Here is a 144,179-nt window from a genome sequence, read left to right as displayed (position 1 = left end):
ACATGTAAGGGAAGTCTATTCCAGAATATGGGGAGTCTCTGGGTCAGGAACCTATCCCTCCAGCATGTTTTGTTCATTGTGATGATAAGGTTTAGATCCCTGAAGCGTGTGGCTCTGAGGGATTGGGATTTCTTTAAGTGGAGCATGTCCAACAGCTCAGGGTTTGACATGGCCTTTTATGTTAAGCAGAGATTGCCTCTCAGTACACGATATGCCACAGAGTATAGCTGGAGTTTTTTTAGACGGTCAGCATATGGCACCTGCTTTAGGCCTGTGATTCTTTTAGTGAGGTATTTCTGTGGCCTTTCCAGCTGTTGCAGATGACTTGTGAGGTACATACCAAATGGGGCATTATACTCTATAATGGGTCTAATGAGGGATGAGTACAGTGGGACAATGACCTCCTTTTTTCTGGATGAAAAGCCCTTAGTGATGAGGTGTGCCACGTAGAAGGATTTCCTGACTGTTGTGGCGATGTGGTTATCAAAAGTGAGACCGCTGTAAATTTGTGTCCCTAAGTCTCCCATCACACTTTCGATGTTTAGTGTCCTGCCACCTATGTGGTAGTTCATGGGTACATGTTTTTTTCCATAGGGGATGACTATACATTTCTTGGCATTAAGCTTGAGCCCATGGCTCTGGCACCAGGCATCTGTTTCTGTAAGGCCCTTTTGTAGAATATCCACATCATTTGGGGATTCAATAATGGCTCCCAGTTTGCAGTCATCTGCAAACTTTGTTAGCCAGAGTCCCTTAGTGTTGGCCTGTACTTCAGAGAAGTAGATGCCAAACAAGAGTGGTCCCAGGACTGAAACCTGAGGTACTCCACTTGTCACTTGTCTGGAGCTGGATTTGGAGTTGGCTACTTTTACAGTCTGGGTTCTGTCAGTAAGCCAGTTGGCAACCCATCGAGTGACATAGGGATTTATGCCCAGCTTAGTAAGTTTATCTATGATTCCAGAGTGGGGGATGGTGTCGAAGGCCTTGGCGAGGTCCAGATAGGCTGTGTGGACCTCCTTACCCTTGTCCACAGCTCTGGAGACTGATTCAAAGAAGTCAATCAGATTCAGGAGACAAGATCGGCCCTTCACAAACCCAAACTGGGTGGGGTCCAGTGTCTGGAGGTTGCCAATGTCTTTGTTTATAAGTTCCATGATAATGGGTTCCATGCCCTTGCAGATCAGGCTTGTCAGACTGATAGGACGGTAGTTCCCGGGATCCAAGGTGGATCCTCCCTTGTGGAGCAGGATAACTGTAGCTGTGTGCCACTCAGTGGGCACGAAGCCTGAGGTTAGGCTATGGTTAAACATGACACTTAGGTGGGGTGCCACTTCATTTTGTAGTTCATGTAGTACACAGCCTGGGATGTCATCTGGTCCCATGGATGCTATATTCTTAGCTTTGGAGAGTGCTGTTTCTACCTGTGTGGCTGCGATTATTGGAATTTGGCAATCTTTTGGTATTGAGATGGGCCCTTTAGGGGGTGAGAGGGGAGTGAAGTTGGCACTAAATCGATCTGCCAGGATATTGGCAATATCCTTGGGATCAGTATATTTAATGCCATTTTGTTGTAGCTCAGAGCAGATCTGAGCATTGCCATTTAGATTCTTGACATAACTATAGAATGCCTTGTGGTTGTCTTTGGAATCTTTGGCAATTATATTTTCGTAACTAGCTTTTGAGGATTTTATGAGGGATCTCAGCTTCTTACTGAGGCTGGTGAGGGAGTTTTTTGCATCCTGGGATTTTCCTCTTTTCTGCAACAGTTTCTTCCTTCTGTTGTATAGTTTGTTTATAGCAGGGGACCACCAGATTGGCTTCCTTTTCTTGGAGAAGAGCATCTTGGTTCTATTTGGATGGCACGATTCATGCACAAGTGGATGTGCTCGTACAGTGCCTTATTGTAGGATTCTGCAGTCGAACTTCCAGATCCTGTCTGCGTGGGTGTTGTGAAGTTTGTCACTTCTGACTTCAGTAGGTTCATAGGTTCATAGGTTCATACTAGGCTATCTGCCCGAGGGCATTTACAAGCCTAGCCCATAGTTTTGTGGCTTAAGCCACCCCTTTAGTATGGGGAACTATACCCATTATTTTGCTGTGCCTCTGTTGAGCAGTGACACTGAGGTAATCCCTGGGGTATATCTGCGATCTCCCATCCATTGGTCAAGATTTCTCTTGAACAAGGCCAGCGAGGTGCTCTGCCTCACATATACCGGGATTTTATTCCACAGCATAGGGAGTCTTTGGGTGATGAATCTATCCCTCCAGCACGTCCTATTAATAGCCGTGTTGAGGTTTAAGTCTCCCGTGGCTCTGACGGATCTAGATTTTTGAGGTGAAGCATATTCATCAAATCTGGGTTTGACATGGCCTTGTATGTTAGGCAAAGGTCACCTCTGGCGACTGAATAGAGCTGGAGTTCTTTCAGTCGGGCAGCATAGGACAGATGTTTGAGACCCTTTATCCTTTTGGTGAGGAACTTTTGTGGCCTCTCCAGCTGCTGCAAGTGTCGGGTCAGATACATTCGAATGGGGCATTGTATTCAATCATTGGTCTGATGAGTGATGAGTATAGGGAGACTATGACCTCCCTTGATCTAGATGAGAATCCCTTCATGATAAGGTGGGCAATGTAGAAGGTCTTCCTAACTACTTTAGCTACATGGGTGTCGAATGACAGACTACTATCAACCTGGGTCCCCAGGTCCCTGATAACTTCTTCTGTACTCAGTGGATTGCCACCTATTTGGTAGCTAGGGGTAACCTTGTTTTGTATGACTATGCATTTTTGGCATTTAACTTTAGGCCATGGCTCTGGCACCAGTTATCCGTTTCTGTGAGACCCTTCTGAAGGATATCTGTGTCAGATGTGTTTTCTACTATGGCCAGTTTGCAGTCATCTGCAAACTTTGTCAGCCATAACCCTCCTGTGTTTGCTTGTACTAAAGTAGATGCCAAACAAGAGTGGGCCCAGGACTGAGCCCTGTGGTACACCACTTGTGACAGGCTTTGAGTCTGACATGGCGCCAGCAACTCTGACCCTGTGGGTTCTGTCACTCAGCCAGTTTGCAACCCATCTTGTGATGTATGGGTTAACATTTAAGCTGATGAGTTTTTCAATGATACCCGAGTGGGGTATTGTATCAAAGGCCTTAGCCAGATCGAGGTAGGCTGTATGGACTGCCTTTCCCTCATCAATGGCTTTGGTGACTGTTTCAAAAAGTCAACCAAGTTTAGAAGGCATGATCTGCCTTTGACAAAGCCAAACTGGGATGGATCCAAAGTCTGCAAATTCCCTATGTCTTTATTTATGAGGTCCATTATGATCCTCTCCATGGCTTTGCAGATAAGGCTTGTCAAGCTAATGGGATTTCGGTGGAGGCACCGCCTTTGTGAAGTGGGACCACAGTTGCAGTGCCACTCCTGGGTACATATCCAGAGGTAAGACTATGATTAAACAGCTGTCCTAGCTGTGGGTTTAATTGGAGCACACAGCCGGGGACACCATCAGGTCCCATGGATGCTGTGTTTTGCTTTGGAGAGAGCAGTTCTCACTGGAGATGTTTGGGGGCTGCAATCGCTTGGTATAGATATCTCTCCTTTTGGGGAGGGGAGAAGTTTGCACTGAACCTGTCAGCCAGTATGTTGGCAATGTCTGTAGGATCAGTAATCTTCACATCATTTTGAACTAGTTCTGAGCATATCTGGGAGTTTCCTCCCAGGTTTCTAACATAGCTAAAGAAGGCCTTATGATTGTCTTTTAAGTCTTTAGCTATTTTTCTCTCAAAATTTGCTTTGGATGATTTTATGGGAGCTCTTAGTTTTTACTTATAGTGATCAAGGGTGTCTTACCTTTTAAGGATTTTGCTCTATCTTGTAGTAGCTTCCTCCTTTTGTTGTAGAGTTTGTTTATGGCTGGGGTCCACCAGAGTGGATGCTTGCCTTTGGTACAAAGAGTCTTTGTTTTGCTTGGGATTGCCTTATCCATGCAGTCCTGCAGGTGCTGGTAGAAGGCATTTGTAAGTGATTCAGCGGCTTGAGTACTGTTTTCCGTCGGCTCAGGGGCCTTAAAGGAGACCACACTAGTCTTTAGAAGTGTGAAGTAGTTCTTTACTGTGGTCTTTTTTATTTCAGGTGGGGGTGGGATGAGGACCTCCAGCGAGATTAGTTTGTGATCTGATCTCACCAGTGAGGGGTTGGCTTTGGAGAAGTTTTTTAAGGAGGTTACCTTACTGGGGGGTGGGGGTGGGATGTGGATGTCAAGGGTGATTTGCTTATCATCAGACCTTCTTACTTTATTTCTCTATGTATGTCATATTTTATACATATCTGTAATTTGTTAATTATGTTATTTTAATTCTAGATGCTGTTTTTCTTGCAAATATAAATATAATTTCTTTAGAAGCTTTTCCTTCTAGAAACTTAGCTGGAAAGGGGCTATTTTGGATCAGTCAGATTATTCAATTCTATAAAACAGAAAAAAATAAAATAAAATGAAATAAAATGTCCATTTATGTTGAAGCTGTAACTAATTAAAAATGTGTTTTTGATGTTTTAGGTTCACTTGTATGCTATTTTTTTCTGTATAGATGCATTCCTACAAAATTATGTTATTAAGGACATCAGGCAATAATTTATATATATAGCAGCAAAGGATTCTGAGCCATCCAAACCATCTTACTTCGTCAGAAGAGCAGTCACTTACTTGGATTGTCATTTCAATGCTACAGCATTACAAGTGTTAGTTCTTAAAGTAAGGTATTCCACCTGCAAAACATCATTATTAGCATGTCTTTACTATAAGGAAACATCTTCTGTTGCTGAGTTTGCATAGAATTGTGGTAGTCTATACCCTAATTAAGTAGAAAGACATTTTGAGTTCACCAGCAGTTTCAACACAACAGGCAGCAAACGTATCGGAATTACAAGTAAATGGTTTAGAGCCTATTCATGAAGGTACATTTACTACAGATTTACAAACGACCGAGTTTATAGTACCGAATATAGTACGAGTATTGGATTTTAACAATTATCCAGAAATTGTTTGTGTGCTTGTGGAAAGTGAGGACAATGCGTTTATTTGTCACAACAATGAACACGTCACAGAAATATTAAATGAAAAAGGTGACTTTATAGTTTTTAATTTTACTACACAGTCTTTTGATAAAAATATTGCTAATTTACTATGTAAAGGTTTGAATTTTGTGCCTATGAAATGTTCTGATTTAGTGGAAGTTATTTTAGATTTAAAAATGTTCGTGAGAAACTTGAATTTTTGTTTAATGTTTGACAATAGGGCTGACAACACAAACAATGTTCTATTGCATAAAAAAGTTTATTTAATCTTCCCTTGGTGTATTATTTGACAGTCTTTGAAAAGATTTGTGATTTTGACTTTCGAACAATGTCTGTTAGGAAAGAGAATATTGCTTACAATTTATCTAGTAAAGAGAGAGAGAATTACTTCACAATTTGGTCAATAACAATACAATTTGGGTTATAAAACCCGATAAAGGAGGGGGGGGTATTAATGTCAACAAGATTATGTTAATAGAATGAATGCTTTACTTTTGGATGACATAGTATATGAAGAAGTTTCTAGAAGATTTGTGAATGTTTCATACCAAAAAATTAACATCATTTTACATGATATGCAAGATCAAGATTTGATAGATGGTAGGCTTCTGGAATTTCTACATGTGAAATTTCCAAAAATTCCCTGTATCTTTGGTATTCCGAAGAATCATAAGGACAAGTTGGATCCCCCTATGAGGCCAATTGTTAGTGCCAATGGATCAAAGACAGAATTTATGGGGAAATATATAGATCTTAGATTAAAAGAAGTTCTCAAAAATGAAGAGCATATTTGCATTGATTTGTGGCATTTTTAACAAAGTTTAATGGCCTAGCATGTGACAGAAAAGTTATTTTTTTAACAATTGATGTGGTCAGTTTGTATAACTCTATCCCACATGACATAGGGCTAGAGTGGTTTTGAAAAATATTTATATGAAAGTTTGCTTTTTACCAACAATCAAGTGATGATTCTAGTCACTTTGATGGAGGTCATGCTTAAGAACAATTTTATATTGTTTGAAGGTCAGTACTTCCTACAAAAAACAGGGGTGGCTATGGGGGCTATATGCTCCCCTGTTTTCACGAATAAAGTGATGCTAATATGGGACAGGAAATACTTATTCAATTCTAGATTCACTGACAAATGGACTTTATATTTACGATATATAGATGATTTATTTTTCTTGTGGACATGGGATGAGACAAATATACAGAATTTTATTACATACATTAATAGTACCACTGCGTTTTTAAAGTTCACCTATACATTTGGTAGTGACAGTATTAATTATTTAGATGTGACCATCAAAAAAGAAAATACACATTTTATAAGTGATTTGTATAGAAAACCAACATATAGTAATGGTCTGTTACACTTTAATAGCAATCACCCTATGCATGTCAAGAAAGGTGTAGTGAAAGGTCAACTTATAAGGTTAGTTTGTATGGTCACTAAGGATGAACAATTTTTAACTCAGTGCTACAAACTTTGTGATATGTTTTGTTCTCGAGAATATCCATCAAAATTAATAGAAAGTATGTTTAATGAAGTAAACACCAAAAGAAAAAAGGTATTATAACACCACTTTTAAATTATGGCAAGAACACACCAATGTTAGAGGGTCTACAACTAAATGTTAATAGTACGGATAAGAAGAATTACAAGTGTTCTTTTGTCACAAGGTTCAGTACTGATCATCCGTTTATATCTCATATATTGAATAAAAATTGACATATTTTTCAGGGGTTTGATGGAATTATTGAGAAATTGGGTCTGAGACCAAATATTGTATTTAGAAGAGGCTTTACCTTTAGGCAATTGTTAGAGAACAAATGTGAGCATAGCCCACATGAACGGTTTATAGGTATGAAGAAGTGTGGGTTCTGCTCACAGCGTCTTTAGTTAAACAGATCGATAAAGTTGTAATTAATAACATTCACATTAAGTTAATGGGCAAATCTACATGTGATACATTAGGGGTTGTATATGCAGCACTATGTGAGGCATGTACAGGGTTTTACATAGGTAAAACCTAGAGGAAACTTAAGGAGCAGATGTATGAGCATGCTAGAGACATTAAAAATAAAAACACAAATACTGCCCTATACAGACATATAGTGAATTATCCATCACAGTTTTAAATTTTTGGTTACTGAAAAATTTTTCCGGACCCTAGAGGTGGTCTGTGGGATGATGTTTTGGACTTCAGAGAGTTATGTTGGCACGTCAGGTTAAATGCCTTATGCAAATCTGGCTTGAATGATGTTATTAGCTTAACTAGTTATTTAAGGCTGTGCTTGTATAAGGTATAATATATGCATACATATTTAATTATTATATATTTTTATGTAAGGTTGATTGATTTTTTTATATATTAGCACATGTTTTTATATGTATGTGTTTTTTATGCTGAATGTTTTTATGTACAATTATTTAAATATTTCAGATGAAGAGTTAGTTGGGTTTCATTGGATGATTTCATCACATGATGTAATGAAATAGAGTATTTAAATATGTGTATTTGTTAAGGGAAGTATTCTGATGAAGTCTAAGTTATATACTGATGAAAGCGCTAAATAAAATTGTGTTCCACAAACCAAGTTGTGTTTTGACGTTGGGTTGATGTTTCACATTTGAAACTGGTTTTGCTTCACATTTTGAGTTCAGTCCAAATGCAGGAAGCTGCAACTCAGGATAAATCTCATGATGCCAGCCTATCAACAACTAATTAATAATAAGAAATAAGCATTATTTTGTAACAGAAACTGTTTTTCAATACTGTACCTAGAAATATGTAATATGCAGCTCTACAGGTTCTTATTTACAACTGTGGAGAAAACATGATAACATACATCATGTCAGCAGAATTCACACTGTAAGTAACAAAATAAACAAGGAATAAACAAGCAAAAGAAAATACAGTAGCTAATGTAGTCAAAGGTATGCTAGCAAAAGGAAAAACACAGATTAGAGAAACATTGTGGTTTTGTCTTTACCTTTATAAGTACAGCTTACACATGACAAACATACATACAGGTAATGCCAGAGTATCAGGTAACTTGAATGCAAAGTGGACTAAGGGAGCCAACTTTGAAAAAAGGAAGGCTTAACAGAGGAGGGACACTCTGGAATAAAATAGACACACACACACACACACACACACACACACACACACACACACACACACACACACACACATAAACATAAACACACATATACGTACATAAATATGCAAAACTTAGCATGGTTTCTTATTTATCAGAAAAGTGAGGAGCAAAGACAGTCCTGAGAAAAGCACTTAGTAGTGCCCTGGGAGCCATTTGAATGTCAGACAGCAGAATAAGTACCTAAAATGACAAATAAAGATTTAAGTACACATATACATATGTACATTTGCACATACACATTCCCCTTTTCAAGCATCCCTTATAAGCCTTGGCTGGCCTACTGCTGTCAGGTTTTCATTATACCATGGAATCTCTTTTATCAGTACTTCACCACAGTTGTCATCTCTGTCAGCAGAAAAAAAATGTGTACTTCAGAGTAGACCTGTAACACACTCAACTGAGAGATGCTGTTAAATATAACTCTCATTAAATATATCATGGCAGGGAGACTGATGATGAAAGAGTAAGATGCCAAACATGCCCGTCATGGTTCCTTTCAGCATAGCTTGACCCAACCAAGAATCTCAAATTATCTTCCCTTCCTCTGGGCCCACATCCAGTCTCAGAGAAGAGGACAGCTGTTGCATCAGCAGTCTGACCTCAGTTGGTGAGTCAACTATTTTAGTCCATCCACCCTTCCCCCATTCCCTAGCTGTATTGCCCAGGCAGTTCAGATATGTTGGAGAACAGCACAGGGTCTGGAAAAATGGTTCTGTGCCAGATGAAACAGTGTCATGCCAAAGGAAGTAAGTGTCATGTTGCTCTCCAGCTAGGGAGTGCTGGGTGTTCTATTTACGGAAAAGACCTTAGCAGTGCACTTCTGTTCTAGGATTCTAGACTCAAAGTCCTGAGCTTACCAATTAAAAAACTGCTGCAATCCAAACCTCTGTGAATGTTTTCACTGGTTTTGATTTACTGCCTTCTAGCTGATATTTAATCAGATAAGCCTTCTTCTCAGCAATACAGATTTATATTAAAGCTCATTTCCAGTCAGAGCCTAGTGGTGAAGTTTATTTATGGAGGGGGGATGGGGTTGCTGTTGATTATGTATATATTTACAAAGGACATCCTTTCACTTACGTAAAATAGTATTTGTTTTTCCTGAAAACTAGAGCTTTGTATTTTCATCTCTGATGAAGGAAGGAAGCGTGCAAGATTTATTGCACTGACTTGTTGAGAGAGGCATTAATTTGTGCAAATCACAAGAATAACCAAAGAGAGCATTTGACATTTACTCAACCCCAGGTTTAGACCACGGCAAACATCAAATGAAGACGGAAAATTAATCTTAAATTATTTGGTAGAAAACTCTTTCTGGACAGAGCTTTTGTACTTTAAACACCAGCTACAACCCTAATACAATATCCCCCCTTCCTAGAGTTCAAGTCCATTTTCTTCAGTAAAAAACAATTCCTGCATTGCCATAAAGCAGAATTATTTTTGTTTGTGTAGAGAGGGGGTTATTTCTATACTAGTTAGCTTCTTCAATGCACTTTATATTAGGTCTGTATGAACTTTCATGATATATCATGACACTTTATGCATTTGACATCAAGGCATTTCATCATATGATCATGACAGTTAAGAATTTTGGCCCAGTATGTGTCCAAATAGCAAGGGGGTATAACTTTGACTTCTTGCTCTCCCAGTGTACCATACAGTTTTGAAGACCATGGAATTCATACATCTCCGACTGTGTAGCATCATTCACACTTGAGAGAGCAGCTGATGATGGAATGTTATGAAACCCGCCACTACTGGCTAACAAAGCGTGAGTCCTCTTAACTAGTTGATTATTTACATTTCTGCATTAATAAAAGCAATTCATCTTAAGGCATGTTTTCATAGCTGAAGAAGAATAGGCTTGTTAAGGAGTGATTGAAAGATAGAAAAAAATACAAAGCAGAAAGATAGACACTAAAGAAAAAAGTTACTAACATTCTATCCAGAGATTCTGAAAGAAAATAGTAATACCAATTGTTCTAACTCAAAAGGATGAAAAATCTTTAGAAGGATATTCCAAAAGTATCTTAGCTGAAAAATAAAATCACATTTCTATGACTTCACCCTTCATACCATAACATCATACCATAACATCATTAGTTATATTGTCTGCTTCCCGTGTGTATATATGTATGTATATATACATGCATACATGTGTGTGTGTGTTTGTGTATGTGTGTGTTTGTGTGTGTGTGTGTGTGTGTGTGTGTGTGTGTGTGTGTGTGTGTGTGTGTGTGTGTGTGTGTGTGTGTGTGTGTGTGTGTGTGTGTGTGTGTGTGTGTCTGTCTGTCTGTATATGTATGGATGTACGTGTGTGTGTGTGTGTGTGTGTGTGTGTGTGTGTGTGTGTGTGTGTGTGTGTGTGTGTGTGTGTGTGTGTGTGTGTGTATGTGTGTCTGTCTGTCTGTATATGTATGGATGTACGTGTGTGTGTGTGTGTGTGTGTGTGTGTGTGTGTGTGTGTGTATGTACATATGTGTGTGTGTATGTATGTATGTACATATGTGCGTGTGTGTATGTGTGTGTGTGTTTTAAGTTAATGACTGACTTCTGATTGTAAGGAAAAACATGTTCCACTGCAATGGATCTGTCACTTCATCCATTGCCGATATTTATTTTAGTATTAGACTCCCATTTCCAGGCAATGGAAATCACCTTAATAACATTGAGGATTTAAATATTAAATCAAATACCTTCTTGTCAGGGGACTTCTATTACCCAAGCACTGACTGGCACACCTACACCTCTAAAAATGGATATTGTTAATGTTTTCTGAACAAGCAAATAAAACTACAGCAAGTTCAGATCTTTTAGCCATTCTCATCTACCTCACCTCTTCACAGTTAGGCAAACTGGAACAATCTAAAACAAAATTTGGTTGACTATCATAATCTTGAAACTCACAATCTTGAAATATAGAATACCAGGACTATAATGTCAAAAAGCAAAATGCTGAAGACCACATTCAATAAAAATATTGAATAGGGCACCCCCCTTCAAGAGTAAATCTTAGAATGAATGCTAATATGCGTCCTACAGGGGTTGTGGACCCAGGAACAAGTGGTAATGTGTCCTGCAGGAGGGTAAGTTCAGGAGTTCAGTACTGTGATCTGCAGCATTTTGGTCTTCCATATTATGGCCCTGGTATTATGTACATCAAGACTGAGAGCTTTTAAGATTGTGATAGTAAATCATAAAATTGCCAGATCTGTGGCATGTCTCCCCAACCAATCCCATCACTGCATTCCACTTAAGAAAGTGGGGTAGATAGAACTTCCCAAACTGATTAAATTCTCCCAGCTATAAGTTGCCATAAAATGCTCTATCAACCTCAAAAATGACCCTCCACACAATCTCTGCTTCTGTGGTATACCCCACCAAAGTTGTTAAGACCAGAAACTACACCCTTGCTCTCTATCTTGAAATTTACATGCTCAAATCAAGATGCATTTTATTCCAACCGCATAGTCAAACTGTTGAATATTCTTTCCTGCAACATCAGGCAGATAGAAAGTTAACAAGGTTTTAAACATTAATGAAAAACACTCTTTCTCAATACCTTCATCTGCAGCTTTTCCACTGGCCCCTTACAACCACCATCTCACAACACAAATCTCACCTTACCCTCCAAGCCACCATAGAAGTAAGCTGGTAGCCTTCAGGATTACTACTGCCTTAATGTATTTAGTGTTTCTGCCTAAGGTTTCACCAAGAGATAAACAGAATTTCTCTATGTTAAATTTTTCTCTCTCCCATTTACGCTCCTAGTGGCAATTTCAAATGCTGTCATACACCATCTCTATTTTGATCTACATATATTTCTAGTCATAGTTTTATTTACTCTACATAAAACTGTTCCAGGTCTTTGATGTTAAATCCTATTTGTATGTATTATTTTTTATGTTTTATTATCTGTATACATCAAAAACTGTGTAGAATTGAACATTTCAAAATTTTTACTAGGGATTATGATGTTAGTGTCTATTTCAAGATTTTTATTTATTTTATTTATTTATTTATTTATTTATTTATTTATTTTCATGGAGCTTTTCCCCTTGGCCTCTTTGAAAGGAATCTTGTGCAACCCAGGCAAATTTTCCAGGTAAACAAATCCAAAATAAAATAAACCCTTCTAAACTTTCTTAACACTAACTCACTGGGGCAGATTGTAAAACTACCAACTACAGGATCTAATATCTTTGACCAGGTCCTTACCAACCTAACCCCACCTGTTCCCCACCCCACATCTCCTCATCCTGGTTAAATATGAGCACAAATTAGTAATCTTCAGACCTAGTGGTTCCACTGCACCAGCAAGTGTGACCAATTAGATCCAACTGACTCAACTGACAAATTACCTCTGATTTTTACCAGGACCTATACAGTTACATTGAGAAGTCCACAACCTACTCAACATAAATATAATGGTAAATTCAGGGATAAACTTCTCTGGTAGAACTCCCATATTAGTAAACTGTATAACAAATGAAAGACTATAATGAAAACTTGTATAAAAAAGGACCCTAAACCTCAAGACCACATTGAAACATTTTTAGAAAAAGAAAGCAGCTTATAACCTTAAGGTTGCTTACATTTAAAAAAAACTGCTGCAATTCAAACCTCTGTGAATGTTTTCACTGGTTTTCATTCTAGCCTTCTATCAAAAGGAAACCACTAGTCGTTCTTCAGTTATATCAAGAAATTAAAGAATCATGTCCTAAAATGCACAGAGCACATCCATAATGATATCACACATTCTGATCCCACAGTATAAAAGCAGATGCCCTTAGAGCAAACTTTACCATACCTGCCATACCTACCCAGATTGTTGCTCCCATAAAATTTTTTTTCCCATAAAATCACATTGGCACAAGTCTTAGAATTCTTGTCAAAGTCTAAAGATGATATCGCTATAGGACCATATAACATACCAGGTTTCATTCAATATGTACTATCCAAGACGTTTCTTCAGCCGATCCACAGAGTTCATGATTAATGCCTGGACAGAAGCCATTGTGACCCTCTCTGAAGACTCACAAAATAATAGGCCATCAATCTTACCAGTAGTATGTGCAAAAACATGGAACATATCATAGCAGAACACATTTATGTAGACACAGGCAGCTAACTGATCTAGACCCCAGTCACTATGGTTTTGTGAATGGCAGGTCCTGTCTTCTGAATCTACTAAACTTCTTTGAAAAGGTTACAAAAACTGTGACAGTGATCAGTTTATGCATGATGCTTATCTTGTCCTGTCTATGGCTTCTTAACAGTATCTCCCACGCTAATATTATTAAAAAATAGTCAAAGTTAATATGTTGGTGTCTTTTGGCTTTTCCTGTTTAGGGGTCGCCACAGCGGAACTCCGGTCCGCTAATGATTGGCAGTAAATTTTCATGAACACCGAGGTGCCAGCTCAATGTTCAACCTTCAGCAAAGGCACGCCCATTTACGCATGTCTTTTGAACGTCCACCCAACCGTGGGGAGGACATGTAGACTCCACACAGAAGGCACTCCCTGCACTCCAGCCGAGAATCGAACGGGAGAACCTCAGTCAAAGTTAATATAAACCCCTAAATTGTCTGCTGAGTTACAAATTGGATATCTGACAGATCCTAAGTTGTAAACGTTATTAGTACCCTCTTTGAATGTAAAATTGTAACTGGTGGGGTACCAAAGAGATCAGTGCTGGGTCTTCTTCTATTTGGTATTTATTTTGCAGACATCCAAGCTAATATCCCAGAAGTGTGATTGACCAAGTCTGCAGATGACTACAAGCTAGGCACCATTATCCTCTCATCCAGTGTTATTAAACTGCTCAAACAAGGGCTGTAATGTGTATATGCATCTTGTACTGAAAATGGCAAGCAGTTTAACATGTTTTGCATCTAACACGTAGAACACAAGTCCAAAAAACTGATAAAAAGTAAAGAAGCCAAAAACGAATCCAACAGTTTATTTTAGCACTTTCGTTTCGTCTATGAGAAACTTCATCAGAAAATGACAAACAGTGCATATTACCCAGCTTAAATACTCCCCCTAATTAACAATTTAAAGTGCTACATGCATTTTAAATAATTTTTTAAAAAACACACACTATGAATTTTCCACCTCCATCCAATAGTACAATAATAAATGACACATTCATATCCATCCTATTATTTCTAAATACAAAACAATATATATATAGTTTCATAGTTTCATAGTATAATACTAGGCTATCTGCCCTGGGGCATTTGTAAGCCTAGCCATAGTGATGTGGCTTTTGCCACCCCATGAAATGGTACAAAAAATGTACAGAATAAATTTAGAATACTGTGCCTCTGTCTAGTAGTGACACAATGAAGGTCCCCTTATATAATAGAATTAGTTTACTGTGCCCCTGTCTAGCAGTGACACAGATGTGACCCCTGGGGTAAACTTACGATCTCCCATCCACTCATCAAGATTTCTCTTGAAGAGAGTCAGTGAGGGGCACTGCCTAATACGAACTGGGATCTTGTTCCAAAGCATGGGAATCCTCTGGGTTATGAATCTATCCCTCCAGCATGTCCTATTCATACTTGTGCTGAGGTTTAAGTCTTTAGCTCTCATGGTCCTGATGGATTTGGATTTTTTGAGGTGGAGCATGTCCATCAGATCCTGATTGGACATGGCCTTGTACGTCAGGCAGAGATCACCTCTGAGCAGGCGGTATGCTACTGAATACAGCTGAAGTTTCTTTAGTCTGGCAGAATAAGACATATGTTGGAGACCCTTGATCCTCTTGGTGAGGTACTTTTGTGGTCTCTCCAGCTGTTGCAAATGCCGGGTGAGGTACATACCAAATGGGGCATTGTACTTAATCATGGGTCTGATGAGGGAGGAGTATAGGGGTACAATGACATCCTTGGATCTAGATGTGAATCCCTTCATGATGAGGTGTGCAAGGTAGAATGTTTTTCTAACCACTTTGGCAACATGGGTGTCAAATGAGAGGTCGCTGTCGACTTGGGTCCCTAGGTCTCTGATTACTTTTTCCATACTCAATGGGTTGCTGTCTATGTGATAATTTGTGGGTACTTTGTTTTTCCCAAAGGGGATGACTATACATTTTTTGGCATTTAGTTTAAGGCCGTGACTCCGGCACCAGTTGTCCGTTTCTGTGAGGCCTTTTTGTAGGATGTATGTGTCCGCTGGTGTATCAACTATGGCACCTAGTTTGCAGTCATCTGCGAACTTTGTCAGTCACAGCCCTCCCATGTTTGCTTTAACATCTGAGAAATAAATGCCGAACAAGAGGGGTCCCAGGACAGACCCCTGTGGGACACCACTTGTGACTGGCTTTGAGTCTGACATTGCTCCAGCAATTTTAACTTTATGGGTTCTGTCCTTTAGCCAGTTTGCAACCCATCTAGTGACATAAGGGTTTACGTTTAAGCTGTTGAGCTTATCTATGATGCCTGAGTGGGGTATTGTGTCGAAGGCCTTAGCCAAGTCCAGGTAGGCTGTATGGACTGCTTTGCCCTCATCAATGGCTCTAGTGACTGTTTTGAAAAAGTCTACCAGGTTCAAAAGGCAGGATCTGCCCTTTACAAAGCCGAACTGGGTGGGGTCAAGTGTCTGTAGGTCCCCTATGTCTCTGTTTATGAGTTCCATAATGATTCTTTCCATAGCTTTGCAGACCAGGCTGGTTAAGCTTATGGGGCGGTAGTTTCCAGGGTCTGTAGAGGCACCCCCTTTGTGGAGTGGGACCACTGTTGCTGTATGCCAGTTTTCAGGTACATATCCTGAAGTAAGGCTAAGGTTAAATAGCATTTTTATGTGTGGGTTTAGCTCCTCTTGGAGTTCACATAACACGCAACCCAGGATACTGTCAGGACCCATTGATGCTGTGTTTTTAGCTTTGTTTACGGCGGTTCTCACTTGGACATCTGAGATGACAGGGAGATTACATTCAGCTGGGATAAGTATTTCTTCTTTTGGGGGTGAGGGAGGGGAGAAATTTGCACTGAACCTGTCAGCCAGAATGTTGGCAATATCTGTGGGTTCAGTGTATTTTTTGTTGTTGTGAACCAACTCTGAGCATATCTGAGGGTTTCTGCCCAGGTTTCTAACATAGCTGAATAAGGCTTTGTGGTTATCTTTAGTGTCCTTAGCGATTTTTCTCTCAAAGTTGGCCTTGGATGTTTTTATGAGAGAACGTAGTTTTCTGCTAATGGTGATCAGAGATGTCTTCCCTTCATGGGATTTTGCTCTGGCGTGCAGTAGCTTCCTTCTTTTGTTATACAATTTGTTAATGGCTGAGGTCCACCAGACAGGACGCTTGCCTTTGATGGAGAGGGACTTTATTTGGGATTGCATGATCCATGCATTCTTGGAGATGTCCATAGAACGCATGTGTGAAGGATTCGGCATTGTGGGATGTGGTATCCACTGGCACAGTGGGCTTAAAGGATACCATCTCAGTCTTAAGAAGAGTGAAGTCTGCTTTTGAGAAGTTTTTCACTGTGGTCTTTTGTGCTGGGGGTGGAGGTGGGATATGTATATCCAGGGTGATTAGTTTGTGGTCAGATCTCACTAGTGAGGGGTATACTTCTGGTGTGGAGCATTTTGTCCCCATGTTTGTGATGATCAGGTCTAGTATATTATCTACCCTAGTGGGAGAGGTGACTAGTTGTTCCAGTGCATTTGCATTTATGAATTCCAGGATCCTTTAAGCTAGGGTATTAGGGCTAGAATAATGTACCCAGTCTATGTTTGGGTAGTTGAAGTCGCCCAGTATGATGGTATTTTGTGATACATTCATATCCTCCAATGTCTTCAGGAAGGCTGAGTGGGGTTCTTGAGATTGGGAGGGTGGTCTGTAACATGCTACCAGTTGTATAGCAGTTTTGCCTATGGTTAGTTGCACCTGTATGGTCTCTGATGCTTCATGTGTTGCTACTAACCTGGAGGTGTGGGTGTCCTTGATGAATATGGACACTCCCCCTCCATTTGTGGTTCAGCCTGGGTTTTGGGGCTGAAAAGCATGATACGAGGTATAGCCTGGTAGCACTGGGGTGCTCTCAGGAGCCTTGAACCAGGTTTCAGTTACTGCACAGACGTCAATGTTCTCCATGCTGAGGAGTGCATCAAGTGCCTGCATCTTGAGATTTAGACTTCTGGCGTTGAGCAGCATTACCCTTAGTTTTTTTCCATTTTTGTTTTCTAAGGAGGTGGGTTTGTCTTTTGAGCCTTGCCTAAAAGAGCCTTAGCCAATATCCAGAAGCCCAGTGGTGACAGGTGTAAGCCATCCCTTGCAAAGCAGCGTGGCTTGTCCAACATGTCATCCTAGGCAGACAGACATTGGATCCCCTTAGAATGACACCAGTACTTGAGCCAATTATTAAAGTTGATCATCTTGTCTTTGTATTGTGGTATCATTCTTGGTGAGGGCAAGATGCTGCTCAGGGTCAGGGTCATACCAGCCTGGGCTACATAATCGGAGAGCTCCTCTATGTCTCTTTTCATGTAGTCCAGGGAGGTACGTCTCAGGTCATTCACACCAGCATGGACAATGACGGAGTCATATTTGTACTTGCTTTGGAGTGACTTGTGTGCGTGTGTTATGTGGCGGATCCTAGCTCCCGATAGACAGCTCACAGTCACCCTCTCCTTGTTCAGCCTGGTCAGCGGGACATCAGTGTGTCTGACTATAGAGTCACCTATTACTAGTGTATCAGGCATGTATGTATATGAACAATATAATTAATAAATTGGTATAAAATAGAGTAAATTTGTCTTTCTAAAAACATATATATATATAAAACTATATATATGTATAAATGTATTCAACAACCACAGAAAACAATACCAAAAAATGTCCCAGACCCAACTATATAACAGTACAACAAAACACAAAAAGAACCAAAAAGAACAGTGAGAATACATTGTTATAAAAAGAACTCAGACCTCAGCCTAAGTACCGAACTAATAGATGGGATGTTATTAAGTCCAGGGTTAACACTGGCATTGGTTCTTAACTGCCACTTTAGTTCTTTTAATTCTAGAAAATCATTTACTGGACCACCTCTCTCACCTGTACAAACCTGTTCTAATATGGTAAACTTAAATGTGTGTCCTTGATTTTCCATAACATGAACTGCTAGAGCACTTTTTATTTCATTATGTAAGATGTCACGATTATGTTGGTACACCCTTGTCCTAACAGCATTGATGGTCTTGCCAATATAGAATCTTGGGCATTTGATGCACAGAGCCAGGTACACCACTGCCTTTGTACTACAATTAAATTTCCCATACAAATTAATTTATATATATATTTATATATTTATTTATTTATTTATTTACATTTGTTTACCAGGAAATTCCGACTGGACGCAGGTCCTTTTTCAGTGGATGTCTGGGGAGAAAAGCTCCACATCATGTACATGATAAATAGAGATACAAAGTTGCAGCAATAGCAGACAAAATTACAGGTTGTTGGCTTTAATACAATAACAAGATAGATTATCAACAGTATATAAAGTAAATGCTGCAAGTTAAATTTCTTGTTGCTTATAATATTAGTAACGAAGTTGTCAGACAAAATTTTAAAGTATGTAAAGACAACTAGCTATTTCTGACTCTGGTTAGTAGTGGCAGTAGTATAGTTGGGTTAAGAGCCTAGGTTGAGGGGGAGGTAAGGATCGGGGTAAATGTATATGTGTGTGTGTGTGTGTGTGTGTGTGTGTGTGTGTGTATCTTGTAAATTACTGTGTTTTTCTCTCTGATATTGTAACTTCCCACAATTTATTTGTTTCTCATTTTGTTATATTATACTGTATTGTACTATAATTTCTGTAAATTCTGTAAATTCTTGTAAAATACTGTGGAATCATAATGTGTTAATGGAGTTTTTCTCCCTGGGGCCTCTACTGAAAATGGGCTCATGACCCAATCGGACATTCCCTGTCAACAAATGTCAATAAATAAATACATAGGGAAGAGAATACGCTCATAATAAAAATATCTTTAGTCAGGAGTCAAAAAATGGAGAACTTGAATTTAAAATTCATTACATTTCATGAGCTGATTTATCTGTAAGATAAAGACTGCATTTCATGTGAATTCCCAAGTAGGTGGCATGTGTAAGTGGGATTAAGTCAGGCAACCTGAATGGAAATTAACTTTAAGGATGCAGAACATCATCTCACTGGTGGACAATGAGCCTGAGCATCTGCAGGAGGCTGTAAACTGGCACCTAGATTTAATCAAGAGTCACCTCAGTGCTGACTGTAGTACCTAAGACCAGAAGGCTGGAACAAGTGTGGCCACTATTCTGAAGCTGCATCTTTACGAGATATACTAGGTTTACTTGAGACTGATAAATCCAGAGGTAAAGATGCAGACATACAAGCCAATATCCCGGAAATATAATTGACCATGTTTGCTGATGATTGCAAGTAAGCTAGAAAGATTTCTGGTGGACTGTTGAATTACCTTAATGTATGTGTGGGTTTCATTAAGGAACAATCTAGCAAATTGGTTGTACTTACACATCAAACAGTTGTACAAAATATTCAGTCTTCTTAACATATGTTAGTGATGTATTGCAAACATTGACATTTACTGACTCTATAATCAGACTGGAAAGTTCCATTGCTCATGCTGGGAATACCAGGGTTACCTAGAGAGAGAGATATGACTGAAAAGAACAGTCTCCCAGATCTGAACCCAAGTAGGTAGTTGTTTTTGCATTTGTGTACTAGCGGTGGCTTGTCCATATAAATTCTATGTTCAAACACTCTGACATTTATAAGTTCCTTGGTACCAGTGCAATTTGAATACAAAGCTGATGACCAACTTTCTGGTCACATCTTCAGAACTGAGGCCATATGTTTCTAATTAGGTGAAGATAGGGGCAGAGCTGGCATTGGATTCATTGGAAAAGGCATTAACAAGACAAGTCTGACAGACCCAAATAAGCAGTGAGGGTCTTTTGTAAATGTCTGGTAGTGCATTCCATGTAATACTAGATCAAAAACTAATTCCAAGAAGAATTCAGCTGTGTCCTGATTGAGGCTCAATTTACTGACTCTGAAAAGACCAAAATCAAAACCTCCATTTTTGAGGTGGCAATAAAGAGTTGTGGCTCTGCTGACAAGCTGTACAAGGTGACCTTTTGGTCAGTGCTCATGGATATTTCATTTTATTTATCTCAGAAGCACTGACAGGCCAAGAATGTTGCAGTATCAGTGGATGCTGAAGCAAATCAGAGTTTGGAGAGGCTGTAAATAAAAACTTCTGGATGGCCTCAAAGAGATTCTAGAAAACAATCCATAACTCAGGATGGAAAGTGACAATCATATTTAGGAAATTTTCAAAAGTTGGGTGCAAACAATGGATGTGTTCTTTACCCCATTGAGCATGTCCACCAGCCAGGAAGCTATGCTTGAATTTGCTAGTGAATTGGAGTTAATCATTATGATGGAAACTGGTTTTTGAGACAGAGAAAGTCAGATTCTCTTCATGGTCCCAAAAAACTCCTTAATTTTTTCAGCTTTTTTGGGGACAATTTTTTACCAGCAGCCTAATCAAAACTTAATGTTTTTCCATGAATTGCACATGGCAAATATATCTCAGGGTCAATACTGAGATCTGTGTCACTAACAGGAACCCACCACCCTTTGAGTTGTAACATTGTTCTATCTCCTATACTCTGTGTGTAGAGTTGAACTGGTACAGTATGTTTAACAATGTCAGATCTTTGCCACTCCATGACGTAAAGGGATAAAGGCCTGACTACATTACAGGTGACCTGAGCTCAAAGAGCAGCACAGATACCCTTAAGTGATGGCAGGGGTAGATGGAAGTGAGTGGTCACTGCCTGCTTGCCCATCCTGGGGGTGGAGATAGCTTTTGCTTGCCACATGGATGATACCTAATGGGAGTACTAGGTGTCTAGTCCATGGAACTTGAGCCTATCAAACTCACCTAGAAGTCAAGAGAACCCCCTCAGAACACAGATCCAGTGGAGGTGAGAAGAGCTGCTGCAGGAGAGGTGGGTGCTCTGTTCGGGAAAGAGGGTAGGACACCCTAAAGGACCAGCAAGGCTAGCCTGATTTCTGTTATCCAACTATCAAATTCAACAAATGAGCTCAAAGGTGATTCACGGTCAGGAGCAAATAGTCGAGAGGGCTCTAACCTACTGGGGAATCACTAGTTCATTTGACCACAGAAGGAAAGGGCCAACTGGTCGAAGGTAGAGGAGTAATTGCACTCAGTTCTGTGGGGATGAAAAAATTACTTCACCCCACCACCTATAGTGATTCAGATGAGTGATCATCTGACTATGTAACAAAAGTAAAATAGGGCTTATGGGGTTACATGACAACATAAAGATGACATGACATAGTGTGAGTACAACTGTTTGTCAAGATGGCTTTCATAGGAATTAGCCATATGCTTGTCTAACCAGCTTGCCAGCATCAGTAATAATTGATAGGGAATATTGCTTTAAAATGCTGTAAGGAGAAGTGGCTGCTTTGGTTTTACATAACTTTAAATTTTGGCTTGGACATGACCTAACATGTACTACTGCACATTAAGTGTCACAATCACCCCTCTGAAAAAAATGTTTTCATAGGAAAGAAGCACATGCTTATTTTTGTAGCAGATAGCTGGTTGGCAGTTTACAAGCATGACTCAAAACTGATAAGGAAGACTGCTACAAAAAAAAATTGCATGCTGTAGGAAAGAAAAGTGATCAGGGAGCTGCATAGGCAATTGCAAATGTCTAACATACAAGTACTGCCAGCCCAGCAACATCTCTTTGGCAATGTTTATTTTGACCAAACAAAGATACTAGGGGGTGCAGTCTTCCACAAGCCTCACAATAACATCAAAGAAGAAAACTAAGATGCATTTGCACCAACATACATAAGATAAATTAAAACGAGGCACCAAAAATGTAATTTAAAAACTGCAACAAGAAGTACCATAGGAAGACTATATATGCTACACTGCTGGAATAAACATTTTATGGTTCAAGATCCAGGATAGTTCCCTTTGCCTAGTTGACATTCTATAGCCAGAACCACAAGAGCATACCTCTCAACTGTCCAGATTTTCACACTGTCCAGATTTTTTACTCATATTTTTGACCTGTTCCTCATAGAATTTGTGGTTTTCTGGCAAATCACTGGGATGATCTAATAAGGATTAAAGTCACTAAATAATGACATACATTTGAGTTTCAGAATTTATATCCTTCAGAAACTGTATGTTAAAACAAACCCTGTTACTCTAGCAATTTTCTCAGTTTATAACAGCAATATTTAAAAAGTGTCCCTATTTTTGAGTCTTTGTCCCCTCATTTTGTCATGCTTTGTCCAGATTTCTTGCACTAAGAGGTTGAGAGGTTTGCACAAGAGTAATTTACAATCTGATAGTTGCCATTGTTACTAAAAATAGCAGTGTCAGCAAATAGTGTTATAGTCATTTTACTATACATATTGTTAACCACATAATAACTTTTCAGCAGCAAAGCTCATATTCCTTTACATGTTGCTAACTACTCTGTTGATGCTGTTTGACTTAGATCGTAGAATGAAAAGAATTGCAACCACAATAATATATTTTAAACTTCTTTCACACAAATGTACAGTAGCCCTGAAAAGCCACAAAAAGCCAAACCCACTTGATGGTCAAAAATAAGAATGTTCAAACCCCTATCTCATCTCTTTTACGTGCGCACACACACACACACACACACACACACACACACACACACAGACACAAACACATACAAATATACATACATATGTATGCAGATGCATGCAAATAAACACAATCAATACAATCAACAACAAATCAAAATTCAGTGCACAGAGTATTTCATCAATAAATACAATCCCCAAAAGTTGAACAACAATAAAAAGCTATATAGCACACTTCGCATCTCCATTATCTCCAATTATATACACAATTTCAGAAAGAAAAATACATTTGTGTCATTTATCACATTAATCACCATTCCAGTTTGGACTTTATAGCAGCTGCAACCTGCTCTTTCTAGTTTTACTCCACTTGATGTTGAATCTTCAGCCTTTCTATGCAACAGTACTCTGTCTATCCTCAAATTGAAATTGTACATTTTTAGAAGTTCTCCACAAATGAACAATTAATGACTTAGATCTTTTGTAAACCTTCCTTAAAAGGACAGTTAATCACATAGAACTTTTGTAAACATTTGTAGGTTGTCCTTGAAAGGACAGCTAAACAGAAAAACTAAAACTAACTTTATTACTCAAAGCCACCACTGGTATTAAGAATCTGTTAGGAGAAACTGCTGCAATTACTCAGAACCTTTCTTTGCCTGAAGCAGACAAGATCAATTGCAATGTAGAGCACTGACAATCTTCGAGTTTAACTAAAAAGAATTATCTATACTATCTACATTCAGTGCTACTCCACCTGTGTGTCAGCAGCTACATTGATGAAAATAAAGGTGAAAACAAATTCTGTGATGGAAAATCATGATCGGTGCTCATTGCATTAGAAGACATGACTGTAGTTGGAGGTCTCCAGCATGGTAAGGTTTCATCTGACAATTATATGTGGCTGAGGATGTTGAACACGGTGAGTACAACTGCTTTAACATAAATGATGACTTTTCTTGTGTTACAGTGAAGATGGGAACAACACCTCATATTGACAAACTGGAGTAGTGGTTCCCATCTTTTAAGAAAGTGATCAAGGGATGAATTCCATCCCATTCCTCCACCTTACTAGAAAAACATATACTAGAGTGCTGAAAAGGAGACTGAAAAGTAGCTGGAACTGGGATTCAGTAGAAGCAATGAAGATTACATACAGGTTATGGAGCATGAATCAATTGTTTTGCTTTGCTCAGTTTTATGAGGCTTTGTAGATGTTTGTTAGTTGAGTCCATGCTGTTCATTGATTTGGAAAAGGCTTATGCCTTCATGTTTTGGAAGGTGCCTCAGGAGGTCCCATGCAAGAGTGTGCGGTATCAGGTCCTGAGCTGTGGTTATCTGGACTCTGTATGAACTGGACTCTCTGTAAGAGCAAGAATCAACCCTGTGACCCACAAAACTTCAAAAATAAACTGTCATTCAAAAAAAGTGAGAATTCTGAAAATCAGATATTGCACAATGAACAGATTTTTTCCAGGAATCTTCACCTCCCTGCACCCTTAACATGAAGGAACTGTTCCCTTTACATCTCTACTGCTGTGTGTGTGTGTGTGTGTGTGTGTGTGTGTGTGTGTGTGTGTGTGTGTGTGTGTGTGTGTGTGTGTGTGTAATATCTATCTATCCATTTTTAGTGGAGACGCAGGCAGAAATGCTCCAGACGCATGTCTTTGGAATGGGGGAGAAAACTGAAGCACCTGGAGGAAAGCCACACAAATGCAGGGAGAACATGCAGACTCCACACAGATGGCACCCCAGCAGAGAATCAAACCAGAGACGTTCTTGCTGTAAGATGACAACACTAACCACATTGAGACCACAACCTCAAAATGTTAAAAGCATGAACAAGTAAAAACATCAAAGCAGAAAATAATGAATCCACATTGTCAGAAATATGCTGTGCATCCTAATGTCAATGTATTCCACATATCACAGTCGTGCTGCATTACCTTCATTATTTTTTGCTCTGATGTTTTACTTATTCCTGTTTTTAACATTTTGAGGTTGTGGTCTCGATGTTTTCAGGTTCATGCTTTTCATGTTTGTTATTTTGATTTAGGGCCGGATTCACGAAGGCTTGCACGGAGTCTAAGATTAGAGTAAGACTCCATGCAGCCAACATGTCTGCCGAGCGATCCAGGTACAGCCGGCAGGGGCATGCAAGAGAGCTCCTAAAATGACTCTTACACGGACAAGGTTAGGTTATGCAAATTACCTCATTTGCTGCTGAAAGCTATGCAAATGAGGTAAATTTGCGATCCAGGAAACACTAACCTGTCCGAGTAAGAGTAGTGTTATTTGTAGAAATGCACTCAGTTGTCAACTCAGTACTGTTCTGCAAATAGCAAAACGGAGCCATGACAGCTCCAAATAAAAAATGCATTCAGTTGAGGAAGCATGCCAATGGCCAAATATACGGCCATTGGCAATTTTTTCTGTTGCAAAATAGAAAAAATAATATTTTTTTTTTTTACCTCGATCTCCAATGTTTAAGCATAGTGCAGCACCGTGCAAACATGCTGCACTCTAAAAACCAGAAAACCAAAAAATAAAAGCCACAAATAGGGATTTTATTCAAAATATTCATCTGCCATGCAAGTAAATGACAGGCTGAAGACAACATGGCTACTGAGTAGAGGTTGCTAAGGGGAGAAGCTCAGTCTGAGAGATGTAACCAAGCATTAGTAGGCAATCCTATGCAAATGAGGATAAGGATAGTGAATCCCAATATTTCCTGCTATGTGAACCATGTCCCTAGAGTGTAAGAGTAGGAAAAGGGGAGTAACAGAGTAGGAGATGGGTGACATCATGAGGGGGTATGTATAAAAAGGACTGTAAGCTTATTGGAGCAGAGTGGCATGTGTTTGCTGTGAGTTACTCAAGACTAAAAGAGGTGTGTCTACAGTTGTCTAAACTGAAATCAAGAAACTGAAGGTGTACATCATGGCTATCACTAAAGTTTCTTGCAAAGCTGCTGACACTATGTGCATGTGTGTGCACGTGTGTAAACCCATCTAAGGCTGTGTGCATGTGTGTGCACGTGTGTAAGCCTGTGTTAGGCCGTCTAAGCCAGTATACATGAATGTGCACCCGCCTAAGCCCGTGTAAGCTTGTGTAAGCCTGTGTGCACGTGTGTGCACTTGTGTGTGCGTGTTTGCACTTGTTTGCACAGCGCTGCCCCCTGTGGAAACAGAAATGGGAAAAGGAAGGAAAGGAAGTAGTAGGAAGTTAACCAAGGAGAACTAGCAGAGCTGCCAGATGAAATCAATCAGAATCAGCCAATTACACAGGCAGTACAGTAGCCCAGCCCAGCACCTAAAACTCTGCAAACAACTTTCCCCCATGTTTTCTCAGAAACACTGCAACACTGCAGTCAACAAAGAGAAGTGAAAACTTAAAAAGCTTAAACTGAAACATAAAAATGTTAGGGGCTGCCATTGCTGTTATAAGGCAACATGTGCAAGATGCTGAGGGTGGTACCATTGTGAATGCTGCTGAGCAACTCACAGTGAGGAGACGGAGAAGAGTGTACAGACCCAGGGTAACCTACCAGGGGCTACATGAGCTGGAGATAGTGGAGCGCTATAGAGTGGACAGAGACCTCCTGCAGCAAATTGTTGAGCTGTGCAGGCCACGCCTCACACACAGAACCAACAGAGGGGAACCCATCCCAGTGGAAACCAAGGTATGTGTTGGCCTAAGAATACTAGCAACAGGTACCTTCCAGAGACCAACTGGTGATATGATGGGGATTTTACAGGCATCAGCATCAAGGGTACTGCACCAGTTCCTGAATGCCATGTCAACACATGTCGGTGATCATGTATATTTCCCCAATTCCCATGACGTATTGGCCAGCAATATGCATCTCTTCCAGCAAATAGCAGAATACCCTGAGGTAGTGGGTGCAATTGACTGCACGCACATACACATCAAAGCACCATCTGGTGAGCAGGGTAGGGCCTACATCAACCACAAGGGCTTCCACTCCATCAACTGCCAGGTCGTGTGCGATGCCCAGGGCATAATACTGAATGTGTGTGCTGGCTGCCCTGGAAGCTACCACAATTCCCATATCTGGCATCTGTCGCAGCTGTACCAGACATTTGCAAATGGGGACATCCCTGACGGTCACCTAGTGGGGGATGCTGGATATGCACTGGAGCCGTGGCTGATGACACCCATCAGAAATGCACACACACCTGAACAAGAACTCCATAATGAGGCACACGCGCAAACACAAAATGTAATCAAGCTTGTGTTTGGGATGCTCAAGTCACGGTTCCGGTGCCTGGACACATCTGATGGAGCCTTGCAGTACTCACCAACTACATGTACCCAAATTGTTATGGTATGTGCCATGCTACACAATATGATCCTGTGAAAACAGCTGCAGCAGGAACAGCATGGGGCAGGGCCAAACAGCCCCCCACCATTGCCAAGGCCTGCACAGGCACAGTGTGACTCGGAGGAGGAACAACCTGAGCCTGCCCAGTAGGCAGAAGGAGGCGTGCCCAGTATGCCTTGTCCTTGGCAAAGAGGCAATGCATATCACATACACTGGCTCAGTAGGAACCCTGGAAATTATACCTCTCACTGACTCGCACATAAAATAAAAGGGATGCCTAACTTGACACTACCTGTTTCCAAACATGTATAGGGAGTGTAGTATGTGCATATGTGCATGTAGTATCTAACATAGGCAGCCCTGCAGCACCACCTGAAGCACGATTGCCATGTTTTAAGCAATATAAAGCAGTGCTAAGCAGCTTTTACCAATATCTAGTATATGTAAACAAAATTGCTCGTGCAATGTTGGCCAAGGTCGGCCAAAGTTGAGCAAAGTCAGTTAAACATGCTCATATCTGCTTTACTGTTCCTTAAGCAGTCTGGTCTGGCCAGCATGAAAATAAAAAGCAATGACAGGGCTTGAACCCAGGATGCTGTGCACTATAGTCACAGTACTGAACCACTAAGCCATGATAGAATTACAGTGGTGCAGACACAGCAGGACAATTGTGCACTAATGCAAACACAAAGCAATGCTGTATCATGCCCCTAATGAGGCAAATGGGTAACCTCACCCACACACCTATGCAGACAGAGAACATCAGGCCAGGCATTGTGATGTGGGTTGTGTAGGCTATGAAGTCACAAGCTAATATATGTGGCAATGGACGCTAAGATCTGTAGTACACTAGTATGCCTCAAGCCAGTAAGATAGGCAACAGTACAGACTGTAATGGTGTCCTGTACATAGCAGTGCAGGCACAGCAAATGTGTATAAGTGTCAGGTGAAACCCACATCCTATGTACACCCACAGTAACAATCCGGTGTGCCCACAGGTAGAAATGTACAAAGAATAGCTGTCCCCCCTGTATGTAGAAATGTTGACAGGTCTATGCAAAGTGTCTCATGGAAGCCCTGCAGGCACAACATGATCCCTATTGATCTATGACACACATGTGAGCCCTGCTGTAAAAATACACCTTGATTTACCATACACATATAGTATAAATGTGTATACTGTGCGTGCTCACACACTCCAACAAATGTAGTGGATTTCATTCAGCATCACACTGAAAGGTCATACTGGGCATGCTCACACACTTAAACAAATGAAGCAAATGTCATACAGAAAGATACTGAAAGGTCATGCTGGGCATGCTCACACACTTAGGCTAAATACGGATGTGATAATAAGGGATCTATGGACAAATGTGTATAGTCATCTCTACTTCCAGAAACACATTCACAAAGTGGTCTGAAAATCCTGCTATGTGTACACACAAACTGCCAAGGTCTGTGCATGCAGGTCAAAGGAGGTTGCCACTACTCAGCAGTCATCAGACCTGACAGAGAGTACCACAACAAACTTGCGAGTAATCTGACTAGGCATGTTCAGCAACTAGAAAGACCAATGAAGAACCTTAACAAGAGGATTACTGGCCTCAAATAGTTGCCCCATGCAACAAGAATGAATGTAACCCAAGCTGTACTCTGTTGCATACTGTCTATGGAGGAGATCTCTGCCCAACAGACAGGTCCATGTCATGGTTACACTCAGATCTGTTCTGAGTTACAGCTCAATGGCACTAAATGTACAAAGATAACTGATATTGGCAACATCCTGGCAGATAGGATCAGTGTTAACTTTACTCCCCTCTCACCCATGAAAGAGCACATGTCTATAATGGAAGACTGCAAAGTTGCTGTCATCATGGCTGCACAGGTAAAAAACACTCTCTGAAGCCAGTATCACAGCAGCCATGGGACTAGATAACTTCCCAGGCTGTGTAGTATCTACTTCCCTGAAGTAAACATTAACATGGAAGTTCTGTGGCTACTGAAGTTTCCAGAGGACTGCAAACTAGGAGCCATCATTGTAAACACTAAAGATGTGGACATCCTACAAAAGGGCCTCACTGAGACAGATGGCTGTTGTCCAAGCCATGGGCTGTAGCTCAATGCCAAAAGGTGCATTATCATCACCTTTGTTAAAATCTCTGTAGCCAAGAACTACAACATAGGTGGTAGTATACCTCACACTGTAAGTGTGATAAGAGACCCTGGGTCATGGGTGGACAGTGGATACAACTGTGATAAGCACATTCCCACAGTAGTCAGAAAACCCTCTTATGTGACACACCTCATCACAAAATGTGTCTCATGCAGAATAAAAGAGGACATTGTTCCCCTCTACTCACCATTCACTAGAACTATAAAAGAGTACAACGCCACTGTTGCTATGTACCTCACAAGACAACCACAACAACTGGAAAGCCAGCAGAAATACCTCACAAAGAGCATTAGTGGCCTGAAATACATGCCATACACAGACCTTCACAAAATGCTCCATCTGTACTCCCTTGCATATCGCCTACTCAAAGGTGTTCACTGCCTAACATACAAAGCTATGTCAAACATACAGCTGTTGGATATGATCCACGTAAAACACTCACAATCACCCTGACCTTTGGACCCAAGACCATGAGTGAAATACAAAAGGAAGTGGTGTAGCCATTTACCTTATGGATATCCACACCTCCAGGTTACTGGCACAGCATGAAGCCTTGGAGACCATGCAAGGGCAACTAACATTGGGCAAAGCTGTCCATCAGATTGTAGCCTGCTACAGATCATGTACCTTGTCTCAGGAACCTCACTCAGTATTCTGGAGAACAATGGCAAATATAAAGGTCCTATCAAACACCATTATATGAGGAGATTACAACTACCCAAACATTGAGTGGGTGAATTACTCATATACAAAGTCCTTTGCCCAATGTGTCCTAGAGTTAAGAAACTCTAATACCCTGGAACAGCTGGTCAGCATGGCCACTAGAGGTGACAACATACTGGACATGATCATCACCAACATGGGGTACCAGTGTTCCACAACAGAGATAAACTCCTCGCTGGTAATATCAGATCATTAAGTAATCACACTGGACATCCACATCCCGCCCCTACACCCAGTGAATGAAACCACTGTGAAGACATTTTCAAAAGCAAACTGCACACTTCCCAAGACCAAAGTGGAAAGTTCCAAAGCCCTCTTGCTATAGGATAATGGTATACAATCTGCCAAATCATTTAAAAGTGCATCCTATGAGCATCTACAGGGATGCATGGATCAAGACATCACAAATAAAACCAAGATGCACTCCTCCAAAAATAAGAAAACAATCTGGTGGTCATTGCCCATAAATAAGCTAGACAACAGAAGGAGGAAACTAACACATGATAGAGCCAACTTCACTAAAGGAAAGGCATCACTGATCATTATTAGGATGAAACAATGATCGCTCATAAAATAATCCAAGGACAGTTTCTAAAGACAAATTGCCAAGGAATGTAAGAATAACAACCACAAAGCCTTTGGTAGCTATACTAGACATGTAGGTGTCAACTTCCAAATATGCTGTCAGCTACTGAAAAAAGTAATGACATACACCAAACCAACTTTCATTGCCCACATCCAGGGGGACAGGTGCAGTGTAAGCTCCCCCCCATCATCCCCAAAAGGGCCTGCGTCCATCACAGAAGGATGCAGAGACACAGACACCATAGACATGCAGGTAAAGACAGCCCTCACCAAAGCTAAGAACATAGCATCAATGTGACTGTAAGTTGTCCCAGGCTGCGTCTTACACTAGTCCCATAAGGAACTACACCCTCACCTGCATTCTCTGTCCAGACTTAAGCGTACCACAGGCTATGTACCCAAAGAATGGCATACACTAACGTCATCCAGCTCCACAAAGGGTGTGCCAAAACAGAACCTGGAAACCATTGCCCAACATGTGTACTCAGCCTGATCTACAGAGCTATTGAGCAAATCATCATGCAACCCATACACTGAGACATTGGAGATCTCCAGACACTGGACTCTACACAACTTTGCCTTGTTAAAGGCAGAGCCTGGCTCCCAAACCTAGTTGACTTATTTAAAACAGTTACCATGAACATAGATGGAGGTGAAAGTAGTCCACACAGGCCACTTGGACTTCACTAAGGGCTTACTACACCATTCCCCACTCCATCATCATGGACAAGTGTATCAGCTTGAACATGAACAGCTATGTCACAGGATGGGTGGCCAAGTGGCTCACAGATCAAACACACATTTTCATAGTTGCGGGTGCCATGTCCAACTCTAAGCCAGTCACAAATGGCATCACACAGATCTTGGTCCTGGGACCCCACCTGTTCAGTCGATACTGCTCAGAGGTACAGGCAAGCACGGCAGGTGTAAGGCTGAACAGGTTTGCAGATGACTGGAAACTGTGATCCATAATTGACTGTACAGCTGACACAGACATCCTCTAGAAGTGTCTTACAGAGACAGATACCTGGTGTCAAAACAATGCCCTCAAGCTGAATGGCAAAGAATGCATAGTCATCCCCTTTGGGTAATACAAAGTGCACACAAATTACCACATAGGTGGTAATCCAGCATGTACGGAGAAAGTCATTATGGCCCTGGGGACACAGGTAGATAGTAAACTCACCTTTGATGATCACATGACCAAAGTGTTTAGACATTCCTTCAATGTAGGCCATCTAATGTCACCTAATGTAACACACTTCGTATAGTCTGATGATGTCACCATCTTACAAATATACCTGTGGAAAAGAAAACTCCCAGTAATATATATAGTGCGTCGTGTTAATGCGTACTCCTCTAGTATCATGAAGTAGTTAGGTAGGGGCTTAAATCCTGCACCGGGCAACTGTGTGTGTGTGTGTGTGTGTGTGTTCCCCTTGGGAAGGAACAACCTTTTAGGAGAGTAGTGAAACACCTCAAAAGTGGTAATCTAACCTTTGTCAAGTTTGATGATGTCACCATCCTACAAATATAACTGTGGAAAAGAAAACTCCCAGTAATCTGTATCATGCATTGTGTTAATGCATACTCCTCTAGTATCATGAAGTAGTTAGGTAGGGGGTTTGAATCCTGCATCGAAAAACTGTGTATGTGTGTTCTCCTTGGGAAGGAACAACCTTTTAGGAGAGTAGTGAAACACCACAAAAGTGGTCATCTAACCTTTGTCAAGTCTGATGATGTCATCATCCTACAAATATACCTGTGGAAAAGAGAGCTCCCAGTAATGTGCATAGCGCGTTGTGTTAATGCATACTTCTCTAGTATTATAAAGTAGTTAGGTAGGGGTTTGAATCCTGCACTTGGTGACTGTGTGTGACAGTGTTGGTCAATGTGTTGTGGGATTTGCTTTTACCACTGTATGACATATCAGTATGCATTGCACATGTGAGCTAAATGTGTGTCAAATACATATCTGTACATGTTACCTCAATGATTGCATGTGTGGGAGCCCTGCTTTCTTCAAGAACACAGCTGTCATCCTTGCCAGACTGTGCTGCTGCTTCCCAGACCTTAGGTCACATCTGTATGCTTGTGACAAGGCCAGCCACTGCAGTGATCCCTGGCCTAGGTCATCTGTGATACACAAAGTCATTACGGTTCCCATTGGAATGTGTGAGTGAGGGTCTATGGCCAAGGTATATGTCAGACCTGTTCAAACGCAGCAAAGTCTGTCAATGATGACTATTCATAACAGGTGTAGAACAAACTATGTGGATATGCATGCAGACCCCTTATTGCTTATGTGATCCACCAAGGGATTCCAAAATACCTTTGGAAATGTGATTAACAAAGGAGAGATGACATAACACTTGGTTGCATGTACACATCGGTACCTGTTCATCATGTTGGTGGCTACTACCTATGTGGTACTGTGGGGATAATATGTTCCTTAAAGGTGGATGACTATGCTTAGTTTGGCTTATAGTTTTACAGCATGGGTTTGACAACAGGCATCTGTCTGTATGATACCCTTGGAGAGGATTTGTGTGTCATCTGGAGAATGCATTTTAGGCCACAGTATGCATTACCAGATGTGGACGGACATATCCCTACTGTGATTCTTGCATCTAAGAGAGCTATATGCCAAACAGGAGTGGTGTCAGTAATGGGTGCAGGTGAATACCAGTGGTTACTGGCATTGTATAGTACCTGAAGGATCCAAATGTTGCTGTGTGTCCTACATCTATGTGTCGGTTGTCAATACATCATCTAATGATTGGTTATGGTCAGGCTGTTGAAGTGATGTATACCACCAGAATGCAAAACAATGACAGATAGTAACAGTATCACCCACAGCACAGTGTCAAAGCATGTCATACACACATGTGTAGTCAGGTTCCGGAATGTGTGTAGTACAATGCATACTGGCCACCAACAGAAACTATGGAGTGTTACTGTGTAATACAGAGCATGTCACCCTGGTCATGTGTCCACTATGCACATACATGCAGACAGCGCACCTCCACCATGTTCACAACTGTACACCTGCAAATCTGTGCTAGGGGTTGGGAGGATGGCCTAATGGTTAAGGTGTTTGCCTTACAAACACAAGGTGCAGGGTTTGAGTCTCACAAGGGATAATTGGCTAGGCTTAAAATGGCTCGCAAGGGCAGTTAGCTTAGTACTAACCTATGAACCTATGAACCTATGAACACATCCCACACATACTGTCCAATCTCTAACACATGCTGCCAATACTGCATACATCAGCCAAGTGGCACGTGGCCGGACAATACACAATTGGAACCAATACTGGTGTAAACAACACTACAATGACAATCATAGCTTTAATGCATCATGCCTGCTCAGCTACACCTTCAAGCATATCATTACACTGTACAGCTGACAATATGCTAACATTGCTATACTGCTATATAGACACCCTGTAATTCAGCACCATGGTAGCCTGTTCCTGCATCGATGTTACAGATGACAGGAGGCAGCAAAGGTTTCATCATATGCACTGGGTGTGTTGTTGGTTTGCCAGAGGTCTACAGTGAGCCATCCAACTGACATGTATGTGTGTGTGTGTGTGTGTGTGTGTGTGTGTGTGTGTGTGTGTGTGTGTGTGTGTGTGTGTGGGTGTGTGTGTGTGTGAGGGGCAAGAATACTGGAATGGGCCAATGTTGTTGTAATGTGTGTGGGTATGTGTTAGCCCTAGGTGTCTGGAGTATGTGTGTGTGTCTGCATGCACACAGTTCCACCATGTGGCTGCCATATATAGGTATTTGTGGGACAGCCACAGACTGTACCTGCCAGGCTTTACAGATCACCATCTCTGGCCACGGATATGGTACCTGTGCCTGGCAGGGGTGCTACTGACACTATCAGGTACTAAGCCAGACTGGGTACTATCCCCAGAGGTGGATGGATGTACACTGGACACAGGTCCCTGCTGGGACTGTCCAGAGCCATGAGCACGTGGTCTTCTAGGACATTCTATGGACAGCCCACCCCCAACATTGCTGGGGCTGGTACTGGCACTACGGGAGCAGCTGTGGCTTGAGGGACATCCGTGGTGACTGCCAGCTGCTGATGTTGCTGGCATACGTCCATGTCGACATCTCCACCATCCACACTGTCCTGACACATGGACATGACATGCGGAGGATATCTAATGTTTCTCCCCAACGTCTATCAGTGACCTCGGTGTAATGATGGATGGCGCCTGCTAGGTCACAGATACTGTCAATGACGGTGGTGTTATGTGCCCTGTGTGTCCTTAGTCCCTGTCTGGTGTACCTTTCCATCCATGCCTGTGCCTCCATGACAGCCTGGAACATGCGTGACGTTGTCAGACCTGTGGCACATCTGCCAGTGGCATGATGAGCAGCAGTGCTCCTACGAGAACCCCTGGACATCTGCCTATGTGGTACCCTTCCAGACATCTGGGTATGGCTGCTGTGTTGGGATGCATGTGCCATGGATACTGCACTGTCCTGGCCAATGCCAACTGTACTCTGTCCCTCAGCTATGGGCATTGGTGATGGATGTATTGGCAGTATGACTGTATGCATGTATGGGGTGGACAGCTGTGTACTGTCGACTGGTGGCCCAACGACAGACCCTGGCAAACACGCCTGTGCCTCAACACACCTATCTTCATTATCACTATGTGGATCAGTGACATCAGTTTCCCTGCTGCAGTGAACCAGCCCTAAGACAGCACATGTGGGAGGGAATCAGGAAACACACTTTATGACCTGTACACGACATCGGCACACATGCACACATGCACACATGAACACATGAACACATGCAGACATGAACACATGCACACATGCACACATGCACACATGAACACATGCACACATGAACACATGAACACATGCACACATGAACACATGCATACATGCACACAAATACACTCCTCACTATAGCAGATACCCACACACACCACCAACAATCCAAAACATACTTAATAGTGATTGAAGGTGGGTTACAGTATCACAAGGCAAACAGTCATATCACACATGTCAGCATGCAGAAAGTTTGTTGCTCAAGACCATGCAGTGCAAGTGTAGACAGCCCAAGTTAATAACAGTATACATGGCTTTGATGCATGCGTGGTGTTTTTCAGTGATTGGCCTCACCCTGGAACGCAATGTGTACATGGACACAACATTGCTGTGCAAGTATTAAAAGGTCTGCAATGTCCTGTGCACCATCACTCACAGGTATACATACCATGGCTGGATGTGTATCTGTGTGTCACATAGATATCCATTTCTGATTACAGTGTCTATGTCTGTAGCAGATACATGTGGACACAGGTTTAGCACATGCATGCTATGTATACACACAGGATGAGTGGTGCATGTATACGTGATGGAATACCATTGCTCAACATGGCCATTGTACAGTGGGTATGGAGAGTGTAGGACATATTGTAGACATGCCAGTGCCAGCCATGACATGGCATGCTACAACATGACTGCAACTTTAAACATCACACATACCCAATGTGTGTCATGTGACCTATACACTCAATAGCATTACAAGACATATATGTGTCACTTTGTACAAATGGTGATTGCTATGCATATTGTGTATAGGTGCATATGTTTGCACACACACAACATTGAGGTGTATAGCAATGACTACTATATGTAGTACTGTGGTCACTGTAACTGGATGGGGTGTAGTACCATGAGCCATCATCATCATGTGGTTACTCAAGGCTACTAATGTGTGCCAGACTGCCACCTAGCATGCTGTACCTGAACTGCAGTACTGTGGCTACAGTCATAATTACACAGCCACTTGTTACTTGGGTTTGTAAGGTGCCCAATAGGGAGCATTGCCTAACATGAATGTGTTATGTGTTTAAGAGTGTCGCACAGCCCCATGATAGGCCTCTACCCCTCAGGTAAATTATGTGTGCTGTGTGGCTGACATGTGGGATACTGAAGTGTGACCTTACAGCGGGTGTCTGGATATGCTATGGGTAGCATGTTAAGGTGTACTGCGTATGACAAAGTTGTGTATATTGTGTACATGTGTATCAACTATGCCTATCCAATGTCCAGTACGGTGTTGCCACAATTGTGTGTGATGCTCTGTGTATTGCATGTGATTGAGGCAGCTACTGCCATTACTGAGATGTGCATAGTCTCACAGCAAACATGCACAGCATGCATTATGCATAGATGTGTAACATGTACATGGCCTACACCTCACCTATGACATGCACATTACATTAGCAATATTAAAATTATAACACACTCACCTGCATCGTCCGGCTGCCTCGCTGTCACACCAGAGGGACCTACAAGAATATGAGACAGTTTGTCAGTGGCCACAACTGTGCCATTGCTACTGTGAGTTTGCTAAACTACAGTAGTACAACAGTCGACGGTCACAGATGTACAGATTATATTCCAAATATCAGTATTGCACAACACTATGCAGCACAACTGCTAAACACACAGTACACATCTCACATATGCATAATCTACCAATACAGGTATCAGTAGTCTACAGATAGGTCCTGTTACCTGCACGCTCCATGTCAACATGCTGGGTGGCTCCGGCCTCCATGATGACACATGTAAGTTGCTGTTCCTGTTGTTGGCCAGGAGCCACCATGCTTATGAGCAGCTCCTCCACTCTGGTGAGGGGGGATGAATGGCTACCCCACCACCTGTGGCAAGCTGTTGTTGACGGATATCAGAAGTACGCTACAGGACATGTCTAATTAAATCACTGTAGTGATGGCGTACATGCTCATATGTCCAGTTATGCATGCCTATGTCATTTAACCGACGAACAAGATCTTGTCACAGTGCAGTCCGCTCATGCTGGTCCTGGCTGGTTCTAGAGAACAGCAGGGTGTAGTGCTGCACCAGGTTGCTGTGTATTTTGGCTTCCTCTGCAGCTGTATAACACGGATTTCTTTGGTGGAACATGCCCCTGGAAGACAATTAAACAAGATGCGTGAGCAACTCATGTGGCACACAACATTCTAAAGTACACATATCAATTAACTGCCATATTTACCATCCGATTGGTTGTCAGAGGATACACAAGTTCAATACCACATATTAGTGCTCAGGCCACAACTGGCTGACAGTGCCTGGCATGCTCTGTATATGAAACCATGTTCTGCACAGCAGCAAAGAGAAGCCAGTATGTAAGACTATACACCAGTACATGGCACACTGAATGTGACACAATGCACCACCTAGCCACAGGAGGTATATATCAAGCTAATGCATAAAGAAAGATGTCACCCATTGCAATGAATGTAAAGTACAGTTACAGTATTACTAGTATACCACACTAATCGTTGATGCAAAACCCCTGCTTAACATATGTGCACAGTTGTTAATATAGGTGCCATACTGCTGTACTAGACTATACATGTTGCTTGATACACATGTATACCCTGTAACACACATATGATTGAGGGCATGTTACAGGCATAATTACACACACATCAGACATACATACAACACACAAATGTATGCCAGCCCAGATGAGCTTTACCTGTGTACCATACAGTACTGTGTCTCTACTTACAAAATCTTATGCCTGAGGTATGTAATCTGGGAGGACTACAGGGTACACACAAAACAGTGTTTCCAAGCAATGTGAACATACACCATACTGTACTGTTTAGGCCTACAGCTTCAGGTAGTACTACAGTTCATATGGGAGTTGGATTCACCAGCAGTACCACACACTAAGCATACATGTATTGCTTTAGCCTACAATGGGACACCACAGTTGACAACAAGGGACTACGTCACACTGTATGCCATACTACTTTTTCTGCCTAGCAATAGCATACACATCTTTTGCTGGGATCACAGCTAGGACACAAACTACCATGACAGAAACAATTTCACACTAAGCTATCACACCTTTACAGACCTTGCACACATTCACCAACACATTCACCATCAAACTCAGTCAACCTCACATAGGAATTATTGCACTAAGTACATGTGTGTGTGCATCGTGTCATAGGTAGGTAATACGCTATTGGCCCTAGGGCCTACAGCAGCCTAGCCATATGCTACCCTGGCCTTTGACACACATGTAATTTAATTTCACTTGCCCCTGTCAACCAGAGCCACAGAGGTGATTCCTGGGGTATATTTCCTCTCTCCCAACCAATCATCAGGAGTATTTATGACAACTGCTAATGAGGAGCTTTGTTTGATATTGATAGGTGGTTTGTTCCAGAGTATGGCATGTCTCTGAGATAGGACTCTATCCCTCTAGCATGTGCTGTTTAGTGAGCTGACAAGGTTTAGGGCCCTTGAGCGTGTATCTGGGAGGGATTGTAATATGTTTACGTGGAGGATGTCCAACAGCTATGGGTGTGACATTGCTCTGTATGTTAGGCAGAGGTCACCTTTGGGTAGGCGGTATGCAACACAGTCTAGCTGTGGTTTTGTGAGTTGGTCTGCATAGGGCATCTGTTTGAGGCCGGTATTACTTTGTGAGATATGTCTGTGACCTTTCCAGTTGCTGTAGTTGTCATGTGAGGTACATACCACATGGGGCATTGTACTCTATAATGGGTTTTAAGTGTGGTGAGTAGAGGGGAAAACTGACCTATATTTCCCTAGATGACACACCTTTTGTGATTACGTGTACCATGTAGACAGAGTACATGACTAGTGTGGCACTGTGATTATCAAAGGGGAGGCTACTGTCCATCTGTGTCCCATGTTCCCTTATCACACCTTCGGTGTTAGGTAGACTACCACCTATGTGGTAGTTAATGGGTACAGTGTTTTGGCAAGAAGGGATGACACTGCAGTGTCAACACTGAACTTCAGTCCATACCTTGGTCACCAGGCACCTGTCGCAGTAAGTATGCCCCGTGTGTCTCTCTCTCTCTCTCTATATATATATATATATATATATATATATATATATATATATATATATATATATATATATATATATATACACATACATACACACATACATATAAACATCCATTGCTGTACATATAGATGTACATATAGACACATATACAGTCCACTTTTCATGGTGGGAATATCAATTATGTGACAGTTGTGAGATATACAGTTATGTAATAATATTGCACAGTGTTGTGCAGACTGCATTGAAGGTGTCCTCAGCCCATGTAGTTTAGCAGACCTCACTGGCTGCAACACTGCAAAACTGATGAAGCATACCCGCAGCGTTTACCCACCACATGTCATATACCAGTACTGCATGCTGTTTTCTTTGCCACATACTACATCCTACATAGAAATATGCACATAACAACCTTCAACAATATATATATATATATATATATATATATATATATATATATATATATACACACCCTTCACAAACAGTTGCAGTATGTCCCTTGCCCTAGCACATGTACAGATACATATAGATACGTACTGCTGCCACATATGGATGATTCACAGTATGTAGAGTACTCTTCAAAAACATATACTACATGCCAGCAAATACATATGTGTTACATACCTTTCCTTTGTATTTCTCTGTTCCGTCTGTGTTAAAGGAAATAATGTTTTTTTTTTTTTTTTTTTTTTTTTTTTTTTTGCTTTGGGTTTTCTTTGTCTGTTGATGTTGCTCTTTCTTTTTCTGTGTCTGTCTGTTTCTGTCTCTTTGTCTGTGTCTCTGTCTCTCTCTCGCTCTCGCTCTCTCTCTGTTGCTGCAATGAGATTATTGCATGTGTGGACAGCAAGTACAGCCTGCTTTTCTAGGTATCTGCACATGTGCATGTGATGGCCTCTGCACCAATTGGTGCCCACTATTTACTAATTGCATGCAGCCTGCTGTGTGGTAATTGCAGTACTCACTGTCATAGCAGCCCACTGCTATAAAATGCTAAGTTAGGTAGGCGTAACCCTTTCAGCTTTCCAAAGTGGGGCCCATGCTTGTTTGCTGTGGACACGGTTGTGTCAGTCAGAAGGTTGGTATACTTCTTATATCTGAAGCTATGGTAGTAGCCAGTGATTTGCATGTTGTACTCAGACCTGAATGTTGCTGCCTCTAGTACACACTTGTCAGTGTAGACTTTTACTCACCCCTCCAAATCCTTTCACAAGATACATGGGAGTATGTACTTTCTTTTCTAATTAGACAATTAACTGCCATACAAAAGTAGTTATTGCAATGTATTCTTCTGGCACAAGAACTGTTTGTGAACTACTATACTGTAAATATTAATTAACTCACTTCTGAACAGTTTGTGGTTTATTTGTGTTGACATTAGCACAGGCTGCTCAAGACAACTGGACAAATTTCAGTACTGAGTATGCCTACCTACATATTTGGTAGAGCCTGAATACACAGGTATATTGTTCTTTTGGGTAGAGGTGCAGAAGTACAGAGAGCATTATATATTATTGTGTGATGTTTATCTTGCTGACCATACAGGGTTGCTGTGCACCTGTTACTCTATCAGGGCAAGTAGTTTGTCTGCGTAGCTCCCACCTGTGGACATATCCAGATGGTAGCCAGAGGTTAGCCTATTATTTTTTGTCTGTGCACCACACCAGTCTTTTCAGCATTGGAACAATGGCATTGTCACAGCTGGTTGCTACCACTACATGGCTACATCCTTTGATATTTCTGTGTTGTACGCCTGCATAAGGGTATGCTTGTGGGACTCATTCCTAAGCTATTTGCAGAGTGTGTAACAGCAGAAAAGCTGAAATGCCTGTGTGTTTCTGCCTCTGCCAGGCCTCTGATACACTTAGGTATATATTTGAACAGCCTCAAGGAAAGGTACATATAAGTGAGGTACACCTGTAATATATTATAGCCATTAAGTTGAGACTGTGAGAGAATCAGAGCATATGTATTAATACACCTTTTCTGATGTGCAAGCAGTGTCTACTCTTACTTATTGACATTATTCATTAAGTGTAATTCCCCACTTTTCTGCCTAACGTCAGTACTTTTCAGAGGGATTCTGAGGGACACAGCTAACATTTGTTTACGAATCAGGGACATCCCTGAAAAGCAGTCACAGTTGGGAAGTATGGCCTCTGCCCTATTCAAATATGCCAGTGTTTATCCTGCTCTGATATTGTGTGGGGTTTGTAAAGTGCTACTGTCACATTATTTCCTGCTAGAATGGCTGGTTCTCTTTTCACACTCATGTCATGCAATTCCACAACAACTGCTGGTAAAGATCCACAGAACAAGATTTGTGTTATGGCATTCCTATTTTCCCTTTACATTCACTCATTGTAATGCATGATATATTTATTACAGCACCAACTTGTTGTATGTCTACTGTGACTTAGTGGTACTTCATGTAGTGTAGTGTGTCCAAGTTCCGGGGTTCGAGACTGACAGAGGTGTTTTATTTTGCTGCTCAGCAGAACAAGAACCCTGCCATGCAGAGTGACTAAGGCACTTTTAAGCACTTGTAAGTGGGTTTGCGTGGGTTTATGCGAAGCTTAGCAATACTTAGCCCTTTTTTTTTTTTTTTCAGGTGAGAGTGGAATGTGAGGTAGAGGAAGTAGGTATATTTGGGGAGGTAGGTTGGGGAGGTAAACAGACAAGACAAACAAGATGCATACAGGGGTGGAATATGACACATGGGGTGGGTAAACACAATTGATGGGGAAGGATGTTTGGAAATCGCAAGCCCATGAGCCCACAGATGGTAACAGTGGAACTGAGATCCCCACCCATGGGCAGTCACCACTGCACCTTCACAGCCCAGAGGGTGGCTGTGCTGGGGGCTGCGTAGGAGGGGCAGGCTCACCCATGAGTCACGCCACTCTTGCCTCGAGCTGGCGTAGGGGATCAGTGACTGAATGCTGGATCTCCCTACGCACCACAGCCTGGACCCTTCGGAGGGTGACAGGTGGCCCTTCGCTGCCCACGCTTGCATGGGGGGACGAGCCCCATCCCCTGCAGCTCTTCCACCTGAAGGTGGCACAGGACCAATGGAGGAGGGGAGCCCGGGCTGAGCACCGGACCTGCTGGTGCCAGGTGCAATCACCAGCTGAGGAGGGACAGGTGGGTCCGCTGGGACCGGCCTTCCCATACATTCTGTGTTTAGTTTAATTACAACATAGACAACAGCATTCAAAATTAGTTGTAACAGCATGCATTAATATTCCCATTAACCCAACACACCAGGGTTCCAACAGTTGAACAGCAAGCATAACACATGCATATATATTGAATGACAGTGGACATTCCAATAGCATGCAGGGATGATTGGTGCCAACAGGCCACCAAGATTGTGGTATTTGAACAGGGCACATGCATCAAAGTAAATGCAGATATTTATAGAACAATAGGACATATGTCCCAACAAATGTTTTGAGATTAGACATACCCATTGAGGTGTGGAATTGCATTGTTTATGCACATACAGTAGGGTGTAAAGAGATACCTCCATTAACATCTTATAAGTACTTATAGTTTACACTACATTCCTATTGACTGCAGGTGTATATCCCCTACATGTATTGTTACACTAGGCAACATGCATTAGGTTGTGTAATGGGTTTAGCTAGTTCATTATATACCTGACCTATATCTGACATACTAACTGTCCAGGATGCAGATGTTACTGCTACGCAGTTATATATTTTATTTCTATTTATATATCTACATATCTGGATGTGTTCACATGACATTTTCAGTTATATTTCTACAGCCCCCTACATTTCTAGCAGCACACTCACATTTTTGGGGAACACATTAACAAGCTACTCCTGTGCCAGATTTACCTATGCATGCTAGCCATTAACCAACTGTTGAGGACTGTATATATGCTTCACAGCTACTGGTACTTCCTTCATCCACTTTATATGGGACTGCCCAACTGTGGGTTGACAGCGCTTAATACAACAGTACTATTTATATAATGCAAGAGTACAACAACATTTCAAAGTAAGTGACACGGACACACTCAAAGTATTATACCTTTATTAATTACATTACACACTTTTCTAGAGGCTCTCTCATTTATTTGATATTACAGTGCATGCAGAAGACTTATTCAAGACGTATTATACCTTTATTAATAGGTTACAACACTCTTTTTCAGGCTCGCTCACTTATTGTATATAACAGTGCATGCAGAGATATTATTCAGGACTTATTTTACCTTTATTAATGGGTTACAACACTCTTTTTCTGGCTCTCTGACTTATTTTATATAACAGTACATGCAGAGGAATTATTCAGGGCATTTTATGGCTTTATTATTGGGCTACAACACTTTTTTTCAGGTTCTGTCACTTATTTTATATAACAATACATGCAGAATAATTACTAATATGCCTGGTGGTGCAGCCTTAGCAGCCTATCTGCATAGGCTTGCTGATTCGCAGCACAGACACCTGCAGCTGTGAAGTAAATGAGGGGATATTGAGACATACCTATCCATTATATAGACTACAATAGCATGTCTTACATAATTCATTCCATGGCTACCTACTCAGTAGTGGGGCATCTTGCATGTCACGGGCCTCCTGTATCCATCGGTTCAGTAGGTCCTGCTTCCGTCTCTTCAGGTCTGCACGGTGGTGACAGACCTGCTCACCAGTTCGAGGGATGCCTGTGGCACTGGTGAGATCATGAGCTATCCGGTTCCAAGCCTCTGCTTTGTACTCCGCCCCTTGAAACTGGCCCTGCAGGAGTCTTGACTCATGATGGTGGACAAGGAGCCAAACCATGTAGTTTGACTCCTCGATGCCCCAGTGTTGCACTCGAAAGCGAGTACCCTCTCCAGCACCAGCTATTCTGACTGCAGATGGGAGCTACAATCAATTATGGTGAGTATTCCAGCCTATGGAGCTTAAATATGCTGCATTTCCCACACTTATTTGTGATTGGCCATTTCTAAAAATTTTCGGCTAACAGCAAACCTGCTTAGCAATGGTTAAACTTCCATTTATAAGTATATGCATGTTAACAGTGCATATTTATGCTAAGCTGTCATGGCTTAGTGGTTCAATACTTTGATTATGGTGCACAGTGTCCCGGGTCCAGACAGGCTAGAGGGTGTGGCTGTGTTTAGGCAACTTTGCTCTACATTGCTCCACATTGCCCGATGGTGAGCTGGTTAGCGTGGTGCAGCTCCGCACAAACCTATTGTGCTAGGTAAAGCGCTGCTTAGCTATGGGCAAGTATATTGCGCTAGGTAAAATGCTGCTTAGCTATAGGCAATAATATTGCGCTAGGTAAAACGCTGCTTAGAAATGGGCAATTCTATTGCGCTGGGTAAAACGCTGCTTAGATATTGGCAATTATATTGCACTGGGTAAAACACTGCTTAGATATGGGCAATTATATGTCAATATCCTTAATGCTGCTCACCTTCTTATATTTATATATATACATTTTGTTCACTAATACATAGGCCATTTCAATGCTTTTTACTAAAATTTCATTCATATATGTCAGGAATTATTTTATATACTAATTTAAAACATAAAATCAACAGGGGAGTGGTGGGACTAGAACCAGGAATGCCTCTTCTTTGTGCGAACGCTCTACCACTACGCTATTTGGCTTGATTTGCATAAATATTTCTTATTATGCTCTTCAATGTCAAAATTACTAACTGCAGCTAAGCAATGGGCACACCCATGCAAACACACGCAAATACGGGCAGCTATATCGGGAATTATAAAAAAATAAATAAAAAGTTTGCATTTTACAATTACAAAGGGGTTTAGTATGTGGGGATGTGTAGTGTTTGCTATGTGTACATTTCAGCGGACTCGCTCATTGCACTTGTCATTTTTCACTTTATATGGTTGCAGGGGCGTGGATATTTGGACTGCTCGGCAGTCCGACACGCCCCCTGCAGTCTTACACACTCCGTGTTAGCCTTCCAGTTGAGTCAACGCCCTCATGCATATGCATGATGCGCTGATATCATAGTCTTAAGCAGCAGTCTCCGAGTAAGACTTGGTTAGTCTTACTTGGAGGATTACTGAATCCCCCCTTAGTCCTATATATATAAATAGATAATATACACATACATGAAAATATGAAAATTTTATAGAATTACATTTGGTAGAAAATATATTCAAAATAACAACTGGTGGTAAATTCAATTGGTAGAATCACATAAAGTCTAAAACTAGACCAAATACTTTATTTCTACTTTGGTTAAATGTATAAATTCCCAAAACACATAAGGGAGGAAAATAAAGCTAAAAGTATTTTTTTCAGTAGTTAATCCTGCCTATACCGCACAATATGGTAGGTGAGCTCCCCATACCAACTAAACATATATGTACCAACTATAAGATTGTGCCATTTTGGAGAAGGGAAAAGTCTCTGCAAACAGTGGAATCCCTGCTGGCACACACTTAGACATTGCAACAGCAGTGCTTTATCAAAGAACACAATGTTCACAGTTCCCTACATAACATGATTTTCTGATTATAATCCTTGTAAACTAACAAGAACATGACCATCTTTATAAAAATATACAGTAAAACATCAGAAACCACAAAAACAAAAATTCTGCAAAAAACAGCTAACTGAACAACTTTTCAAAACTCAGCCTGAGAAAACAACCACTAAATGTATGAAGATAAATGTAATTCTACCAAATGAATCTTAACTTTTTTCTACCAAATATGAGTTTATCAGATGAATGTTCTACCAAATGTACCCTAACCATAGATTCAAAGATTCATAAATATTCCAGGGCCACTGTGTCCTATAACCATCCTCACCTTGTTAGTGTGCTTCCTTGGGCTGTGCCTCCTTTCTCCAGTCAGGTCATAATAGTCGGTCCTGGAGTAAAATTGTGAAAACCTATCCAGTCATCTAGTTTATGTTTAATGAAAGACAGTGAATCATGCATGCAAGTGAAGTTTATTCCATTCACTTGGAAGGTGCTGGGTTATAAACATGTCCCTCCACTGTGTTTTATTTATCATTTGGTGAAGATTTAGGTACCTGGTTCTAGTACTGATGGTGATATTGGACTTGCAGAGAAGCAAGAGTCCAGGTCAATCAGGACTCCAGTGTTGTGGTAAGTAAGACAGAGATCTCCCATGAAAACTATGTAAGACACTAAATAAACTGATAGAGCTTCCAGTTTCTCATGGTAGCTCAGGAGTTTTAAGCATATACTTTTTTTAGGAACATCTAGGGTCTTGCTGATTGTTAGTTGTATTTTGTGAGATACATCCTAAAGGGGGTGTTCTGCTTGATAATTGTTCTAATCAATGCTGAGTATAAGGGAGTTATTATTTGTTTATTTACATTTGCTGACTTGGATGATCTGACTGGACCATACAAAGCACTTTTGCAGCAAAGGTCCAGGGAGAAAATCTTCATTTGTAAGTATGTCATCCATTTTTTTTTAATTAGTAGCATTATAAATCAAAATCTTAATATTAATAAACTTAAAAAGCACTATTGTGCACATTGTTAATGCATATGAGGAGATGCAAGATGTCATACACTATGAGTTATGCAGGAATAATTTCCACAAACATACATTATGAGATATGCAGTTCCAATTTTCACAAACACGTATATGATAGAGAATCATGCATGCAAGTGAAGTTTATTCCATTCAATTGGAAGGTGCTGAGTTATAAACCTGTCCCTCCACTGTGTTTTATTTATCAGTTGGTGAAGATTTAGGTACCTGGTTCTAGTACTGATGGTGATATTGGACTTGCAAAGAAGCAAGAGTCCAGGTCAATCAGGACTCCAGTGTTGTGGCAAGTAAGACAGAGATCTACCATGAAAACTATGTAAGACACTAAATAAACTGATAGAGCTTCCAGTTTCTCACGGTAGCTCAGGAGTTTTAGGCATATACTTTTTTAGGAACCTCTAGGGTCTTGCTGATTTTTAGTTGTATTTTGTGAGATACATCCTAAAGGGGGTGTTCTGCTTGATAATTGCTCTAATCAATGCTGAGTATAAGGGAGTTATTTGTTTATTTACATTTGCTGACTGGGATGATCTGACTGGACCATGCAAAACACTTTTGCAGCAAAGGTCCAGGGAGAAAATCTTAATTTGTAAGTATGTCATCCATTTTTTTAAATTAGTAGCGTTATAAACCAAAATCTTAATATTAATAAACTTAGATAACACTATTGTGCACATTGTTAATGCATATGAAGGGATGCAATATGTCATACACTATGAGTTATGCAGGAATAATTTCCACAAACATACATTATGAGATATGCAGTTCCAATTTTCACAAACATGTATATGCAAGTATTGTTTTAACAAGTGTGTTGTTAGACAGTCAGGAAGAAATTTTCACAAATGTACAAATTCAGACAGTGGAAGCCATGTTGCAGAATGAAAGGGTTGAGACTGGAAAGATGAGAAGTAAGAATCCTTAGACTGTGATTACTTCTTTAGTCCTTGATGATATACTTTGGATAAATAAAAGGATTTCCTAATGACCACTGTCACATGACGATACAAAGAGAGGGAGCTATCAACACTTGGATGATAAACCTACATTCATTTACAAAGTACATAGGAATATCAAGGAAGTAATGGAGAAGGGCAGAAAACTTTAAGGACAGGTACCACTTAATGTTGTTGTTGTTGTTAACCACTTAATGTGATAGGTGTAATTATTGCCAATATATTGTTGATAGGAAAGAGGCTACTTTGAATAATGTTTTCCTGAACAATTATTACATTTAGGAAAGGTGATTGTAATTCTGCAGGGCTGGTATATTTGACTCTTTATAATCAATGCCTTTCTTTCTATGTGGGGAAGACAGAGAGGACACTATCTAAAAGGATTTATGAGCATTTGTATGATGTGAGAAAGGTTAACCTTAAAAATGCTTTATTTAGACATTCTGGTTCGTGTATCAGTTTAAAAAAAATGTTTTTGGCATTTTACAAATTGTTCCACAAGATGGCAGATGAGGGGCCTGGAAAAATGCTTAGAATTTAAAGAACTCCTCTGGCAACTTAGATTGGATGCTACATTAAAATCTGGACTGGTCTTAATGACCATATTTCAATTAGTTCTGTGTTAAGAATAACAGCAGCAAAGTTGTAATTATTGATATATTATACATTGTTTAGGTCTTGGGTTTTTTATATTCTTTTTTTGAAATTTTAACGAGTTATTTTCAAATCATTCCATGTAGGAATTTGTCTATTTAAATGGTATACTGGTTAATGAAATTGGTTGATGAACCAATTAAATTGTGTAATTAGGGGTTACTTATAAGGAGTGATTAGTTCAGATGAAGTCCAAGTGAATGGAGAAAAATGCTTAACTCTTGAACTTTTGGTTGTATGTTTCAATAAAAATTTTACTGAATTTCAAAAGCCTTGAGCTTTGGACATCATGGCATTTTACTTGGTTCTTGGTTTTGTTAGCTTGCACATTTTACACACCTTTATAGGAATGTATTTGTTGACAGGATGCAGTTTGTGTATAATGATGGTAAGGAGACTAGCTATCCCTTGTGATAATGATATACTTCACTATGTCTAGTATTGGTGGTGACAAGATGGAAAGGAAACATAACCAAGTCTTTTGGCCTGGAATCCAGTGTCAACTACTTTGGAAGAGGATAATCTCAGACTAGAAATGGTGTTGGAGATGTGGTAACAGAGTGTCTTTTGACGACAGTGAGGAATGCCATTAGATTCAATGATAGACTCATGATAATCAGAATCTAGTGTAAAGATAGAGCAGCCTTTGTGGTTTCAGAGCAAAGATGTGATGGAGAGTAAAAGAGAGCATTCAGGCAACACTTTCAGGATCTCCTCTGTAAATTAGGACAAATTAATTGATTTGTTAAAAGGGGATCTGAATGCTCTTGTAATAATAAATAAAATAAGATATGAAGACTGTCTAGATCCACTTTGTTATGACAGCAGGAATAATAAAACAGTACTCATTGTAGAGTCCTATCTTGCAAATGATGTAATGCTGGCCAAAACATTGTTTACGAAGAGAAACAGTCACACGATCACATACAAAAGTTATCTACATGCAACTCAGGAAGACTTCTTCCTAGAAAGGAAGGGGAAATATATATTTTATTATACTTATGATAACTATGTGTAACTCTTTGTTTTATATTACAGCTTTTCTTCCTAGGCCTGTGCTGAAAAGGAGCTTTGCTACCCAGCTGGACTAACCCAGGAAACAAATCAAAAATAAAGAAATAAAATTTAATAAACTAGGGTCAAATCAGAGATTGTAAAGTCATTCCTTATGAAACAGTTGGCATCCAGCATAAACCATTTATGGTCACAATCGGTTGCAAGGAGTGGTTATATATGGCTTTAAGGCCAACACAGATTAATTTGAAGACCTGGAAGTTGAGTGAAGAAGGAGTTCCAGAATATACCCAAGCTGTAACACCCCAGGAAGAATATAAACTGGAAGAGTTGAAGAGGAACGGCAGTGGTTCAAAACAGCATGCGTGAAGGCAATAGAATAGATATGCAGTCTTAGCAGGTATGGAAAAAAGTACATAAGGAAAGCTGGAGGTTAGATGCAGAAGTCCAGGAAGTCATCAGAAGAAAGAAGGAGCACAGAAAGAAGTGGGAGATAAACAATGGGTAAGAAGGAATACTGGCTGGCCAACAAACAAGACTAGGAGAGTAGTCAGGCTGGAAAACAAAGACAACAAAGAAACTCTACAAGATTCTAGAAAGTGATTCAGCAGATGGTACAAAGAAGCTATATCAACTTGGATGACAAAGATAGAAAGATAAAGGAGATCTTTGGCAGAAGGAATTCCAGCAACAATCTGATGAGCATGCCAGTGGACATCAAGGGTGGATGGAAAGAATACTTTCAGAAGATTCAGTATAATGAAAATTACACAGAATCCCACATTTGCAGCATATGACAGAAGAGGACGAAGGGCAAACCTAGAAGAAGTCTGAATTTCACTAAGGAAAATTAAGTCATAGAAAGTGGCAGTCTCAGAAAAAGTCATGGTAGATATGATCAAGATGGGTGCATCAGGGAGAAATTTCTCCTGTGGGTATATGTTGCAGTATGAAGAGAGAGATTTACTTATCCCAGATAATGCTACAATAAGCATTCTAGTGCCAGTGTACAAGAGCATAGGGAATATTCACAACTCTGTGTATTGCAGAGGTATCAAACTGCTGGCACAATTCATGAAAGAACTGCAGAAGGTGACTGATAAACCTAATATGCAGAGTAATAGCAAATAAGATGGGAAATGAGCAGTTTGGACTCAGATCAAGACACAATACAAATGAACTGCTTTTTGTGGTCAGACGGATAATGGAGAAGAAACTGTAGATGAGGAAATAGTTCAAATTAATGGTACTAGATTTGTAGAAAGCATATGACAAAGTCCCAAAAAGCTGATTTGGGTAGACCTACAATGGCCTGAAGTCCCAGAAACATTGGTAGAATTAGTGCAGGTAATGTAGGGCCCATGATACAAATACGGTGTTGTGACTCATGGAGGGGTTATCACTGAAGTGAGTGTGCATCAGGGTTCACCAATGAACTCACTCATTGTTTTTCTTACTGGTGATGGACTATGTTAGCAAACAGGCCAGATGAGACAGATAAACAAACCCGTTTATGCAGACAATGTGAAGGTGCAATCAGATCCTGAATAGGAATTTCATCAAAATAGACCTCATGTGCAAAATTGGAAAAAGGGGTTGAGGATGGATGGATGGATGGATGGATGGATGGATGGATGGATGGATGGACCAGGGGTTCAGGCTGGACTAAGTGTTAAGGTGTTTACCTCACAGACCAAGTTATAGGGTTTGATTCTCATCTTTGCAAGGAGAAATTCACTAGGCTTAAAATGGCCCAGAAGAGCAGCTAGACTAGTAGTTACCTTTGAACTTATGAACCTATGACTGGAATGCAAAGCTGAAATCACAAGTGTTGAAACTGAGTACAAAAAAGACAGTGGTTATGACAACTGAAAAAATCAGAAGAAGTTGAAACTGAGATACAAGGAAACAGGTTACCAGTTTCAGGTATCCAGGAGGTGAGGTTGAGGAAAAGGAAAGTCTGAATGAGAGATCAGAGCTAGAATAAGAGATGTTGCAACCAATTGGTCTAAACTTTTACTGGAAGTTGATGACAGAAGTATGCCAAAGAGGCTGAAATGTGAGGTTTACAAACAGTAAGGCAACCAGGGATCCTATATGGTACAGACATTTGGGCAGAGAAGCCAGAACAGCTAAGAAAGTTTGAGATGATGGAGATGAAGTTCCAGAGACAGGTAATAAAATGTACACTGTGGGAGGGTTGAGGAAATGAGGACATAAGAGAACAACTTTAAGAAGCCCGAGTTATAAAGAAGGTCAAGAAAAAAAACATATTACAATGGTTCAATATTGTGTGCAGAAAAGCAGAAGATAATTCAGTAAAAAAAAAAAAAAATGAAACTTAACAAACAAAATAGGTAGCAAGTTCAGTCTAACAGTAATGACCCATTTTCTGGTCAGAAAAGGGGAGATAAGTCCTTGAGCAAAGTTGTTGGTTAACTAGCCTGTGTTTCTACCTTCACCAGTAGTCACAAGCTGCTTATATTTTCTGAAAGGAAAATATCAAATGTGCAAGCAGTGGAAGCAGGCTTCTTTTCAGCATTGTTATACGTATTCCCAGTGACTGTATGAGGAACATGATGGTCTAAGAGATCATCAGAGTAAAAAGATAGCTCCTGTAAATCAACAGAAGCCAAATTAAGTGTTGTGGCCATCTTTTAACAGTTCTTCTTGATTGGCACCTGTTTGAGGGTCTCTATCCACAACATACAGAAACATTACTCGAGAGATGATGGTGGACATGCTACAGGAATTATGTCTCTTAGCTAGTGTTTGAATAGTTAGGAAACACCCAGGATGAGCTGGAACTTTTGACTAGGAAAAGCCTGCCTTTGTAATTCTGTTGCTTCCATAACCCTCAATAGGAAAAATGGAAGGAAACTAAAATGAAGTGAAGAGTATTGCAAATATTAAAAAATACTAAACATGGAGTTTTATTTTGGAAGCTACAATTCCCACAATACACTCTTGTTGAATACAAGCAAATTACTGCACCAATATATCAAATAATTTAATTTAAAGAAGTTGCTTCCATACTTTAAATATCTGCCAATGTATGTCAGCTTTCCTCTTTACATTTAATGATGCGGATGGCCTGCACTGACTTAGATCTTCCTTTTACTGATACCTTAGTCTAATCCTGTTATTTATTTCTGTCCCTTAACCAGGTAAGGTAAGCTAATTAAACTTTTTTAATTGCAATCCTTGCAATTATATTTTACCAGTATATACACCTCTCGGTTCTCACTGACCAAGAAAAGGCCGCACTCCCTTGGCTTGTGCTTTACATTTAAATTACCTAAAGCTGTATGTCATATAGCAGATAATGGTGTCCAGGAGTGTTACATATGCTGGCTAATATGATAATGTGAGGCAGCTTTATTTTCCATTTTGTATAACTGCTTATTACATGCAGACAATGAACACTAATATACAATCACATGCTGGGTAGCTGTATCAGTTACTATCCCTGATACATTATTTACATCATTTGATGCATTATGTCCATCATTATCTGTTTGGTACCATCTAAACATTACAGACATAAACACTATCATAAGCAATTTCATTTATCATCTTTCTCTTGTGAAGAGATTAAACTATTTTCTGGCTAATGGAGCTCCCTGTTCTTGTCCAGTCACCAGTGTTCCAATATGTTCTCTAAATGTGGATTGCCAGTACACTGCCAAGTGTACAATAATGTTTCTTTACACATCCACCATTTTAGCTATAAACAAGATAATCGCAATCACTGCATGGCTTTCAAAATGCATTGTTTGTGCTTCTGAAGGCATATAGCTAGTTAGTCAGATCATCAGACTGTAAATTCTGCTAACTCCATTTGCAATAGGGGTGGCACCATCATAACTTTCACCCGGCTAATTCTAAATGTAAGGGAGTCACCACTCCCTGCCTAAAAAAACAGGAAATATATTTTGCATGTATGTCTTGCTATCACAAGTAGCATGAACATCTTATTAACATGCATTACTTGTTTGAAGGGGTGCATTAGTGAGGTAATACAATTCAGTCTAGCATCATAAACTTCAGCAGTCGTTGGCTATATCTGTATCATTTTCTCTTTGTCTCTCACTCTTTCTTTACCCATTTTGCATATTTTTCAGTGCTATACTCCAGCCCATACCTCTCAACTGTCCCTGATTTTCAGGGTAGGCCCTGATTTTGACTCAAATGTTAGCTCTGTCCCTCTTAATCTCTCCTAAAAATGGCAAATTGTGGAAATAAAGACACTAATTATAAAGTTTTAGACTTATTTTAGTTCAGAATACGTATATTAATTCACATTTTCTTATTATGTCAATGTCTGAAGTTAATAGTTCTAATGTTTTAAAAATGTCCCTGATTGTCCCTAATTCTTTTGAAATTTGTCCCTAATTCATTGAGAGCTATCTATCTGCATAGTTTTATTTTTTGCCAGTGTCTGCTACCTTTATGTATCATAATGATTAGAAAAGCCCCTGCCTTCTAATCAAGAAACATCTTTCAGCACAGAAACACATTCAAATTCACTAATACCAGAGTCACACTAATTGATCCACATTGTGTATTTCTCACCCTGCTTGATAATATTCAAATCCTGTTTAAAAACATTTTATTTTTGCCATCCTTTTAAGTATTCCTTTGTGTCTGTCAATGTATTCTTGAGCTCTGACATGGTTTTTCAACTCTACTTCCTCTTCCAGAAGAGTTTTTATTCATCTAGCACAGACACACAGACACACATACTGTTTGAATCAAGGATGCCACACTACACAGACATGTTGGCTACATTATGGCCCATACCTCTTAACTGTCCAGAGCTTTGCAGAATGTCCAGATTTTTTGCCTCTTATTTTCACCTTGTCCTCATAAAATGTGTGTTTTTTTTTGGTAACTCATTGAAGACTGAAGTCCATAAATAATAACTAACATTTGAGTTTTTGACTTCATAGCCTTCTGAAAAATGCATGCTAATGCAAAACGTTTTAATGCAGCAACTTTCTATATTTATAAGAGCAATATTTAAAATCTGTTCTTAATTTTGTGCTTTTGTCCCCCCTGATATTTTTGATTTTGTATAGATTTCTTGTGTTAACAGGTTGAGAGTTGTGAAGTGACCTCATTGCTTGACCACATGCCCTAACACCCTGTTCTAAACCCAGTACACCAGCAGCATTATGAACATTATTACCAATGGATGCAGTGGGATATGGATGTCAAGGATGGCAAGTCTATGTTTGGCAGATTGTTATGCTGATATTCAGTAAAAGTATCCACTACAAGGTAAATGAGCAGGTTGTAGAGTGCAGGGCAGCATGTATAGCTGCAGGGTTGCCACTAATGGACTGCTCAGCAGTGTACTCAGTAGCTGATATTGACTGATAATGTGTGATGTGGTCTGGGTACATGACCACACATGGCATGACAATTTCTCCCATACTGTGCATGTCAAGTATACAAAGTTCATGCAAGTGCTGTTATCTGCCACTGCTGTGAACTAAATAGTGCTAATACAGTCTACAGAATCCTTTCCTTAATTGCAGTGTATGGTCTTGGCTGTCTGCCAGCCTTAGTGTACATCATGTTGAGAATAATCTGCACACCTTGTAGAGCAGCAGAGTTCTGTGATCCACATCTGTAGGTTATACATCTTCCATGATCCACCTCTGCAGGTTCTCACTGGACCCCACCAACAGATGTATAAAGGTAGAGCACATATGCACAGCACTCCCTGTACTAGGGTTTAGCACTTATCATTCCTTCAGGCCCTTGGATAACTGTGGGAAATGTCTGTATTTGTCAAAAATGCCTTCACCTTACATGAAATTACCCATGAGCCAACCTGTAGCCCCTGGAGATCCAAATCACCATTAGCAAATCCAACTATTACTTCATTGCTACCCATAGATCTCAATTAGTGTTCCCAAAGATCATGGAAATTACCTTTAACTCCAGTGAAGGGTTAACTATCAAACCAAACACCTTCTTGATAGGGAATTTCAGTTACATAAAAAATAATGGTAAGTTTGGACCTCTAAAATATGGCTATCTGGATATGCTTAGTATTTCCTAGACTTTGTTAATGCCAATGAGTTCAAGTAAATTGTAAAACTACACTAGATTTTCTAATATCCTTGACATGGTCCTTGACAATCTGTTCCCTGACTGTACTCCTCCCCACATTTCCTCATCCCTACTTAAATTATCTTCTCTATCCGGCCTGGTGGTACCATCCCACCACCAAATGAGACCATCTTTAGTGACCTCACCAGGACAAACGTACTGGTGGATCATCTGTGCAAAATTCCCAACAATCTCTTGCAAATGGGCACAACTGAGAGGGCTTCCACATTCAACTCTGACTTTTACAAACACCTGAAGAATTGTACAGAAAAGTCAGTACCCATTTGCTTTAAATATAATGGTAAATTCAGGAACAAGCCTCTCTGATGGAACTCCCATGTTAGAATGTATAACACAAAAAGGAACATAATGAAAAGTAGCAAGAAATCCCCACCCTTTATCTCTGGACAACACTGAAACAAGCCAGCAATTCACTTAACAGTACTATTAGAAAATGTAAAACAGAATATAAGCTTAAGTGCACTAAAGATACCAATGGAACCTACACATTTTTCTTCAGTTAGGTCAGGAAATTAAAGAATAATGTCCAGCAATGCACTGAGCTAATGTCCAGCAATACACTGAGCTAATGTCCAGCAATGCACTGAGCTACTGTCCAGCAATGCACTGAGTTAATGTCCAGCAATGCACTGAGCTAATGCCCAGCAATGCACTGAGCTCATTTATAATGATATCACATTTTACCATAATATGATCCTAGTGAAATAGACAATATACTAGCAATCAAATTTAGTGGCAATTGCATGCCAACTACCCACATTGTTGTCTCCAGTGTCCTTGAACATTTAATTTCCCCTGAAATCACATAGGAACAAGCCTTAAAGTCCAAGTCAAAGACTGAATGTAATCCTGCCAATGGAGCAGACAACATACCAGGCTTCATTTTCATCAGTGGCAAGTATGTACTATCTGGGCCTCTAATTAAACTTTTCAACCTCAACCTATCAATGGTGTTTGAACCTGATGCCTGGTGAACAGTCACTGTGACTCTACTAGACAAGAGTGGTCCCTCTACAAATACAAGTAATTATAGGCCCATCAGCCTCACCAGCCTTATATGCAAAGCTATAGAACTTATCATAACAATATTCATTTATACAGACACTGGCAGCTCAGCTGATCTAGATACCAATCAGTTTGGTTTTATGAAGGGAAGGTGTTGCCTCCTAAATGTAATAAACATTTTTTGAAAAGGTTACAGAGGCTGTGGGCAGTAGTCATTGAGTGCACAGTGCTTATTTTGGTCTGGTCAATGTTTTTGACATTATCCCCCACACTGGTATTGTTAATAAAATGCCCAAACTTTACATAAGCCCCTGTGTTATTCACTGGCTTACAAATTTGATATCCAACAGATCCCAAGTTATGCAAGTTGTTACTGCCTTCTCTAAACATAAAATTGTAACTAGTAGGGTTGGTACCACAGGAATCAGAGCTAAGCCCTCCCCTGGTTGGCTTTTATTTTGCAGACATTCAGTCCAATATCCCCAGAGGTGTAGGTGAATATGTTTGCTGATGAAAGCAAGCTAGGCACTGTTATGGCTACTGAGCATAGGTACATCCACAGTTATTTGGGGGATGGACAGTTTTATGTCTACGGGGTGACTGGTGGATGCCTCATGTGATAGTGACATTGACTCCCAGGCTATTGCCATTTGCACATTAGACAGTGTACACATGGATGAACAACACTCCCAGTCCAATCCATGACATGTCAGTAGCAGACTTTCATTGTGTGGTCATGCCTCCCCTATTAGTATTAAATCAATGGACAGTGTCTTCCAATAGTCCCTGTGATCATACATTCCCCAGTTCTCTGTACATTCATGCTGTGCTGACACAGTGCCTTGATGGGCATGTCATTTTTATCTGTGGTGAAATTATCTCACTGCATTCTGGCAGCTGCTGCTATCTGTTGGCAATTTGAGTACATCAAGTACATATCTATAATATTATGTCTTATTTATGTCATAACATCTACCCTACCTGCTTCTAAGGTACAACAATTACAGCATACGCTGCATTCTAATTTAGTGCACTGGTCCATTCATAAACACACAATACAAGGACTACTTCATATAGTGAGCAACTTTTAGAGATGTACAAATGATTTGTCCATGCAGCATGTTACAACTGCTGAAAGCTGCTCAGTTTTATAGTTCTCATACATGTCATTACAGGGCATAAGGCTTTGCAAAACAAGTTAATGCCGTGTCACTTAATCATTGGTCAACAAATAGTCAATAATGCATCTCACTGTTTACAAGCACATATTTCTGTGAAATCAGGTTGATAGTTTAACAGCTCTTTCAACAAATGCTAAAACTCTGAAACCAACCCACAGAAATCAGTTTCAGCAAACACTGGAGTAATAAGGATTGTACTAGTGAGAGGCAAACTGCCTGCATCCTCCATGTGCGAGGGACATACCCCCAGTCACATAATAGTGAAGAAAAGGGAAAACTCTACTGTCACTGAAGCTTGATTTAGTGATTTGACTTTTGAGTATCACTATTCACTTAAAAAGTGGTTGATCTATTAGTGGTTGATCTATTATACACTCCATATTTCTGTCCATAGGTATGTGGTACTTATGTATGTCTGCACTTAAATTCTTGTTTTTTGTCATTTCTGTCAGTGTTATTATGTTAATTTGTAACAGAGTTCTTATTAGGGATCCCTTTGGAACATGGGCAATGCATCATATATCTCCACATCTCTCTCCCTACTATCCATAAATAGTAGAGAGAGAGAGAGAGAGAGAGAGAGAGATAGAATATAGATATAGATATAGATATATAAATATATTATTACTCAGGTCTATATTACATTCTCGAAAACCCCTTTCAGTGAACAACTGTTAACTGAACAATAACCAGCGAAATCTAACTCCCTCGAATGGCCATGCCAGCGAATTTTTCCTAAGGGGAAAAAACGCTTGGCCAACCTAAAACCAGACAAAATTTAAAACCCTTCAAAGTGGGGGGCTTTGCCCCCCATGCTCCCCCCAACTAAATATACCAACTCTGAGATCGCACTACAGTTGGGAAAATGGCAAATTCCCAATGATGGCCAAGTGTTTTTTCCCTAAATAAAAATTCACTGAAATGGCCATGTATGGGAGTTAGATATCACTGGTTATCATTCAACGAGGAGCTAGTCATTGAAAGAGGTTTTTGCAGACTTAATATAGACCCTATTACTCCATATATTATCCATAATGCTTATTTACATTGAACCTTATGAAATCTCTTTATATTGCTTTAGGTAGAATATCAAAGTTATGTAACACCCTACACAATACACTGCTTTAGACATTCACAGCTTTAGCGAAGTGTGCCCACTGGTTGCGTAACTTAGTGTCATATGAACTGCTTCCCTCATGTTTGTCTGTATATCCATTTGCAGTGGGCATCTGAGGGATACAGTTTTGAACTGCATTACATAACATTTGATTATTGAATGTGGTAATCTCTGACAAACATCTGAGTCATGTTTTTTTTTTTTCATTTCCTCAATAATATACAGTAAGTAGTACCTTGTGCAGATGTGGATTCAAAGCATTGTCATGGGATGAGAAGCAAACACAGATACTTTTCTTCCTGTTCAAGTGCTAGTGGTATGGCTTCTTGGGACTGTAGTGGTGTGCTTTCTGGAAGATATAAAAGTGAGTGCATCTACCTGTTGCCCACACTGGTTGATAAGGATAAAGTAGCCTGGGGCACCAGTTCATCTTCTGCTCAACAACCTCAGTAGGACATGGCTAGATGACCTGCAGGGATGGAGGAGCAGATAACAAGGGCTCCCATAAGCAGCTTTCAGGAAGACATCACCTACTCCTGCACTTACAGTGCACGTGTACATGATTTTGTACACTGTATGATCACTACAAGTTTAAGCCTGACAAAGTTTTGGGTACATATCTTACTCTCTGGTGGCTGTGTTCCTATGCATTTCTGTTATTAGTCTCACATGAGTATCATGACCATTTTACTATGATTACCATTACCTTGAAGAGCAGATGCATCAAACATTGTGAAGAGTTATATACCTGCTTATTGGCCTTGTAGAGATACCCATGTCTTTTAGAACAGCTATGTTATTTAATATTTTTTCCTAGGCTCTGTGATGTATATAGCTTAAAATAAGGGTAACCAATAACACCATGGTGTAGATGGATAACTCAACTGCCTAGTCACAGTATTGCTTCAGCATTCTATGGACTTTGATCAGCTAGAGATGCGTCTGTACATCAAGGTTTGAACTCTACTGTCCATGATTCAGTACATTTAGTTCAGCACTATAAATGCAATAAGTTAATTTCTTTTTAGCATTGAGCCTTCATATACTCATTTTCATGCTTTCAGAAACTCTGATTTTTCCCACTTGTGATCTTTTTAGGTTTTCAAAGTATTTCTCAAATGTGCATTGCATTGCTTCTATGGTTTCATGGTCAAAACTTTCCACTTTGTTTCACATGTCCTTTAAAATCCAACCTCTTCATGTCACAGCCAGAATTAAAATAATACTTCTCAGAAAAAGTCGTATTTTCTGTCACTTTCATGATTATGTGAAAGATTTTACAAGCACAGGCAGACCTGTACACATTTGAGATACTGTTTCCTGACATCTCCTTCCTTCCTTGACTATTATTTCAAGTAGTGTGTTATATAAGGCTGAGTATTCAAGCCAGATGTTTTGGTCTGAACATATTAAAGAAAATCTACAACAGTACAGAGGTACTAGCATGTAGGTAGGGTTGAATTAAGTTCAGACTTGCCATTAGAAACTGACAACCTGCTACACTCGCAAAACACTTAATTGAAAGTGAAAGATTATCTATCAGTTATACTCATGATAAAGGATATAAAATATGTCATAAGCATAAATATATAGGGCTGTTATACATTCATGTGAAAGGGCTCTCCTACAAATGCTGAAGGTGAAATTGCTTGAAGCAGCACACAGGAAAAAATGATGAATGGAACAACACTGGATGCTGTTTTCCATAGGAAATCATTGCCAGTGAGGTTTAGTGTGTGCTGGCAATGTTTCATTTGTTTTGGGAGATTTCTTCCTTCTCCAACTTAATGCAATCATGGAATTGGTATATATATATATAAGTCTGGAAGGGGGCAGGGAGCTTGCCCTTTGGCAAAAAACAATAAAAATTAGTTTTTTTTCACCCTTTCAGTTTCTGGCATTTTTTTCATCCTTTAGGCACATCGACTTTCAGAAAGTAGTAGCTTCATAATAGAACCATGAGAAAGGCTTACCACTTATGAATGTGAAATTTTTGTTCTTTTTAAATGCTATGGCATAAAATAGTACTAAAATTACTTATGTTTTTATTTTTTATTAACATTTTCAATTATAAAAACATTTTATATATATATATATATATATATATATATATATATATATATATATATATATATGTGTGTGTATAGCAGCAATTCTAAAGAAAATTTAAAGAGTTCAAAATCTACGTGCAAACTACAAAAAGTGTGCTGCCTGACTTCAAATTTGTTTAGTTTCACTTTTCTTGTCTTCAGTTTATAAATCTACAGAATGACATACTGATATTTCTCTACTAACAATTTGAACTTATTCCAGCGTTTACATTCTTGTGTTTGTAAATTCTTTGCAAACAACTTTATAACATTAACTTCCTATCCATAAAGTAACAGAAGTCAGATTTACAAAATCAGAGAAAGGAGTGACTGAGATAACTGGTTTATGTTAAGTAAAATGTATTTGCAGCTACGCCTTTACTTTGGAAGCCAGGATCAAAATCAAAGAATATTTGAAAGTTAATTTTCCCAGTATCACACTCTAAACATTTCTTGAGAACATGTCAAACTATTTTATGATTACATTCCTGTTTATGTAGGAAGCAAAAATAATCAGAAGTCTGCACAAAAGTAGTAGAAGATGGTTAAAAGGCAATGCAGTGTGTATTCATACCACTTTTAGAAAAGTGACACTATGTTAACATGGGAATTGCCAAAGGGATTTTCTTAAAAAATGAAATACTTCTTCAGGGGAAAATGTTCATTTTAGGTTGCTCAGAAAAAATATTTGTGCCACATGTTTAGTGATATGAAATACAAGGAAGCTTTTACTGGCAAACCTCCACAGACATCTATCTGGGAAGGTACATGTACTCAACAGATGACATCTTACTACTTGAATTATATAAGAAAACATTGACACTTCAACAGAAACTACAATCTAGCTTTTCAGATGTATGCCACTGGATGAATAAACATATGTTCCTAATCAATTCCCTGTAGTCTGGCATCCTGATATTTTGCACTCCACAAAAAAACTCCCTAAATTCCCAGATCTAATTATTACTGAAGCAGATGGCAACTCATTACCACTAATAATAGAGGAAAAGTACCTTAGGGTTCACCTCGGAAACAACTCTTTCATTGGCCATATGGACAATATCATTAGCAAAACACCACCTAAAACTGTAATAGTCTCTCAGATCATCTCACCCTACAGCTCAAAATGCCTTAGCTAAGAATATGCTTAGCTGTAAAACTAAATTAGGATTCCCTTTTGTAACCATATGTTGCTGCTCAAATGCATGTAAATACAAACCTACTATAAACAAAATCTGCAGATTTGTTCTTTTTCTTGCAGAGCCCCAAATTCAGCATTGCAAAGTTTCTACAGTGGTGTAACTGGCTAGATATAACTGACACAGCAGCATTTCCATTTACATATTAAATCATCGAGCTGTTAGAAATGGGAAGCTGCACTCCCCGAAAACAACACTACAAATCAAACATCCAAACTCCACACTCATAGACAGTGAAGAAGATATAATCACCATCATTATACCTCATTTCAAAAGTTCCACAGTTCAAAGAGATTTCTCATGAATATGCCCAGCTTTTTGAAATCAGTTATCTGCAGAAGTGATGCAGCAAATGACACTTAAGTACTTAAAAACAGTCTAAAAGAACTGTCTAAGGGCACCAGATGCTTTTGCTTCTGTGATAGTGGCTAGTCACTGCAGCTCCGCAGTAGTCACATCTTTCTTGTAAAGGCATATGTTAACAAATGACCACTGTTGAATGAATTCCTTAACTGTACATACTGTAAATAATAATATTGCTGGCACTTATAACTGTAAATAGCACACAACTGTATCTTCTCTACTTTGTTAGTGAAATATGTACAACTCTGTGTATTCTTTAACCTATGTATAATTTTCTGTTTGTGTCTTGCAGGATGGTGCCTGACTTATGGCTAAAAATGGTCTGTTGAGCAATTTACTTATCTAGTTATCAAATTTAAATAAATATTACTTTGAACAGCACACATGTGGACACTGGAAGACTGAAACTTAGCTCTCCGTATTTGTAGTCACTAAACTTCCTAATGGTACATTCTGCCATGCTAGATCCTTTATGTATTTATGTTACTTTATTTTATTTTATTTTATTTTATTGCTTGCTTATTAAATGAATAAACCAATTATGTACAACTGCTTCTTTTTGGATAACCTAGGATTTGTTTCTGGTTAAATGACTTGATTGGAGTAACAGTCTATGCGGATGGTGATGAAGAAGTCAAGCTCTGGACTTTGGCATGAAGCTCATTAATACCTCTAAACCTTAATGTACAACATGCAACATACAACATGTAGCAAACATACTATACTATGGCACACTATAGTACACATAATTAGAATGAATATTAAAGCAGTCTAGCTACTTGCACACATTACTGACAAAGTATCAAGCTTTCTTGGCTGCTCATCTCTGTAAATTATTAACAAACTACACTTGACAAGTTAAATCATAGCCTCAAATCATCTAAGCATTTATGAACAAGTCAAAAAAAATTATGTCCCCATATCCTGCAGATAATTTGCAAGTGAACATGCATATGTGTTCTGTTGTTACAGTGTCAGATGACAGACTATATATTCTGGAGAATTTCAAATATGTATTTCTTTGGCTACATGGAAGCCTATCATAATCTACCACAGACATTGTCAGTGTGAACCAAAAAATGCCCAAAGTGACTAGCATTTCAAAAAGATTAACTTTGTTTCATATTGGTAAGGGCCACAGTGGTTTAGGGCCATGGTGGTATGCCGGTTAGTGTTGTCACCTCACAGCAAGAGGTTCCCCGGTTCAATTTTTGGCTGGAGTGCCTTCTGTGCAGAGTCTGCATGTCCTCCCCATGATCGAGTGACTTTAAAGACATGCAGGTAGGTGTGTGCGTGTGTGAGTGTGCCTTCTTTGAAATTTGGGCACCGGGTTGGCAACTCGACACCATAAAAATTCATGCCAGTCATTAGTGGAACAGAGTTCTGCTGTGGTGACCCCTAACCGGGAAAAGTCGAAAGACAGTTTCATTGTTTCATATTGGGTACAGCATGATACATCTTACCTAATTTGTTCCTCTCATTTCCTATTTAGATAAGTGATAAGTGATGAATGTGTTTCTGCTGAACATTTGTTACATTTTGTTTTACAACAGAGTTCTGTATATACAATCATGTTTCCACCATAAAGAGGCAGCTGCTGAATAGATTTTAGATCCCCTCCAACACATGCACTCACACACATATCCACACAAATATACATACACATACACATACATATATAGACACACAAACACACACACACACATACACACACAGATGCAAACACACACACACACACACACACAAACACACACACACACACACACACACACACACACACACACACACACACACACACACACTACCTCTGAAACCATGACCTTCCCATTCATACCAGCCACATATCATGCTAGGCAATAGCCATCCCCGAAAACACACACACACGCACACACACACACACACACACACACACACACACACACACAATACAACATGCACAAGTACTCCTTGTTGTGAGAAAGTATGGACCTTCCACATGTAGATTTACAAGCAGGAATGAGAAAGCTGTCCACAAGTACTGGCAAGCAAATGTTTTATATGGTTGGCTGACCCAGACAAGTTTAGAGTGACTGACCCACAGGTTACTTTATGAGACATTATGCCTGTAACAAGTAGGAACGGATGTAGTGTATAAATCTAGGAACATCTTATAGGTATAGACGAGAACCCAGAACAACAAAATAAGAAACTATGAACTAGTACTTCTTTAATTCACTGCAATTCCATTTTAATATTTATGAGCAGTAATAAGCATATGAATCCATGACATATAAATGGTACTGATATAAACAAGACATGCATACTTTGATCATCTACACATGTATGCTCTACTTATATATATATATATATATATATATATATATATATATATATATATATATATATATATATATAAACAGTGAGAATATTTCAGTTCAAAATATATAAACTCAAAATACTGAAAAAGTAAACCTATTTTACGTAGAGGCAGCAAGCCCTACCACCACCACGCCCATCTCCTGCAACTAATATATACCAAATATAGGACTGCACAACAGTGATAAAGGGCAAATTCCAAGTTTTCAATATTTTGACTTTCAGATACATTGTGCCAGCTTTTCGATATTTTGACTTTAGATCACATGAATGTTACCTATTTATGACACAGACCTTATATATGAAGTTGTGACAACAGCCTATTTTAGTAATTCATAAGCCAATATCTATAGGAGTCATTCATGTACAACTAGTTTTCCCTATTTAAAATGAAAATAAAAATGAAGAGCAGCTAACACAGCCTAAGAACAATAAAAACTGTTAACAAGGTAACACTTTCACACCTGTAGTGTGCTTATCAGACCAACAACATCAGAAAATACAAAACATTTGAATAGTCAGTTAATGGATAAGTGCATTTGATTTCAACAGTGGTCTTAAAGGGATGGCATTATTCAAACCTAAGCCTTTGTCCACCTGTAACTCTAAAATCCATTTTATCTCTAGAGTTTGTATCATCTCAGAGTGTATTTACTTAATGAATGTCTCCTCTGACAGAATACTACTCTCTACTCAAGTGTTCTCTCAATCATGCTAGTTACCAATTGTTATTCCTATAATCATTGTTAATTTATCTGTACGTTAATCATTTTAACTGTATCTTTATGTATTCACTTGAATGCTTGTAAATACTGATATGTCTGTAATTAGAGCTTTTCTCCCCAGGCCTTCGCTGAAAATGGACTTGTGTCCAGTTGGGCATTCCCAGTAGACAAAAGTAAAATAAATAAATAACTGCTGTGTGTATATGCTTTTACCCATTGTGGGTGTTTGACTTTTTTGTCGATTTGCTCTTCCTTAAGGAAAGTGTGCAGTACCATTAAGGTTGGAAAGTGACATTTCCTCAATACTAGGTTATGTTATTTATATATATATATATATATATATATATATATATATATATATATATATATATATATATATATATATATATATATATATATATATATATATATATATATATATATATATATATATATATATATATATATAGGTTCATAGGTGTGTACTAGGCTAATGGCCCTGGAGCCTTTACAATCCTAGCCCATATTATTACCCTGGCATCATGCCACCTGACCTTAGTCCCCAGTGCCTCTGTCGAGTAAAGCCATTGGAGTGATCCCTGGGAATAAATTTTCTATTTCCCATCCACTCATTAAGATTTCTCTTGAAGTGGGACAGTGAGGTGCTCTGCTTGACATGTATGGGAAGTCTGTTCCCTAGCATGGGCAGTCTCTGGGTTATGAACCTGTCCCTCCAGCATGTTTTGTTGATTGTGGTAATGAGGTTGAGGTCTCTGGAGCAGGTGGTGCAGAGGGATTGCAATTTCTTTAGATGTAGCATTTCTAACAGAGCTGGGTCAGATATGGCTTTGTAAGTCAAGCAGAGATCGCCTCTAAGTAGGCAATATGAGACAGAGAAAAGTTGGAATTTTTTAATTCTGTCCATATAGGACAAATATTTAAGGTCTATGATCCTCTTTGTGAGGTACTTTTGTGACCTCTCCAGTTGTTGCAGGTGTTTAGTGAGGTACATGGCAAATGGGCATTGTACTCAATGACTGGCCTAATGAGGGAAGAGCAGAGGGAGACAATGACCTCTTTCTTCCTGGATGCAAAACCCTTAGTAATGAGATGTGCCACAGTGAAGGATTTTCTGACCACAGTGGCAATGTGGTGGTCAAAAGAGAGGTTGCTGTAAACCTGTGTTCCCAGATCTCTTATAACGCCTTCTGTGTTCAACAGACTACCATCGATGTGGTAATTCATGGGAAATGGGTTTTCCCAAGGGGGATAACAACACATTTTTTGCCATTGAGCTTAAGGCCATGGTTCTGACACCAGTCGTTGGTCTCAGTGAGGCCTTTCTGTAAGATGTCATCATCACTTGGGGAGATAATAATAGCTCCCAACTTGCAATCATCTGCAACCTTTGTCAGTAAGAGTCCCTTCGTGTTGGCCTGGACTTCAGAGAAGTAGATACCAAACAGGAGAGGACCAAGGAACAAACCCTGTGGGACTCCACTCATGATTGGTCGGCAGTCTGACTTGGAGTCAGCTAGTTTTACACTGTGGGTTCTACCCGTGAGCCAGTTTGAAACCCACTTAGTGATATAGGGGTTGATGCCTAGCTTAGTGAGTTTTTCTATGATTCCTGAGTGGGAAATAGTATCAAAGGCCTTGGCCAGATCAAGGTAGGCTGTATGAACCACTTTGCCTTCATCCACAGTTCTGGTGACTGACTCAAACAAGTTGACCAAGTTGAGCAGGCATGATCTACCCTTCACAAAACCAAACTGTGTGGGATCCAGAGTATGGAGATTCCCTATATCTTTGTTTATTAGGTCCATGATGATGCATTCCATAGCTTTTCATATCAGACTCGTCAGGCTAATGGGGGCGATAGTTCCCAGGGTCTGTAGTCGCTCCTGCTTTGTGGAGAGGGATAACTGTAGCAGTCCACCATTCTGTAGGGACAAAGCCTGAGGTGAGGCTGTGATTGAGCAGGACACACAGATGATGTGCTAGTTCACTCTGTAGTTCATGTAGAACACAGCCAGTGATATTGTTAGGTCCCATAGAGGCTGCTTTCTTGGCCTTAGACAGTGCTGTTTTAACCTGTGCAGCAGTAATACTGGGTGCCTGGTCCTTTTGTGTGAGGAGAGGGGTAAAGTTGGCACTCAATCTGTTGACCAGTATATTGGCAATATCTGTTGGCTCGGTATAGAAGGTACCATTATGCAGTAGCTCAGATTAAATATGACATCATCAACTTTTCAAGACCATATAGTCAACTTTCTGAAAAGTAGAAAACAACAAAAATGGCAAAAATCTATGTTTTTCTGGGGGGGGGGACAAGCTGCCCACAACCCCTGCAAAATATATATATACATACCAACTCTGCAATCGCGGTACAGATCCCCACTGTACTGCAATTTCCATGCAAATGCTTTGACTTTTCAGAAAGTTGAACATATGGTCTCGACCAAATGACATTTGACTTTTTGACAAGTCGATCATCTGAAGGGGACCCATATATATATATATATATATATATATATATATATATATATATATATATATATATATATATATATATATATATATATATATATATATATATATATATATATAAATGGCTATATCCCTAAGTGTAAAGTGTTGGGGGCACAATCAGCTGATCCTGAGCTCTCTCTTTAAAAAGCCTGCATTGCATTTATGGTCAAACATGAGCACTGTAGTATGCTGTGTGTGGTCTATACTGTAACAACTACTTATTACAGTATATCAAGAAGTTTGCTACAGTTTAAAAGTTAAAAAAAAACTGTCTTTTTTTTTTTAATAAAACCTGAGTGTTACAGTGTTCTATGCAGGCAGGGTACAAACTATTGCTTGCTACATTTGTAACTAGCAGTTTGCTACACTTTAAAAGATTTTTTTTTTTTTGTTAAATAAAATATGTTGAAGAAGGGTTGGGGCAGGGAACAGAAATGGGACCTGAATGGCTGGGGCAGGATGAAGGGGTCATGTCATGCAGCTGGGGTTGATATACGATTAGACGAACAAACTTTTTTTGGCTCTTCAGTGGAAGAGCTGATGGGAGGGGGACATGGATCTGACAGTAATAAGACAATCGCTGCAGTGTAACAATAAGCTTAATACAGCGAAGTGCTTTTTTTTCTGCTCTTCAGCAGAAGAGCTGAGGAGAGTGCGGATCTGACTGTCATCTGGCTTAATACTGAAGTGCATTTTATTTTTACCCTCTTGAATGGAAGAGTTGGGATGGGTTGATCTAACTGTAATAAGCTGATTGCTTTATACAGTAAAGGGATCTTTTTTCAGTTGAAGAGCACCTACCTTACGTTGAACACTGAGCTCAGTGTTTCAGGTATGATCTTAGCCCTAATTTGAGACTGGAACTCACAATTTCAGGTTCAGAAGTAGATATGCTAAAAAAATGCACCACCCTGATTCAAATGTCTCTAAAATGACATATGCACTTTTTGATAATGTTTACAGGTTTAAAGACTTAGATGACCTTTAATCCCCTCTAATAGTCCCAAAATGTGTACCACAATTAATTCTGCTGTCTTGCATAAATGTGGCACCCTGAAAGGAATCCTTAGTTTTTCAGCCAAAGCCTTCTCATGTTCGTTATAGGCATATCTGGCATGTAAAAGCCAGCTGCCCACTTTAACAATCAATCCACTAAACGCAGATCAGACTTCTCCAACACCTACAGCAATGTGCAGGTAGTGGTGATGTCATAATTCTTCTTCTCAGCCTTAGTGTCATCCTCACTGAACATTACTGACAAATAACAATTCTGAGTTTAAAGACAATGCACATACGTACAATGAGAAGGCCTGTATTACTGCATTGCTTGTCTGAAGCCATGGTGAGTGCTACACTCACTGACTCTATGGGTATTTGAAACCCCATTCTAAAGCACACCTTATGGACTGTAGACATACAGTTTAATTTTATGATACAGACTAAACTGAGCATAAGCGACAAATGAGTTTTACATGATGTGGTTACTAGGTTGCTAGGTATGATTTATTCCCTCCCTAGAAAAATGGAAGGTTTAACTATGCAAACATGAAAACACACACAAGAAATAAAGAAAAAAATAAAGAAAATTTTGAAATTTTTTCCATAGCATTTCATAAAGTAGGATATCCTGAGATTTTGCCCAAACATAGTACAGACAGAGTGATAAACAATGATACCCCATATATTTGCACTTTGCAATTATGAAGATGAGGAGTAGAAGTAATGAGCAGAACTATGGCCATTCTAGGTCAGCTCCTTGATCTCGTCCTGAAATATACTATCTTTTTTTAACTATTCTGTTTCATTTTTTCATGTAAATCTCCATCCTCCAGCATTGCTAGTGGTTTATCTCTAGCACTGTTCTCTGTTTATAGCTGAGAGCTCTGTGTACTACCTTGACTTACTAAGGTTTGGTAGTTTTTCTTACATGAATGGCTGAATGAGGTGCTTTGTATTTCATTTGACTAACACATGAAATAGAAAGCAATTTAATTAGGCTTTGGTGGTCTTGCAAGACCTTCATTTTGAAGTAAACAAGCTATGGCTGAAAAAATGCACAGAAGACCAAGCAATTTATGTTGAAACCATTGCCCAGTATTACTTTCATGTGATACATATTATAAGAAAAACATATTTGAATGAAATCTAATTGATGTATTCTGGTGTCAGTACAGGAGTAGCAAGCATGTAAGGCAAACATTACAGAACATCTAAAGAATGTCTCTACAAGACTCCAGCAAAATTATAAAAAAAGAAACTTAATGGATGAGCATATCTAAAGTTACATGAAATATGAATTTGTCTCTACAAGTGACATATTTTGTAGCCTAAGAAAATATACTGAAAAGTATTAATGATGTTTGAAGAACTTAAACAGTAAAGTAGACTTTATGCTAAAAAGTCAAACTTATAAAGCATTGCAACTATTCACTTCTAATTCAGGAAAAAATACCATTTATAAAGTAAATGGAGTAATATTTTAGAAATGTTTTTTGTTAGGATTTAGACAGGACAATGTGTATAAAAGACTGCATGATTTAAAATATTCTTGCTTACTGCCTTCTTATATTCCTTTTCCAACACCACTTCCAGAGTGAGCATAACTGACTTTATCTGGGGTCCCTGTGAGCTTCTATGAGTAGCTCTTTGCCTTTATATGGAGGAAGCAAAAATGACAGTTATGGACATCTTCACTAACTTCAAGAAATGGAGAAGTATTTGGTTAACAAGGCAAAACAAGTATGGCCATTTCACAGTAGCAGAATGGGAACTACAGTCTCATATGTGGGTCATTATGTGCTTTAAATGCTTTCAATCCCATCCAGCTAATGTTTAATCCTTCACTACACTCTAAGTTATCTATTTTGTAGAAATCACACCATCACCCTGCTACACTCTTTCCCACCAACCTATCACAAGTGTGAAACCCATGGTTGTATGTCCCAAATGTCTGAAACATAAGCCAAAATTCATGAAAAAGTACATTTCAAGATCCACTGTTATGCTATTAAAATGAAGTCCCCTGCACCACCAGATATGGGAAGGTCATACTCTCCACATCCAAGTAGTTACATGTCTTGCTCTGCACACCAGAGTAGGGGGATACTCTAAGGTACTGCAACCTCACTATATAATCCCACAGATTCACACTACCAGTTTTTCCGCTCCAATGTTCAAGTTCTAGCTTACAGAATTTCAAAAGGCACCTTTCCTTCACCCTAGTGTAACCATCCCAATGACCAGGGACCACTTATCGTCTTTCTAGGGCAGACTCCTTTAGAATCAGGCATATGACTCCTTCAGAATCAGAAATATGACCTTTCTGAAGTATGTAATATAGTCAGAGAGATGTTCAGGGATAGTCATGGTTAAATACCTGCAGAAATAGGATAATATAGATCAAAAGAAGGTAATCTCCCTCTCAAATAAAAGCCAGGAGAAATGATGTGAACATATGTGGACGACATAATTGCAGAATATGTGGTGGAATAAAGAATACAGAGTAGTGCATAAGATCACATGAGAGATGTTCTTGCTTAATGAATCAGATTACGGGCTGAATATTACAAAAGAAACAATATTTTTAGATTTGGAATTGAAGAATATAGGAGAATTGCAATGATTTAGCTTTAACATCACAATTAGGTAAATAAATGAACACTTGCAGCTAAACATATATGAGAGGAAATGATAGCTAAAAAGCTAAAAAAAAAAATCTGAGGATAGTTTTAAGTAGGGCAGTATCCATGACTGCACAATAAAAATATGTAAAAACAATCAAACAAAATATACAGAAAAAAGAATCTTAAGCAAATGGCGTATTCCCTGACTGTTTGCATATTAACAAATTCAGATATAAACCACCATGTATTAGGACAGAAAAAACAAAGTTCAGCCATAAGGATAACACCCTTATTATGTTGTAGATAAGTGGAGTTCGACTAACAGCTGGGGCACATGTAGAAGGATGAGAGTTAGCGACCTCAACCAGCTCACCACCTGGAACGGCAGCTGTGGCTCATCTCATGGGTGACGCATAGTGGGAGTATGTGTCTACCCAGTGGAGCTCAAGTCTAGTGAGACAGTCCTTCATTGTGAAAGACACAGTGTGAGCTGAGTTGAATTTGGCAAGGAAACACATGCTTCTGCTCAGTGGGAAGCTATAGTGAAGCTCAGAAAGCCACTACGGGGAGACGGGTGCTCCCGTGGTGATATACAAAATCGATGAATCTGTGCAAACACCTGCATTTAACAATAAAAGTTAATGGGTATTTAACTCATTCACAGAAATTCTGCAAATGACATTGTAAATAAAAAAAGCTACAGAACAATACTGACCATCAGCATGATAGATAGAGCACGTTACTGCAGGACTGCAATACTGTACTATAAAAATATTCAGGAATATATACAAATCTGGAGTCCTGCACTCTCTTTGTGGGTACACAAGTCAATGCAAGCCCTGCCAGTAGCAGACAACACAGAAAGTGAAAAGGGTGAACATAAAACAAGCAGAGGTGCACACGCTAGGAATATGAAACAGGTGAACTCATTCAGCTTTAGTAATGTTTCCAGGCATTTCTCTAAGATCACCATGGTGATGTGTCTAGACATCTAAAAATCACCTGCACATATTTACAGTAAAGTTGTTCTACATACAAGCAATTGGAAAGAAGACAACATAATTGTCATGATTCTTGACCTCTGCCAAGCACATGAATGTTGTTCATATATTATTTATTTATATTACAGTCGGCCATTTTTATAGCACTTCCATGGTGGTGCAGCGGTAGCATTGTTGCCTCACAGCAAGAGGTTCTCCCATTCGATTCTTGGGTTGGGAATGCCTTCTGTGTGGAGTCTGCATGTCCTCCCCGCAGTCGAGTGGGTGTTCGAAAGACATGCGTTGAATGCACGTGCCTTCGTTGAAGGTTGGGCATCGGGCTGGCAACTCGACACCATAAAACTAACTGCCAATCATTAGTGGACTGGAGTTCTGCTGTGGCGACCCCTAACTGGGAAAAGCCAAAAGACCAACAACAACAACACCACTGTCAGTCATTTTTATATTTCTTCAAGTATCTCAACAACTAGGTGACACAGACATAATTGTGTAGTCTCATATGAAAACCCACAGCTCAATTAATACAATGCCAGTGAAAGCATCTGTTACTTGAGTAGTTACCAAGGATATTTATGTTGGGTACTTGCGTATTATTGCAAACACATTTGGAATGGTATGAAATGTGAATGCAGGGCATTGCTGACTGACTGCAATGCTCGGTGATTTAAATGACTGACTGCAATACTCAGTGATTTAAATGACTGAGTGCAATGCACAGTGATTTTGAGGGATAGGCCAGTGGGACTGAAAGTCGATCGGTAGCGTCTGTCATTTACTGCATGTTGGGATGCCATCCTTGTCGTCAGAAACTGAAAGGGTATACTTTTTCACAGCTGAAGCATCCGATGCACTACTACATTGATATAATTGTTGCTGTGATGAAAGGGTGAGCTGTTTGCTCACTTTATATGATTATCTGAAATGGGTTGTAAAGTCTGTATGTGGCGATGACTTCCATGTGTAAAATATACGGCAGTTGACATGTTTATGTTCTGATGGTTAAGGTTTCAGTCAGACTTCATTTCCTTAAGATAATAAATGGGAACAGAAATCCTGTTCTACACATGTTGGAAGTTTGCAAAAAATAAATATGTTAAATCTGCCCCTATTTTGGCTGTTTGTCACTGCATTGTTTCCCTGTTTGCCTACATTGTTTGTGACAACTTTTGGCCATTCATGGCTTGGGCTTTTATCTGTCTGCTGTACATTGGCAATGGAATTGTTATGTCTCCCCTGTCGGCATCTTTCTCATTACCAGAGAAATGGCACACGCATATTGGCAAGACAGGTTTATAAAGAAAATAAATTACATTGTAATAAATCTTTTCTGAGAAAATAATGTTAATAATTTTGGTGATACCTGAAGGACATGTCAATATTTCAACAGTGAGTTGGTTGCCATGTGGTTGCAATAATACGTAAGTACCTTAAGTTGTTTAGAAAATGGACAGAGATGACTTTGTTTACTGTGATTTATGAAATCCATTTTAAGACCTACAATCTAATGAATGCAACCACTGTAGAGATTAGTTTGTGCTGAACAGTACGTTGTTTGCTTTTCCTTATTAACACTTATGGTTCAGGACTTTCAGGAAAGGAGAGCAGTTAGCAAATGCTAAGATGCTTGCGAGCAAAAATACAAAGAAAGGTTAAAAACTGTTTGCTTGTATGCACATGCAGAACAAACAAGTATTGAAAGATTGGACATGATACAAATGGAATGGTAGCACAATGGATGGAAACATACAAAAACAGGATGGGTCAGTGACAGGGGGTGCGAGGGACAATAATCCTTAGGTAGAGAATGCATAGAAAAAGGTAATCTAAAAATGGCTGTCTATACAACATACATTAATTACTGATACCAAAGTGATATGTGTACTTGCCCAAAATATGCTTCCCAATAATAAGCAAAGATATATATGTTTGTGGGGTAGGGAGTCTCAGACTTTCTCCCCACATATGGGGTGTAGCTAGGTTTGCCACCCTGCAAAACTTTTCTACTTTCAGATTAGCCGGAATACTCCAGAAGTGATTTTCATCCATTTTACTTCACATAAATGGCACTTGCTGAAATTGTTTTCATCAAGTTTACATGAATCAGTCTGACACTATGTAAATACACTATTGTAAATGATAAGCTATGCATTATAATCACAACACTCTTGTTATGTCAACATGCAAATCTAAATCCATCTCACTGCAAATATGCCAAGTCAGTCCTGTGCAAGCAAATACCTAACCTAGCATATCACAAGCTATTGTGTTTATAAAATATAGTTGTTGTTGTTGTGTCTTTCGGCTTTTCCCAGTTAGGGGTCACCACAGCGGAACTCCGGTCCGCTAATGATTGACAGCTGATTTTTACATGCCGAGTTGCCAGCCCTGATGCACAACCTTCAACGAAGGTATGCTCATTCATGCATGTCTCCACGCAGAAGATGGTCTAGCTGATAGTCGAATTGGACAGTGTCTTACTGTGAGGCGACAATGCTACCGTAACACCACCACCGTGGATGTTCATAAAATATAGTGTAATGCCCCATTCAAGGAATTGCATGTGATCTAAACTGTTTAAGAATAGCAAAAATGAAGTGATGTCATTGTAAGAACAAGCTTACACAGAACTTAATATAATGTGCCACAGGCAAGGACTATGTACATACTGCATACGTAAACACTCACTTCATATACTGTCATATAAAAACTTGAAATCACCCTGAAGTTTGACACTGAATGTATATATATTATATGCCACACTCAAGATACATGGTTGGGTATTGTGAACTAGTTTACACAGGAAGTCTACTAATTCTGGGAACTGCTTACAGTTATGAAGTTGCCATCCTCATTTTATAAAAAATTGAACATTCATTACAGATCTCTCTACAGGGCATCTGGAAAATCTCCTGCCTTCATGACACAGCATCTTCTGCTATTATTCATACCGTTTCTACAAATTCTGGCATGAAGAGGTGCCCAGATCATTGCTCAAAAGGGTTGATGGACCCATGCCTGCAAAGCTAACAAATTAGTACTTAAATGCTTGCAAATACTTGACTGTAAACTTGCAATACATAATAAAATGTTGTTTCAAATTGAGATAATGATGCATTGTGTTTCTTCAAGGTTCACATTCATAAAAATTAGATGATCACAAAAGCTTTTTAATACCTTCTGCCATGTATGTGGAACAAGCTTCATTTGCATTGTTTCCAAATAAAGGGATCTGTTGCTGTTTGACCTTCTACTGGTGGGTGTTACTATGCTTCGGTGGAGTGGGTGGCCACAGGGTATTGTTGTAGCACTGTTGTTAGTGGCTTTAGCTCACCACAAAGATGATACTTAGTGGGAACACTAGCTGTTGCCTGGTAGAGCTTTAGCCTGCAGAGCCCACCCTGTTACAATGTACCTCACAATGGCAGTTGAGGTGAATGTGGAAGATAATCAAAAACATCATTCAGCCTGTCATATTTCTCCTCTGAAAACAATTACATTTGCTTTACCATAATACCTCTTTTCTACATAGGTTCATAGGTGTGTACTAGGCTAATAGCTCTGGATCCTTTACAAGCCTAGTCCAAAAAAATTGCCCAGGCACGGTGCCACCCGATGTTAGTTCAGAGTGCCCCTATCCAGTAGGGCAACTGGATCGATCCCTGGGGTGAACTTTCTGTTACCCATCCACTTGTCAAGATTTCTCTTGAAGAGGGCCAGTGATGTGCTCTGCTTGACATGAATGGGAAACTTATTCCAGAATATGGGCAGTCTTTGGGAGATGAACCTGTCCCTTCAGCATGTTCTGTTAATTGTGGTAATGAGGTTGTGATCTCTGGAGCATGTAGTGCAGGGGGATTGAGATTTCTTTAGGTATAGATTTTAAATAGGGCTGGGTTGGACATGGCTTTGTAAGTCAAGCAGAGATCACCTCTAAATAGACGATAGACTGAGAACAGTTGAAGTTCCATCAGTCTGTCCATGTAGGATATGTGTTTAAGGCCTAGGATCCTTTTTGTGAAGTACTTTTGTGGCCTCTCCAGCTGCTGTAGGTGTCTGGTCAAGTACATGCCAAATGGGGTGTTACATTCAAGGAGTGGTCTAATGAGGAATGAGTAGAGAGGGATGATGACCTCTTTCTTCCTGGATGTGAAACCTTTGGTTATAAGATGTGCCACATAGAAGGACTTTCTGACCACAGTGGCAATGTGGTAGTCGAAGGTGAGGTGGCTGTCGGCCTTGGTGCCTAGATCTCCTATGGCTCCTTCAGTGTTCAGTGGGCTCCCATCAATGTGGTAATTCGTGGGAACTGAGTTTTTCCAAAGGGGATGGTAATGCATTTTTTGGCATTAAGCTTCAGGCCATGGTTCCAACACCAGTCATTGTTCTCAAAGAGGCCCTTTTGTAGGATGTCTGCATCACTTGGGGAGTTGATAATGACTCCTAGCTTGCAGTCATCAGCAGACTTGGTCAGCCAGAGTCCGTCTGTGTTGGCCCGGACTTCTGAGAAGTAGATGCCAAACAGGAGGGGGACCAGGACTGAGCCCTGTGGGACTCCACTCATGACTGGTCGACAGACTGACTTGGAATCTGCAACTTTCACTCTGTGGGTCCTGTCTGTGAGCCAATTTGTAACCCACCTAGTGTTGTAAGGATTGATGCCTAGTTTGATAAGTTTATCAATGATACCTGAGTGGGGAATGGCATCACAGGCCTTGGCCAAGTTGAAGTAAGCTATATGCACTGCCTTACCCTCATCCATAGCCTTGGTGACTGCCTCGAAGAAGTCAACCAGGTCCAGCAGGGAGGAACTCATCTTGACAATGCCAAACTGTGTGGGATCAAGAGTTTGAAGATTGCCTATATCTTTGTTAAGCAGGTCCATGATGTTGCACTCCATAGCTTTGCATACCAGACTCGTCAGACTAATGAGGCAATAGTTCCCAGGGTCTGTAGATGCTCCCCCTTTATGGAGCGGGATGACTGTAGCAGTGCGCCATTCATTCAGGACATAGACTAAGGTAAGGTTGTGATTGAACAGGGTACACAGATGTGGTTCCTTGGACACTGTATTCTTGGCTTTGGACAATGCAGTTTTTACCTGTGCTGCAGAAATGGGGGTACCAGGCTTTCTTCTGGTATTGTGATAGGGCCGGGGGGGGGGGGTAAAGTTGGCACTGAATCTGTTGGCCAGTATGTTGGCTATATCTGTTGGCACAGCACAGGAGGTACCATTGTGCAATAACTTGGAGCAAATTTGGGTATTGCCTTGGAGGTTTTTGATATAGCTATAGAAGGCTTTGTGTTTGTTTTTGGTGTCAGCCGCAATTCTGCCTTCATAGCTGGCTTTAGAGGATTTGATAAGGGATCTCAGCTTTTTGTTGAGACTGATAAGGGAGGTTTTCCAGTCTTGTGACTTCATTTTTTTCTGCAACAGTTTATTTCTTCTGTTGTATAGTTTATTGATGACTGGGGACCACTAGACTAGCTTCCTTTTTTTGGAGGAGAGTGTCTTAGTTCTATTTGGTATGGCAAGGTCCTTGCATTTGTATACATGCTTGTACAGTGCATTGGTGTATGATTCGGCAATCATGCAGCTATTTTCCATTGGCATGGGTGCCAAGAAGTTAACCACCTCTGTTTTTAGGAGCCCAAAGTCGGCTTTAGAGAAGATTTTCAGGGTGGTCACCTTAGCAGGCTTGTAGGTGAGATGGACATTTCCATGATGATCAGTTTGTGGTTGGATTTAACCAGGGAGGAATTGACTATAGGTGGGAGCAATGGTCTCCCATGTTGGTGATAACCAGGTTGAGGATGTTGCTTCCTCTAGTGGGGGTCAGAATGAGTTGGTCCAGGGCATTGGAATTGATAAATTCCAGAAAGAGTTGGGCCTGTACATTGGTACTTGAATAGTTTTCCCAGTTGATGGAAGGGTAGTTTAAGTCACCCAGTATGAGAGTATTGGGTTGGACCTTGATAGATTCCAGGGTGCTTTGGAACTTGAAGTGTGAGTCTAGGGACATGCTTGGGGTTCTGTAACAGGCTATGACTTGCATCGCCATCTTACCCACTGTTAGTTGTACCTGAAGTATCTCGGATGCATTATGCTGGGCTACCAGTCTAGAGATGCGCATATCCTTTAAGAATATGGAGACACCACCACCTTTGGAGCTTCTGGTCATATTCTGGGGCCAAAAGGTATGGAATGAGTTGTAGCCTGGGAGTGCAAGGGGTGTTTTCTGCCTCTTTAAAGCAGGTCTCCATTACAGCACAGATGTCAACATTCTCCATTTTGAGGAGAGCTTTGAGGGAGTGAAATTTAGACTTCTAGCATTGAGCAGCATGACCCTCAGCTTGCATTTTTTTGTAGCTGTTATGGTGGAATAAAATACAAATGATAGTACAAGTTTATAAGCTAAGCAGTGCATTATATACTAAACTAAATAAAAAATAACTCAATAAATAAGATAAAAAAGAAATTCATAAGCAGAATGAGCAGGATATGGGCAGAAATAAAAATATATATACTTTAAAAATATCTAAAAGTATGAATAGCCTTCTGTGCTGGGCCTACAAAAGACTGTTCTAAACAGGTTGTGATAGGATCCTTTTCCTCCCCTTCACTACTTGTCTGTTTAAAGTTTTTTCTCTAGTAGCATGAGCATCACTAACAATTGGATAGTATTGTGGGAAATGTTAGAATTCCCCTGCTATGTTTTTTTTTAGCTTTCCTTCCTCCCCACTTGAGAGGCTTGCTTATAATATTCAGATGCTGAGGATCACACCAGTATGGACTTGCATTCCTCTCATATAGGTCTTGTCCCCACTAATTGCAAGCCTTGTGCTCTGTAGCAGTTATTCAGACAATTGATGAAATCCATGCTGTAGTGCATTCTAACCCCCATACCATGGCAAGCAATAGGGAATGTTGCAGCTAGCAAATGATGAACATTCAATTGCCTAAGGCCCTCTATAGCATTACGAATGCCTCCTGCACTGCTTGTACAACTTTCCCAGCCATGTTATCATAGATAGAATATGGCTCCAATCTCCCTTCTCTGTGTACCTTATCCCATGATCCCAATGGATCACTCCATGGCTTTTTCATCCTTTGTATAAAGCATACCCCTTCGTTCTCTGTACCGAATGACAAGGAGAATCAAACGATACAACAGCGTAAGACAGCAACAACAGAAGATGGACAGAAGGAAAGTGGTAGCCCGACTATTGTTAAATATGTACAAATAGAGATAGGTAGAAACACAGCTCTTAAAACTGTGCATGAACCTGCAATTAAAACATGCACTTTGCAGAAAGAAAAAAATGGGATAACAGGTGAAAAGGCGCATAAGACAGATATATCACATAAAATACATTAATATCATGCAATTATAATCCCCTATTCTAACCAGTATACTGAAAAAAGAAAAGAAGTGAAAAAATATATTCCAGAAAGAATGTGGAAGAGGAGAAAATGACTTTTCCACAAATATAATGATCATAAGAAGAGGGAATATAACTTAAGATGGACTTATTCTTATTTAATACTGTGCAATATAGATCCCGCCATGATGATTCATCTTATAGGAAGAGGAAACCAGAGTTGCTGGCAAAGCATTAATGGGCATGAGCATGTCCATAGACAAAAGAAATGATAGCTGCAACTGTAGGAAATATTGAGGAAGACAAAGAAAACAACTAGTTGGGAATGAATTAAATATTGTTCAGTTCGCAAATGAAGAAGCGGGCAACTGATTCTGATTGTTTGACCTCATGCACCACCTCAGTAATTGGTGCTAACCCTAACCCTAACCTTTTCCTTACCCCAGCTGTAACCCTACACCTTACCTAAAAAAAACCTTCCCATAACACTGCCATGAAATAAGACAGACTCAAACACACAAACACACAGTACCAACACAATATCTACTACCTGTCCTAACCCTAAAATGCACACACTTGCACACAAACATACAAACTCTATCCTGTCACCTTCTTCAGACTTAACCCTAACACATAAATGCCTATGCAAACACGCTCACCCCCTACAAACTCCATTCACCTGTCTTGACAAAACAAACTGTCGACATTTTGGATGTTTAGCTATATGCATGTTTGACAAAATGTAGGGGTACTACATGTAGCTTTTTCTTATTTTACTGCAACACATCCTAAAGTATTCAAACTAGCTACTAAAGAGTACTTAAAAAGTCATTGGATTTGTACCTGTTCTCAGCCTCCTTGAATATACCTTCATTAAATAACAAACCTAACTTCCTCTGTCTTACCATCATTTCTTCTCCTCTATACCAAAACATTTACAACTTAAGCTAGTCTACTTCATCATTTTTTACCTAACACTATCTCCTTTCCTTCTGCTGCAGTATTCTTTATAACATTTTTATAGATAATTGTTACTGCATATATATGATAACTGTTCTACAAGTTTTATTATGAATGTTTATAAAGTTAACTGTGGTTGTAATGGTTATACTTTTTGTAACTATGTTTTGGAGCTTTTCTCCCTGGGCCTCTGCTGAAAAAGGGCTTTTGCTCAGTCAGACAATCCCTGTTAACAAATGTAAAATAAAATAAACAAAATAAATAGAAGTTATTCAGTTTGAAAATAAATGTGATAGTTATAAAGAACATAGATATTTATAAAGAACGTAATGTATATTCTGACGTTAATACAAAAAGGGTTATGTAACTATGACTTGAACTCTGCATCACGTGCATCATCAGAGTGCACTACAATCGCTTTGCTTTAAAATGTTACTGTTATCTAACATTGCCTGTATTCATCTTGAGCCGTTACCTAGTTTGCACAGTTGCTACTGATAGTTTGACTTAGTTCTAAGCTGTGCTGAGTTGCAAGCTGCTGCTGCTGCTGCTGCTGCTGTTGCTCTCTGTTTATAGGGACTCCTTGTTGCTCCCATCATTTCTGTACTTCCATATGAACTGCTGCAGTTAGCTTATAAAAGTTTTTGTTGCACACAATTCAGATAGTTATACTGCTGGTGGTGCTGCGGTAGCGTTGTCGCCTCACAGTAAGACGTTGACCAGTTTGACTCTCAGCTAGAGCGTCTTCTGCGTGGAGACATGCGTGAATGGGTGTACCTTCATTGAAGGTTGTGCGTTAGGGCTGGCAACTCAACATGTAAAAATTAACTGCCAATTATTAGCAGACCGGAGTTCTGCTGTGGCGACCCCTAACCGGGAAAAGCCAAAAGACACAACAACATACTGTTGTCACAACAGTTCACTGCTGCTCACAGACTAGTTCATAGCCATACCCACCAGTTCATGCCACATATATTTCGCTAATATGTATCAGACTCTTAGTACAATAATTCTTGGCAAAGCCAAAAATAATGGGGGACAAAGAACCAAAATCAGGGAATGATTTTAAATACTGCTCTCAACTTAAAAAGTTGCTAGAATAATAGATTTTGCCTTAGCATGCAATTTTGGAAGGATATGAAGTCAGAAACTAAGCTGACTTATTGTTTAGTGGTTACAATCCCCAATGGTTTGTCAGGAAACAAAATCACATTTTATGAGTGCCAGACCAAAAATATGAGGCAAAAATCTGGACATTCTGTGAAATTCTGGACAGTTGAAAACAGTGTTTCCCTTTTTAAATAGGCTGTTTATTAACAATAACTATATTTGTACTATCCAAACTTGTAACAGCCAATTCTCATAAAATCAACATCTTTATCAAATCTCCTGTGACTTCATCAGAGCCTTCTCCCATGTGACAGTAGTCAGGAAATCATTCCATTTAGCTCATTTCTCACTTAATAACTAATTGCACTGTATCCAAGCCACATGAAGTTGTCATTCCTCTATACTCTCCCTTGATACAGAGTTTAGAATATAATGCCCTTTTTGCATGCATCTATCTATCCAAACGCATCACACAGCTAAAAAGAACACAGATGTTCCTAACTAAAAAGAGCATCATATTAAAAACTGGCTTGAAGGTCTGTCCCCATTATCTCTTATAGCCACCTGAATTATTATTCATGTTAAGCACCCTGTGCTGTTATGGCTCTACAAACACTCAAACTAAAGACATTAATCTCCTTCAGTAAATAAACACACTGTATGTTACTCAATGCCTCCCTAATCTTTGGAATAATCTTACATATAGAGCAGAGTGATACCTTCTTTTACATTTAAGGTAAGCCTTGACATTGGAAGAGTATTCATAAAATTATCCCTGGTCTGATGTCCTTCATGGAGGCAGGAGGGGCCCTATCAACGTGGGAACTGGAAAGGTAATTTTGGTCAAAGGACTAACTCTAAATTGTAAATTCTATGAATCTTTGAATATATGAATTTACAGTGGAGTGGAAAATGGAATATTATAGCAATAACCCATGGCTGGGTGTGGATAATGCAGTATTTGCCCACAGTTGGTGTGGTTTAGTCATGTGGATGTAGCCCAAGTGACCAAACAAAGCCATCTGTGGGTAAATCAGCATTACCCACATTGAGCCATGGGTTATTGTGATTACACAAGGACATTATTTAAGAAGGAAGTTACTTACATTTCTTAAATAATGTCCTTGTATAATGGTGCTGTTGTGATCTTTGTTGTTTTCTCTCTTATCATAGGGCTTTCTTGATGTTCTGTGCATGCATGTGGGACTTATGTTCCCATGCTTACACAGTACATCAGTGCTGTGGAAAGGAAGTAACGGAGAAAGGAAGAGCTCCATTGTTTGTTTGTTTTTTTAATTAAAAAAAAATTAAATCCAGAGACTTCAAATGTGTAAGAGAAAAGGGACAGAGAAAATATAAGAATAATCAGGCAAGTTTCTTTAGTTTTGTGTAACATATCTGATTATCGTATTTTTTCTGTCGTTCTCTCTCATTTTTTTGAAGTCTCTGGATTTCTAAGTTTATTTATTTTTTTAATTAAATAAAACTAGACTTTTTGTACCATATATTAAAAGAAGGAAGTCCACATGACCAGACTTTTTTCTATTGGCATATCCTCGATTTACAATGGTTACACTGGTTGGGCTGACCAATTGGTGTGCTCGTTTTCAAATGTTAATGGGCATCATTGTATAATAAAAACTAATTCATGTAGTATACTAGATTAATTAATGAAGTTATCTTGTCATAATCAGTAGCACAGTAATTAGCTTACTGCCTCACAGTGCTTGACTTTACAGTTCATTTCTTGACCAGGGTGCTTTTACTGTGGAGTCCATGCAACCTGCCTTTGTCCACAGAGGTACTTACCAGGTGTTTTACTTTCCAACACATCCTAAAGAAGTAATGTAGATGAACTGTAGTCCTTCAAATTGTAGGTGTGTGTGTGACATATGAGAATGAATGTCAGTGTGTGTCATACAGTGGGTCGGCATTTCATTCAGGATTAGTTTTCCTGCCTGCATCTACTGAATGTTGGGACAGGGTCTGTCTCCCTAGGGACCCTGAATTGGATTCTTCATATAAAACAGTAATAAGAATTCAACAGCCCATTCAATGGCATTTGACTTAAAGTTCTACTGCTGTTCTGCACCTCTTGAAAGAGGGAAGCTATGAAAATGCTCTACTCATCCTGTATCTACCACTAATTTCATTAATCCAAACCAGGCTGTGGTACCTCTCGTTCTACAATCAAGGTACACTTCTAGGAGAAACACCATTAAAATATTTTAGTCTGATGATCAGACTGTATGCATGTGCAGTGCAGTGCAGATCACTGCATTAAACCTTCTTCCTAGGTATATGGTTTAATGACACAATAAAGGTATTCTTCCGACCAAATAACTTGAGAAACCTAGTTTGCTATCAGAAAGTTATAACTGTGGAAGGCATAGCATAAAGAACTGCAAGTTAGAAATGAGCTCTATAGCCTTTACACATCATTAAGGGGCTTGTGTGCATGTATTTGTGTGCATGTGTGTGTGTGTGTGTGTGTGTGTGTGTGTGTGTGTGTGTGTGTGTGTGTGTGTGTGTGTGTGTGTGTGTGTGTGTGTGTGTGTGTGTGTGTCAGGGTGTTTTATTTCTATCCTCTGGTGATTAGGTGTACTGCCCAACAACCATTTATATTTATGGACTTGGAACACTTACGTATTAAAAGCTCAGAGCATTTCATCATTCTCAACAGGCATGCAGATGAAAAATGCATGAGTAATGTTCTAATTCAGTGTACACTGACTTCTCTAAAACTTTTTTATTAATAGCAAAAGTACAGCATTACTGGTTGGGAAAAATATAGCATTGTACTGCAGAACTAGCCATTTTTTTTATAAACTGCTAGGGATAAATGAGGATTAGAATGAAAATATTATTTCAGAGTTGTATTAAAATGGTTTTAGATCAGATAAAATTAGTGCATTTGGGTCATAATGCTAGCAATTTATTTTTATCAATAGTTGATGTCCATTAACAGCTAGCTATATCACTAGTAAAAAGCAGGAAAGATAGTTTAAAAGTTAAAAGTTTAAAAGTTGCTTTTCTGTCAAGAATGTGCTTTGATTACTCATATCAGGAAAACAATGCCCAATTGCTTATAAAATCCACCAGAATTCATTAAAGTCTTTGCTGTTGACAAAGTGAATCTACAGTTCTGCAGGATAAAAAACAAATTCAGATGCTCATCACAGTGGTAATGAGCAGGTGAAACTAGAAAGATAGGTACCACTTCTGGGGCTTCCTTGAAAGTGATATTAAGAGAACAAAACTGTTTAGAGATATCAGCAGACATAAAAGGTAAATAATGTAACACAGGAGCTTCCCACCAGTACTGTGAGATGAGCATGCTGAGTGCTAAACAAGTGCAGTGACCACTGACCAGTAAGTACTACAGCGTGCAGATGCAGTTTGTATTGCTCACACGTCTATGGTTCAATGAGGTCTGTTTACCTTATCTGAATATTCTGAGAGCCACTGCTGTTTAACATTTCTTGGGATGTTGTACATCTCATTGCAGTTCTAACTAGATGGCACTTTGTTTATGTACTCTGATAAGCAAAAGCATTTCAGCATTTTGCATTTGTGTTTTGTATGTGAGGTTGTACTACATACAACAGGTCCCTTAAATGTCCTTCCATCCTGCCAGCAGTAAATAATCAAAAATGCATTTGTTAATTTATTTAATTGACAGGTGTTAAATTGTTGATTGAAAGTAAATTCTAAGCATACATATATAGGTTTTACTCAGTTTGTTGCTGCACGCATTTTCTACTGTGATGAAATTTTGGTCGCATTCATTGTTGCAATAGTTGGTCGAATTATGTAATGATCAAACTTCTGTAGATCGACCATTACATAATTCAGGGGGTTCCCCTTTCTATGAAGTTTTATGGCTCTGAAGTTAGCATATTTAATTTCTTGGAGTGTGGGGTAGAACTGCATATCTGAGGAGTAAAAGTTATTTTTTGTTTCAGTTTTCATTATTGAAAATGTAACCTGCTGGTCTACATTTGCAATTATTTTTTTAGCTTATTTAGCTGGCAATGATGCTAGTCAGTGATGAGTTTGTTCAGTTGTTTTTGTTTCAAACAATCTCATTGGCAATTATTCATTATATGCTTACATAGATATACAGGTTCTGGGTTATTTGAAAAATCTTAGAGTGTGAGTAAATAAACAACATTATTTCGGCAGCATGTCCTTCACATTTTTAATTGGTTTAGGTATCAGGATTCCTATAGTCAAGGGTACAGGATTTGATTTCATCTACATCTATTTACCTACTGTGTGCTTCTAAGAAAGTCACTTAGCTAGACAGTGTTCCCAGGTTGCCCCAGAAAAGGAACACTTGTGTCCGGTAAGTAAGAAAAAAAAGTAAGAGAGAGAAAGAAAGAAAATTCATTCTGTTACTTAATCCAACATTAACTATAACCTCAAAGCCTACAACTGATTTTGTTTATTTAACACTCTGTAATCAGGGAATTAGGACAATTCTGTCATTTTTTTCATCACCTATCCATGGTCTTACTTAACACTGGCCATTGCCTGGCAGTAACCGTGAGCAGCTTCAAATGTTCCTGGCAATGGTGCCACCACAGGAAGAGGACCTTTTGCTCCAAGCAAACTTGTTGATTCCCAGTAATGCCTACTCAGGTGTGAATTGGTTTCTCTACAGGTTTAAAACCAAAGAGCAAACTCCATTGGGTAAAAGTTGCGGAAATAAAAAGTACAAAATGAAAAAAATGAATCCAACATCTCATACAGCAGTATGTCACTGTTAGAAAGAATTAAAAAAGCAACAAAAATATAAAACTCCAAAAAATTTTATTCAACTAACGGTAAGCACTTTCGCATTATCGGATAATGCTTCATCAGAACCTATCTTAAAAAATACAGCACTCCTTAAATAAATCAAAACCCCTCCCACTGAAAACAACAATTCAGAATATCAATTTGAAATGCACCTTACAAAAATAGAGTGTAAATACAATGTCACAACATACATTTCAGATCTCTATAAATATGTAATCCAAAATTAAAGGACAATTACCCGAACGCTTTGCCCATGCTCCATTCAAACTAACGACCCTAATGGCACTGTCCCTACCTGTCTCTACAAGTTGCCAAATCCACATATTCAGAGTGCCAAGTACTCAGGGCACAAAATGCCAAGAAAAACATAGATGACTATTTTACATTCGGAATCATTACTGGTGGAAGTTCTGCATGTGCACTTGAAAGTGATTCCTTTGTTTTGAGGGATTTCATCCTCCTTTTTGTTTCTGAAAATTTCAAAATGGAATATTGTAAGTTCTGGGATCTGAGAGAGGCTTATGTTTTGTTGTTTTAGTCATTTTGTTGTTTTTGCCATTTGTGACCGGCAATGTGTTTCCTCTGAATTATGTTGCCCAGAATTTCATATTGGAACTATGGAAATTGCATTTACAAAATGAGGAATGACATAAAAGAAGACTAGATGTGAGAAAACAATATTTGGTTTTGAAGTTGCTCTTGTTGTACCTGGAAAGGAATGTGTAGACTGTTGGCAGTCTCTTTCTAGCTTATCTGCTCTGGAAAATGATGCAACCATAGCAAGAAGCAATGTAAACATGACTCTCCTATCCCTAGCAATAATTTTCACTTCATCTTTTCAGATTCCCAGGCATTTTCAGATTTCTCATTTTCATTTCTAAACTAAGAGATAAAATCACTACAAAAGCTCCTGGGTCTGCACTGAGGCATCCTCATAGTTGGTTATACATGGTCCATCTCCTATGGGAGGTACCTGATAAGATGCCCATATTACTTTGACTGACTCTTCTCAAAACAAAGGACCAATGGCTAGACTGATGAACCCTCTCACAATTATAGTCAGTATGACCAGCTCAACTACAAAATGACCTAATTTCTGTCACTTACACCCAGGATTTTCTCATTGCTCACTCATATACAAGACTGATTTTATTTTGACAAGCTTGCCTTGAATAAATTCACTATACACCGTACTACAGCCATGGGAGTTGATATAGTCAAGACTAGAACTCATATGTTTCAAACTTGGAGAGAGTTTCAAGTTGCCAGTAAATCTGAGTAGTGTCATTTATTTTGAGTATGAATTTTTCAAATTCTGATCTGGATCCATCTCCTTCTCAGATGATTATAGTTTGCCTAGACACCCTAGGTCCTATTTTATTCTCAGATTCAGGAGTCTTTTTTGAGATCCAGCTGTTTTTCACATTTTTTTAAAAAAAGCACTGCTGTTTCCAGTCCTTAAAAAAACTTCTCTGAGTCACAGTAATTTTAATAACAACTGACTTGCCTCATACTTACTATTCTGTGCAAAATTATTCAGAATGTAATTTGCACATACTTGTTTATTATCCAATGACATATCATCTCTTGGGTACTTCTCAAGGTCTAGTTTTACAGCACAAAACTACCATAATGTGGAAGTAAATGGTCTCCTTATGGTGAAAAATCATTGTCATTGTTTATTTATTTAGATGTGGTAACCAGGTTACAATGCTCTGGGCGGCTGTGGTGGTGCAGCGGTTAGCATTGCCACCTCACAGCAAGAGGTTCTCTGGTTTGATTCTCGGCTGGGGTGCCTTCTGTGTGGAGTCTGCATGTCCTCCCTGTGGTTGTGTGGGTTTCCTCCGGGTGCTCCGGTTTCCTCCCACATCCCAAAGACATGCAGTAGGTGGATTGGGCACTCTAAATTGGTGTGAGTGTGTGCATGTGTGTTTGCCTTCTGTGGAAGGTTGGGCATCGGGCTGGCAACTCGGCACTGTAAAACTCCACTGCCAATCATGAGTGGACGGATGATCCGCTGTGGCTACCCCTTACTGGGAAAAGCTGAAAGAAGAAGAACCAGGTTACAATACTCTCAGCACTGACCGTTTTGTGACACAGCAGAGAAGCACAGTCTGGTTAAGCAACTTGCTCAGAGTTGTGTAGTAAATAAATAAAGGCTGAGTGGAAATCAAACCCTGGACTATAGCAAGCAATTCATTAGCAGCTCATAACCTTAATCCACAGCCCTTCTTACTCATTTTTTTCTTGCTTGATAGCTTGTCAGCATTTAAAAAGATAAATCACAGTATGCTATTAGAATGTCAGGGACTTAGTACTGTGGTTCCTCCACTACTGTCCTGGACAAGTTAGCTTTCTACCCTTCCAGATGTATCCAGAGGGTGTCATTAACTTTTAATTAATTCCTTCTTACTCTCTAGAGTATGGAATGCCTAGGGATCCATGCATAGTCATCTGTGGCTCATTCTGTGTATGCGACTCATAGAAGAAACCATATTATTATCATGGCTATGCTATTAATAACTCAGTGACACCTATCCGTGCCTCAGGAACATATGGTGATTATTAATTTCCATGTATCTTATTCATCACTGCTTAGTTTTTTTTGGGGGGGGGTTATTTTTTTGAGGGAAGGCATACATTGTGTCCATTGTAATTTCTTAACTGCTGACAAGAAGGATTTTTACTCAGTATACCAAATATAAGGAAATATGCAGAAGTACAAGTATTTATTAGTGTAGTTATCCTTCAACATAGCATAGATTTGGTGCATCTGATTTTAAGGAATGTTTTATTCCCATTCAAATATGAATTGATTCTGATGTTATTACTGATCCTGGTGTTAAATTATATAGAATATATTCAGTTAATCTTCATGAGTTATCCCTCTCTTTCTAGTATTATGGAGATCATGTCAAGTTAGATTTTTTTGTTTTTGCCCTCTGTTTGCACCTGCTGCCTGGCAGTCATAAGGCTTCCCCCAATCAGTCAGTCCACACCTTCCCTTGTCACTGAAGGCAAGAGTTAGCTAAAAGAAGTCATCACTCAGGCAGCCATCCAGGGAGGTTTCAGTGTTTATACTTATGTCTCTACTTCCCTCAGTATGTAAAGCAAGGGAAGGGGGGACCGTGCAATGCGCAGACCACATTGGGGGTTGTGCCTCCCTTCTGCAAGGGGCATTGTCAGCAAACAGCTATTCCCTCAACTCTGAAGCACAGGAAGTAGCTTCTGATTTCCACTAGAGAAATAGCCTGCAACCCTCCCCAGGAGTGACAAGCAGGCCACAGCCCTGAATCCTTTCCCCACTGTCAGGCTACACCAGATCCAGGCCACAAATCAAACTGAGGTTATCTAGGTCACAATCAGGACTCCATCAGTCTGCACCATGGAGCTAGGCTTAACCACCATCCATTGTATAATTCAATGAAAATGAACTTATCCAGGACCAAGGTATTTGCCATGTTACAGGATTTCATAGCGCCATCTTGTTCAACTTACATTATCTGTGTTAATGAAAAAGAGAAATGTCCATCAAATGTGTGAAATACCAGGTTTCTGCTCTGAGACCAAATGCTAACTATGATAAAGTTAAGTTATGGAAATTTTTGTGATATAAAATGCTTTGGCAGAAATGTTGCTTTGAGAAATAAGTTTGGTCAACATGATGAAAGGAATGTGAAGTTATTTAAGAAACCTGGTACCTTTGTGCTGGTACTGTATCCATCTGTAGAAATGTTTACCCTGATTTGTGAAATGGCAGTGGTTGAATTAAGGCAAGGTCATAACCACAAAGATTTCCAAACCTTAACTTTTAATGAAAGGCAAGCTCTGCTTCTTCTGATGAAGGATGACAGCATTGTTATAAAACCTGCTGACAAGGGAGGTGTGATTGTGGTTTTCAATGCAGTCTATTACCACAGCAGGATGATATAAATGCTTAGTGACGATAAGACCTATTTAAGAATACCTAAATGGGAGTTCCATAAAATCGCTCAGGGGGTTAATGATACTCTATATGAACTCATGATGGAGAGAAACATTACCCAAGAGTTATATGAGTATTTGAGAGTGGAACACCCCATAACTCCTGTGATTAATGGTCTGCCTAAAGTGCATAAGAATAGATATGACCCACCCCTGTGACCAATTGTTTCAGGGAGGGTCACAGAACCTGCCTCTATATATGGGGAACATCAATTGAAGAAGGCACTCCCAAGAGCCACGGGCATGTTAAGGGACACTCCCCACTTTTTAGAAACATTTTTTGCCAGTAGACAAAGTTTGGCCAGTACAATAACTTTTATAATGGTCACCATAGATGTCAAGAGTTTGTTTACAGTGATACCAAATGATTTTGGTATTAAAGCCATTGATGAGTTTCCTAGGCATGATGAAGCACTTGATCGGATGACAGATTCAAGATTTTTGTAAACTACTGAACATTATACTGGAAAATAATGTCTTTGTGTATTGTGAACAACATTACTGGCAGAATTGGAGTGGTGGCTATGGGCACTTTTTGTGTCAGTAGCTACTCTAACATAATGATGGCCAGATGGGAGAAGAAGCATATCTTCAGCAATGACAATCCTTAGAAGAACAATATTGTCTATTATGGCAAGTTCATGGATGACATATTCCTCCTTTGGAATAGTGACAAGGTGGAACTGATCAGGTTTGTTGAATATCTGAGTAACACAACGTCATGTCTGGAGTCTGAAGTATAAAGATTTGCATGTGAAACAGAATTTTTGGATGTTGCATTGCTACTTGATGTTGAAGAGAAGTTTAGTACTAAGATTCATAGAAAAGACTGCTAGAGGTACAACCTCTTTCACAGAATATCCACATGTGGTCAGGGGGCAGTTCCTTATGATTTCTAGGTTGGGTAATGATGACAAGGTAGAGGAAGATGAAGCTGCTCAACTGTTAGATCGTTTCTGAGCACATGGATATAAAGAGAATGTGATACAAAAAGGTCACCTTGCAACGCGGAGGCTAAGAAGGATAAAGGGAAGACCATACTTTGTAGGTGTGAGAGAGGATAATATGGCAGTACAAACACAACAACATGAAGATGGAAACATGGCTGGATCTTTGAGATGCTTGCTTACTTTCAATAGTGATATACATCTTCTTCTTTTGGCTTTTCCTGGTTAGGGGTCACCACAGTGGATCATCTTGTCTGCTCATGATTGGCAGTGGACTTTTATGGTGTCAAGTTGCCAGCCCGGCACCCAACCTTCCACATGCACGTACACATGCACGCACTCATGCCTAAGGCCAATTTAGAGTGTCCAATCAACCTACAGCATGTCTTTGCGAAATAATAAAGAAGAATTGGAGACTTTTGACCATGTATAAAGGCTTAAAAATATTGTTGGTGAGACCCCAAGATTCAGTTTTTAAGAATAAGCAGAATCTAAAAAGACTGTTATGTTACAAGGATGGATTGTATCACAGGGTGAAGTCTTCTAAGGAAGGGACATTTCCCTGCAGGAGGTGCAGGAAATGTCCTTTTATTGATAGTAGCAACAGTTTTAAACATCTGATTACATCAAAGGTTTATAGGCTGCATGCATATGCTGATTGCAATGTGAGGAATGTTATATATGCAGCACTTTATAACTGGTGCTCAGGATTTTATGTGGGAGAGACCAACAGACCTTTCAACGAAATAAGTTTTTATAATCTGAATGACATTTGACTTTGTAATGACAATGTCCTATCTCAGCATATTAAAAAGAATAGTGGAGATGGTTTTTCCTTTCTAGTATAAGAGGTGGTTTGTGATGCTATGGGGGAGGGGATTTACACAGCAAGACAGAGATAATAGAGAGACTAAGTGGATAATTAATTTGCAGGCATACAGACCGCCAGGTCGGAATGGAATGATTCCCCTTAAACCAGTATTGAAGAGGTGGAGGCTCCCTAGGTGAACATGGATTAGTTGAAACTAGTTCTTAAATGAATGTTTTGGATGAATTAAAATGGGGATCTAAAGAATAATTTATACCAAAAGCACCCATTCCTATTTAACTTTGTGGTTATGTTCACTGTTATTATATTGTTTTTACTTCGTTTTATTGAATAAATCATTTCTATGATGCAGTAGCTCTTTATGTCTTTCCTGAGTAATTTCTTTCTATGGTGATTTTTTTATGGCCTTTGGTGATTCCAGGTTTGTTTTACAGAACTATGACAAAGTTCTCTGGTTCCCATCAGAGGAAGATGAGTGGGATGAAGCACCTGTTACCTTACTCAAGACCTTTCTGTGGTAATTCATGCCTTGGACTCTTCATGTTCTGACTACTGCCATGTTGTTTACTTGGATCTTCCTAATACTGCAGCTAGTAAGGAATACTAACGCATGGTTACTTGCATGTAGTTTACCAATATGTTACTCCCATGCCCAGCTTGCTACACTACATAGTTTCATACTGTCTTCAAAATCTTGGTGTTGGTGTTTTTTAGCTCAGCCTCACTTGGTTTCTTCTTTCATTAAAGAAGTGATTCCTATTGCCTCTTCCAAATGCTACAGTGGACTTGACTGGGACCGCTTGTTTTTCCAAGGGCATAACCTGACACTTGAATACTCACTAGTTTATCTACCAGGTACTGCACCTATGAATTGGTGACTTCAGGAGTGGCCTGCTGTTGACTGCTTTAAGAGGTCCCTAAAGTGCTTGTTTGAACTGACAAATTTTGAAACATTGACCAGTCATACCGTGTACCTGTGTAGACTTGTCTATACACTGACATTATGATTTCATTTGTTGTGTTTGTAATGTTTCTTACTTAATTTAATGTACTATGCTAGTGTTCTTTAAGAGCATTAATCCAGCTGAATTTTAATTCTTTCTGTCATTACCCAAAGCTTATTGTCATATGTGAGAATGGGAATATAGACTGATTGGAGAATTTTGGCCTTTGGCCTATGACTCTGTTTTTCCTTCATTACTAAAGTTCAGTAGTATAATTACAGAACTGTCACCAATACATACATCCACTGGCCAGTCTCCCATCTGTTTGTATGCTCACCCTTTGATAAGACCAGAGGATACATAAAATCCACTTGTCAGTTTTGTAGAATAGAAGGATAAAGTCATGACTGTAGCCCAGACGACCTGAGACCAGATAGTGACAGAGGTGCTGGAGATTTTGGTAGTTGTTGGGGGGTAAAGTGAGAGATCAACACTGTCTTCCCCACCTCAGTACTTAGTACAAAAGGCTAAGACACTTACACTGGTCTACCAAGCAGTGCTTAATCAATGTAGACAGATTAAGGCACATCTAAAGGACCATGAAAAAAATTTAATTCTGGCACTGTGGTATCCTCTTCATAAGGTCACATCATTGCCATAAATGTAGCAAAGGTGGGTGAGGAGAAGGTAGGGTAGTAAGTAAAAAAACTCTAGATAGCTGTCTGAATGGTAGCTTCACAAAAGATCATCTATCACTATCAAAGCAAGGAATGCATGGGTGACTGAAGGCAGTGCAACTGATGTGAGACGGTGCAAAAATAAACACACAGTGAAAAAAGACCCCAAGATGAGGACTCCCATCTCACTTAAACAAAGAAATACATTTTTGAGGGGGAGGGGGGTAATTATGACCTCTGACTTGGAGGTGATAATTTCCATCCCATCTGCTTTTTGCTCAGTAGTGACCGTCTCAGAGCACAGTCATTTGAACCTAAGAAGACAGAGCCATCTTAAAAATGACAAGCCCACAGCCCTCATTTCCCCCAAGCTTATCCTCCTCAGACTTTGACTGTACCTGGATAGTATATTTACGAAAACCATGAGTAGGAGGGGAGGCAAGATGACTCTGCAGAATCTTATGCTGATTCTGAATCTCTGTGATTGAACTACACAGAGAATACAGATACAACTCTTACTCCTGAAGTTCATGGATAGACTGGACCCAGCAAATATGAGATATTGTACTACTTTTTTCTCACCTGCCATATGACATTCCTATGTGCACAGTCACATACCTTCTCCTTTGTCCACTAAACACATGTGGACAGTGTAGACATCACTGGCGAACTCCCACATTCCATTTGATATCTGTGAAATGACAAAGATAATATTGACTCTTCCATTGCCAGGATGGAATCTGCATTGATCCTACTGAATTACACTTTACTAGTAGACAAATTATTTTTTCCACACCCTAATGTAGCCTTTCCCAGGGAGGCTGAGCAGTATTCACTTCTATAGTTGTAACATACCCTCACTTCCTCATTTTTTAAGTTGGAACCACCACTGCAGTATGCCAAGCCAGAGAACGCATCTAATTGCATGCAAATGGAACCTCAAAGTCATTTTGCACCACCGTGTCTTTGTGAGGATAGGAGGTGGTGGTGGTGATAGATCTCATCCAAGAATGCTCACAGATTCATTAGACAACCTGTGAATACTTTCATGCATTTAATTTAATATATCTGTGAAGTTCAGATCACATTTGCATTGGTACTTTTGATTTCTAGATTTTTTTTCTAAGTCTGTGAGACCTCATTAACTAACAAATCCCCCCAAGCCTTTTTGAGGTGGCACGACTTAGTTGTTTACCAGTCTTCTAGATGGAATTTGTTGGGGATTGAGAAGACCTACCTTTTATTTTAAAGAAATTCAGTTACTTATGTAAGTGCTTATTTGGTTGAACCACCCAGATCTGCCACAATAAATACTGGCACTGCTAAGCAATGAATCCCAAAACATAACTGAACCACACAGGACTCTACAAACTCTTTAGCACTCCCTCCCCAGCCCAAACAAAGCAATAATTCCACCATGACTGTACTACGCAGCTTATTTCCCACACACACAAACAGGCTTTATATTTTCAAATTTAAAAAGATGGTCTGATCTTTGGCCCCTTCCTGGCAGTTTCTTACATTGCAATGTCTTTCTTTGAGTGGTTTCATATCTAGCAGTTTCTTCACTGTGTAACCTTATAAAATGTAATCAGTCAATCAATTGATCCCTGTTTGAGTTGATGCAGTATATATGCCACTGATTTTTGTTTTGTTTTATACTGTTTATTCGTTTCATTTTGCTGTTAATGTTTAAATGTTGTTTTATATATGTCCTTGTTTTAAATTCGACAATGCTTCGGCTCATACATTGAAATAAACTTGAAAGTGAATCTGAAGTAGGTGGCATTAATGGCTTGGGTAAAAAAAAACCTTCCAAGCACCCATATCACCCCCCCCCCCCCGCTTCAGCATTAATTTAATGTTTACCTTAACACATTTATTTTTTCCAGTAGGAATGTGAACTGGTCCATCTTGAAGACATTTCATTTAAGACTCAGGCTAGTTTGTCAGTGGTGAAAACAAACTTTATCTGGATGCTTTAGAGCAGTTAGCCAATCAGCCCGGAATACCCAAAGAAAACCAAGATAGGAATGAAGATAATGTGCAAAACCAAACAGCAATGCAAGGATTGAAACCGAGAGCCTAAAGTGTGTGTGAGTGCGTGTGTGTTTCTGTGTTAGGCTACTGCCCTGTCTCCTTTAGGCAGCTTTGACATATGGCTCTGCATATTTACATTTCTGATGAAGTGAGAATTTTCCTTTTCTGTATTGTGTTCATCTATTCTATATGTTTACCTAGACTGTACAGTTCAAGAATCACCACTCTTTCTCCTTTCTTTAGCTTAGCTGAATGTTTATTAGTAGTTTGGTTTTCCATCTACAGAACATTCATTATAGACTTTTTATTAAGAATTATACAACTTTAGCATTCTGCCTAATTCCCCTGCTATAGTACAGTTCTGCCTGTCACTTTTTTATATCACAAGGCACAAGGATAACTACCTAGGCAGTGAATAAGAGGGTAGCTGGATCGATAGGTTCATAGGTAGTTACTAGGTATGCAGTCCAGGAGACCATTAAGGAGCCTAGTCCAGTTTCACCATAACACTATCAGGTTAAGTAATCTGCTCAGAGTCAGACTGATGAAATAGAGGCTCAGGGAATTAAACCCTAGTCTACAGGGAGCAGTTAATTAGCAGCTGATAGCCTTAATCCTCTGATCAAACTGTTAGAATAAGTAAAGGCAACAGGACCAAGTATTCTTTGCTTGTCTCCCATCCAAGTAATACCCAGGTCCAGATGAGATTCTGAGAACAGACAAGACTGGGTGCATTCAGTATGGTACAGTCACTGGCTCAGAAAGTATAGAGGAAGGATATATAGCTGACTGCCATGAAACACTTGTGAGAAAAACTGTATGTAATCCTGAGTATTACTGATTCATTTATGTCTGTCGGAAGAGAGTGATAGTACAGATTAAAATGTAATTTCATTGCTAAGTATTTTTATATAAAAAAATCATCTTTTGACCTGCAGGACCAAGGTTCATAAATATGTTACAGAAGGTGAAAGTTAGTTTGAGCTTTATGTAACATAAAAATATGGTAGGTTGCAGTCCAGAGAAATTTTATCCCTACTGCTAGTCATCTCTACATGGAATGTATCATAATAAATGTTGGCTAAATGCACCTGCACTAACAATGCACATTAAATTGTGTAGGAGAAACTCTGACCAGTTGTAGTCCAAATTTCTGCCCCATACAATGCAAGAAGGTGGCCCCTGCAAAGTGCACAAGAACTAAAGGGAAGAATTGGACAGGCGGCACAACAGGGTAGGGAGAACTGCAGAACTGCTGGTGGCAAGGACATTCCTGCATAAAATCTGTCAATCAGCCTTGTCCTGTCAGCTACACAAACAGTGGTAAATTGCTAAGGATTGTGGGCATATTCCTTAGTCAGGAGGCTCAAAGCCCATATGCTACCCCAGCATAATTATAGTAAAACTAATATTTGGAAAAGCTGATGACTTGATAACTTTTACAAGCATGTGCCTTATGCAAATGCACAGTTCAATATATTGCTATGCATCATGGGAGGATCAGGACTGAATGGTGCTGTGAAGGCTGTATACATAAACACAAACACCACTAAATAATCCAAAATTAACAAAACAGCACACCAGGATAAAGATTTAAATTGCTCTTTACTGATGCATTCCGGTACCTCGACTTTCACCTTCAAAGGAATAATCTTTTACATCAAACAACTGATTTTTATATTAATACATCATCCTTTTTAAATTAATTTCAACCAATGAACACATTACATTCATTAAAAACCATGTCATTCCATTTAAAGTGCCCATTACTCAATAATTAATATATAAATATACCATATATCCCGCGGTAGTGGTGCTGCGGTAGTGTTGTCGCCTCACAGCAAGACATTGTCCCGTTCGATTCTCAGCTAGAGCGTCTTCTGTGTGGAGGCATACATGAATGGGCGTGCCTTCGTTGAAGGTTGTGCGTCAGGGCTGGTAACTCAGCATGTAAACATCCACTACCAAACATTAGCGGGCCGGAGTTCCACTGTGGCGACCCCTAACCGGGATAAGCCGAAAGACACAACAACAACAACAACCATATATCCTAACAAACATATAAATACATCCATTAATAGTGAATAAAGTTAACTTCATGTGATTCAGATATCCATCAGGTCTCAAACTGTCCCTTAAAAGGGACCCTATCAAATGATAGAAAAGTCATTTGATGGAAAATCATTTGGCTGAAACCAAAACATAGAAAGCTCAAAACATTGAAAACTCATTTGACTGAAACTCAAAACACTGAAAATGCAATATGCCCTTTTCCCCACTGTAGTGCGATCCTGGAGTTAGTATATATAGTTGGGGGGGTGTGGGGGACACAGCCCCCCACAATGGGGAGGGTGGGGGTGTAGCCCCCCACATACTTCATACATTTTAAACCCTACACATGGATACTTATAACTGCAATTAATAACTGTTTGGAGAAAACAATATTTACATAAACTATGTGGGGGGCAACGCAAATGCACAGTTCAATATATTGCTATGTATCATGGGAGGATCAGGACTGAATGGTGCTGTGAAGGCTGTATACATAAACACAAACACCACTAAATAATCCAAAATTAACAAACAGCACACCAGGATAAAGATTTAAATTGCTCTTTACTGATGCATTCCGGTACCTCGACTTTCACCTTAAAAGGAATAATCCTTTACATCAAACAACTGATTTTTATATTAATACATCATCATTTTTAAATTAATTTCAACCAATGAACATATTACATTCATTAAAAACCATGTCATTCCATTTAAAGTGCCTGTTACTCAATAATTAATATATAAATATACCATATATCCCGTGGTAGTGGTGCTGCGGTAGTGTTGTCGCCTCACAGCAAGACATTGTCCCGTTCGATTCTCAGCTAGAGCGTCTTCTGTGTGGAGGCATACATGAATGGGCGTGCCTTCGTTGAAGGTTGTGCGTCAGGGCTGGTAACTCGGCATGTAAACATCCACTACCAAACATTAGTGGGCCGGAGTTCCACTGTGGCGACCCCTAACCGGGATAAGCCGAAAGACACAACAACAACAACAACCATATATCCTAACAAACATATAAATACATCCATTAATAGTGAATAAAGTTAACTTCATGTGATTCAGATATCCATCAGGTCTCAAACTGTCCCTTAAAAGGGACCCTATCAAATGATAGAAAAGTCATTTGATGGAAAATCATTTGGCTGAAACCAAAACATAGAAAGCTCAAAACATTGAAAACTCATTTGACTGAAACTCAAAACACTGAAAATGCAATATGCCCTTTTCCCCACTGTAGTGCGATCCTGGAGTTAGTATATATAGTTGGGGGTGTGTGGGGGACACAGCCCCCCACAATGGGGAGGGTGGGGGTGTAGCCCCCCACATACTTCATACATTTTAAACCCTACACATGGATACTTATAACTGCAATTAATAACTGTTTGGAGAAAACAATATTTACATAAACTATGTGGGGGGGCAACGCCCCCGCATCCTCCCTAACTATATATACTAATTCCAGGATTGCACTACCCGTGGGAAAATGGCATATAGCATTTTCAGTGTTTTGAGTTTCAGTCAAATGAGTTTTCAGTGTTTTGAGCTTTCTATCTTATGGTGTCAGTGAAATGAGTTTCTATCAAATGAGCTTTCTATCATTTAATAGGGACCCCCTTAAAGTCCACAATTTATTACTAATATATGTATACACACATATATTAGAATTCGCTTTTGGGTGAAATACTGTTGGCTAACTTTTAGAAACAGAATGGAACAACAGAAATAAATGAATTATGACCCAATATAATGCAACTTGGCCTAACAAATTATAAAACTACATATAAACTGCGATGTACTACTTTGGGACAAATAATGCCAAATCCAACTAAATAGCTTCTTCAATATTGGACAAGGACAAGTTTATATCCTATTACTGAGATACCAGAATGCATCAGTAAAGAGCAATTTAAATCTTTTTCCTGGTGTGCTGTTTGAGGCTGTATACATAGTCTGAGCAATGTGATTGCACAGCATGGTGGGTAGAAAGATACCAGAGATCCTCATTGTATGCAGAAGGAGTCATAAAGCATCACAGGTGTCAAAGACAAGTCACATTTTGTAATATATGTATCGTATGCAAAGTATGCGCTGAGTGTAACTGCTGCATCTGCTATACCCATGAAATATATAAAAGCAAGTTTCTATAATTAGATCATTGCAAGGAAAATACCTGTTTTGCAATGCAGTGACATTAGGGCAGAGCTACTTATAAAAGTAATTGTGCTGAGTCAAAAATTAAGTTCAGCTTTAAATTAATTTATTTCAAATCTGACTGGAATCCAGACTCCTGATGCTCATGACATATGATCCCCTATGTGCAGTGGGGATGACTAGTTCTGTGAGAGGAGATGGTATAATAAATGTTCTTGCTTGGGAATAAGGTATATTGGAGATAAAATATATATGCCATGGAGCAAACTATAATGGCAAGAAGAGTTACCTGACAATGGACTCATGTCAGCATAACGAGTACAGAAATATTTCCCTTAACAGCAGAAAAGTGATAAAGATATTTGCAGTGAATGAAAATAAAAAAGAAGCATTTTATGCAGGGGCAAAAGACCCTACCCCACGACTCAGCTATAGTAACTCCAGGGTCACATAACCCTAAGGGAATACAAAGTACTTCCTTAACTCCAAAGTACGGTAACCTCATAGTTGCTCTTCACGTAGAATGTTCCACTAATCAAATTTCATGTTCTCCTTTATAAGTATGTGTGTGCTGGAAATGAGACTCTATGTGAAGGTGGGAGGTGTGCAGTGCATCCTTTCTGTGTGCCAGGGTCTGGCCTGCAATAAAGGTCAGAGCCTTTATTCATAAACTGTTTGTGCCATAGCTGAATCCAAACATTTGTCCCAAAGACCTGTGCTACTGACCTGCTGTCTTACGTACTGAAATCCTTGGTCAGGAACATAATTTTTACTTAATTAATAGAAACTGCCCTCTTTAGCCTTTTTCTTATGATTGATAAATACAATGTGGAACTTTACATACATGTAGTGCATGGAACTCTCAGTTAAATTACATGCTGGTTCAGTGCTACTGCAATGCCAGACCCAACCTTACTAACACTTAGAAGGGTGCTTAACAGCACTGCATAAGCACTGTTAACATAAAGTCTGCACTAAAAGCAGACAGTGCTGACCAGTAAACAAGAGTAGCAGGGCATGAAACTGCTTTGTTTCAGCTCCTGTTACTGCCAGCTGTCTGACAATGTACAACCAGTATTTTGAAATAAGCTGCTTCCCTTAGACAGGGAATACATAAGGGAATTAATCACTTCGGCACTGCTTCAGTGGCTTTTAAAGCCAGCACAACATGTCACATTGTTTTAAATCTTACTTTTCACTAACCAGTAGTACATGGAGCAGATTAATCTCCATGCAGTATAAAGAATTATGATTGGATCTTCACTTGTTAACAAAGCATTGCATGATTTGACATGGATAACAAGATTCACGTCAAGAGCACATTTCTTGGCATCCATGTTTTAAACATATAATATACATGTTATGATCAGAGACCAAATCATAATCCTCTGTATGTAGCATGTGCAACTTAATAAAAATAGACAGCACACACAGTAGCTTAAATTCTTGCTATGTTATCTAGTATGTTGTATTCTGCCTCCTGTCTTGCCAGCTCTTCTCTCCATTTGGCTGCATTGTTAGCAAGCCATGACCATGTTAATCATATTTAGTAAACTATAGTATACTGACAATAGTACTTTGCTCTAGTTTTAACATCTCCTCTACAAGTAGTCAAGGTGAAATTTCTTGAGTATGAGTTTTCCAAAGAAATCTTGTGGATGTGATTGATAAATGTCCACTGGAAGTGATTCCCTTCCTTTGAGTGACTTCTTCCCTTTGAGTTAATGCAACCATGAAGGTGGTATATAAAATGTCGGGGTGTGGATGATTTGCCCCTTCAACATCATGAGGTGCAGGGGCTTGACCCCCTGCCACAAATGCTTGAAGTTAACTTTTTCAAACGTGTGTATCTTTGATGTCTCTGATGCTTGAAGTTTAGCAGTTTGACAGTTTGACAAGCCATAGTAGAACCCATTATTGTGCTCTGTGGTAGTTCACTAGACAAACCCTGAACTGAGTATGATGTCTGTAAATAAGTGTTTGTATGCTTTACTCCTGTGTGGTGTATTTTATTTACTCCTGTGGTTATTGCTTTTTGCTCTTCTGGATTGTATATCTCTGTTTCCATATATACCTTGTATACATTGTTTATAGCTTATTAATAAGTCTTCACATCCAGTGGCATTTACTCCATTGAGAATTTGACAGCACATGAAGGCATATATTTGTATTGTTTCTACCAAGTTTGGTACCATTGTTTTTTCATCTGGTTCAATTACAGCCAAAAATGGTCAATTTGTATCAGTTCACCTTTCTTGTCAGAAAACAATAAAATTTAGAAACAAGGGAACAAAACTGCAGCATTTCCCACTGCATTCAAGCTAAATAATATTTCAAAATAATGGCCTAGACTGCAACTGAGGCACTTAGTTTATGTACGTCGCTTGTCATTTTTGGCAGTATTTTTTGTGCACAGTTTCTTCCCACTAACAAAGCTCATTCCATATTGTTATTTCATGAGTAGGTGCTTAGGATATATAGTCGGTGGCACACCAGCAATGATCTTTCAGCCTAATATGACTGAGTAGCTAGACTGACTTTAGCTATAATTTAACAATAAAGTCCTAGAATGTGTTGTGCTGCCGCTACTGTTTTGGAATAAACTGAGTATTTGACCTGACTCATTGTACCTGTGTTTTTGTTATGGTTTAGCTATCAAATACTGCACTATATGGTTCTTATCTAGTTAGAAACCTTTTTCATCATATATGGAAATGCATAACATACCTTTAAGAGGGGACCTGTCAATATTTTGTGTAGTGATGTCTCTTCACTCTGATATGTTAATATTTTTACGTTATGTTTTTAATTTATTGCAGATTCTGTGAATGTATATGTATGCATAGGTGTTACATCAATGAAACTATGAAATGAATAGTCACAATTCTGGGTTTTTAAACAACATATATAATACTTCATAAAGCAATAACAATAGCAAGACATCGGACAGCATTACGTTTCAATTGTACTTCTCATTTTACTCTACTTATTTTCCCCCTAAAACCTAGAGTGTATCAGCATGTGTATACTATTAAGAAAACAAACACAAGTAATGTGTTATACAAGCACTCCATTACACATAAGGAATTTAAGAAGTTTTCTTTTAGCATATTGGAGAAGGTTCTCACACCAGTAAGGGGAGGTGATTGGGAACTGCAAATGGAACAGGGAGGGATATTTCTGGCAAGGCTTGCTTAATGCTAGCATTACATCGAGGCTAAATGAAGTGATTTCTATTAAACCAATGTTTATGATTAAAGCAGCATCTATTTAATTTAATTTATATGCATTTTTATGGTAAATATATATTTTTGTGGCATGTATTTTATACTATGATTTACAGCATTTTTATAATATTTTCATATTTATTTTATTAACATGCAGCATTGTTAAGTGGTTTTTAAAATGTATTTGTTGTTTTCTTAAGACTAGTTCTCGAAGATTAGTATTTTATATTTAAGGTTCTTATTAGATATTTTAGTAGTATTTTGGCTATGTTGTTTAGGATGGTAACATTTTTTGGATGAATGTTTTAGGCAGGTTAAAGTTTTGACATTGTGGTTATAACATGCTTGTATCTCATTAAATCAAGCGGTTTTGTATTTGATGCTTTTCTAGGTATTTAAATGACAGGAAGTAGTTGTGATTTTGGTATCTGATGAAGTTCTTGAATATTTAGAATGAAAGGGCTTAAACATTTATTAAAGTTTATTTTGTGACATCCAGGCTGAGTTTTATTTGTTTTAGTAACGGTAGTACACTGCCCTTCGTTTTGTGGTTACTACCTTAAAATATTGCAATTAAATGATACATAAAGAAAAACAGTACACAGTAGCAACTTATTAGTAAGAGAGGTCCTGCTGCAGGCCATAAAAAGAAGTTATGTACTCACCATAACGTTCCATGTTTGTTGTCCATCTCGCCGTTCATTCTTATAATGATGGGTTCAGAGCCGATTCTCGGCTCCGACTCGGCCAAATACATAGCTGAAAGTCTCAAACCTGGCTCGTGTCAAGAAGGTATCCCACAATGCAGTGGTGTAATTCCCCATATCTTGTTTGCTGCTACTACTGAATGATATGTACACTATATATGGGTCCACTTTGTAAATTCGAAATACTGAAATCTCGAATTTCAGTATTTCCAACTTACAAAGCCACATGCTCACATTTCTGAAACCAGCAGAAACATGAAATTCAAAATACTGAAGCACTGATATTTTGAATTTCTGCTTGTGTAGCATAATTGTAGGATTTTGAATTTTGCGGTTGTGTGTTTTTGAATTTGTGAGTTGTGGTTGGGTTTTTGGCTTTGTGGTTTCAAAATACTGAAATTCGAGATTTCAGTATTTCGAAATTACAAAGTGGATCCCTATATACATATATACAATATATATATATATATATATATATATATATATATATATATATATATATATATATATATATATATATATATATATATATATATATATATATATGTAAATATATACACAAATATATACTACACCTAATAGAAGGAGAAATAAACTGAAACAAAGAACTCCTGAAGGTAATAATAAAATCAACAAAAAGGCAGAAGAATGTTCCGTTTAAGCTTGCTCAGCAAAATCACAACAATAACTAAGAGATGAGCGATGCACCACACCATAAAACGTATCTCAACGATTTATTCAGAGAGTTTCAGAGCAGTCCTTGGTCAATTGTGATTGTTTCTTAACACATACTTGTCTTTGCTTTGGCTCATTAGCAGCAGTACACAAAACTGCCTCCTCACACTCTTTGTACTGCTGCTAATGAGCCAAAGCAAAGACAAGTATGTGTTAAGAAACAATCACAATTGACCAAGGACTGCTCTGAAACTCTCTGAATAAATCGTTGAGATACGTTTTATGGTGTGGTGCATCACTCATCTCTTAGTTATTATTGGTAATAATAAAATCCACCAGGTCCACAAGGAGCCTTTGGCAGGGGGAAGGAGGGAGGGTTCATAAGAATGAACGGTGAGATGGACAACAAACATGGAACATTATGGTGAGTACATAACTTCTTTATGTTATTTTGTCCTATCTCACCTTCATTCTTACAATGATGGGACAGCATCCCTAGTACATTTACCCTGGGCGGCTAATGGGAGTACCCTTTAAACACTGTGGAACCAAAGGAGGCCCTGTCCCTGGAGGCCAAATCCACTTTGTAATGCACGATAAAAGTATGTGGAGTGGTCAAAGTAGCTGCTGCACAGATATTATCCATAGGAATTCTGGCTTGCAAGGCAGATGATGTAGCCACTGCTTTAGTGGAATGAGCTTTCACATTGAAAGGTAAATCTCTGTGATTTGAGGTATAAATGAATGCAATACAATTTGAAAGCCAATTGGAAAGAGTAGTTTTAGAAACTGAACTACCCTTTTTTGCATCAGAGAAGGATACAAATAGTTGGTCAGATTTTCTAAAGTCTTTGGTCTTATGCAAATAGAATCTGAGTTGTCTATGCACATCTAGTTGATGTAATTTGTATTCTGCCTTGTTGCTATAATTAGGAAAGAACACTGGAAGCTCTATAGATTGCTTTATGTTGTTAGAAGAAGAGACTTTGGGTAGGAAAGATGGATTATTTCACAAGGATACCCTATCCTTATAAAAAATCAAATATGGTGGTTTATTAGAAAGAGCTTGCAACTCTGATAATCTTCTAGCAGAAGTTATAGCCACTAGAAACAAGGTCTTCTTGAAAAGGAACTTAAGGTCTGAAGATGATGAGGGCTCAAAAGGTGGTAACGTGAGATGAGACAGAACAAAATTTAAATCCCATGGAGAAAGGGGTTCCTTAAAGGGAAGTCTTAATAAGGAGGCACCTTTTAAGAAGGCTCTACACAGCCTGTATGACATTAAGTTGGAGATAGAATCACCAATGTGGAAATTTGATATTGCAGTGAGTTGAACCTTGATGGTTGCTGCAGCTGAACCTTGCTGGAAGAGTTCCACCAAAAATTCCAAAATAGAATGGATAGGTGCAGAAAAAGGATCAATATTCCTCTTTTGAGCCCAAAGGAAAACCTTTTCCATTTGCTAGAATACAGTTTTCTAGTGGAAGCTTTATAAGAGGACATTAAGATATGTTTGACTGCAGAAGTGAAATTGTGAAGCCTGACTAAATTGGGAAGTGGAGCAGCCAAGCTGTCAATCTGAGGGTGTGGAGAGAAGGATGAAGCTCCCCTGACATATGAGTCAACAGATCTGGCACTGGGTCCAGAGTCCAAGGCTTCTCCTGAAGATGAGGCCATAGGAAGGGGAACAAAAGTCGGCGAGGCCAGTAAGGAGCAATGAGAATTATCCTGCTTCCCAAGTACTGTGCTTTCTGAATGACTCTAGGTATGAGAGGGAAGGGAGGAAAAGCATACAGAAGTCCCGAGAACCAATCGTGAGCAAGTGCATCTCTTGGTGTCTCCCCTGGAGGGGGGATTCGGGTAAAGTAGTTGCTGCACTTGCCATTTATGGGAGTGGCAAAGAGATCGCAGCAAAGCTGACCCCATGTTCGGAAAATCATTTCCCATACATTCTGATTGAGAGACCACTTGTGAGGCATTAAGATTGCTCTGCTCAGCTTGTCCGCTATCATGTTCTAATTCTCTGGAATGTGCGTTGATATTCGAAAGCACTGGGAAGAAAGTGCCCATTGCCAAACTCTTAGGGCTTCTCGACAAAGGGGGTAATATCTGGTTCCCCCCTGCTTGTTTATGTACCAAACCACAGACATATTGTCTGACTGTATCACAATTGTCCATAGAGTGACAGAGTCATGAAGTGCTTGCAACGCAAGAAGCACTGCTCTCATCTCTAGGACATTTATATGCAAGTGAGCCATGTGTTCTTGCCATGTGCCTTGGACTGTTCTTCCCAGATAATGCCCCCCCCCTCACCCCTTCTGGGAAGCATCCATGGTCCTTGTAGCTATGGGTTGATGTGGAACAAATGGTCTCCCTATGGTCACATGAGTGGAGTGTATCCACCATCTTAAGTCTTTCTTGCATGATTCCGTTAATCTGATCAGATGAGACATCGGAAGCTTTTGAAGTGACCATTGGGAGAACAACAGCCATTGAAGGATCCTCATGTGCATTCTGGGAAGAGGGACCAGTGTAATCGTGGCAGCCATTGTTCCTAGTAATATTAGAATTATCTTTGCTTTCACTTTGGTCTTGGGAAGGAGATGAAGTATCTGTTGTCTGAGTGCTACAACTCTTTCTGTTGTTAGATGTGTTACCATAGAGGAGGTGTCTAGATCTGCACCTATAAATGTAATATGTTGACAAAGCAACAAGGCAGATTTTTAAAAATTGACTGTAATACCCAGCTGATTGCAAATGCCCAAATTTAGACCCCTGGCTTGTTGGAGTAGATGCTTGGTGATGGCAGATAGGAGCCAGTCATCTAGATAGGGAAACACTCAGAATCTTTGACGCCTCAGGTGAGCCATGACTACTGCCATGTATTTGGTGAACACTCTGGGGGCTGTAGTGAGACCAAAGGGCAGAGCTTGGAAATGGTAATGACTGGCTACCAGCCGGAAGTGTAAGTACCTTCTTGATGCCCTGTCCCTTTTTATGTGGTAGCAAGCATCTTGAAGGTCTATTGAGCACATCTAATCGCCTTTCCCTAAATAGGGAAGTATAGACTGCAGTGTCACCATTTGGAACTTTGACTTCATGACAGATTCATTTAATTTTCTTAGGTCTAATATGGGCCGCCAGTCCCGTGCTATTTTTGACACCAAAAAGAATCTTGAGTAAGTTCTGAATCCTATTTGGTCTGCGGGGACTTCTTGGATGACTCTTTTGTGCCAAAACGTTTGAATCTCTATGGTTGCTTGCTCACTTAGATTGGGTGGAACATCTGGGATTGTTCTGGTCTGTGGAACAGGATTGGAAAATGGGATGGAGTATCCTCTGGATATTGTTTTTAGTACCCATTTGTCTCTTGTGATATTTTGTCAGGCTTCTGGGTACATGGATAAATGTCTCCCAACTGCCTCCAGAGTAGAGCAATCGGGCGTCCTTTTAGGAGTGCTGATAAGAGCATCCGCTAAAGGAATTACAGTCACCCTGGTTTTGCGGGCCCCCTCTGCCTCTGGGATGATGTCTACCATTATTGCTTCTCCCTCTGCCCCTGGGGAAGGAATCACTCCGTGTGTCCTGGAAAACTCTCTTTGATCTTTTTAAACACATTTTTCCACTCATCTGGCCTTTAGGATAAGGTCTTGAAGGTACAGAAAAGCATATTCCAATGGCAAAGAGAGTCTTCCCTTCCTGCTCGCACCAGGTTAGGCTGTCTTTTACTTTGGGTTCAAAGAGTGAGGAACCATCAAAAGGGGCATTAGTAAAAGTAGACTTAAAGGGCTCCAGAAAATTGCACAGATGCATCCAGGAGTGTCTCCTAAGGGAAACTCCAGAACCCGCTGCCCTGTTTGCTCCATCTGCTGTGTAGGATATGAGCCTCATGGAGGAGTTGACAATGGAATTTAAGGTAGACAGCTGGGAGGAGACCTTTTCATTCACACCTACAGCTAATGAACCTTGCAGAGTATCCCCTAGCTCTTTCAGGAGATCTCTTTGTAGCCTTGTAAAGTGGGATAGGTAGTTCAGCGATCGCAGTGAGAATATTGCTGATGAAAAGACATGCTTCCCGTATCTGTCCATCATTAGAGAGTCTTTATTCAGAGGATGAACAGATGAGGAAGTCTCTGCAAGTTCCTTCTTGCTGGTTGATGCCACCACCATAGCATCTACAGGTACCCCCTTGGTTAGAAAATCCTTTCCCGAAGGAGCTGACAAGAATTTGTTTGGCCTCCGAGGGACTGGCTCCATAGTGTCAGGTGACTCCCATGACTTTCGACTAACCAGGTCCATTAGCTCATCAAATGGCGGAGACACCCAGGAGGCTGAAGGTTGAGATCAAAAAGCCTTTAAGTACACTTACTCCTCATCAGAAGGGGTAGTGGTCTGCCAGCTGCCTCTCTGCTTCAGGATCTCTAGAATATCTGCAAATGAGATATCATCAGAGAACGACCGTGGGGACCCTTCCTACTCATCAAGGTCAGTGTCTGAAGTGACGGAATCATCTGGGGAGTCTACGTGCTTCCTCTTGCAAGTTCTCTTCTGAGGTGGCTCCTCAGAAGGATATTCTAGGAAGGCCTCGGAGGAAAGGGGTTCACCCATTGGGGGATCCTGAGGCTCTGGATCTCTGCTGTCCTGTGGAATGGGTGGTGCCAAGACAGTAGCTGGTGCCTTAGGGGGACGAGCACTAGTATCCTTCTGTGGTGCTGAATGGGAAGACAATACACTCCTCATCAGCTCAAAGGTGGATCCAGCTGGCTCCAAAGCCTCTCTGCTTCAGGATATCTAGAATATCTGCAAATGAGATATCATCAGAGAACGACCGTGGGGACCCTTCCTACTCATCAAGGTCAGTGTCTGAAGTGACGGAATCATCTGGGGAGTCTACATGCTTCCTCTTGCAAGTTCTCTTCTGAGGTGGCTCCTCAGAAGGATATTCTAGGAAGGCCTCGGAGGAAAGGGGTTCACCCATTGGGGGATCCTGAGGCTCTGGATCTCTGCTGTCCTGTGGAATGGGTGGTGCCAAGACAGTAGCTGGTGCCTTAGGGGGACGAGCACTAGTATCCTTCTGTGGTGCTGAACGGGAAGACAATACACTCCTCATCAGCTCAAAGGTGGATCCAGCTGGCTCCAAAGACTCCCTCGGCTCCAAGGAGACAGAGGAAGGCACCAGAACCAATGAGATCAGGCCCAAGGCCGATGTGGGAGCCGAGCTAATCCGGGCCGATGCCCCAAGAGGTAGACTTGGCACCAAAGAAGATCGAGGCTGAGAATCCCCCCCAGGCCAACCAGGGAACCCCGGCTCCCAGACTCCCCAGACGGCACCGAGAGATTTGGAGCAGATGTTGGCTCCGTGAACACCGAAGGAGGTCCTCGAAATGACAGATCCACAGTAAGCAGTACCAAGCACTCTGGCTCCGAAGGACCAGGTTGACTCAGAGGAACAACAACAGTGGGTATAATTGGTACTCTAGGCTCCAAGACCAAATGGGTGGGAGCTGAGAATAATTTAGTCAGCGCCGGCAACTTCAGGAGTCTGTGCACCACCGGTTCCACGTCATCATCCTATAAGCTCCTGGTGGACCTGGAAGATAGGAATGGAGAGAGAGACCTGTGCAGAAATGGAGATCTCAGCGTCGGAGAAACCAGTGAAATATCCATGCACCGGCTCTGAGTAAAGGTATCTTGCAGCTCCAAGGATTTTGGAGCCAAAGTACCAGGCTTGTTAACTAATATGACCTCCGACAGCTCTGAGGACTGTGGAACCGAGGAGGTAGTGGCCTTGGAAATATTTGGTAGTTTGACTGGAGGCTCCGACTGAGCCAATGTTGCAGGTGAATGTCTTTTTTGAGACTTTTCTTTTTTAGAAGAAGGAGAAGAAGGAGAGGAAGAAGAACTATGGATAGCTTCCTCAAAAAGTGGCTTTAAGAGCCCTTTCAGAATCAATTTATTTCTCCTTTTTTGAAGTCCTCTTGCACTGAAAGAGTGACAAAAAGTGCAGTCTTCCTGTAGGTGAATAGCACCAAGGCAATAAATGCATACAACATGTCCATCAGTGATGTACATTTTCTGTGAGCACTTCTGGCATTTTTTAAAGCCCGAAAGTTTATGTTCTCTCTCTTTTGGGTCTTTAGACATAGTTAAGGTAAGACCACAAAAGAAACAACAACAACAACAACAAGAAAAATGTTGCTATTGAGCAGCTAAAGCTACACTGAACAGTAACTATGGGAAACACAAGGAAGAAGACAACCAGGGAGAAAATAAATAGGGCCTCTAACTTAAATGGTCCTATTTTCTAGACAAGACAATAATTAACTACAAGCCCTCTAACTTAAATGGGCAAATAGCTCTCCAACTTAAATGAGCTACTGAAAAACTTAATAGACAGAAACAACAACCACTACAATGGATATCAGTAGGCCTACATGGTGATGGCAAACGCCATGCCAAAGGGGATAAAACTATCACTATCTAACAGTAATGCAATAAAATGCACAACAAATTAAATATAATTAGAAGATAAGCTCTCTATTAGCAAATATAACAGTTTAGAGGAAAAATCAGAGAAAATTTGTCACAACTTAGCCACAGCCAAGATGAGCACATCCAACCTCGTAAAGCGACAAAAGAGATCTGGGGAATTACTCTACTGCATTGTGGGATACCTTCTTGCCACGAGTCAGGTTTGAGACTTTCAGCTATGTATTTGGTTGAGTCAGAGCCGAGAATTGGCTCCAAACCCATCATTGTAAGAATGAAGGCAAGATAGGACAACATAACATCTAAAGTTTGCAGTGGACTCTACCAAAGATTTGTAGTAAATCATACCTGAATCTTACAGTAAGGCGCACCTGATAGTACAAGCCTATACCACACCTAAATAGCACTATGCAATACCTGAAACTTAAAGGAAGTCACACAGGACTATCATTAAGCCACACCTAAAGATTACAGTTAAGCCACCCCAGACTACCACTTGTCCACACCTAAAGCTTATAGTCACGCTTAAATTGAATTAGAGTTAGCTAAGCCTCAATCTAACTAGCACTGAACAACACTTAAAATTTACACTAAGCCACAAATGACTAGCACTAGTCCTCACCTGACGCTTATAGTAAGACACCTTACTAGCAGCAGGGCAAACCTGAATCTTATAGTAAGCCACACCACTAGGTTACATATGAGGTTTGCAGTAAGCCACACCTGAATAGTATTAGATCATACCTGAGGATGATAGTAATCCACACCTAATATGTAATAAGTCCCTCCTGAAGCTTACAGTAAGTACCACATAAATAACTCAAGACAATACCTGAAGCTTACAGTATGATGCATTTAAATAACTCAAGACAGCACCTTAAGCTTACAGTAAGCAACACTAAACTATCACTATACCAAATCTGAAGCTTTAGTAAGCCACACCTGAATAACATTATGCCACACAAGATGATAATAGTAATCCATGCCTAATATGTACTAAGTCCCTCCTGAAGCTTACAGTAAGCACCACATAAATAACTCAAGACAATACCTTAAGCTTACAATAAGCCACACATGCACACCATTAGGCCATATATGAAGCTCATAGCACACCACACACCACAATTGAAATGTACAAACTCATACCTGAGGCTTGTAGCAAGCGAAACCTAAAATGCATTAAGCCATACCTGAAACTTATAGCAAGCAGCAGTTGAACTTCACTAACACATACCTGACGTATTACTGTTTTCTTAAATTACATTACTCAGTAGTAGAAAGAGACACTAAACGTATGTAATTTCCCTTTTAAGTGCATGTAATATTCTGTCTTCCCTTCACCCCTACCTTCCTACTCATACAATATCACATAGTTCATAACCTTACAACAATCCAACTCTCCCTTCCTAATAGAGCTAAACTATTCTGGGAAGAAGTCTACTGCCCAACAGACTGACAAAAGACTTCAGACACAGTTGCTACTTTTCTCTAACAACTGTTGATTTTCTTACTGGATTCAGCAAGCTTCCTTTCCTTCTCAATGTTTATCCTCAACCACTTTACCACACTCCCTCTCCCCCGCCATAGTTCCACCCTTTTATTTCAATACAGTAAAAAACAAAGATGTAGATGTAGAAACTCCACTAGACCAAGTACAACTAGATGGACTAACAGGCTGTAATAATATGACACCCTTGTTTATATAGCACTGTAGAGAATTCCTTACTATTCTCCTCAAGCATATATATATATATATATATATATATATATACAGACTTGTTTGTATCACATCAGAAAAAGTATTACTCCAGCCATTTAGAAGTCTGCCTTAGTTAAGCCTATTCCTAGGCAAACAAAACTTCCAACATCAAACCTATTGTATCTTATCCTTCCCCGGTAAAATATTAGAAAATTCAGCCTCCCTTCAACTCTCATAATGCATTAATCATTATAACTTTTTCTCTTCCAAACATCATAGTTTTTGGACAGACCACAGTACTATGACTGCTCTATGGACTCTGATGAAACACTCCATAATAGGGATAGAGGTATGGTAAATGAGGAATCGTCATTGACATCAAAAAGTATTTGTTTGACCATTGCAATCTGATAAAACATGCTCTTGCATAGGTATTAGCCCTGAAGTCACACACTGCTTTCAGAATTAATACTTCCACCATAACTTCTGTATTAAAATAGGATCATCACCCAGCTGAAAAGTCTATCTATTAAGGGTGGTGCAACAAGGCTTAATTGTATCCCCATTACTATGTCCACATTGGTTGATAAACTTCTTTATGCTCCTCCTCATCTTACTGCACACTTTATTGATGACATGATCATCTTCAATGGTTATCGCTGTCTTCCCTCTCTGCAGCAACATATCCAAAGATATGCCCTCTCAATCATAAAATGGATAAGCAACAAAAGAAAAGGCTACTATTCTACACATCAAAAACAAAAATGCATGTCTTTGGCATCAACCAAAATCTCAGTGAAAACACCATTACCCTCATAATTAAGGACCCTAACAACCTTCAGATTGAAAACATATTTCAGTTCATTTACCTAGAAATATGGCTTGACCCATTACTTACCTTTCATTAAAACCTGGAAAAAAGCAAGAAATACAATGTTCTACCTATTACTCTTTGCAAGTTAAATCTCACAGTATCTCACTAATGCAGCAAGAACAACCATAGGCAATGGAGCTTTATTTGTCTAGCTGTAATATAGCCTTCTCCTAATTGCTGATTCCTCCAAGAGAAATACCAGAGCTATTCAAACTATTTCTGGCAAAATATGAAGATTTATCAAACTCTCCCCTAGAAATGAACAACACTGCCTAATTGGTGAAGAATCCTAGTGGTTACCTATGAAACAGAGATCTGAACTGCTGCTAGGCTGCCAACAAATTAAACTCCTGCAGGGCAAAACTGGCTCTCCCCTAGCAGCTAAGCTCCTTCTCATTCTGAAATTAGCTTCCTATAGTCTTAGAAATCATCATCACTCTGCCCCCATTGCACACATTCATTATTAAACTTAACTGCCTTAGCACAGCTTGTCTTGCATCCAAACTATGGGATTCTCTCCCTGTTCATCTCAAAATACATTACAGCATGCTCAAGTTTCTATTGTTAACAAAAAATATTTTGTTATGAAGGCAAAATGCCATTGGTTACAAGTCACGCAACCTAACTTTACATGCACCTCTGCTTTACTTCTCTCTAATTGTCTGTTATAACTTATCGTTGTGGTGCTGCCATTGGTTCTAACTCTACCATGGCAATGTTCCTCATACACCTTGACCTCCTGGTTCATCCTTACCTCCACATCTTATCTCTGCTGTTTAATTCTGTAAATATGCACGTATCTGGATCGTACTTATTCATATCACAGTTTGCTGGATTGTACATAGTGTGTGTATATATATATATATATATATATATATATATATATATATATATATATATATATATATGTTTCTACTTCAAAACATCGAAAACTCATAACCATCTAAAATTCATAACAATGAATACTCAAAACACTGAAACTTTGCATCACAACATCGAAAACTACAAAGCACATATAAATAACATCCCCTCCACCTATAACAACACCAAATGAACAAACACACTTTTTACTACGTTTCTGCAGGGGGCAAGCCCCCCCTGCACCCCCACACCCCCTGTAAATTAAATATACCAACTCCGAGATCGAAGTACAGTGGGATAAATGTTAATTTCCTAACCCCACTGTATCACAATCCCCATAAAGAATGTACACATAATGCAGTAATCCAAAGGTAACAAACACACTAATAAACTATAAACTACAAAATAAAAGATATAAAAAGAGCAAACCAAACCACTTTAATAAAGAAACCAGTAAGCATTTTCATCTGCATAACATTTTCACAAACTGCCATACATTTCTTTAACCCAGCTTTTAAAACACAAAACCATCACATGACATACAAAAATAATCACATGACATAGCTAAAACACATATATGGGAATGCTAATACTTTAACTTCTTCATTTTTAAATAAGCAACAAAGTCTTCCCTATTGTTAAGTCCTGGTGGATGGGAAGCATTTAGTTTTACCTGCCATATATATTCTCTCCACCCCAGTTCATCTTCAGCATTAAACAACTTATCATATCCCTATATTTCATCTAATACAAGAAATTTAAAATTCATTTCACATCTCCCTCTTTTATAATGTTTAACCAATGCATTTTTTTCATCACCAATATTCACTGCATGTTTGTGTTCATATATGTATCTGAATAATTCTCTAGATGTATGCCCTACATAAAAAGCAGAACATGACATACATTTCACTAAGTAAACCACAAACCTAGATTTACATGTGTAGCAACCCTTTAAATGTTGTTAATATTGTTAACCAAAATTTCTTGTACTCCTATGTAAAGATAATCACAAAAATTACAACTAAAGCATTTGTACATCCATATTTTGTTTGCAATAGTATTACTAGGGGCGTTTAATTTAGCCTGAAAACAGTTTTTAAAACTTCTCCCTCTCTTTCGTACAAACAGAGGGCAGTCTCCCAATAATTCTTTCAGATCAGGGTTATGATTAAAATTTTTCCAATTATTAGAAATAATTATTTTAATTGCTATGGCATCAACACTATTGCTAACTAACATGGAAGTTCTAAAATCTTTGCTACCCATTTTACCACTCACTTAATGCTCCTTCTCTTCTTTCAGGGACTTAATTCAATGTCTCAGTCAATACTTTCCCAGGGTAACCTTTACTTGCAAAATTATGAATAATATTAGAACTCTCATAGACAAAATCATCATCTTTCTTCTTAAGTGTACTAACTCTTAATAACCGGCCTTTAACAATATTATTTTTCATCTTTTTGGAGTGCATACTGTTGTAATGCAAGGAAGAATTATTCTGAACTGATTTATTATAGATTTTAGTATATAAAAAAGCATGTTCTTTATAAACAGTAATATCTAAGAAATTAATATTTTCTAACTGGTGATTAGTAGTAAGTTTCAAAAATGAACTAATAGTATTTAAATAGTCCACAAACTCAATAAACTTGATTTCTCCCCTTCCCCAAATTAAAAACACATCATCAATAAACCTTTTAATTACTATTGTATTCTCTGCATAGACACTTTCCATGTGATGGTGACCCCGAACTCAGTATTAGGCTCCCCCCTTTTAACAACATATTTATCAACAACATGAACATTAAAGAAGGCCATCATCATTAAACATAGAATTAATTCAGCACTGGTCTGCTCAGCCCAGAGTCTGCTACACCTGCAGTCTATATGCGTTCCTTTCAGTAGTGATTTTGTTACAGCAATCCCACCTACTACTTAAAATAAAACAAAAGGGATTCTATTTTCCTTTAACTGACAATAATCAGAAATGCAAGCACTAAATATAACTTCCTCTAATGACACTAAAATTAAGCTAGTGTAGCATACAAAACTCTTAGGAATGATCATAGATGAAAATATAAAATTTGACCAGCAGATACAATATGTTATGCAGAAGGCTAATCTGAGGCTTGCCCTCCTATACAAGGCCAAATCAAATCTCACTGACCACAGCAGAATGGCCCCCATGAACACCCTACTACTTCCCCACCTATTGTACTTTTCCTCAGTGTTTTCAAACTTGTAGTCTGAACAGGCTATCCAAACTAGAGCAAATATGCTTTAAAATTGTTAAACTACCCTGTGAATTAAATCTAGAACATATCATTCCATCTCACTAAAAATACTGAACTGTCTAGAATTTCATAATTTGCTCATCTATACACAATTAAATATTGTATTTAGAATAGATAACCATCCAGACTGAGTTCCATTCATTGACAAACATTTGTAATGGTATACCCCTAATAGAAATCTAAGGTTCAAGGGCCAGTACGTAGCTTCAATTCATAAAGCTAATGATAACCATGACAAAGCCCTTCTTTTCCATAACTATATTCAAACTCTAGTAAGGCATTCCCGCCACAGTAAAACAAACTCCCATTACATCTTCAAACTTTTGCTAAGAAGTCACCTTAATAAATCATGGTTTTGCAGATACTCTGTTCCCCCAGGTTAACATCCTGACTCCAATACACTACTCTTGTGTTACTCTATATCCTCTACTCCCAGTATGTGTTATTGAAAGCTAATGAAATTTCCTTATGAAGATAATACAGCCATACATGGTCTCATATATATTATGCATGGCTACTGCAGCAAAAAATTAGTTTACTACCTTCTGACAATAATATACCTACTCAAGCTACTCTTGTATGAATGAGACATTTTTCAAATTTGATTTTGTTTTATTAATATGTATAAATTTAACTATTATTATTATTGTATATGCTTGTATCTCATTTGTCACCAATCAGTGACAATGTGTTTATTACTGAATTTCATGCTAAGCTCAACCAATGTAAAAGTGATACTGTCTACCTACTTTGTATCATGACATGGTCAAACAATGTAAAAATCATATTTTATGCCTATTGAGTACCATAGAATGCTCAAACAATGTAAAATTAAGACTGCCTACTTTATATCAAGATATGCTTAATTAATGTAAAATTACTTCCTGATGATAGATGCATGAACTGCCTAACTCTGTTTTATGGCATAATTGTACTATAGCTTTTTTCCCTTGGCCAGTCAGACTTTCCCAGAAAACAAAAACAAATACATAAGTAAATCCATAAAGGCATTTATTGTATGAATGTCCTGGCTTAGTTTTGAAAAAAATTTCTTTGGCAAGTCAAGTATTTTTTTCAAGTCTGCTTTCTTTGAATTTCACTTATGCATCATTACACCAAAGTTTAACTCTTGGTTTGCTGCCAGTTATCAGTGAAGTGATGCTCCTAGGGGTTAGAAGTGTAAGTGCACTGGTAGGTTCTACTCATTTAGAGTGATAAGCTGGAGCGCAGTATGTGTGTTTTTCCTGAAATCAAAAATGGTGGTATAATGGAGTTTGTAATTTTAATTACTTTTTTTGTGATTTCACAACTGGTATCTTTAAAGTCATAGGGATGCAGGGATACATCCCCCAACCTATCATGAAGAATGTAAGAATACGTCCTCCCTCCAAAAATGCAGTTTTCCTTATTTTCATTAGGTTGTTGTAGATTTGATATGTTTCAGTGTTTTGCATTGATATATTTAGTTCTTGATGCACTTTGACACTGATGAATGATACAGATCCTTTTTTGTTTTTGGTAATAGTAGCTGCAGACAGATCAGGGGGCTGCTGTGCTCCCCATTTGTGCCAATATTTTCTTGGCTCATTAGAAAGAAAGTATACATTTTACTGGTTTGATTAAGAGTTATTGCTTTATAGATTATTTTCTTTCACATGGATAGGCAAAGAGCTTGACATATATATACTTATTAATTGTTAAAGAAGCTCTACGGATGTATATTTTCCAACCTAAATTTGATTCTCAGTTCAACAACTTTTTAAATATTTGTATTTTCAAAGAAGTGAATGAAAATTATATAGAACTAAAACACATAAAAAGCCTAAAACCACTAATATATTGTTGCATTTGTAACACACCACAATGGTGCTTCTAGGTAGATGTCAAACAGTTAATAGGTGTTAGCCACTGAGAGATACAGTTTCAATGAACTAGGGCAGATGACATTGTATTTGGTATGGGTTACAAGCTAGCATATGTGAAACCGCACTTAAATACAGAATTAGGAACTATTATTTCAGCTAAGATACACAAGGACCAAGTAATGTCAACACCTGAGTAATTGTACCTTCTTAAGGCCAGGAAATGTTAACTATGGAAGAATTCATTTTTCTAGAGAATTCAGAGGATGCTAGAGATATTTTGTAGAAAGAAAGACAGAGCAGGACTGGAGTAGTGGTTCTGAACTAGGAGCCATCCTGTGGTCCATGGTCACAAGTGCAAATCTTGTGAAAATGGTTGTTGGAACATCTGAGCCAGAGGAGCACTAGTAAAGGCTATGCGTGTTTTATTAATGAAATCCTGAGTATTAAGACTTTGTGTTGTTTAAATTATATGTTTCTAAGATGAGAGACTTTTGTTCTAAGAGATACTTTGTATTGTTTAACTCACAAATTTCTGAGACAAGATACGTTAGCTCTGAGATGTACATTTGATCTGAGTGCTTTTTTTAGAGATAAAGTTTGGCATTCAGAGACTCTTACTTTTATTTAAACTGTTTTACCAGATGGTGCATGTTAAAAGATTTTCAGCCTTTGAAAAGTTTTGAACAACCAACATAAGGTCATATGTGTACTAGGTTAATGACCACTAGGGCCTTTTTAAGCCTAGCCATGCATCCCAAATCTCTAACAAATTCTGCTACCATTGATAAGTGTAAACAGGGACTTGGGAGATGAAATATTTATAATAAGGGGCCTGGGAAATAAACCATTTATATACAAACCATTTGTTTACATACAAAACAAGTACTGCCAATAATGTCATTGCCCAATTAATCTGTATACTGCTGAAGGTTGCTTTACTGGTTTTGTTTCACCCTTTTTATTATAGTTTGGGGAAAGTCAGCATATTTTTATGCTGCACCTGATAGGATACCTTGTGTGTTTAACAAACAATCTGCGACTATACTTGAAAACTGTACATCCCGTGTATGCAGTGGGCAGCTGAAATTTCTCACCACAATTAGAATTTATGATTTCACTTGTACCAGCCAATAACAGTGTACTCATTTCTACATAGCCACTAAGGATTTATGCAGTGTGATTTTGTGTGTTCCTGACTTTGCAGAGTTTGTGGGGTCAATTTCAAGGTATGTTTGTGTTCCCAGGACAAAGTTACTTGATGACCACTATGAAGAAGTTGTTAAAAATCATAGCTAACACTGCTGGAGGCATGGTATGGATTGCTAATTCAGTGACACAACAAGGGGGGGTCCCTATTAGTTCATCAAAAATTCAGTTCAGCAAATGGTACTTTTGGTGCACTTACATCGAACATGCCATTCATCGAGCTGTTCATACTGAGATCACAGTACAGTGAAGATTGGAATATTTGCCCTTTCCCCACTGTAGTGCAATCTTGGAGTTGATATATATAATTAGCGGGGGATGTAGGAGGTGCAGCCCCCCAGAAGAGCGGAATTCAATGAACGGCATTTCCATTTAAATGCTGTTCGTTGAAGTGAGATTTTGCTGATTTAATATAGACTCAACAAGGGCCATCCCTGACAGTCAAGCCTCTCAACACAAAGACCTGGAAGTCTATTTAGTAACTTTTTGAAAGGATTTCCAACCAGGAAGGTTGGGAGATTTCCACCTGGGCTCATGTCCTGGCAGAACATCTGATGGGGGAGGCTCTCCTTGCCCTTATGTACATACCTAGCTCAGAAAGCAGAGGTTTCAGTAAGGTAAAATAAAGTTTGCTGGCCAGGACTTGAGTCACGTTGATTCCTTGTTTGAGATTTTGTAATGAGTAAGCTGGTAAGGGCCAAACAATTTGAAATGAAACATATATAGAAATTTTACTTAGACTCAAAGGGTAATAAAAGTTAGGAATCAATTGGAATTCTGTCAAAAGATATATCTAAAAGGACTCTGCCAGCAATTATAAGACAGTGGGTGCATCAAGCCATGGACAGTGTTCTCAGTCCTAAATTCAGCTTCCCATTGGTATAGAGGATCCTGCTTGTACTTCTTAAGGTCACTATAGTGGTGACTACATTGTTCACCACTGCATGGAATGCCTGTTGCATTGGAGACAGCCTTGGCTAAGCTATTCCAAGCTGTAGCCTTATACCGAGCCACAACAGAATCCCCCTGCAATAGCCTACACCTATAGTGCTTCATAAGGCGTGCCACAATTATCCTGGATTTCTTAACACCCCACCTTTGTGGACTAAATTTAGCACCATTCTCTCCCTTGCCAAGCATGTCTGCAAAAATCAAGCTAACACAATCTGCCTGAATTGGTTCTTATTGCAGATCTTACATATTACTGGTATTATGCAAAGATGCATAGCCTTGCCAACTGCATTTAACCAATTGAAAGCAGATGGATTCCTTGGCAGACATATTGGCAACACTGACATCACACAGCAGCAGAGGTGTGCAAAATGACATTGAGCTTTGCCATGTGTGATGCTCAACCTATTAACACATATTCCAATGTTCACCTATGGAATTCATATTGGCATGACTTCTGATACTTGCAGTTTGGAAGGAGAAAGATGATAAAATTCTGGCATATTGTCATGTTGAGGCTTACACAATGTTAAAATATTATTTAACAGCTGGGAATAAAACTCTTGGGATAAAAAATCCAAAAACAGAAACTTGCTTAATAACTGAAATTGTCACAGGAGACCTACCTTTCCAGCATGGAAATTAGACATATTGTAGTTTTAGAATGAAAGGAGATACACTTCAGACAGGCCTGTATGTGTGTGGTTTTAATTATTTCTGGGAAATCTCAGTATTTCTGTGTATAAATGTATTTCAGATGGATGCAGTTGATTAATATAGGTTGGTTTATGTTACATACATACTTCACAAGACGTAACTCTCCTAAACACATATTTGGGATATTTGATGAGTAATGATGATCATAACAAAAGTATTGTGCCCATCATACATATGCAAGTGAATTTTATATTAAATATCATAGTAGCATTTGTAGAAAATTGGACACACAGTAGCATGAGATTATATGTGAAAAATAATGAAATATGCTAAATAGAAAACCTTAATTATGCAAAGATTACTGACAAATTGCTTGAAAAAAACAAGTTAAACATTATAATTTTTCTTTAGCCTTACATTCCTTACCAAAAAGTTGTCAGAAATGGACTTCTTACATCCTTTGTAATAAGTATTTTATAGATAGATTTAAACCCTTATCAACTATATTTTTAGCTAAAGTCACCGTACTTACACCTTGTGGCACAGACACAGTTCTATAACTGGGGGAATTCATCCTTTCAGTACTGTCCAGATTGTTAAGAAAAATGCACTATTGCCAAGCAAGTTTGTGCTACCTAAGGCAGCCTAAACTAAAGTCCAACTAGGACAGAGCCTATTTTCAGTTGAAGCCCTTGGGGAAATGCTCCAGGCAAATGTCTTTGAACTGTGGGAGGAAACTGGAACACCTGGAGGAAATCCATGTGAACACAAGGAAGACATGCAGACTCTGCACAGAAGCCACCCCGGGCAAGAATCGAACCAGAGAAACTATTGTTGTGAGGCAACAGCATTAACCACTGCACCACTGTGCCTCCCACAAGACTAAATTTTCAATTTTTCTTTAGATAGTGAACAGTGTTTACACACTGCCAAACAGAGAGCAAATGCACCCTCAAATGAGGAAAAAATAACATATTGTGACTAATTGCAATGTGATCACTAAACAGGAGTCGAAAAACGCTTCATGTGTCTTATTTCACTCAATTTATTTAATTCACTTTGGTTATACCTTGTACCACAGAATTTGACATCTGTTGGTTACAATTTCTGAAGTAAGTACTATCTCTTTTGTGGAGGACTATGCAATGACTTAAGACATAATTTCCCTACCTAAGGCAGCCTAAACTAAATTTTTCACTTTTTCCATAGCTAGTGAACCATATTTGTGCAATGCCAAGTGAAGAGCAAATTGCCCCTTAAAATGAAGAAAAAAATATAAAAAAAGTATTTATCATAACTAATTGCAATGAGATCTGTAAAGAGGATTCAGACAATGCTTAATGTGCCTTATTTCCCTCAGTTCACTTCAGTTCCACCTTGTACCTCAGAATTTGAAATCTGTCAGGAGCATTTTATGAGGTAAGTGCTATCCCTGTTGCAGAGGGTCGTGCAACAACAACAGGCATATCTGGTCTACATATGGCAGCCTAAACTATTTATTTCATTTTTTCGTTTGATAGTGAACCATGTTTGCACACTGCTGAGTGGAAAGCAAATTGAGAAGACATTACAAAATAAATATATGATAGAAAAAATAGCAGAGAGTAAATGAAATGTAATGAATGAGTATATTTAGCAATGATCAGAGTAAGTTCATTCAAGTGAAATATTTATCTTTCTTCTATCTCCTTGTAACATCAGACATGTACTTTGCAGAACACATTATCCAAAGAAAGCATAGAGAGGAGATGGAATTAGTAATAATGACCTGAAAACACTTCAGCAAGAACTTACAGTACCATTATATCTATTACTGAAAAGGTGAATATTTAATACAGCACACAGTGATTGAAACTGTATATTCATTTAAGGACCTGGGTATATAAGAAGATCCAGCTTTGACTTTTTTTGATCATATTGACTAATTGGTTAATGATAGTTATAGAACTATAGGTTGTATAAAAAGATGTATAAAGTCTACAAAATTAGAAATGATGAAGTCACTGTTTGTTAATTACATTAGACCCAAGCTTGAGTATGGCACAACAATATGAAAAACTTATAAGAAGACAAGCATGAGTAAACTGGAAAAGTACATTAAAAATATAACAAGGACAACCATGGATATGAAAATTTAAGTTATTATGAAAGAATAAAATATCTGAACTTGTACAGTATCTCTTATAGATATCTAAAGGAGATCTTATTCAGGTATATAGGACATTTAGAAACAACTACCTCTGGGAATATTTGGGTTTATCAAAAGGTAGTAGAGAATCATCAGACAACCTATGTAGAAGATTCTGTAAGAATGAGAAGTATACTAACTGGTTCTCTGAGAGAGCAGCTGATGCATGGAACAGACTATCAAATTACATTAAAGGAAGTATTAGTTTAGATATTTTTAAGAACATCCTGGACACTTATTATGGGAACAAGTGTTTTTGGTATATTGGCAGGCTAGAAGGGTACTAATGCCTGTGATTAAAACATTTCTATGCATGTATGTAGTATCTGACTTGTAGTTAATGACAAATAATATGAAGGTGGAGATATAAATGATTGTATGCTATTAGAAATATTGACAACAGTTAGTTTTTAAACAGGAACATAATTGTGTCACAAAATGTGCTGAAAAATTTATTCAGACAACCTTCTATAAAATCATTTATTATTTAAGTGTATTCAAACCATGCACCAGATGCCCTTTATCACTATGCTAACTGCACTTACACCTTGAGTTACAGAGAAAGTTACCTGTTATGTGTATTTTCTTCCTTGAATAATATCCAGAGTGCTGACAGCCGTACAATGTCACTGGGCTGGTTTGTGCTACCTAAGTCAGCCTAATCTAAATTTATCACTTTTTCCTTAACCCAGGAAAGTGAGTTTCCCACTTCCAAGTGTGGCGCAAGTACAGAAAGCAATATTTATTTCAGGCATTGAAACAAATTTTGGAGAATAACAATTTGAAGATACAGTAAGTAAATAACACTTTATATGTAACAATGAGCACAACTAGCACTGTGCTTCAGTGATACATTCAGCTGTCTCACATCTCATTGCCACATCAGTACTATTACGTATGTGACAAAATATCACAATTTTAGTTAGTGCCATGGAAATGGAGAAGGGCGCAGATAGCAGAAATACTTTCATTGTTCACACAGCACATGCAGTTAATATTTACATAATTTCAAATTACTTATCTGTCTGGTACTTTTAGTCAGTACTGACTTTACTTGAGTATTCCACATCAAAACATTCATACAACAAAATAAGTGTCAAAAATTATTATGAAATCCCTCAGTAAAATGATCTAGGAACAGGTTTCAGTCCCTGCATCAACTGCAATGTTTCTCTAAGCTCAATACCTTTACACATTATGCCACAGAGATAAGAATGTAACACATATAATTTCTTCACTAAGTATTGTTAAGACTACTGAGGAAACCACAGCAATGTCCATCGTCATTGTACTACTGCTGGCAGTCCAAATAAAATTTGTCACTTTTCACCTTTGACAGTAAAATGCAGTTCAATGCTATTTAACTCTGCTAGACAATGATGTGTAATGCCAAATGGCAAATTAATGATACAAGCAAAATTATACAGAAAAAAAAAGGTAGATCAAATACTTTAAATGTGCATGTCGCATGTTTCATCAACTTTGTTACCTTGAAACAGGTGCCTGTATGGATTCGAATCCTCAAACAAGGGTATTGAAGGCAAATAATTTAACAGTATTTCCCAGAGTTGCCACAGTCAAAGACATATATTGATAAGGAGAAAATGAGTTTACATGTAATGATAATGTGACATTGTCTCAAATCACAGTGAAAGTGCAGCAGGCACAAGTTATGAAATCTGTCATTTCTTATTTGACAGTGAAAGCCTAGATGATTGGGATCTAACAGAAAGTTAGCATACCTATGTACTCATGCAATATTAACCAATGACTGAGAACTGCAGGTGTATCCCTTTTTTCTGTGTGGTGCCTCACTCCTTTATCTATGCTTTCATAATAGCATGTCTATCTCTGTTATTTTGCCATATGTTATCTTTACCAATGCTTAAAGTACTCCCTTGAATGTGAACAACATTTATTACAGAGGCAGTAACTCTGGTCATTAAAGTCAGCATTTGAATGTTAGGACTATTGTTGTCCTAAATCATTCAAAGTACTTTCAGAATTTTTGGTAAGTCTCTTCTCCCTGACACACCCTCAGTAGGTGTACATCAAAGAGGGGAGACTATGAAAGCTGATTGTTCCTGCAGTCAGAATAATCATAGACACCTGCAAACCGTTAACAGGGAAAACTTCTCAATGCCTATCTTTGCATTGCTAAGGCGTGTACATATAACTATGTAGGTACTCACACCATGTTACCTTCCCTACACTTAATGCATATTGTGGTATTCAGGAATGCTAATTATTCTACCATTACTTTGCATACTCACAGTGGTCACAGGGCTGACTCTGCACATATCAAGGCAATAATGTGGCTAATACCCTTGTATCTGACTGGGAGACTATTCTGAAGCAGAGGGTTTGATATTGCTAAAAAATAAAACTTTAGGAGAATTATCTATTTTCTACACTGCTATATTGTCAATGTATGTTGCTATTTTACATAATGCTTTTAGTTTAACAGTAAAAGGTGAATTACAGTGACCATTGAAAAACAATTCTGTTATTTTATGTTTTTTTTTTTCTTTTATCCCTTTCTTTTGGTATATTATGCTACTGAATGCTACATGATCTTTTTTTAGTTTGTATTTCAATTGATGTTTGTATAGCAATCTCAAATGATTGTATTGTAGCTATGTAGGAAGGTCTAGCATTTTAAGATGTGTTAGCAAAAAAAAGAAAAATGGGTTCCCTTTATAGATTTTTACCTGACTGACCTCCACAGCAGTGGACATGGCAGTTCTAGTAGTTTTGTGTTACATTTCTACTACTACATTTTTTAATTAATATTGTTAATGCTGCAAAGTATAACACAATTAAACCTGTAATATATCCACTGCAGATAGGTACAGATCAGTGCTGACACTCGATTTTGAAATATTTATTTTTATGAGGGGCCTAACTTGCATGTAGTCATACTGAGAAATTAATGTTTAAATTATTTGAGTGCATGTTGGATGCGTGCAGTCACACAGCCATCCTGTTTGTGTATTATATATGTAATTATGTGAGCCTGTTTTCTGTTTCATCTCATACAGGGATATGACACCCAAGAAGAAATCTATATTCTCCAAGCCACCGTATAGTGATGCAGAAATCAAGTTAATTATCTAGGCCTTATATCATCATGGAGCTTTTCTGTTAGGGAGAGGTAAATGTGACCAATCTGTCTGAGACAAGATAGGGCAGCAGGTGGTCAATGACATTAATGCTGTCAGAAGGCATGGGAGAACCTACTCCCAGATAGAGCACAGGTCAAGTAACATGATAAACTCTGACTGCTCTAGGGCAACTGCAATTTCCCAGGAATAGGTGCCTACAGGAGGTGATCCTGCTACGGAACCACCACTAATTGAAACAAAGGAGCTCTTGTCAACTGTTAGATATCCAGATAGTTCAGCAGAGGGTTCCACCGGAATCCTTGATGTTGGTGCAGATGTGAAGGACAGACCCAGAGTGTCACAAGCAGATCTTCCAGGCATGCATAATGCAAGTGACACTGTTATTGCATACATATAAGATTTCTGATATATATATAGAGAGCCAGCAATAACTGTGGTTCAGATGAGTAAGACTACATTCATACAGAAATAGTGGAGTTTGCTTTGAGGTAGGGGGTGAGTCTAACTGTTCACTACATTTTTGTATAAGAACATTTTTAATCTGCACTTTTGAAGGTAATTGCTCTCTTTTTCTTGTTTCATTTGCATTGTGAACCTTAACAGACTTCATTCCTTCCTATTCTTCACATATAGGCACTTCTGGATTGCAGGCTGCTAGCCCACCTGCACATGGTAAGGACACATTTGATTATTGTTACTACTGTATATAGGGTAGATTTAGATTTTTATGACAGTTAATTTTTTTTTACTTTAGCATCTGTTAAAGTTTAATATACCTTTCATATAAGGAAATTATGTGATTAATTGTATTCCCTTTTCCTTTGTTGTGTTTATTAATAGTTCTCACAGGCTAGTGTGTTTACTCCAGTTACAGAGCCGGTTGCTCCTCCCATTAGCCATCATGAGGGCATGGTACCACACAGGAAGGTTGGTAGGAGTGCTTTTAGGAGGCCTGCTGAGTGCTATCCTCCTAATGCTGATTTGTCATTAGGTGCTGCCAGACATATGTTAAGGGCCATAGTGAAGGCAGATCCACATTTGACCAGGGTCTCAGAAGAGATAGCGCAACTACTAAATGTCATGCATTCTGAAATGAATGACTCCCCAAACCTTGTGGGCAACTCTCTAGATGAGAAGAATGGCAGACTGCATCAGACATTTTCTGTGAAGGAATGTTGGTTGGAGAGAGTGGGCATCCATGTGACCAGACAACCGCTACATCTTCTGGTACTAGCAGAAGTGGCTGTGTGAGATCCTGCTCCCATAGAGACACTACATCCATTGCGTCATTAGTGATTGCAATGTCCATATCCAGATGTGTTAGGCCCCAGGGTAATGGTCCTGGATGTAGTAGTGAGGAGAGCTCATTCAGCAGACATCCCTCATGTTCAAGTAGCATCCTGACTTGAAGCCAGGGCCATAGAAGTAGCAGTTCAACCCATGGAAGAGGTGGTTCCTATGGTCAGGAGTGATGATGCTGAACTTAGTACTCTACCATGTGCAGTTCACACCTGTCCGAGATGCCAGGATGTAGTGTTAGCACAGTGCTTGATTCTGGTCATGTAGAAAAAAAAAGGTTTTCAATTGTCCATACCATTTAGCATAAATGCAAACTATCTAAACAGTACTGCTGAGTGCAACACATCTGTTGTTACTGGCCCTGAACACTGTATACTCTGGAAGATATGTATGTTTCTTACTTGCACACACACACTTGTTTGATGTCAAGCATACAGTACCCTCCTATCCCCCACCCTTTGCAAATGATGATGACTATGCCCTGCCCTTTGCACATGTCTTTGTAACTTAGACTTGCTTATATGCCTGATGCCACAGTGGATAGCTAGTGCTTGCTTATTCACAAGCTTGCATTTATCAATATGCATTGCAGAAGACAAGTTATTGATTTCTTGTTCTCACTCATTTGAGAAGGATTCCTCCTATAATTGTTGAACCTCATTGTATTTCATTTAGTATTGTAATAAGCACAATGGAAACATTAGGTACTTCAGTCCTGCTTCTTGATATAGTTGAGCAAATGAGGGTATAATTGACCTGATCCATGCTTTATAGATGACGGTCAGTTGAAATACTTGATGCATATTATTGTTTCTGATGCATAAGTGAATATAGCAAAAATCTGACAGAGGATATATTACTGACATAACTATATAACTTAGAGAAATGCTCCACATAGGTGTGTGTGTGTGTGTGTGTGTGTGTGTGTGTGTGTGTGTGTGTGTGTGTGTGGTATATATATATATATATATATATATATATATATATATATATATATATATATATATATATATGGTTCTTGCTGTCTCCTGTGGGGTTTGTGAAAAACAGATATGTGCCCTTGCATGTAGTAGCATTACATTTAAAAACTGATGCAATATTCTAGAGGCTGATGCCTGTGACACTGCTAATATATCTCCCATGTGTTTCTAAAAGTACCAGTTGTTAGTATAAGTAATGCTAAACATATCTTTGTTGCCACTGGGATAGGTTGGTGTCTGTTGGACCTAAGGTGGAGGTGGCAGAGGTTCCATGTTCCCTACAGTGTTTGACTGTCCACCTTGTATCTATAAACAATTTCTGTTTCATGCAGTGCATGATAAGTCAAACAGGGTCTAAGCACCCTTCCTCTTCTTACCTCATGTCTGGCAGCAGCAGTAGCACCACCCTGATTTAAAGGGTCTATGTTAAATCAGTGAAAGCTTACAAAAGCGAATGCTGATTTATTGACCCTCTTTAAGCAAAAGCTGAAAATCTTGAACACTCGGAACAGTGATTTTTTTTCCCAGAGAAAAAAATTGCTGGATTGTTTTCTGGACTGGAGTTGGTATATTTAAGTAGGGGGGTGTGGGGGCCCCCACTTTGAAGTTTTTTTTTGTTTTTTTTTTGTGGAACAGTGATTTTTTTTTCAGTCCAGAAAATAGTCCAGCAATTTTTTTTCCCTGGGAAAATATCATTGTCCCAAGTGTTCAGGATTTTCAGCTTTCACTTAAAGAGGGTCGATAAATCAGCGTTTGCTTTTTTAAGTGCTCACTGATTTAACATAGACCCAGTTTAAAGCCTGTTGCTTATACAGCATAATAATAGCAGTAGCAAGCCCTGATGGGTTTTTTTTCTAAGTATAATTGTGCCTGTATTACAAAGAGTTTTGCTTTACATGGCAAAAGCCTACACTGAGTGTACATGATTGCTGACGGATTGGTTAGTTAGTATGCATTTTATCTCTTTATGCTTTCATTAACATATTCTTCCATTTATCTGTGTTTGGCAGTGCTACACATTATGTAAAGCCACTTACTGAATACCAAATAGCTTGCTATCATGTTGGCAGTCTGGTGCACTGAGAACACAATTGCTATGCTTCACGTCACTGTTAATGAATCTGGCCCACTATTTTTTGCTATACTCAAACAAGGAAAAGAGAGAAATCTAGGTTCATAATATAGACCTGTTTTGCTCTATGGTGTGGACTATAAGATTATTGCAGCAATGTTGTCAACTAGATTGAGAAGCATTATGAAAATTATTATCAATAAAGACTAGACAGATTTATTATGAATAGAATAACAATTAATATTAAAAGGGTAATTACAGCCCTAGACATAGCAAAAAATATATATGAATAAAAAATTAACATTAATTAGTTTGTATATCAAAAGACTTTAATTCAGTTGGTTGGGATTATTTATTTAAAACTTTCAAGAAATTTGGATTTTCAGAAGAATGTATTAGTATAATAAGAACCTTAAATATAGACTCTAAAGCTAGTTTCAAAATAGTATCGTACATATCACAAATGTTTATTTTTAATAAATGGACAAAGAAGTGATGCCCACTTTCACCTCTGGTGTTTGCTTTAGTCATTGAAACTTAGCAAAGTGTTTTGGAACTAATTTAAATAATGAGGATTTTAAGAAATATGCACATTTTTCAAATTAAAATACAGATGTTTGTGGGTGATATCTGGTTAACAGTAACATACATAAACAGCTCAATATATGAATTAAATGAAGGAATTACTCTATTGCAATTGATATCATCAATGAAATTCAATGAAAATAAAAATCCACTCTAATCAATCAACATTTATACAAATATAATTGAAGAAATCAAGAAACTAATTGCTTGGGTATAATGATAATCCTTGTATCAATTTAATTCTAAATAATAATTTCACAAATCTTATTGAATAAGTAGTTCAACCAACTAAACAATGAAATGAGAACTTCTAACATGTAAAGAAAAAATAGTGTTTGTCAAAATGATTATATTATCAAAGACATATTTATTGAAATTGACTTCATTATCACCACAAAAATAGAAAAAAGTTGGCACACAATGAGACAAAAAAATCATGCAAGAATCATATTAGGTGTTGGGAACACGGTGGGATAAGTGTTCTGGATCTGTAATATTACTCATTAGTAGCAATATTTAATATGAGTATACTATGGTTAGACCTTCTTTACACAAGTAAGTGGAAAGCATGCATGAAAAGATGGTAAATTAATCTTCTTGTAAGGGTCTAATTTTTAATAAACTGGAAGTAATTCATAATACTTTTTCATAATAAATTATACTGATGAAGTTATCTCAAAAATTAGACTCTACATAAAGACAATATTAAAGACCTTCAGTAAATATATTTATAAAAGCCCTTCAATGAAAAAAAAAAATTAACATTCTTTTTCCCCTATAGTCTACACAACAAAAGTTTTAGAAAGCCATAACAAAGATCTGAAAATAACATACTGAGGTATTATTGCTTTGATAAAAGCACAGCAATGTAAACAGGAAATACACTGAAAAAAATGCAACTTAGATGCATCACATAGTTTATTAATAGACTCTCTTAGTGAAAGATTGAACAGTGAATAAAGTCTATACCAAAATATATGATTTATGTGTTTTCTGTTATCAAAGGTGAACGTCCAAATAAAAGAAAAACATCTATATTATATAGGTTGATTTGTATTATTATTATTAGTATTATTATTATTATTATTATTATTATTATTATTATTATTGTTAATAATGATAATTGGAATAGGCTGCCAATTCAAGTGAAGCAGGGCACCTCTACGATACTGTTCAAAAGGATCCTGGATGATTGGATGGGACACCATGAATTCTTACTGCGGCTAGTGCCCACAAACTTCCTGGACATGGACAATTATTAATAAATACAATCGTTGGTATTGACTAGAGTATATATGGTATTATATTGGGATGAAATGGCTAGGGTTGAAATGAGCTCCTGGTTGATAGTCTAGTAAGCTCCTATAATCCCATGATCCTATATTGATAATAATAATAATAATAATATTAATAATAATACATATTATTGGATTTTCTTAGATTCTAAAAGTCTCAATTAGTTGATGGAGACTCATCTCACTGCTAGCTACGTTATGCTTGTATTTCATGCATGTGCATTTTCCTATCACTGCAGACTAGTATAACACCGTAGTAGTACTATCAGGTCATATTCTGGTTCTAGGTGAGCTCTAGACATATAACAGTCAGCCAGTAATCAGTAGTGACTCTGCAGCTCAATTTGTTAAATGCTCTGCATATAATACATTTTGTCACACACAGTCCAGGGTTCGAATCCAGTGGCATGTACCAGTAAATATTACAGTAGCTGTCATGTAATGCTCACAAGTACTCTTTCCACAGGAACTACAGGTAAATGGGTGAGGTAACCCATATTATGTGTATATAATCATGTGTTTAGATGTCACAGACTGTTACAATTGTTAGCAAGAATGTGTTCATCAGCAATATTCAGTCAGAAATAAAATGTGTAATCCTAGTATGGCTGTATGCCTGGAGTGTCTGTTAAAAGTGGCTGCAGTCAAGTAATACATTCTATGCAGATGTCCCCTGCAGTCACTGCCATTGGGTTCTGTTTCCATACCTGCCAACCAAGGCATGAGAGCTGTTTAGTGTCTGGACTGTACACATACATGCCTCTCAAGTATCACAATTTCATGTTATGAAATTAATAGTGCGTAATCCATCAGTCACAGGATTATGATGGAAATTATTACATAGATTGCAAAGTATCAACAAATCAGCCCACAGAACACCTTGGTAGCTACATACGTCCACCAGATGTTCAAGTGTTCTGTGTAGCTGTATACCCACAGTTGTTACAGCTTGGCCAATAGTGTCCCATGCAAATAACTTTAGAGGTATGTACATGCTACATTAGCTATAGGAGACTTGTAGTCACTGTACACATAAAGAAAATACATACCCGTAGAGTAGATAGTGATACTGTTGCCTGGGAAATAAACTGCAATCTTACTAAACAGCTGTTTTTCTTTCTCCCCCAACCTTTATCTTCATTTATTTCTTATTGTTATTCATTGATTATGGTTTACTATTAACATACATTGTTGCATTAACTGTATTTTGAGATGTGTTTTATTATTATTATGTATTATAATGGTTGCATATTAACATATCTTGTTAAATTACCTATTTTGCTGACATTATGCTGTAACTGTTACTAGCATTCTGTTAACATACTGACTGTTCTGTTATTTATTGTTGTGTTTGACATAATATGCACTGATATGTAACTAGGTTATTTCCAATGTTCTGGCATGCTGTTATTACTAACAATGATTTGTTCACTCTAACCTATACTTATTGCTATACCTCCATTATCACAGCCGTCAGGGTAGGCCAGTTCAGCTGATCCACCTACCTTGCCTCAACTGGCCGTGGCACCGGGTCCTGGCACATCTGGGACCTAGACCAGTGGTGTCCCCTCTACTGCCCCTGAACCACCTGTGACATTGCGTGGGACCACTTCAGTAGGTGTTTTTAGCAAAACATAATGATTGACAATTATAGTCAATGGGCATGTCTCAGCGGAGCTGCACACTGCACTGCACCATGGAAACTAGAATAAAATTGAATGGGAAAAATGGGAGTGTACTTGGATTCTGGTGTAATAATACACCACTAGACAGCCACAGACTTAATAATGGATGTAAGTGAGGCCTGTGATAGCAGGCAAATGTGCCCTTTTATCAGCAACATGCTGAAACACACCTTTTAAGGCATCAGTGGCAAAATACATGTTTAACTGGGACCCTGGTGCAGAAATGCAACCATAGAAAGCCATGCACATACTGATGGATGCAGACAGTGTGTATCACAGCCTGTATGTCTGCATATATACCTTGCAAATACACCTGCTAGAGGAGTGACTCAGTAGCTCAGTCTATTAAATGCCTTGCATGCAGTACATTTTGCCACACACAGTCCTGGGTCCAAATCCAGTTTTGTGTTGCAGTTCAAGTACATTATTGTGAAGACAGCAAGTAATGACTGAGTCATGCAATCTTTATCTGCACAGCTTACTGCTAATTAATGAACTGCTGTCCAGTTTTGCAAGTCAAAACCTGCAGGTAGGGACATACTGGCCATATAAGTATAGCCTAACTATATGTTTCTTACCAATCTGTTATTGACACTGTTGCAAAACAGACGTAGCTTAATCACATGCCTTGACTGAAGTGTAAAGGGTACCCTTACCTTGGTTTGCCATAAAGACAGGGCTAACACAGCTGCCACAGTTACATGTACAGCTTGTTGTTCTTCAAAGTGTTTACACTCTCCTTTGTGCTCTAGGCTGCAGCAGCAGCTGCAGCCTGTAGCACACAGTTGTATGTAAAGGTAGCTGCTACAGACCTACCATATCTCCCACCCCCTGGAACAAGCAATCTGGAAACAGCCATACATAATGGGGGGAGAAAGGCCCAGAGACAGGGACATGTTTATCAGTTTGCTCCTACAAAGATAGTAAGTTGATAGAATAACAATAATAAATACATGACTAGCCAAAGCATTAGACTCATTTTCTTTATTTATTGCATAAATATGTTCTCTAACACGTTCTCTCAAACTTCTGTTGGTCTTGCCCACGTAAAAACATGGGCATTTATGACATGTAGCAACATATACAATATCTCTCGATTTACAGTCTGCATAGAAGTCCATATAATTTGGCTAGTCATGTATTACAACAAGGCACATCTCATAAATTTAGCTTCACAGTATTAGAATTGGTAAGAAAATCTAATAGGATAGGTGATATCAAAAACTATACTGAAGAGAGGGAAAATAAATGGATTTTAAGGTTACAGGGCCACAGAGGGCATGGTTTGAATGAGCGTGTTACACTCAAGCCGTTCTTGGCAGCACGTCCTTACATACATTGAATATGTATATGAAACAATTTTAGTAGTTATATATATAATGATATAGTTAATTGTATTTTTATGTTTCAGTATTTATATGTGCTTTTGATGTTTTTTATACATAAAAAATTCTATCATATACTCATAGATATGTTATATTATATTATAAACTCTATAAAAGTTTTAGTAATTGTTTAATAGTACCTTAATTGTTATAACTAGGTTGCATTTTTGATTGGTAGATGTGGTTTTAAATGGTATTTAAACACCTGAAGTTATATGGCAGTTATTCAAGTCTGAAGAAGTGTTCTTGTAATGTGAAGGCACTTACTTTGCTGCAGTATTAAAGAGTTTTATACTTTAAGTGGTCGTGGTGAGCCTCCTCTGTTTTTGGACATTTTAAATTCATTGGATCTGTGGAGGCTCTTAGCTCAGCGATGCTCTGTTGGTGTACATTGTAGTTCTAACATTTTAACAATGTCTCTGAATGTCCCTGATGTACTCTGCCCAAGTCCCTGATTCTGTTCATATTTGTCACTGTTTGGTTGAGAGCTATGCCTAACATACCTGTCAACCTGTTACAGCAAGAAATCAGGACAGAGCCATACTTAATGGGGGGACAAAGGCCCAAACTTAGCAACACTGTTTAAATATTGCCCGTACAAAGTGAGAAGGTGAATAGAGTAACAGATATTACAGTAGCATAACTGTGTTCTGAAGGGTATGACATCTGAAACTCAAATGTTTGTCTTTATTCTCTGACAGCAGCCAAAAATGATTGGATACCCATTTCTCAGAAATCCACATTTTTGTGTGAAAATGACCAAAATTATGAGGCAAACATCTTGACAGTCTGCAAACATCTGTATAGTTGAGAAGTATGATGCATACAAGGAACATATACTACAACAGGTCTGCATTGTTTTCTGTCATTGTGGCACACTGGTGTTGCTGGACTGTTCCCACATAGTTGTTGTAATAGCACACTGCTATTTGTCTGAAAGTGGCCGTATGACATATTAGTGGGATTTTCCCATAGGGAACACACCACAGTAGACTGCAGTGCTGAGTGTAGGAACATACAGCAGAATCTGTCATGGCACACATGGACAAACCCCAGTATTGCTACTATCTTGGTGATATCCACACATGTAGTGTGTTGCCAGACTGTGGTGTATGATGTGTGAGGGAGCAGTGGATATTACAGGCCATTATGAGTGTGCTGGATCTGTACATAGTGGATGTCCAAGTATCTGGTCCTGTAATGTTCCCCTTTTGTTGTCTTTCAAGAACCATGTACCACAGAAGACATGCCCCTTTCTCAGATGTGGAGAATGACATAATAGTGAATGGACTGAGACAGCACCATCAGATCTTGTTGTCCAGGGGGACGTATAATTGGGAACAGTGGGCAGCATTGTGGGCAGACCTTGTGCAGGATGTCAATCAGATTGTCCAACAGGACAGGACCTATGACCAGGTCTGACACCAGACCACAGACATACTGAATGCTGCACAATGAAGGGTAGCTGATGTTGCCAGGGACTGTGCTACCACTGGTAGAGGGCCTGCAGTGGAACAACCACTCTCAGCCACAGAGGAATCCCTGGTGAACCTTGGAACAACCTCTCCCAAGCATCCGTCACACCATACATCGTGGAGGTGGGTGCCACAGTGTCCACATGGGGAGCATCCAGGTAAGCATACTGTGTTCACAAGTGTAATACTGTATCAGTCATTGTGGCAGGTTGTACATACCTGTACATGGGTGTCAGGTCCATCTGCATTGGGGGGAGTTGGGGGTTTACGCTCAGTTGTGCACACATACTCAGAATGCCAGGAATATAGCCAGTATCACAGTAGCTAATGTACATGTGGATATATGCACATATTACCTTGTAGTGCTGCAACATTTGGTAGTGCTGACAAAACCTCTTCCTCACTTTTTCATAGGTCCATCAGGTGTTGCCCAAGTCTGTGGTCCTGTACCTGGTAAGTGTGATACTGTTTTTTATGGATCATATATACCTATAAAAGTTAATAACTGCCATTTTTCCCTATGTACAAATGATGTGTTTAGCCAGAGTAGAATATTTGTATGTTCCATTCTGGAACAGTTAACTACAGTTTATAGACTGGATAATCACAGGTGTATATTTGAATGACCATCAACATATTGGCACTTATAGTTATGAACAGCTACACAGCCTGTTATACTTGAAGCAATTACTCCAAGATGCCTGTTCAAACACAAAAGGGAGATGGTACATACCTGAGGCAGTGACCCTAGTACTGGCATATCATTCTCAAGCTGGGTTTTATGTATAGTTCTATCACGTATAGTATCATATTGCATGCCTTACAGGTAGATTGTAATAGCAACTTTAACTGGATGTGGCTGAAGTGCATGTTATAAAGGGCTTGACTTGTCTTTGAATGTTGTTGTGAGGTTGTCTGTTGTGCATGGGAGTAGAGATGAGAAGATGTGAGACTGGTAATGCAGTTGTGGATCCTCATTTATATGATTCTGTGTGGATTACCATACACAAAAGTGCAGGTAGTAATGTACTGCTTTTTTCTTGGTTTTCACAGGTGACCGTGGGGGTTGAAATCTGTTCCTCTCACAATCTGATGTCATTTTCTCATTGGACTCTGATGATGATGGTGGCCATACTGAGGCACAGATGGGGTTGTCAGGGGCTGCATCTGTCTCAGAGGTTGACATCCCTCTTCTGCCCCATTGTCACTGCACACAGTCAGTACGCCCACACATACATAGTCCCTACAAGCCACAGATATTGGACATTCAGAGGGTGGCAACATTGAACAGGACAGTGTGACAACTATGGCATCAATGAGTGTAGACACTGGCCATAGCCAGAGAACTGGTGAGGTCCCACACAGGCAGATTGACAGGGTTGCTCATAGGAGGACTACTGTCCATCCACCACCTGTTCCAGGTGTCATCTCACGGGTCATTCTGCATATGTTTTGGTCCATCATGGAGGCACAGGCATATTCTGCATGCAACACCAGATGGATGCTTAGGGTTATGGATGCAGCACAGTCTGACATCTGTGACTGCCTCCACCATATTGGAGACACCATGGATTGGTTCACTGATGCACTGAACAGACAGTGGGCTGAGACAGTGTCTGTCTTGGACCACACATTATCTGTGCTGGAACATCAGTTTGGAGTTGGGCATTGCACACGTGAACGTAGGTCTGCAACACCATCTGCTGAGTGTCCATGCAGCCCTGCACAGTCATGCTCCTGTTGTGGCAGTACCTCCAGAGCTACAGAGGTAAGTGTGCTGTCCAAACCACAGTGTTTCAGGCCATGAGCACATGGTCCTGGGCGGCCCTGTGAGGGACACATCCTCAGCAGGCAGAAGTCACCATCAGGTACTAGTACCACCTCTCACCTTGGGCATGGTGGTGCCATTGCTACTCCTGCCAGAGTCAGTTCCCATGTTCATGGCCAGAGACAGTGAACTGTCCACTCTACCATGTATGGTCCATGGCTGTTCCATATACACATGTGTAGGGCTAGCACTGGGCTTGACTCTGTACATGCATACATTCAAACACCACTGTCCCATGCAGGTCACCAACAGACACATATGACACCTCTCCATGGCCCATCCAACCTGCATTCCTTCCAGACTTACACACATGCCGTCAACTGTTTGGCACACCCTAGGCATCCAGCACCCCCCACACTGCACCTTGCGCATGTGATGATACCTCTGCCACATCCCTGACATCCATGCCATCAATGCAGAGAAATCTGTCTGATGCACAGGTTGTCTACAATACTTGACATGTTCTTGTGTAGTGCCATATTGTTTTGTCATGCCACTTGTTGTGGGCCCCAACAGGTACTTTATGGTGGCATGTGTCATGACTACACATCAATCTTTGTGTATCTTTGTTGCATGATGTTGGACTGGCGGTAGTGCTACAGACTGACAGGTGTAAGGTGTGTCATGGATCTGTGTAGGTTTCTGTTCCAGGAGCCTGAGGGGATAAACTATGGACACATGGCCGCAATACAGTGGCACATGATTGCATGGCAGCACAGCAGAAATATGACATCAGCAAGGTACGACAGAATACGTGCATGGCTCATTAGGTGCATATGTGTAGAACAGTCTATAAGGGACAATGGGGGCAGTCAGCATACTCATGCATTAATACTTTGTGATAAGGTCTGCTACCCTTGCTACATGTCACCTGGGTTTTCTGAATTTACAAATCTAGAAGGTGTGGTGATGGAGTTGACACATCTATAAATGTCCTGTGTCCGGGTCAGAGAGATGGTGGAAATCAGTTATGATTATGTAGAGGAGGGCAATTTAGGGCCAGGAGCTAGTCACTGGGCCATACAATGCATAACCATTGCACAGAAATTGCCCATATGGGCATGTCCATAGTGCTGCAAGGGGATATATTTGTACACAGAGGCGCACACACACACACACACACACACACACACACACACACACACACACACACACACACACACACATGCACACACACACACACACATAGTAGGCAGATGTGAGATTAAAACCCCAACCTATCCACTATTACACACTATAGCTCACGGTACTTATCGCATGTGCCACAGGTTACATCTGTTGTATATGTAATTGCAGGCACATTACTTGTAGAGTACGCAAAGTAGCCTTGTGTTAGCATGTGTGGCCTGTAGAGTGATATTGCCTGGTACTGTTATTGTTTCCAGTGTCCTAGTAGTGGGATACTTGTTAATATCCCTGCTATGTGTGCATAGTTAGCAGTATGGCCATATGTGGCAGGTTGCAGTTAGACAGGCAAACATGTGACCAGGGAAAATATGGCCTGTCCAAGGCATGCATTGAAACCATTGTATATTACAGCTGCTCACCTGTGTCTGTCTAGAAGGTGACATTCCGCAGGCACAGGGATCTGTGGGTGAGTGGATTATGTACAGTTGTGGCCTTGGTATCTGGTTCCTTCAGACAACTGTTGTGATGTATAAGTGCAGATAACCTCACCATTCCGAGGGTTTTTAATATATCTATATATATATATATACATATATATATATATATGTCTATATATAAATGTGTATAACAGGGATGTCTCTTTATATGCTGCTCTGTGTGCGTACGTTATGTAAATGTGTTAGGTAGATATATGTGGAGAGTCTATGTATCATTGTAATTTATATATCTATATCTATATTAGTATCATATGTATATGTGATACATACTGATAGATACACTAATCATGTGTGAGGGGGATAGGGACAGACAGATATGTATACATAGCTGTCTGTATGCCCAGACATATTTCCACATAGCAGATCTTTGTGAGGAAGAGGTAACAGACTTTCCCTCAAATTAGCTAACTGTAGGACCATCCTCATTGGGACTGTCAGTACTTACAAGGTGACTCCAGGCCAGAGCTAAATGTACTCCGGTCAGGGATATTGTGCGCTGCACATATTGGCTGCTACACCTGTTTCCACAGTACAGCACTTCCTTGAAATTATCCAAGGCATTCCCTGACTGTGTGCTCTACTTAATATGTGACTGAAGTACATAATGTAACGCTACACACAAGGTCACAGTCTGCATACCTCTCACTGTACATGTTTTTGCAGAATATTCAGCATTTTGCCCCATATGTCTGGTCTGTTCCTCATACATCTGTGGTGTTCAGTAAAATATTGTATAATGCCATCACTGAATTACATCCTGCAGCTATTCTGTTCTGTTGCAAACTGCTATTATACTAGTCATCTTCTAGGTTCATCAGAGCATGCATAATGTCAGTCTGTAGTTTTGGCCCTTTGTCCTTCTATTATCTCTGACTTTGTCCAGCTTTCTTGCAATAACAGATTGAGTAGTATGACAGTCTGTGGGAATATCACCATACGAATACCTCACATGCAAAAGATGTGGATGTTGCCAGATTCAAACCATCAACACTATCAGCCATGCTAATGTCCTTAGCCCAGTGAGCCACACCAGCCACCAGACAGAGAAGTGTCATTCATCACACAATCAACAGCATACAGACATGCATTGTCACCTCTGCATTATGTGAGACATACAATGTGTGGCCAGGTTCTATGTCACAGCCCTGGAGTTGTCTGGTCTGCTGATATATAATTGCACACTTACTATTACAGCAGTTGTATGGGAGCACTGATGTGTTGGGGTGAGGGACAACCAGCCCATGCTCTGCTGGCATAGACAGATATGCAACTGTCCTTTGACCTCACTGTTTGACATCTCCCTTGAATAATATAGTGGATTTTTCAGCCATGCAGCCTAGTGCATATTATGGAGTACATACTATTGGACAGAGTATCTGTTATCCCAAGTGGCTGTAAGATCTCTCTAAGTAGCCCAGTAGCCCACTATATTCCCTTGCATACATGTGGCAGGTTCATACATATACTATATTCTAATACTCTTACAAATGATGTATAGGTGCGTGACTTACCTTGTGAATGCAGCAGCTGACAGACCTGTAGTTCGTGGCTGACTCTGTCTGATGCATGCAGTACACAGCCAATACATGGTTAGGTACAGGTTGTAATGGTTGCCTGGCATCATTTCTACTGTATGTATGTGAGTCGAAGTAAGGTGTCAGTCTCTAGGGCCCTAGGTTGTTAGTGAATGTGCTATGCATTGTCTCTTGGCCAAAGCCAGGGCATACTGGGCATGCTTACATCTGCCTACAGGGACATCCTCAGGGGATTTCTCCTCCAAGTCCCTCTGTGGGTGTGGCTGTGGAGACTAAGCTACTGGTGGGGGGAGGGAGGTTGTATCCCTTACTTTTGGTAATCCTGCTGCAGCTGTTTCCACATGCTCATATTGTGTAGCATGGCACATACTGGGAACATCTGTGTGCATGTGTCTGGAGAGTACTGCAGGGCTCCACCAGATATGTCAAGGCACCAGAACCATGACTTCTGCATCCCAAACACATGCTCTATAATGTTCTTAGTTTGTGAGTGTGCGTCATTATGGCATCCTTCCGTGGGTGTGTGTGCATTTCCGATGGGTATCATTATCCATGGTTCCAGTATGTAGCCCTCATCCCCCAGTAAATGGCCATGCGGGATGTCCTCCCTAGCAAACATATGCTACAGATGTGATGCTTGTCAGATATGGGAGTCATGATAACTGCCAGGGCTGTCTGCACACGCATTCATGATAATGCCCTGGGCATTGCATGCAACCTGACAGATGATGGAGTGATACCCCTAGGGGTTGATGTAGATTCTACCCTCCTCATCAGGTGGTGCCTTAATGTGTACATAGGTGCAATCTATGGCACCCAGTACCTCAGGGTAGGGTGCTACATGGTAGAAGTGTTGTGTACTGCTGGCCCTCTCCTCAGGGGTGCGTGGAAAATAAATGTGGCCACTGGCATGTGGTAGTATGGTATCTGAGAACTAGTAGAGTACCCTAGATGCTGATGCCTGCGAGACCCCCATCATGTCCCCAGTTGGTCTCTGGAAAGCACCTGTAGCTAGTAACCTTCATTTCCACTGGGATGGTTCCCCTCTGTTGGCTCTGAGTCTGAGTTGAGGGCAGCAGAGCAGAATTTAATGCTGAGTACAGCAGCTTGGTAAACAGGTTTTATGGGGGTTGGAGAATTGGTCCCGAAAAAAACCTCTCTACTCATCCCTCATTAGACCTATTATAGAGAACAACACCCCGTTTGGTATATACCTCACAAGACATTTACAACAACTAGAAAGGCCACAGAATTACCTCACAAAGAGGATCACTGGCCACAAACAGATGCCCTATGCAGACCGTCTAAAAAAACTCCAGCTCTACTCCATCACATTTCGCCTACTCATAGGCATTCTCTGCCTAACACACAAAGCCATGTCAAACCCAGAGCTGTTGGACATGCTACACTTACAGAAATCCCAATCCCTCCGAGTCACATGTTCCAGGGACCTAAACCTTGTCACCACAATAAACAAAACATTCTGGAGGTATAGGTTCCTGTCCCACAGACTCCCTATACTTTGGAACAGACTGCCCATTCATGTCAAGCAGAGCACCT

The sequence above is a fragment of the Protopterus annectens genome, chromosome 6.part0, assembly GCF_019279795.1.
Source record: "Protopterus annectens isolate FY-2018-M chromosome 6.part0, PAN1.0, whole genome shotgun sequence".
NCBI lineage: Eukaryota > Metazoa > Chordata > Ceratodontiformes > Protopteridae > Protopterus > Protopterus annectens.
This window is presented reverse-complemented; position numbering follows the sequence as displayed.